Source organism: Bufo gargarizans, chromosome 4 (genome assembly GCF_014858855.1).
Source record: "Bufo gargarizans isolate SCDJY-AF-19 chromosome 4, ASM1485885v1, whole genome shotgun sequence".
NCBI classification, from domain to species: Eukaryota; Metazoa; Chordata; class Amphibia; order Anura; family Bufonidae; genus Bufo; species Bufo gargarizans.
In genome coordinates this window covers 181,281,757-181,425,935 of record NC_058083.1, presented here as the reverse complement: position 1 = coordinate 181,425,935, position 144,179 = coordinate 181,281,757, and the positions used below count along the sequence as shown (strand labels likewise).

The window sequence follows — 144,179 nt, the reverse complement described above, 5'->3', positions numbered from 1 at the left end:
CACACGGCTGTGAAACACGGCCGTGTGCATGGGGCCTTTCAGTGTTTTGCGGTCCGTTTTTCACGGATCCGTTGTTCCGTTTTTTGCTTCCGTTGTGGTTCCGTTTCCGTTCCGTTGTTCCGTTCCGTTTTTTCGTATGGCATATACAGTATACAGTAATTACATAGAAAAAATTGGGCTGGGCATAACATTTTCAATAGATGGTTCCGCAAAAAACGGAATGGATACGGAAGACATACGGATGCATTTCCGTATGTGTTCCGTTTTTTTTGCGGACCCATTGACTTGAATGGAGCCACGGACCGTGATTTGCGGCCAAATATAGGACATGTTCTATCTTTCAACGGAACGGAAAAACGGAAATACGGAAACGGAATGCATACGGAACACATTCCGTTTTTTTTGCGGAACCATTGAAATGAATGGTTCCGTATACGGACCGTATACGGAACTCAAAAAACGGACCGCAAAACGAAAAAAATAAACGGTAGTGTGAAAGAGGCCTAATTGTGAGCCAAAACTAGGTGCAGGTCAATAACACAAAATAGGTGCAGATTTGTGATGAGTGAAGCGAGCTTCGGATGTTACATGTGAAGTTGCTTCGTTCAAAACTTTGGATTAATACTGTACGCAGATCAGTCTCCGTACAGTATTAGAATGTATGGGCTCCGATGAGCTGAAGTTAGTTATTCACGAAGTCGCACGTGACTTCGTTGAATAACTTCGGTAATTGATTTTTAAAGTGGAAAACCACTTTGGTACCTCGGAACCGAACCCAGGTTCGGTTTCAAGTTTTAGTCAGAAACAAATCCGAGTTTGGTTTCAAGTTTTAAAGTGGTTTTAAACGAAGCGACTTCTGATGTAACATCCGAAGCTCGCTTCACTCATCGTTAGTGCAAAACTTTCCATTATAACTTAACTTATCTCTGTGTAGGCTTCACTATGGGTTTTGGCTCACAATAACTGATGGAAATAACTGACCAAATAACTGAAATGTGAACTCAGCTAACATGTCCATATGTGTTTTGCGGATCCGCAAAACACGGACACCGGCAATGTGAGTTCCGCATTTTGCGGACCTCGCATCACCGGAACTCTCTCAGAAAATGCCTTTTCTTGTCCGCAATTGCGGACAAGAATAGGACATGTTCTATTTTTTTGCGGACCGGAAGTGCGGATCTGCAAATGCGGACAGCACATTCTGGCCCCATTTAAAAAAATGGGTCTGCACCTGTTCCGCAAAATTGCGGAATGGATGCGGACCCATTTTGCGGACACGTGAATGGACCCTAAGGCCTCTTGCACACGACCGTTGTGCATCCGTTCCGTGCATTAAGAACTGCAATTTGCGGTCACCAATGCACGGGCGGTGGCCGGGATGGATCGAGACCCATTCAACTTGAATGGGTCCGTGATGTGTCCGCACCGCAAAAGAATAGAACAAGTTCTATTTTTTTGCAGTGCGGAGGCATGGACAGAAACACCACGGAAGCACTCCGTATTGCTTCCGCGGGGTTCCAATCCGTGCTTAGGTTCCGCATCTCCATGATTGCGGACCCATTAAAATGCAGAGTGCATACGGTCTGGTGCCCGTGTATTGCAGACCCGACGTATGCGGACCGCTATATGGCCACGGGCACACAACGTTCGTGTTCAAGAGGCCTAAGGCTCTTTCAGCAAAAACGCTTCCGTTACTGATAATACAACTATCTGCATCCTTTATTAACGGATCCGGTTGTATTATCTTTAACATACCCGAGACGTCATGAACTCCATTGAAAGTCAATGGGGGATGGATCAGTTTTATATTGTGTCAGATTGTGTCAGAGAAAACTGATCTGTCCCCATTGACTTGCATTTTGGGTCATGCCGCAACCCATGACGGTTTTCTCTCAGTAAGGGAACGCAACCAAACTAAACGGAAATACTGGCAAAAGTATTAGCTAACCGTCTAAATAGGGTTATTAGTACCATCATTCACGAAGACCAGTCGGGCTTTATGCCAGATAAAAGTATGTCCATTAACCTGAGGAGATTATTTTTTAATCTCCAGCGGCTGGTGGACACTGGGGGATGTAGGGCAGTGATGCCCCTCGACGCTGCCAAAGCTTTTGACAGCGTCGAGTGGGATTACCTGTGGGAAACTATGAGGGCTATGGGATTTGGACCAGGTTTTTTGACATGGGTAAGGCTCTTGTACCGATCCCCGGTTGCATAAGAGTGAATGGAGAGCTTAGTGCACAATTCACCCTACATAGGGGGACCAGACAGGGATGCCCACTATCCCCGCTCTTGTTTGCTGTGGCCATTGAACCGCTGGCATGTAAACTACGCGCATCACTGGATTGGACAGGATTACCGGTGGGTGCTCGGGAGGAAAGAGTGTCGTTATATGCGGACGATATGCTTATATACACGGGTGATCTAGAACGATCCGTCTATCCGGTGATGCGCCATATTATTGATTTTGGCCTTAGGTCAGGGCTACGAATAAACTGGGACAAGTCAGTAATATTCCCGCTTGATCCTCTCCCCCCACAAATGAACTAGTCATGCATCCAGCTGCAAATAGTGGATAGCTTTAAATATTTGAGTGTGACGATCACGCCACGAGTTAAAGATTATAAGTCAACATAGACCCATTAGTCAGTAAATTTGAAGATAAAATATCCGCTTGGGTTAAGCTGCCCCTGTCTGTGGTAGGTCGTTGCAACTTGATTAAAATGATCCTGATGCCCCAATTGCTGTATATCTTGCATAATTCCCCCATCTGGATACCCCAAAGAATATTCTATAAGGTTCAGGGTCTCTTTCGGTCCCTTATATGGAAGAAAAAGCAACCTAGAATTAGATTAGAGACGTTGCAGAGAGGCAAGGAGGAAGGAGGCGTCTCAGTAACAAACCCTTGGGTATATTTTGTGGCTGCCCAGTTACAACACTTGAAGGGTTAGGGTCAACAGGACGGGGCGGGAACGTCAGCAAGGATAGTTTCTTCCCTTGCAAAGCAGGCCATACCCTTCTCTATAGCGGAAATAGGAAAAATGCCGGGGGCCGAGAATCTGCCTACTCTGTCCCTGATCTTTAAAGTATGGTCTAAATTTAAAGACACGCTTGGTCTCAAGGGAGTCCACGGTTATACACCTTTGTGGTGTAATCCAAGCTTCACAGAAAAAATGCACCACACGGATATGCCACTGACTATACTGGCTAGTCATAAATGCAGATATTAAAAGCTGAGACTTTTGCCAATATATTCCTGTCAGGAAGATATCGGAGCCCCAAGCACCACGTCACGGTTCTCAGCATGGCAAGGGGTCCTACCACTACGCTACCTATGGTGTGAACAAGGTCTGAGGGTGATGTAATCCAGCTCACAGCCAGGCTTCCACACAACCGCCTAGCAGGACAACTAGTGCAATGTGAACAAAGCCAGACTGTAAGCCACACCCATATCAGACCATGTGATGGAGGCTACCAGGTGCAAAGAGTGTTTGAATGCCAGGTGAAGGCACATACACTACATATAAAACAAGACAAAAACACAGAAATATAGTGGCAAATCTGGGGGAGCTGCTCAACCCCTAACACTGTAGCGTGTTTTTCATTGGGGGAGCTCCGATATCTTCCTGACAGGAATATATTGGCAAAAGTCTCAGCTTTTAATATCTGCATTTATGACTAGCCAGTATAGTCAGTGGCATATCCGTGTGGTGCATTTTTTCTGTGATTTATGATTATATTTTCATCCGCACAATGCTCCGTTTTGTGTAGGATGCCTTTGTGGTGCATGTGGACCGCGCCGACATCCTCCACCGTATGCAAAATATTTTTTGCTGGGGATAGTCGTTTGCTGCGGTCCACATGCGGTGGGGCTGCTCCCCCAATGAAAAACACGCTACAGTGTTAGGGGTTGAGCAGCTCCCCCAGATTTGCCACTATATTTCTGTGTTTTTGTCGTGTAATCCAAGCTTACCTGAAATATTCAGGCTGGAGGACTTTTCTCCGTGGGAAAAAAGGGAGTTCTCTGTATACACCACATTCAGGAGGGCGGGAGTATGAGATCATTTGCACAACTACAGCGAGAGTTTAATCTCCAAAAAACTGCATTCTATCAATTTTTACAGCTGAGGCATGCGTATCAGGCGCAATTTACAGAAAATAAACAAATTTCACCTACCCCCATAGTCATTCAGCAATTCCTGAGTCCCGGGGGTACTGGGGGGCTGATTTCATCATTATATAGGCATATAAGTGAGGGGATTACTTCCCCAGGGCCCCTCCCGGTCAAAGATAAATGGGTGGGTGATGTAGGTGTAATCACCCAGGATCAATGACACATTGTCGCTGACTCCCAGGTTAACACTTAATGATGCGCAGCGCATGTCTCATCTGTATCTGATACACAGGGTGTATAAGACCCCTGCGCTTCTGTATAAGATAGGTGTTCGTTCAGACTCTTGTTGACCTCGTTGCAAAACAGTGAATGCCTCCTTGATGCATATGTTCTGGGAATGCTCTGAACTAGGAATATTCTGGAAAGAGATTATACAATTTATTAAAAGAGTGACGCAGATAGACATTTCGTGTGTTCCCAGGACATGTCTTCTTGGGCAATTAGAGATGGAGGGGGCAGTGGTATGTCTATATGTATACAGAGAATGTTATTCCAAGCTCGTATCCTGATAGCCAAACACTGGATAGAACATAAACCGCCCACAAGCCGGGAATATATTAATAGATTGAATAATGTTCTGCGGTATGAAAGGGGAATATACCTGAAAAGGAAATGTCCACATCAGTTTGGGTCTATTTGGATGGGCTGGTTAACTGACCCAAGCTTGGTATCATGGGCGCTTGCGGAAGACTGTCTTAGGGACCAAATCTCTGGGATTGGGAGGCTGCAGTAACCTTTGTCTGGTGAGTGCTAGAAGAAGTAAGGGTGAAAGGGGGTGTTTTATGAGTCTGCAAAAGAGGGCCTTGAAGCAACAGTGGAGATATTGGATGGGTTCTACATATAGCAGGAATGCACAGACTCAATTTACAGGGATGATTGTCTCACTGTTTAATTATAGAGGGGAGGGGGCGGGAGGGAGTTTAGGGTTGTTGGTGTATTAATATTAGATCCAGTGTAAAGTATGATCTCCAAACAGACAGAGGAGCCTGGAGCATGCAGCCTCCAGGGCTGTGAAACAAGTGAATATTTGTGTTGTGTGGTTGGTATGAATCTGTTTGGTGCCTTTAGCATGATTGATAGGTTGACTGCCTCATGGCTTCGGGGCCTGGTTGACTGCCTCATGGCTTCGGGGCCTGGTTGACTGCCTCTTGGCTTCAGGGGCTGGTTGACTGCCTCTTGGCTTCAGGGGCTGGTTGACTGCCTCTTGGCTTCAGGGGCTGGTTGACTGCCTCTTGGCTTCAGGGGCTGGTTGACTGCCTCATGGCTTCACAGGCTGGTTGACTGCCTCTTGGCTTCACGGGCTGGTTGACTGCCTCTTGGCTTCAGGGCCTGGTTGACTGCCTCTTGGCTTCAGGGCCTGGTTGACTGCCTCTTGGCTTAAAGGTCTGGTTGGTTGCCTATTAGCTTCAGGCTGAATGCCTTTTGATCTTATGTTGGCTTCATTGAATTCAGATGCCCTGTGCATGCTTGGCTGTATGACTGTGTGGTTGTGCCTGTCTGTCTGAATATTTTTGAATCTATGCCAGCTTTGTTGAACGCCTGTTTGGCGGTCCACCTGTGCATCTATGCTTCCTTAGCTGAATGTCTTGCATCTATTAGTATTTTTATTATTATTATTTATTATTAAAGTGCCATTCATTCCATAGCGCTGTACATATGAGAAGAGGTATACATACACAATACAGACAATTGTACTAATCATAAACAAAACGAGTTACAAACTGGTACAGAAGGAGGGAGGGCTCTGCCCGTGAGGGCTTACAATCTACATGGTATGGGAGAAGGACACAGTAGGTGCGGGTGAAGTTGGTCATGGTGGTATAGAGGCAGCAGAGTCACTGGTTATAGGCTTGTCTGAAGAGGTGGGTTTTCAGGTTTCTTTTGAAGGATTCCACTGTAGGTGAGAGTCTGATATGTTGGAGTAGCGAGTTCCAGAGTATGGGGGATGCGCGGAAGAAATCTTGGAGACGATTGTCGGAAGAGGTGATAAGAGGAGAGGAGAGAAGGAGGTCTTGTGAGGATCGGAGAGTGCGTGTGGGGATGTATCGGGAAAGTATCTCAGAGATATAGGGAAGGGACAGGTTATGGACGGCCTTGTATGTATTTCTTAGTACTTTGAAGTGAATTCGCTGTGCAATGGGGAGCTAGTGAAGGGAGAGGCAGAGGAGTAATAGGGTGAGAGGTGAACTAGTCGGGCAGCAAAGTTGAGAATAGATTAAAGGGGTGCGAGAGTGCTAGATGGAAGGCCACAGAGGAGAATGTTGCAGTAGTCTAGGCGGGAGATGATGAGGGCATGTACAAGCATTTTCGCAGATTCAAAGTTAAGGAAAGCGGGTTTGCGGGAGATGTTTTTGAGTTGGAGGCGGCAGGTGGTGGAAAGGGCTTGGATGTGCGGTCGGAAGGAAAGGGCAGAATCCAAGGTCACTCCAAGGCAGCAGACTTAGTTGACCGGGGATAGTGCGCAAACATTGATCGTGATAGATAGGTCTGTTGGGGGGGTTGAGCAAGATGGGGGGAAAGATGATGAATTCTGTTTTATCCATGTTAAGTTTTAGAAAGCGAAAGGCGAAGAAGGATGATATAGAAGATAGACATTGTTGGATTCTTGATAGCAAGGTGGTGATGTCTGGACCAGAGAGGTAGATTTGTGTGTCGTCAGCATAAGAGTGATACTGAAAGCCATGGGACTCTATGAGCTGTCCCAGGTCAAAAGTGTAGATAGAGAAGAGCAGGGATCCTAGGACAGAGCCTTACGGGACACCAACAGAGAGGGAATGAGACGAGGAGGTGGTGCGGGAGTGGGAGACACAAAATGTCGGTTCTGTGAGGTATGATGTGATTCAGGAGAGGGCCAGGTCAGTGATGCTAAGAGATGAGAGAGTTTGCAACAGAAGGGAGTGGTCAACAGTGTCGAAGGTAGAGGACAGGTCAAGAAGGAGGACAGAGTATTGTTTCTTGGTTTTTGCTAGAGTTGAGCGGACACCTGGATGTTCGGGTTCGACGGGTTTGGCCGAACTTCGGAAAAAAGTTCGAGTTCGGGACCCGAACTTGACCTGAACCCCATTGAGGTCAATGGGGACCCGAACTTTTGAGCACTAAAATGGCTGTAAAAATGTAATGGAAAGGGCTAGAGGGTTGCAAATGTCATCAAAATGTGGTTAAGAGCATGGCAAGTGCTCTGCAAACAAATGTGGATAGGGAAATAACTTAAAATAACATAAAATATGTAAAAATAAAAAATAATAATCTTAATCTAGGAGAACCAGGCCCATATGGAGTAGGAGGTTGAGGAGGCGGTGGATGTGGCGGTGGAGGAGGTAGCCTACACTGCTTTTTGGTTTAAATTTTTATTTTTATTTTTAAAATTGGGGTACACCCCAAAACATTGGGAAATATAACCCTCTAGTCGTGCTAAACACATGTTCAGACAATACACTGTCTGCAGGGCAGACCAGCACCTTCAAGGCATAAAAGGCAAGCTCAGGCCATGTGCCCAAATTGGAGACCCAGAAGTTGCAGGAGTTAGTTCGTCTAGGCGTGTGCATACTTACTGCCCCACCATGTCGCACGTCCCCGTGATGTTCACGATCCGATTTGATATTTGCTCTATCAACTTTCGATGTTCTTTTATGCGCCTACCGTGGTGATAACGGGTGGCGGGGAATCAGGGTTCCAGGCCGGAGAGGGAGCGTGAGAAAAAGAGACCAAATTTAAGGGAGATAAATTTATTTTAAATAATTGGGATCAAGCAGAAATGTGGGAAAAGCTATTGAGGCGCAATTGTTTGCCAAAAGAGTATAGCGGAAACGTGGGACAAAGTATTGAAGCTTAAATGTGGTACAACTTGTTTAATTTTAAGCATTGAATCAAAGGAGGTGGCGTGCATCAATTAAAAAGGCATTTCAGAAATTTTATTCCCTGTCACCTATGCAGAGCAGGGGTTTATTCATGTCTAAAATTGTATAATGTCAATCCAAGAATGTAACAGAAAAATTACAGAAATGTATTAACCTGTCTACTTGGTAGAGCAGGGGTCTATGACAGAAAACAATTGTTTATTGTCACCCGAAAATGTTAAATAAAAATTATAGAAATTTATTAAGCGGTCAATTTGACCATAAAATGTAACTGACAAATGTTATGTTTTTCTTTACCGGTCTACTAGGTATAGCAGTGGTACTTCACACCCAAAAATTGTTGAATTTCAACTGAAAATGTAACTGACATATTTAAAAATATATATATTACCGGCCTACTAGGTATAGCAGTGGTACATCACACCCAAAAATTGGTGAATTTCACCATAAAATGTAACAGACAATTTTGGTTTTATTGTTTAACCTGTCTACTAGGTATAGCAGTGGTACTTCAAACCCAAAAATTGTTGAATTTCAACTGAAAATGTAATTGACAATTTTTTTTTTCGTTAACCGGCCTACTTGGTATAGCAATGGTACTATACACCCAAAAGTTGCTGAATTTCACCAGAAAATGTAACTGACAAAGTAGTGAAATGATATAAAATAAAATACGTACAAATAAAATAAAAAAATTCGATTTATGAAGTGGAGTTCCATATGGAGTAGGAGTTTGAGGAGGAGGTGGTGGACGTAGCGGTGTAGGTGGAAGCGGCGGTGGAGGAGGACGAGGTAGCCAACACAGGTTTTTGGTTTTAATTTTTTTTTTTAAATTAGGGTACACTCTAAAAGTGTGTGTGAGTGTGTGTGAAATATCCAAAATACAAGAATGAGCAATTGCGCTGCAGTATAATAATGGCTGGTTAGTGCCGGTATAAATGTCTATTCTGCACAAGGTACGAACAAGTCCAGAGGAATCCATGCCTGGTTCATTTCAATGAATGTGAGCTTGTCCACATTGGCTGTGGACAGACGGCTGCGCTTGTCTGTGATGATGCCCCCTGCCGTGCTAAACACATGTTCACATAATACACTGGCTGCAGGGCAGGCCAGCACCTCCAAGGCGTAAAGGGCAAGCTCAGGCCATGTGCCCAATTTGGAGACCCAGAAATTGAAGGGGGAAGACCAGTCATTCAGTACGTGTAGGCGTGTGCACACATACTGCTCCACCATATTGGTGAAATGCTGCCTCCTGCTAAGACGTTCCATATCAGCTGGTGGTGCTGGTTGTTGTGGCGTGCTGACAAAGCTTTTCCACATTTCGGCCATGCTAACCCTGCCTTCTTAGGTACTAGCGGTGCCCCAGCTGCGTGGCGACCTCTTCCTCGTCCTCTGCCTTGTGCTTCCACTGTGCCCCCGCTGTCAGGTGGGAATGCCACCAGCAAATCGTCTACCAGCGTGCGCTTGTACTCGCGCATCTTACGATCATGCTCCAGTGACGGTATGTTGTCCTTGTAACTGGGATCCAGCAGCGTGGAGACACTACAGCATGTAATCGCTCATGGGTGCCAGGCTGCCCAGAGGCAACGAAAAGCTGTCCTCTGTGGGAGGTGTATCGTCTGTATCCTCCCGAGCCACGCACCAGTGATGGCCATGAGCTGGTCTGGGTGCCACCCTGCTGTGAACATGGTTCCTCCTCCTCCTCCTCCATCGCCTCCTCCTCCATCGCCTCATCCTCCACCTCATCATCCTCCAGAACTGTGCCCTGGCTGGACAATTGTGTACCTTGGGTTTGTGGGTGCAGGAACCCACCCTCGGAGCCACTTGGGAATGACTGTCTGGTTACCCTACAAAATGATCCCTCTTTCTCCTCCTCCTCCTGTGCCACATCCTCTTCCATCATCACCAGGAGTGTTTTTTCAAGGAGGCATAGAAGTGGGATAGTAACGCTGAGAACGGCGTTATCAGTACTGGCCATGTTGGTGGAGTACTTGAAACAGAGCAACAAGCAACACAGGTTTCGCATGGAGGCCCAGTCATTGGTGGTGAAGTGGTGCTGTTCCGCAAAGTGACTCACCTGTGCGTGCTGCAGCTGAAACTCCACTATCACCTGCTGCTGCTCGCACAGTCTGGCCAGTATGTGCAAGGTGGAGTTCCACCTTGTGGGCACGTCGCATATGAGGCGGTGAGCGGGAAGGTGAAGTTACGCTGCAGCGCTGACAGGCGAGCAGCAGCAGGGTGAGAACTCCGAAAGCGCGCACAGACAGCCCGCACTTTATGCAGCAGCTCTGACATATCAGTAGGGCTGCAACGATTAATCGATGTAATCGATTATATTCGATAACTGGATTCGTTGTCGACGAATCCAGTTATCGAATAATCGCCGATTCGTTGCTATGCGGGCAGGCGGGCGGTCGCTGCATCTTTATTTTACCTTTTTACAATGACGCTCCTGTAACAGCCAGGCAGAGCGGACGGCGGCGTAACGTCACTCACTCACGTGACACGCCTGCTCCGCCTCCTTCATTCATGAAGTGGGCGGAGCAGGTGCGTCACGTGAGTGAGTGACGTTACGCCGCCGTCCGCTCTGCCTGGCTGTTACAGGAGCGTCATTGTAAAAAGGTAAAATAAAGATGCAGTGATTAGTCAGACTTATAAGCATTGGGCCGGGGCTGTTATGGGGAGGGGGGAGGATCTGTCTATGGCACTGCTATGGGGAGGGGGGTCTGTGTATAGCACTGCTATGGGGAGGGGGGAGGATCTGTCTATGGCACTGCTATGGGGAGGGGGGTCTGTGTATAGCACTGCTATGGGGAGGGGGGTCTGTGTATAGCACTGCTATGGGGAGGAGGGGGGGGGGGTCTGTGTATGGCACTGCTATGGAAAGGGGATCTGTGCACTGTTATGAGGAAAGGGATCTGTGCACTGTTATGCCCATAACAGTGCACATATCCCCCTCTCCATAACAGCGCCACCCACAGATCCCCCTCTCCATAACAGCGCCATCCACAGTTCCCCCTCTCCATAACTGCGCCGCCCACAGATCCCCCTCTCCATAACTGCGCCACCCACAGATCCCCCTCTCCATAACTGCGCCGCCCACAGATCCCCCTCTCCATAACTGTGCCGCCCACAGATCCCCCTCTCCATAACTGCGCCACCCACAGATCCCCCTCTCCATAACTGCGCAGTCCACAGATCCCCCTCTCCATAACTGCGCCACCCACAGATCCCCCTCTCCATAACTGCGCCACCCACAGATCCCCCTCTCCATAACTGCGCCACCCACAGATCCCCCTCTCCATAACTACGCCGTCCACAGATCCCCCTCTCCATAACTACGCCGTCCACAGATCCCCCTCTCCATAACTACGCCGTCCACAGATCCCCCTCTCCATAACTACGCCGTCCACAGATCCCCCTCTCCATAACTACGCCGTCCACAGATCCCCCTCTCCATAACTACGCCGCCCACAGATCCCCCTCTCCATAACTACGCCGTCCACAGATCCCCCTCTCCATAACTACGCCGTCCACAGATCCCCCTCTCCATAACTACGCCGTCCACAGATCCCCCTCTCCATAACTGCGCCGTCCACAGATCCCCCATAATAGTGTCGTCCACAGATCCCCCATAATAGTGTCGTCCACAGATCCCCCATAATAGTGTCGCCCACAATTTGTTTTAATATGGCCTTTGAACATCATTTTTCAAGTAAGATCATATAAACCTCTCTGTTTTGTAATTTTGTCGTTTTTCCCGATTAATCGTAGAAATTAATCGGCAACTAATCGATTATTCAAATAATCGTTAGCTGCAGCCCTACATATCAGGGTAATTTTTAAGGAATCTCTGCACCACCAAATTCAGCATATGTGCCAGGCAAGGGATGTGCGTCAAACCAGCTAGTCCCAGAGCTGCTATGATATTTTGCCTATTATCGCACACAACTAGGCCAGGCTTGAGGCTGACTGGCACAAACCACTCATCGGTCTGTTGTTCAAGGCCCATCCACGCTCCTGCGCTGTGTGGAATTTGTCCCCCAAACAGATAGGTTTTAAAAGTGTCTGCTGTCGTTTACCCCTGGCTGTGCTGAAGTTGGTGGTGAAGGTGTTACGCTGACTGGATGAGGAGCTGGTAGAGGATGAGGAAGCAGAGTAGGAGGAAGAAGCAAAAGGACGCAAACTGAAGCGCCCTGCAATCCTCGGTGGTGGAAGGACATGCGCCAAACTGCTATCCGCCTCAGGCCCAGCCGCCACTGCATTTACCCAGTGTACTGTTATGGAAATAAATCGTCCCTGACCGTGCTTACTGGTCCACATATTCGTAGTCAGGTGCACCTTGCCACAGATGGCGTTGCGCAGTGCACACCTGATTTAGTCCCTTACTTGGTTGTGTAGGGAAGGCTCTGCTGGAAAAGTAGTGGAGGCCATAAGGCCTGTAAAACTATCGGTCTCCACCAGACGGAATGACAGCATTTCAAAGGCCAGTAATTTTTAAATGCTGGCATTCAGGGCAAGTGATCGCGGGTAGGTAGGGGGGTACTTCCTCTTCCTCTCCAGCGTTTGGGAGATGGAGAGCTGAACGCTTCCGTGGGACATTGTGGAGATGCTTGGTGACCCAGGTGGTGGTGTTGCTGGAAGATCCTCTGTTTGCGGGGTGGCAGGTGGCATTGTCACTCCAGAGGTGGATGAAGAGGCCGAGACTGCAGCAGAAGAGGAAGCAGGAGGAGCCAGAGGCCTTTCTTGGTTTTTGAGGTGTCTACTCCACTGCAGCTCATGCTTTGCACTTAAATGCCTGGTCATGCAGGTTGTTCTCAGGTTGAGAACGTTCATGCCTCGCTTCAGGCTCTGATTGCACAGCGTGCAAACCACTCGTGTCTTGTCGTCAGCGCATTGTCTGAAAAACTGCCACGCCAGGGAACTCCTTGGAGCTGGCGTTGGTGCGCTCGATCCCTTGCTGCGGTGGGCAGTAGCAGGCGTACTGTCTAGAGGACGGCCGCTCCGCTTTTGCACCCTGCTCCCTCTTCTGCTGTGCTGGTTGTCTCTGTGCAACCACCGCCTCTTCCTCTGAACTACATAAGTCACTCGCATAACCTTGATTCCATGTGGGGTCGAGGACCTTATCGTCCTCCACATCATCTTCCACCCAGTATTCATTGTGTTTTGTGGGTGCAGGGCACAATTTTTTTTTTCCTGCCCTAAAACCAATGACTGAAAAAAAAATAACTTTAAAAAGTCAGTTAGGTGGCAATATACAACATCTGGATTAGTCAGTGTGCAATTTAAGCTAGAAATACAGCCATCATTTCCTGGGGTTTTAAAAACACACTTTTTTTTGCCAAAAAACACAATTTTCCTGATCTGCAAGTGTTAAATTCAAGTTTAATATATACAGCTTTCATATTCTGTTACCAAAAAAACACTTTTTTGGCAATATACAACATCTGGATTAGTCAGTGTGCAATTTAAGCTAGAAATACAGCCATCGTTTTCTGGGGTTTTAAAAACCCACTTTTTTGACAAAACCCACTATTTTCAGGACTTGCAGCATCAGCACATGTGAAATTACAGGCCTATATACTGCTGTCAAATTCAGTTGTTAAACAAACACTCGTTTGGGCAAAAAAAATAATTAGTTGGCAGCCTTTGATGCAGATGTCATTGTGAGATACACCCTTCATACATTTGGGGGTTAGATTCAGATATTTGAAATACCGCCATTTGGTGCACCAGTCTTTAATTCAGGCCTACTGTGGGTCAGGCCGTGTGAGATTCTTTCATTAATAAAACACCCTTTTTGGGGCAAAATACACAATATTTCAGGCCTTGCAGCATAAGCACGTTTTAAATTCCTGGGTTCTATACTGCTGCCATATTGAGTTATTAAACAGTGAGCAGGAGCAGAGGTGAGAGGACAGTTCTGAATGGGCATGTTGTTCAAGTAGCTTTGAGGCATCTATACCTGCTTCGTTGAAAGCCTGGTCTGCTGAGCGCCTGTGCATCTATGCCTGGTTGGTTGAACACTTGTGCATTCATGCTGGGTTAGCTGACAGCCTTTGGGTCTATGCCTGTCTGGCTGACTGCCTTTGAGTCTATGCCTGGTCGGCTGACTGCATTTGAGTCTGTTACTGGTCGGCTGACTGCCTTGAGTCTCTGCCTGTTTAGCAGGCGGGCTGGCTGACTGCCTTTGAGTATCTGTCTGTTTAGCATGCTGGATGACTGCCTTTGAATATATGCCTGGCTGGCTGGTTACCCCTTTGGGTCCACGCCTAAAAAATGATGGTTGCCTGGGAGCCTGGGCCTTTCTGGTTCACTGCATTGAGCCTGTAGTAAAAAAAAAAAAACTGTCTTTGTGGCAGGGTGACTATTTTCATGTATTTTCATGGCCTCATGTTCCTATGGAGCTGATTGCTTCTGTTATGCTTGCCTGGGATGACTGCTCCTGCAGATTTGCATTGTAGCTGGCTGCTTCTGGTACTGTGCTTATCTAGTGCAGCTGTTTGTTCAGCTGCTTACTTTGCATGGACTGTGTCTGCGTGGTCGGTGGCTTCTGCGGCTCTGTCTGCATGGTTGGCGGCTTTGGTCGCCATGTCTGTGTGGCTGGCAGCTCATGTCGCCATGTCTTGATAACTGACGGTTATCTGGATGACGGTACCTGGCTCTGAGCGGGTGTCTGTGACCAGCTGTGCCTGAGATGCAACCATGTCTTGGTGGCGGTCTACTTTGATGGCTATGCCTGATTTACAGTTTAAAGGGTTTCTACCACCAGAAATACTGTTATGTAGCTGACTGACATTAGCGATGCGCTAATGTCAGCACTACATAACAGTATGTTCTTTACATTTCTCCCTGCAGCCGTTCTGATAAAATAAGCACTTTTATAATATGCTAAGTGAGCCTCTAGGTCAGTGATGGCGAACCTATGGCACGGGTGCCAGAGGCGGCACTCAGTGCCCTCTCTGTGGGCACCCGCACCCTGGAAGAAGTCCAAGGTGTAACACTATGCCTTAGGCTACTTTCACACTAGCGTTCGGGTATCCGCTTGTGAGCTCCGTTTGAGGGGGCTCACAAGCGGCCCCGAACGCATCCGTCCAGCCCTAATGCATTCTAAGTGGACGCGGATCCGCTCAGAATGCATCAGTCTGGCAGCGTTCAGCCTCCTCTCCGCTCAGCAGGCGAACACCTGAACGCTGCTTGCAGCGTTCGGGTGTCCGCCTGGCCGTGCGGAGGCGTGCGGATCCGTCCAGACTTACCGTACAATGTAAGTCAATGGGGACGGATCCGTCTGAAGATGACACACTATGGCTCAATCTTCAAACGGATCCGTCCCCCATTGACTTTCAATGTAAAAGTCTGGACGGATCCGTTCAGGCTACTTTCACACTTAGAATTTTTTTTACAATATAATGCAGACGGATCCGTTCTGAACGGAGCCACCATCTGCATTATATGAGCGGATCCGTCTCAGACGCTAGTGTGAAAGTGGCCTTAGACCGCAGGGTATGCTATGAATGGCACATACAGCTCACTGAATGAAGGCAGGCTATTATAGATAAATTATAAAGTACATGGAAGATAAGTTATATTAGTATTCAGGGTAAATGGCCATGTTGGCACTTCGCGATAAATAAGTGAGTTTTGGGTTGCAGTTTTGGGCACTCGGTCTCTAAAAGGTTCACCATCACTGCTCTAGGTGCTATGTGGGCATAAATATCAGCACCTAGAGGCTCCGTCCACTGATCCTTTGTCCTGCCCAGGTCCTCTGTTCTGCCCGCCCCGCTCCTCTTGATTGATGGCACGGTCCGTCGCATCGCTGCCGAAATCCTGCGCCTGCGCCGTTCAACTCCATTCCTACAGAGATTCAGCTGAAGATCTCATCAGCTGTATTCAGAATCATAATTCCTGACGAGCACAGCAGGAGGAGGCTGAGGCAGCTCTTTAACTCAAGTGTTCTGAAGTAACATGTCCTGCTGTGATTACAAAAGGGTTTGTGTGTGTACTAATAGGACGGCGGCTATTTTATTTCTTCTAACGATTGCTCCCTTAACAAAACAAACCATTATAACTAATGAAAGTTATTTGGGAATAAATATTTATAATAACGCAATATTAAACTATTTTCAGTAATTTTAATTTTATAAATTCCAGAAGAACCCCTTTAAGGACAGAATTCTTCAAATCTGACTTGTAATTTATAGTGCTTTTACATGTTTTACTTTGTTAGTGGCAAATTTTTTGATGCTATATTATATTTTTATTTATAAAAATAAAATCAAAATTGATTAAAGTTTAAACAATTTTTTTTATTGGTACAATTCTGAGATGCATATGGTTTTTCAGTGCTTTTTATTTAATTTTTAGGGAAAAGGTATATAAAAAATCAGCATTGTGGAAACTGCAGCGCACCATTTGCTATTGATGTGAGGGGTGAACATTAGTTACAAAGGAGCTCTAGGGCAGACCAACACCCACAGTGGTGTAGGTCACCAAGAAAATGAACCAGGGGAATACCTGATATGCGTCTAAAACAACAATTCAGCGAACCCTACTGGATATGGGGTTCTAAAACAGATGGATGGTCACTGCACCTCTGCTAAGCAAAAGTTGCATCAGCAGAAAAGGCTTCAATTTTTGCACCAGTACGTGCAGAATCACATTTTGTGTTTCATCAAATGGATGAACGTTGGCTTGTCAGGAGAGAAACATCAGAGAACAAACACCCTGCAACCATTGCTGGAAGAACACAAGCTAGTGGAGGCAGCGTTACGGTCTGGGGAATGTTTTTGTGGCATTCTCTGGGCCACTCATCCATGTGGAAGGCACTCTTAACCGATTTGGGTATGAATCCATCCTTGCAAATCATGTACACCCAGAAATGCATATCGTCTTCCCTGGAGCTGATGGTATTTTCCAGCAAGACAATGTGACAGGTCACACAGCTAGAAATGCCTGACATTGGTTGGAAGAGCATGAGCAGGACTTCCAAGTACTACCCTTGCCCCCTAATTCCTCAGACTTGAACCCAATTGAGCAACTATAGGACCACCTCGATCGTCATGTTACTTCTATGGATCCTACCCCACGCACCCTCCAGCAGCTGTGGAATGCACTGCGGTCAGCATGGCTCCAGATACCTGTGACAACCTACCAGGACATTACTGAGTCACTCCCAGCCCGTCTAACTGCTGTCGTTACCGCACACGACGGTTACTCTGGCAGGATTTTTTTCATACAGCGTTACAACTACTGATTATATGTGCCCGAGCACTTAGAATTTGGAGGTGGTTTAGATGGCTTACCCCTAGGCTATTGCAGGCACGGAGACAAAATTGATCTGAGACACTTGTCAGAATAAGTAATAAAATGCGAAGGCCCCAACATTTTATGAAAAATGACCCTCCGAATCGAGCGTGGCTTTGAACTGGAAATCAATGCGACATAATTACTTGTGAAAGCTTTTTCATTAATATTATATAGCTTTATAATTGTAATATGTACACACAGTGTTATATTTATATAGGCTACAACATTTAGTAAGTAATCAAACTGTTATTAGGTATATACTCTGGAAAACCATTTACATTTATCAGCATTAGGGCTTAGGTTGGGGCTATGAGTAACATATATCACTTATCCACAGGTCAGCTGATTAATGTATGATCACTAGGGAACCGAATGCAGAAACCTCCACCGATCATGAAAACAGGGGTTCCCGAGTTCACTGTGTGTATGCTCCGTTCACTTCTAAAGGACAACCAGCAATAGCTAAGTAATGTACACTACAGTCCCATACAGAATGAAGGAAACAGTGGTCACCTGCTCCATTCACAAAGAAAACTCAAGGACCTCTGTTCTCATGATCGGTGGGGGTCCCAGCGGTTAGGCTCCAAACGATCATACATTTTTCCTGTGGATAGGTGATAAATGTTTTTGATGGGTCCATAACCTTAAAGAGGACCTTTCACCGATTATGACAATGTGAACTAAGTATACAGACATATAGAGCGGCGCCCAGGGATCTCACTGCACTTACTATTATCCCTGGGCGCCGCTCCGTTCTCCCGCTATGCCCTCCGGTATCTTCGGTCACAAAGTTATAGTAGGCGGAGATTTCAGTCACAAAGTTATGGTAGGCGGAGTCGCCCTTGTTCTGCTGTAGCGCTGTCCAATCACAACGCAGAGCTCACAGCCTGGGAGGTTATTTTCTCCGAGGCTGTGAGCTCTGCAATGCGATTGGCCAGCGCTACAGCAGAACAAGGGCAGACTTCGCCTACTATAACTTAGTGACTGAAATCTCCGCCTACTATAACTTAGTGAGCGAAGATACCGGAGAGCATAGCAGGCGAATGGAGCGGCGCCCAGGGATAATAGTAAGTGCAGCGAGATCCCCGGGCGCCGCTCTATATGTCTGTATACTTAGTTCACAGTGTCATAATCGGTGAAAGGTCCTCTAAGTTCACCAATTCTTTATCATTAATTTTGTGACAAGTCCATGTAAACACATACTAATAAATAAAATAAAAACAAATGAACGCCCTTTACAGCTGAGGCTACTTTCACACTCGCGTTTGGTGCGTATCCGTCATGTATCTGCACAGACTGATCCATTCAGATAATACAACCGTCTGCATCCGTTCATAACAGATCCGTTTGTATTATCTTTAACATAGCCAAGACAGATCAGTCTTGAACACCACTGAAAGTCAATAGAGGACGGACCGGTTTTATAGTGTGCCAGATTGTCTCATAGAAAAAGGATCCGTCCCCATTGACTTACACTGTGTGTCAGAACGGATCCGTTTGGCTCAGTTTCGTCAGGAGGACACTAAAACGCTGCAAGCAGCGTTTTGGTGTCCGCTTCCAAAGCAGAATGGAGACGGAACAGAGGCAAACTGAGGCATTCTTAGCGGATCATTTTCCATTCAGAATGCATTAGGGCAAAACTGATCCGTTTTTCACTGCTTGTGAGAGTCCTGAACGGATCTCACAAACGGAAAGCCAAAATGCCAGTGTGAAAGAAGACGGAAATGTATGTGTACATAACCTCCACTGCATGTAATTATAATATTTCACACAAAAGGGTTTGCCCACACATGGGATCAAAATGCAGAAAATTTGTGGGCAGGAAATTCACAGCATTTTACAGTACCAGTAAAGTGGATTTTAAGAACTCTCAGCCACACACTGCTTAAAGGATTAACTAAACTTTTATTCAACTTTTTATAACCTCTTCCCGACTCCCTAATGGAAATATAAGTCAGCGATCATGTATTTAAAGATGGAGCCTGCTTGTGCGGCGGGCTCAATAGCCGCTGGGTGCCTGCTGTTATGAACAGCAGACACCTGGGACTAATGTTTGTGATTGACGAAAACATTAATCACACACGTTTAACCCCTCAGACCACGTCATCTGGAAGCTCAAAAACAAGGAGCGAACGCTCCCAGCCTGGACCAGCTCCCCCTAGTGAGGATTGGGGGTGGCTGGATGTTGTTTGTGGCAGCCTTGGTCCTCCTGAATGATACAAGGCTGTCGGAGCTATGTTCCTATAAAATGACCCTGGCTGTGGCAGGACTCCATAGGAACACAGTGAAATTTTCATAGATTCCAATGCTAATGCATTGGAGCCTATGAGGAAAGCAATCTAATCATTCCACATGTTTTTTTTTTATTAACTTCCCCAAAATATGAATAAAAAGTGAGCAAAAAGGCATACACACTCCTATGGTATCAGCCCTCACACAGCTCAATACACATAAAATTAAAAAAGTTATGGGGGTCTTAATATGGCGATGCAAAGAATGAATTAGTTTTTTCTAAATGCAAGGAAAACTATACATACAGTGCTGCCCATAATTATTCATACCCCTGGCAAATTTTGACAAAGTTACTTTTATTCAACCAGCAAGTAATTATTTTTTACGGGAAATGACATAGGTTTCTCCCAAAAGATAATAAGACGATGTACAAGAGGCATTATTGTGGAAAAAACAAAACATTTCTCAGCTTTTACTTACATTTGAGCAAAAAATACAAGATGTTCCGCATTGTGGAAAATCTCAGAGGACGTGGTCGGAAGCCAAAAGTGACACCTGTACTGGCCAGGAGGATAGTTAGAGAGGTGAAAAAGATTCCAAGGATCACCACCAAGGCCATCCTGGTGAATCTGGGCTCTGCTTGTGGCAATGTCTCAAGGCAGACAATCCAACAGACACTGCACAATGCAGACCAAGGAGGACACCACTTCTCCAGATAAGGCACACAAAGGCTTGCTTGGCCTTTTCAAAAGCTCAACTGGACAAAGAAGAAGACGTCTGGTCTTCTGTGTTATGGTCAGATGAAACAGAAATTGAATTGTTTGGTCACAATGATGTTTCCTTCATTTGGCGTAAAAAAGGAAAAGCCTTTAACCCAAAGAACACCATCCCCACTGTCAAACATGGTGGTGGGAACCTAATGCTTTGGAGGTGTTTTTCAGCCAATGGAGCAGGGAACCTAATCACAGTAAACGGCACCATGAAAAAAGAGCAATACATGAGGATTCTCAACGACAACATCAGGCAGTCTGCAGAGAAACTTGGCCTTGGGCACCAGTGGACATTTCAGTATGACAATGACCCAAAACACACAGCAAAAGTGGTGAAGAAATGGTTAGCAGACAACAACATTAGCGTTTTGGAGTGGCCCAACCAGAGTCCAGACTTGAATCCAATTGAGAATCTGTGGAGGGAGCTAAAGATCAGGGTGATGGCAAGAAGACCCTCCAACCTCTGGAGCTCATTGCTAAAGATGAATGGGCAAAAATACCTGTGGAGACATGGAAAAAGCTGGTCTGCAATTATAGGAAGCGTTTGATTGCTGTAATAGCCAATAAAGGCTTTTCTATTGATTATTGAGAAGGGTATGAATAATTTTGGACTGGACACTTTTTGCTCAAATGTAAATAAAAGCTGAGAAATGTTTTTTTCCACAATAATGCCTCTTGTACATATTCTTATTAACTTTTTGGAGACACCTATGTCATTTCCCGTCAAAAAATGACTTGCTGGTTGAATAAAAGTAACTTTAAGTCAAAATTTGCCAGGGGTATAAATAATTATGGGCAGCACTGTATGTGGTATCGTTGTAATCGTACTGACCCAGAGAATAAATGTAACAGTAACATAGGAAATGCTGCAAAAACAATACCCATAAAACTGTGACAGAATTGTTTTTCTTTTTTTAAATCTTTCCATTCCATATGAAATTTGTTTCCTGCTTCCCAGTACATTGTATGTGACTGTAAATGGTGCCATTAGAATGTACAGCTTGTCCTGCAAAAAACAAGCCCTCATATGGCTATGTGAATGGAAAAGTAAACATGTTATAGCTCTAGAAAGGCTGGGAATATAAAAAATATAAAAAAAACACAAAAAAAATATATCCAGAACACGGCCAAGTCCTGAAGGGGTTAAAAATGTCCCAAATGCCCTAATAATTACTTTATTAACATATTCTTTGCACTGTAGCAATAGGGCCCACAGTGAACAGTGTATGGGCAGGAGCACAGATTGGTGCTCCTGTCAGTGCGCCCTCAACTTGGCAAACGGCTGGCATAGCATATGAGTACTCTGTTTCGATGTGCTATGCCAGGATTAGCAGAGCAGCAATGTGTGCTCCTGCCCGTACACCATTTGCTGCAGGCCCCATTGCTACAGTGCAAGGAATCCGTACACCGCTGAGAAATCAATAATGTGCGAATATAGTGAATTTAAAGCACTGTAGAAATCAGTGCCAATTTTATTTTTAAAGTTAAAGTATATTACAAAAATGATTTTTTTTAAAGTTGAGTAAAAATTTTGTTACTCTTTAAAGTTAACAGGTCATCAACTTTATTCTGACCTCACTGAGGGCAGCATAAAATAGTGACAGACATGCTGATGTCAGCGGTGTGTCACTCATCAGCTAAAGTAAGTGGTTGCCGAGAACCAGCATAATAATTATTACAGCCCAGGCCTTGAAAAGAGTCAAATCTACCTGAGAAGAGTCATTATTATACATAATCTCCTGCTCTCTCACCCATCTGCTGATGATTGGCAGTTCTCTCCTAGAGAGAAAGGGAGAAAACTAGGTAGAAGACTGTCAGTCATCAGCAGGTGGGACAGGAGAGCAGGAATCCATGAATAACCAGGACTCTTCTCAGGTGGCCGGGGACTCTTTCCCAGGCCCAGTCTGCAAGGATTGTGATGTTGGTTCTCAGCAACCACTTACTTTTAACTTATAAATGACAGACCTCTGAAATCAACTCAAATGTCTCTACCTTATGCTGCTGTTAGTATGGACAGCATAAAGTTGATGACATTGACCTGTGGTTAAATTTGCAGCATGTCAATTTATGCTGAGGTTTTCCACAGCCGATTTTACAATTTTAAAATGCACAGGGTGGTATCGTGGTATCTGCAGCAAAGTCTGTCCCGTAGGGTTGTACCATTATTCTCTCCTTAAGGCCTCATGCACACGACCGCAGATCTGCAAAAAACGGAAGCCGGCCATGTTGCCTTCCGCAATTTGCGGAACGGAAGCCGGCAATATAAATGCCTATTCTTGTCCGCAAAGCGCGGACAAGAATAGGACATGTTATATATTTTTTAACAGGGTCGTGGAACGGAGTGCTGTCCGCATCTTTTGTGGCCCCATTGAAGTGAATGGGTCCGCATCCGAGCCGCCAAAAAGGCGGCGCGGATGTGGACCCAAACAACGGTCGTGTTTTGGTCAGTGATTTCAATCAGTGATTATGAGCTGGAACTAGGACTGGAGCCTCCACAGACATAAGGTATAAGGGAAAGATCTGCACCTGTTCTGTATTTAGAGCCGCATCTGGTTTTGGCTCGAAATCACTGACGTGTGAAAGAGGTATTAGGCCTCATTCACAGATACGTGGATTTTCATGGACCACGGTCAGCGAAAACCCGTCCTGCTGAGTGATCGGCATCATTGGTTGCTATTACGCCGTGTGCTTTGTGCCTCCGCTGTACAGTACATTACTGTACGGCGGCGGCAGCAGCACGAATCGCACAGAGTCGTGTGAATGAGGCATTATGCTGTAAAAAAGCTAGGTGCCATGTTGCTTTTATGGCTTTACACCACATTTATTCAGTCCATGCATATCCAGTGGTGTCAGCACAACATTACACACAGCTTAAACTGCATTTATCAGACCTGCTGCTTTGTTTGGGAGGAGAAGGTCACTGATATATGATATACCGTAATCATATGTTGGAGGGAATAATCCTGGTTAGTAAATCACACACAAAGCTTTCATTGTACATAGGTTTTACATTATAAAGAACACTGGCAATTTAGTTGTGCAATACTTGGTTCACTTTCAGTAAGATAGAAAAATACAAGTGGTAGAAAACATACACTGGAAGCTTGTGTATGTAGGGAAATGTGTATGATGATGCAGCTTGCTTTTCAGAATCTCAATTACCTAACATGATTCAGGTTCTAGAAACTGACAGAGACTAAAATGAAATATGATCAGGTGGCGGACCAACCTGCGAAATGGAGGAGCAGCTGTTCCAGGTGTTTTCTGCAGTATGGTATGTTTTCTATGTAACCATCACGTGGTAAAGTATTAACAATCTCCACTGACCCGCCAATAACGTATCAGGCTTACATCGAGAAACAAATGGCTACAAAACTAGGCAATGTGATGACTATTTGCAAAGATGGTCATTTCTTCACTGTACAGATGTCGGCGTGCAGTATACTATGTTTCCTTTAGTGAGTTAATACGAGCGCAGATCTTTAGGGCTGGTCCTAACTTAATATTCATAGTGCTCATCAGATGATCCTCCTTCAGCAGAAGAAGAGCCTGTCCATCAATTTCCTGTGTTCTGAATTCATCAGCAATCTCGTGGCAGCCTGTGTAAATATAAGAGGTGGTAAGATATGAAATTCAACAGGTCACACAGTAAGATAAGAACAGTCAGTATGTAGGCTACTTTCACACTCACGTTTTGGGCAGATACCTCATGGATCTGCAAAAACAGATCCGTTACAATAATACAACCGCATGCATCTGTCATGAACGGATCAGTTTGTATTATCTGTAACATAGCCAAGACGGATCCGTCAAGAACTCCAATGAAAAGCCAATGGGAGACGGATCCATTTTCTATTGTGCCAGATTGTGTCAGAGAAAACGGATCTGTCCTTATTGACTTACATTGGGTGCCAGGACGGATCAGTTTGGCTCAGTTTCGTCAAGCGGACAGCAAAACGCCGCAGGCAGCATTTTGGTGTCCGCCTCCAGAGCGGAATGGAGACTGAACGGAGGCAAACTGATGCATTCTGAGCGGATCCTTTTCCATTCAGAATGCATTAGGGCAAAACTGATCCGTTTTGGACCGCTTGTGAGAGCCCATGACGGATCTCCGTAACGGAAACCCAAAATGTGAGTATGAAAGTAATCTTAGGGTGAATTCACATACAGCAGATTTGTTACAGAAATATTTTATCTGAAACACATGCTACCAAAACAACCATATACATATGAATGTAACAAATTTACATTAAAATTTGCTACATGTGAACAGCCATGCAGACCAATTTGATGCAGTGTGCGATGTATGGTCTGAGCACTGACAGCCTGACCCACCACCCGTTTAACCTCTGCAGCAATATATCTCAAATACCAAAATTGGTAAATATTTCCATGTTATCCAGACATTTCAGAGATGTCCACAAGGGGGACGTTACTGAACTGGATGTCATGGGGATTGAGAAAATTTAAAGACCAGTTCGAGAGGGTGATACCAGCAGATTACTTTTTAATAGGGTGTCGTTCTGGATTTTTTCCTTAAATAGCAGAGTCCCTAAATGGCATGAATAGTAGATATTTAATTTTTGAATATTAATATAGTTCCTGCAATGCTGGGTTATGTTTAATTTGATTTATTTTATGGTTTGTACTAAAGAATTTGATGTCCCCACTCCTCCACCAAACACTTGTTGAGGGGAGGGGTGATTATGGAATAGGGGTTTTAAACCAGTCAGTCTGTAAACGTACTATGGTAATGATTAAGACTTTATGTTGAAATGCGTAAACCGCTTTGCTCTACGGTCGGCTAACTGATTTTAAGATTATGCAATAAAAGCTGGGATTTTAACAGTGGCCTGATTGCTGGAATTTTTGCACTTTGGCTGGATTGCTCCCTGGTCCGGGATTTTCCATGCACAGCTGTGGCATGTAAGGGTGAGCTAAAATTATTTATTTATTTAATATATATATCTCTATAAAGAAAAAAAACAGCACACATTAAGCACACAAGTCCTCCAGGGGGCCACTGGACAAAGGCTCCAATGAATAAACCATCCACTTTTCTTTGGAGTGCTCCCTTTTTTCTTCTATATATATATATATATATACAGTGGAGGAAATAATTATTTGACCCCTCACTGATTTTGTAAGTTTGTCCAATGACAAAGAAATGAAAAGTCTCAGAACAGTATAATTTCAATGGTAGGTTTATTGTAACAGTGGCAGATAGCACATCAAAAGGAAAATCGAAAAATAACTTTAAATAAAAGATAGCAACTGATTTGCATTTCATTGAGTGAAATAAGTATTTGAACCCCTACCAACCATTAAGAGTTCTGGCTCCCACAGAGTGGTTAGACACTTCTACTCAATTAGTCACCCTCATTAAGGACACCTGTCTTAACTAGTCACCTGTATAAAAGACACCTGTCCACAGAATCAATCAATCAAGCAGACTCCAAACTCTCCAACATGGGAAAGACCAAAGAGCTGTCCAAGGATGTCTGAGACAAAATTGTAGACCTGCACAAGGCTGGAATGGGCTACAAAACCATTAGCAAGAAGCTGGGAGAGAAGGTGACAACTGTTGGTGCGATTGTTCGAAAATGGAAGGAGCACAAAATGACCATCAATCGACCTCGCTCTGGGGCTCCACGCAAGATCTCACCTCGTGGGGTGTCAATGGTTCTGAGAAAGGTGAAAAAGCATCCTAGAACTACACGGGAGGAGTTAGTTAATGACCTCAAATTAGCAGGGACCACAGTCACCAAGAAAACCATTGGAAACACATTACACCGCAATGGATTAAAATCCTGCAGGGCTCGCAAGGTCCCCCTGCTCAGGAAGGCACATGTGCAGGCCCGTCTGAAGTTTGCCAATGAACACCTGAATGATTCAGAGAGTGACTGGGAGAAGGTGCTGTGGTCTGATGAGACCAAAATAGAGCTCTTTGGCATTAACTCAACTCGCTGTGTTTGGAGGAAGAAAAATGCTGCCTATGACCCCCAAAACACCGTCCCCACCGTCAAGCATGGGGGTGGAAACATTTTGCTTTGGGGGTGTTTTTCTGCTAAGGGCACAGGACAACTTATTCGCATAAACGGGAAAATGGACGGAGCCATGTATCGTGAAATCCTGAGCGACAACCTCCTTCCCTCTGCCAGGAAACTGAAAATGGGTCGTGGATGGGTGTTCCAGCACGACAATGACCCAAAACATACAGCAAAGGCAACAAAGGAGTGGCTCAAGAAGAAGCACATTAAGGTCATGGAGTGGCCTAGTCAGTCTCCGGACCTTAATCCAATCGAAAACCTATGGAGGGAGCTCAAGCTCAGAGTTGCACAGAGACAGCCTCGAAACCTTAGGGATTTAGAGATGATCTGCAAAGAGGAGTGGACCAACATTCCTCCTAAAATGTGCGCAAACTTGGTCATCAATTACAAGAAACGTTTGACCTCTGTGCTTGCAAACAAGGGTTTTTCCACCAAGTATTAAGTCTTTTTTTGTTAGAGGGTTCAAATACTTATTTCACTCAATGAAATGCAAATCAGTTGCTATCTTTTATTTAAAGTTATTTTTTCGATTTTCCTTTTGATGTGCTATCTGCCACTGTTACAATAAACCTACCATTGAAATGATACTGTTCTGAGACTTTTCATTTCTTTGTCATTGGACAAACTTACAAAATCAGTGAGGGGTCAAATAATTATTTCCTCCACTGTATATATATATATATATATATATTATATACACACACACACACACTGAACAAAAATATTAACGCAACACTTTCGGTTTTGCTCCCATTTTCCATGAGCTGAGTGCAAAGATCTGAAACATTTTCTACATACACAAAAGACCCATTACTCTCAAATATTCACAAATCTGTATAAATCTGTGTTAGTGAGCACTTCTCCTTTGCCAAGATAACTATCCCACCTCACAGGTGTGGCATATCAAAGGTGTTGATTATGCAGCATGAATATTGCACAGGTGTGCCTTAGACTACCCACAATAAAACGCCACTCTGAAATGTGCAGTTTGATTACACAGCACAATGCCACAGATGTCGCAACATTTAAGGGAGAGTGCAATTGGCATGCTATGTCTACCAGAGCTGTTGCCCGTGCATTGAATGTTCATTTCTCTACCATAAGCTGTCTCCAAAGGCATTTCAGAGAATTTTGCAGTACATCCAACCGGCCTCACAACCGCAGACCACATGTAACCACACCAGCCCAGGACCTCCACATCCAGTATGTTTACCTCCTTGATCGTCTGAGACCAGCCACCCTCGACGACTGCAGCAACAATCTGTTTGCATAACCAAAGAATTTCTGCACAAACTGTCAGAAACCGTCTCAGGGAAGCTCATCTGCATGCTCGTCCTCCTCATCAGGGTCTGGACCTGACTGCAGTTCGTCATCGTAACTGACTTGAGTGGGCAAATGCTCACATTCGATGGCATCTGGCACGTTGGAGAGGCGTTCTGTTCACGGATGAGTCCCGGTTTTCACTGTTCAGGGCAGATGGCAGACAACGTGTGTGAGTGGTTTGCTGACGTCAAAGTTGTGGATCGAGTGGCCCATGGTGGCGATGTAGTTATGTTATGGGCAGGCGTATGTTATGGACAACGAACACAGGCGCATTTTATTGAGGGCATTTTGAATGCACAGAGATACTGTGACGAGATCCTGAGGCCCATTGTTGTGCCATTCATCCATGACCATCAACTCATGTTGCAGCATGATAATGCACGGCCCCATATTGCAAGGATCTGTACACAATTCCTAGAAGCTGAAAACATCCCAGTTCTTGCATGGCCAGCATACTCACCAATATTCAGCAACTTCGCACAGCTATTGAAGAGGAGTGGACCAACATTCCACAGGCCACAATCAACAACCTGATCAACTCTATGTGATGGAGATGTGTTGCACTGCGTGAGGCAAATAGTGCCCCTCCCCCGCCCGTAAGGCAAAACTTTGCACTCTTATTGTGGGCAGTCTAAGGCACACCTGTACAATATTCATGCTGTCTAAGCACCTTGATATGCCACACCTGTGAGGTGAGATGGATTATCTCGGCAAAGGAGAAGTGCTCACTAACACAGATTTAGACAGATTGGTGAACAATATTTGAGAGTAATCGGTCTTTTGTGTATGTAGAAAATGTTACAGATCTTTGAGCTCAGCTCATGGAAAATGGGAGCAAAACCGAGAGAGAGAGAGAGAGATACAGTCCTGATCAAAAGTTTTAGACCACTTGAAAAATGGCAAAAAATCATATTTTAGATTGTAGGGATCTTAACAAGGTTCCAAGTAGAGCTTCAACATGCAACAAGAAGAAACTTTGCAAGAGAGCACCAAACATGGGACATTCAAAGGTGGAAGAAAGTTTTCTGATTAGAAAACAAAATTAACCTTGATGGTCCTGATGGTTTCCAACGTTACTGGCATGACAAGCAGATCCCACCTAAGATGTTTTCTACACACCACAGTGGAGGGGGCGCCATAATTGTCTGGGGTGCTTTTTCCTTCAGTGGAACAATGGAGCTTCAGGAAGTGCAGGGGCGTCAAACGGCCGCTGGCTATGTCCAGATGTTGCAGAGAGCATTCCTCATGACTGAGGGCCCTCGTCTGTGTGGTAACGACTGGGTTTTTCAACAGAACAACGCCACAGTACACAATGCCCGCAGGACAAGGGACTTCTTCCAGGAGAATAACATCACTCTTTTGGCCCATCCTGCGTGTTCCCCTGATCTAAATCCAATTGAGAACCTTTGACAACAGTTCCAGACAGTAGATGGCCTTCGTGCGGCCGTCTTCACCACTTGGAGAAATGTTCCCACTCATTTGCATCAAGCATGCCGAAATTAATTTTTGAAGTGATCAACAATAACGGCGGAGCGACTCATTACTCATTACTTTCATGTTTGGAAGTAGGTTTTCTGTTTTGGGGGGGATTTCGTTTTTTTGGGAGGTGTGGTCCTCAACTTTTGATCAGCTGAAAAAGCCTGTTTCAGTTTGTTCGTTGTTTTCATTAAATTGAATGCTCAAAAAGTGTTTTGTCTCACTCCCATTTCTTCTTGTTGCATGTTGAAGCTCTACTTGGAACCTTGTTAAGATCCAGCCATGCTAAATATGATTTTTTGCCATTTTTCAAGTGGTCTTCAACTTTTGATCAGGACTGTATCTGTCGTAACCAGTACATTATGCATGTGAAGAATACTTTAGAGGTTTTCCATGGAATTATAAACTGCTTGTTTCCAGGGGTTATGGCCACTGGTGCAATCCAACAGCGATGGCTGTGCTTGCACACTAGTTAGTGCCTTGTATTAACTTAGTCTACATAATAAATATTTGCTGAAGTGAGACAACCCTTTTAACAACAGTGGACCCCTTGGCTCACTGACTGAGTTTGTGCCTCACATACAGCAGATCCTGGGTTAAAGTCCCGATAGATGCACTCTGAAAGAATAGACAGAATAAAAATGAAACACACGGGCATCCCTAAGCACTGTCAGATTGCCGAAAAAACCCTCACCCAGGGAATCCCACTTTATTGTTTTATTGGCTGCCCAGCCCAGTACTCATACTGGCATTGTCAATATTGAACAGATTTAGGTATTGATGTATTGCGTCACCCTACATCCGAATACCTTTTTAAGGAGGACCTGTTACCTCTCCTGACAAGTCTATTTGAATAAATAATTATGTTCTCCAACAATTCTGTGGCATTTTCTACTGCTTCATTGTGTTTTTTTGCTCTGTTATTCCTCTTATAATTTTATCAATACATTGACAACAGGGTGTTACCAGTTGTTGGGTCTGTCCTTTGACCAGAGGAATAGTAAAAAACATTTCTCAATTTTATAAATTATCCAGAAGCAATAACAGAGGAATGTCACAATGCCGTGTTCTAAGATCAGATGATCCAGATATCTTGGGGAGTTATTTTGTAGGGAACTGCAATTACTTACTAGACATGTTATTTTTTTTAACTCTTTTTATTTAAAAAGAGTAACAAGGCATGTTTGTGGTACAATTAGATGGATACAAGACAGTAGTATACAATATCATACATTGCAAATGTATCATTTGTACTAAGGCGATTCGTTGCAAGAAAAACAGATCAGGATTCCTCGCATGTACATTGAAAATATACATAGCAATAAATTAAGCTAATACCATGAAAAGCGTGTGAGGTTTGATTGTTCTGCCGCATTCAAGGATCAATGGAGACCTCGGATCCAGCTGAAGTGGTCAAATAGGAATCACACCACAGACCCCATACTTTCTGGAGTTTATCAGGGCATTTCCTATTCATGTACATTACATTTTAAAAAGGAATTATTTGATTCACTAGCTTTTTCCAAATCCCCAATGTAGGTAGATCATCTGCCATCCATTTAAGAGCAATTACTTTACGGGCTAGGAACAGAGTTTCGCTTAAGAGTATTTTATTATAGTGAGACCAACCATCGTTGTCTAAAATGCCCAACAAACATACCTTGGGACATAATGGCATTGGGCCCATACCCAACGATGAAAGTAACCCAAGTACGTCCTGTCAATATGATCTAATATGGTTACATTCCCACATCATGTGCCAGAAATCGGCATTATTATGGGAGCATCTTAGGCAGTTGGGTTGGGACAGTTTCCCCATCTTATGAAGTCTGGTGGGGGTTAGGTAACTACGATGTAACATGATAAATAGACGTTATAAGAGGTGAGAAGTTCTCTTTAAAAAAGCATTGCGTGTAGTAGAGGTCTCTCGTACCCTACCACGTTACTAATTTATCATGTAATCTAAGAAAAACGTTGGCAAATACCTGGTAAAGAATGTATAAACACCCACACATCCTCAACAGTCCATAGGGATGGCTCGGTCTGTGTATCAGCTGGTGACTCAGATGGTGAGGATGTTTTCGTTAGCTGAAGACGACGCAGTTCCAGCTCTCTCTCACTCTTACTCCGGAGACGAGTGGTCATAGGCACTGGGATGGGATCCTCTAAAGCTCCAGCAAATGAATATGAAGTGGACAGCTGCGAGACACACATATAGGCTATAACAATGAACTCAAATAGATCATGTGAGGAGTCAAAGTTGATAAACTACTCTACAAACCTGTCTTAGGTAGTGGTCTCGCACTGACCCTCCGGAGCTGTGTGGACGCCTCCCACGTCGTCTTATATGCCCGTCAGACTTTCTACTCCATCTGTTGCTTTTTTCAGCCTTGTAAATCCCAAGGTGCTTTGTGCCATTTACATTATATCTTAAATAAATTTATTTGGTAAGTCATTTGACAAATGAGTTTTGAAAAGAAAAAACAACAGTTAAAAATATATATACAGTTTTTCATGGCCATTTTGCATCCATTTTCTGGCAGTCTATCTGTTTATAACGGCTGTTTTGCATTAATTTTAATATTAAATTTATATAAAAAAAATATACAATCACAAGAAGATTACAATAAGTACAATCATGAGAGGCATATAGAAATGAAAAACCTAAAGTAGCTAGCACAGCAATATCAACAGAGTGAAATTAAGGGGGGGGGGGATGAAATAGGTGATGAGGGGGGTAAGGTGAACTTCAAGTAAGAGTGCGTACACTAAGAGAGTAGTGTGTACACTATGAGAGTGTAATAGTAAAGGAAATGTGTCACCAAAAATGTTTTATGCCAGTTAAAACCAAAGAGTAACCCTTTTTTTCTAATCTGTTTGTATTTTCCGATTGCAGATTCTTTTATTCATTCTATTTCCTGAATATAATTATAGGAGTGGCCATCTTGCCTGAACTGCTCTTAACGGCATTTAGAAAGCATTAAGGCTAGGTTTACATGACGACATTTGTCGCGCGACAGACAGGGCACAACTACACTGCAACATTTTGTCGCACGACAATTTTTATAATGGTAGTCTATGGTGTAGTAATGCCACATGCTGCGACTGCAACACGACAGTCGCAGAAAAATCCATGTCAAATGGATTCTTTTTTTATAATGGTAGTCTATGGTGTCACAATGCCACATGCTGCGACTGCAACACGACAGTAGCAGAAAAATCCATCTGAAATGGATTTTTTGCGACTGTCGCGTCGCAGCATGTCGCAGTGCAATACCATAGACTATCATTATAAAAATTGTCGCGCGACATTGGTGCGACAAATGTCGACATATAGACCTAGCCTAACAGAATTGCTTTACAGCAGCCCCATGGTCCATAGACACAATGGTCAAGAGAGGATCTCATTGACTTACATGGGAGAGTTTTCTAGACATGCTCTGTGAGCTGTGCAGAGGTCATTGTACAAGAAAAGCATAGATAAGCTCTGACAATCACCTATTGCGAATGGTGGATCCTGTTTTATCTGTCATTCTAATTATGCCTGTAAAGATCACCTCTGAGTATAGATAAGCAGATAACTGCAGTAGTGATCTGTACAGACCAAGAAGTGGTGCCTATTATCAGGCTTAGTGGCCAGTGCAAAAATAATTTTATGTTTTTTGTTTAAATATAGATATTGACATTGAAAATTAAAAATAACATACATTTTTTTTTTTTTATGTGTTAAACATAAAAAACGTGATTTAAACAATAGGTCATTTTCTGCTGACAAACTTACATTTCCCTTAATACCAAGAGACCTTGTCCTACCACACAGACTAGTTTACTTTCGAGACCCATTCGTGAAAGGAGGGAGTTGATTGGCTAAGCCAGTGAAGGGGAATTAAAGGAAATCTGTCACCAGGATAATCGCTATTGAAGTAAATCCATGGCCTAATAGCACTTACCGGTAGTTTACAGATGTGCCTTTGTTTCAGCAATAGATGTTTTTTATCCTCTGAAAATCCAGTTTATTTGGTATGCAAATGAGCCAGTAAGGTGCCCAGAGGGGCGTCACTCTTGCAGGAAGGAGCCCATGGCAGGCCTTCTGCTAGTGCCCAATACCACCCTCATGCTGGGAGCAGGGAAAAGGGGGCGGAGTTATAGCTTGAATGTGATGTAGGAGGAGTGGGTGGACACATTTTGGCAGGAGGGACTCCTGGGCTCCTTTCTGCAAGAATGACGCCCCTCTGGGCACCTTACTAGCTCATTTGCATACTAAATAAACTGGATTTTCAGAAGATAGAAAACATCTATTGCTGGAAAAAAGGCACATCTGGAAATAAGGTACTAAGTGCTATTAGGCTAAGGCTTTACTTCAATAGTGATTATCCTGGTGAAAGTGTGAGATGAGGAACAGCTCTCCTTGTCTGAACACTGTTTGTGTAGATTAAATTAAATGATCCTGACCGACATTCTGCTGTTTAGCTGTGTTTTGGAAACAGCGGCATCTTGTGGCCATAGACTGCATATTTCTATATTCATGAGAGATGGAGTTTTACACAGAGCCTGGAGAGGAAGAGAAAGGGAGAAGCCATCTTAGAGGGAGCTGAGACTGAGGAACTGTGTCAGCAGAGGATCCGACAGCATCCAGGTGTGGGAGCATACATCAGTGACCAGAGCGGCAGCTAAGTGAAGCTGATTGTGTCCAAGACCCTAGATTGTTTCCAGGAAAACTGATGCGAGCTGAGAAGCAAAGCTACATACACTGCGGGACCTCGCATGCTTGTTGGAGAGGCATTTGTTCTGTTCAAAGTCACCAGCGGATGCAGACCAGACCCGGTTCGGTAAGATCGTGCACGCACGTCATTACAGTGTCCAGGCCTGTAGTCAGTTAGGATTTCTGTTTGTGTCGGGCCACAAGTGTTGCTACTGTCCATTGCAAGGACTCCATAACTTAAAGTGACATTTCACATTTGAGAGCTGATATACATCCCCACAAACTGAAGCCAGGCTAGATGTTTTGCTCAGAAGCAATACTTGTAAAATGAAGAACCCAAAGATTGATGAGAATCACCAAAACCTCCATATCCAATTGTTTACTAGAATTTAGACGTTCTAGCCATCTGTTGAGATGTACTGTCATAATATGTGACAACATCTGGCATGCTCAATCCTCCATTCTCATTCTCACATCGTTTTATCAGGAAAGAATAGGCTAAGCATGGTTTGCTACCATTCAAAAGGAATTTGGTGAGCATAGAGGTAAAAAAAAGTGGCAGGCAAGTAATGTATGTTTTAGAAGGTTCCCGTGACCCATCCACGAAATAAACGGGTAATGGAAGATAGTTCAATCTATATAAATCTGAAAGGGTGCTAGGGATTTGGACACCAAGGTATGTGAAGGCGGTGGTAGCCCAAGGGTATGGAGAGTGCTTTTTAGCTATAAGGACATCAGCGGCAGGGACTGTAACATTATTAGTATTTCAAATATGTTACATTTATTTTAAAATTAAATAAGGGGCAGAAATCTTTTAAAAAATTGTGAGCAAACACATTTAAGCTCAGCTCCAAAAATGATTGACGTTGTTGTCCTTAATGTGGGACAGTTGTTGTCCCTAATGTGGGACTAATGGAAATCTGAGTGGAGTAAGGCGTTATTTAGTCCCCAATTCCACTCTTTGCGTGGAAGCTGGGAGATATGGCAGGTGGCAGAACATTAAGAATGATACGAAATGGTAATTGACCCTATGTGAGCAGAGAAGAAGAGGGGAAGAAAAGGAGCAGAAACAAATATATAGTCTAGACACTGAAAAGAGTTGTGAGGAATAGACTGAAAAGAATAGTCTCTTGTCGATGGGTTGCATGACCTCCAAATATCTATAAGATGCATGACATTGCAAACAGCTATAAGGTATCTAAGGCTCGGAGTAACCAAATAATTTTTCCTGAATTGGGTACATAAAAGTTGGCAAGGGTATAGATTTTTAAGGCAATCTCATCTTTTACTAATAAAAGTCTCTCTTCAGCATCGGCATATTGTCGCTTCAGTAGGAAGGGAATTGAGTGGAGAATAGCTAGAGACACTCCCTTAGAGGCTGAAGTAGCATGACTGTTATGAACCCACTGTGAGAAGGGAGACTTAGGGAGTTATGGAGATATGGGATAGGGATATGGAGAAACAGGGGGGAAAGGCATGGTGGAGAGGAAAAAAAAAGGGAGAGATATTATACAGAACCAGTGGTCAACAGAGAGGACCGGTGCTATGGATACACGATCCATAGCAGTTTACCAAGGTATTAATTATCATACCCAGAAATCACGGTCCGAAAAGCAAATCAGAGGGAAAAGAGGGGGAGGGTGGAATAGAAACCAAAGACAATAACTGTACTGACCAACAGTTTACAAGCAAAACCTAAAGAGAATCTAACAATGCAACATGTAACAGAATGGCTTCACCTAAAAATGTAAAATACTATACCAGAATACAGAGTGGGAGCAATAAAACTGAAATTGTACCCTAGGGGGCGGGCGTGGCTAGCCGGACATGTGAGCGGATGCGAGTTGCGGAGCTCCTGCACTGCCTCAGACATTTATCCGTCACAAACAGCCTGAATTGGGGTATGTTGTGGACTAAGTCACATCTGAAGGTCCAGGGACCTCTCCGCTACCTGCGTTCCGCTGCCATGTCCAAGAAGAGAGACGGGAGAGGTGCCAGAAAAAATTAGCAAGATGGCGCCGGGGCCGCCACGCCGAGACCGCGTGAGTGACCTACAACAAGATGCAGCCGAGAGGGTGAGTCAGTATGCGCACACCCCGGCACTCCCCAGTGTGAGACATGCCTCGGACGCCAACTGTGAGTCCTCCCTGATGGATGGGGGAAGGGATTCAGACGGGGAGGAGGCCGGAGAGTTGATGGGTCTGAAAAGGCACCCTAATAGATTTGCCGCCATACAGGATCAAGAGGGGGCTGAGGAACCAGATGTCCCTGGCTCTGATATGGAGGAGCCGACTATTAAGGACGTTCTCCAGGCCATTTCTAACACTGGGTTCACACCTGAGCGTACCCGATAAGCGCTGTTTACAAGCGTGTTTATCGGGCGTTTACATACGTGCGAGGAAACAAGCAAACGCCCATTTTCGTGTGTTCCCGCTAGTCTATGTGCGGGAACGCGCGACAATACGCCCCAAAGAAGCTCCTGTACATCTTGGGGCTTAGGGCGTTTTACAGCGCGTTCATACGCGCTGTAAAACGCTCAGGTGAGAACCATGCCCATAGGGATTCATTGGTTTTTGCCTGTTGAGCGTTTTACAGCGCGTAGGAACGCGCTGTAAACCGCTCAGGTGTGAACCCAGCCTAAGTGGGGCAAGTCACTTAATGTTATGTCCATGCAGATGGGAGCCACTGGCCACCAATGTGTTAACTACAGGGGAGGGAGGGGGGGCCGGCCGCACTGGCCACCAATGCGTTAACTACACAGTTCTTTTAGTATATTCTAACCTGAAGCGTCCCCATCACCATGGGAACGCCTCTGTGTTAGAATATACTGTCGGATCTGAGTTTCACGATCTAACTCAAATCCGATGGTATATTCTAACATAGAGGCGTTCCCATGGTGATGGGGACACTTCAAGTTAAAATATACCATTGGATTGGAGAAAACTCCGATCCGATGGTATAAAAGGGACTCCTGACTTTACATTGAAAGTCAATGGGGGAAGGATCCGTTTGCAATTGCACCATATTGTGTCAACGTCAAACGGATCCGTCCCCATTGACTTGCATTGTAATTCAGGACGGATCCGTTTGGCTCCGCACTGCCTTTTTTTCAAGTCCGTGGATCCTCCAAAAATCAAGGAAGACCCACGGACGAAAAAATGGTCACGGATCACGAACCTAAGGACCCCGTTTTTGCGGACCTTAAAAAAAAAAACGGTCGTGTGCATGAGGCCTAACAGTTTATATTTCAAGTTGTGAATCTCGGAAGCGTTAATTTCCGCCCTACCAGGGATTGCAGGGGTTAAGGAATTTGCTCTGCCAATAGATAGTTTAATTGCCCACAGACCTTTGTACTCTCTAAGGTGTATTGGTGGGATCTGTTGGAAAGAGTAAATCCAGGTGCTATTTAAGCAAGGGGAGGGATGTTTTCTAGGTTGGGGAAGGGGGAGGGGAGGGAATGATCCCGGGTCTGTATACTTGTGTCAGTGGGTAATGGAACCTATAGAATGTATATTGCTTTATCCGTTTCAGTTATGGTACCCTATATGTAATTATGGCTAACCCAGTGAATTTTCAGAGCTGGAACGTTCGAGGGGTTAAGGATGCTATTAAAAGAAATGCCATAATGGAGAGTGTTAAAGTGTACCACCCTACGGTCTGCTGCCTACAGAAGACGCACCTCCTTGCGGAGCAATCCCACTTGCTTACCCCTAGGTGGGCGAGTCATTGCTATCATGCTACTTACTCCTCATATGCAAGGGGAGTAAGTATACTGATCCATAGACAGCTAGTTTTTAGCTGCATAGATAAGAGGATTAATACAAAGGGACGCCATGTCTTCCTTTATGGAAAACTTTTTAATGTCCCATGCATAATATGTGGGGTATACATACCACCGCCATATTCCCCGATTATAATTAAAAAGCTGTTGGCTTTTCTGTCTGATTATCCTGATACTCCAGCACTGATAATGGGGGACTTTAACAACGTAATATTCCCTACATGGGATAGACTATCCACTTCTGCGTCACAATCGGAGGGGCTGCTTACCCCTTTTAGGAGACTTCTAGATGAAGCGTCCCTGATGGATTTCTGGAGGCTGCGCAACCCACGGGTACCCCAGTACTCTGATTGCTCCAGCACACACCAAACATTGTCCAGAATTGATTTGGCTCTTGGGAATGAGGCAATGGGTTGCCGTATCTGCGATGTCTGATATTTAACTAGGCAACTGTCAAACCATTCTCCCATATTAGTGTCTGCTATCTACCCCCCAGAACTGGAGGGAGGTCATTATGGAAATTCAATCCATTTTGGCTGTCGGTTCTACCCACAGTCTCAAATATTAGAGACATGTTAAAAGAGTTTTTTGCCCTTAATCTTCCAGGAGCTTCGTTGCTGATAGTCTGGGATACCATGAAAGCCTTTTTGAGGGGAATACTTATCGCGGAGGTTAATAAAAAGCATAATGAATCCAGAGTGGCGGTAAAAGCACTAGAAAGACGGGTGATTGAGGCGGAAACACAATATGTCATACAGCCCACGGAAGGGTATAGAACCCAGTGGCAGGAAGCACAACGTAAACTGAATGATAAACTCCTTCTCAAAGCAAAAAACTAAAGTTTCTTCCAGAAACAATCGTATTTTGAGGAGGGAAGAGGACAGGTAAATTACTGGCATTGCTCTCCAAAGCGCAGCAGCCCTCTGCATATGTCGCTGCTCTTCGCGACATCGAGGGGGTTGTGTGTACAGCTCCAGACAAATTGTTAGATATTATGCATGTATTCTATTCATCCCTATATGAATCCAAAATTACTGCAGGGGATCCAAAGATTACGCATTTCTTGGATGGACTCCAGCTTCCTACATTGGGTTCTGATCAAGTGTCGATTTTGGATAGTCCCAAAACAATCAAGGAATTAGAAGCGGCCCTGAGTGATATGTCTAATAACTAAGGCCCCTGGGCTTGCCTGCTTAAGTTTATAAAACATTCGCCCCTATCTTGCTTCCTCAGTTGCTGGAAGAGCTTAGGGAGGCGCAGCGTCAGAGTAAATTGCCACTTAGTATGACTGAGGCGATCATAGTTGTCATTTCTGCCTTTAGGGCAAAGATCCCCTAAAGGCAGAATCGTATAGACCTATATCTCTTCTCCAAGTAGATGTGAAGTTATTAGCGAAAGTCCTGGCGAATAGACTTAATACAGTAATAACGTTGCTTATACATTCAGACCAGGCAGGTTTCATGCCAAATATATCGACTGCGGTTAACATCAGACGTCTATTCTTAAACATACAGACAGGGAGGTATCGTGGATTGAAAGCGGCGGTCGCGTCTCTTGACGCTGCCAAAGCGTTTGACAGCGTGGAATGGAAACACTTGTGGGCGGTGCTCAAGAAAATGGGCTTCGGGGCAACCTTTATCCAGTAGATCCAACTTTTATATAAACACTCCTACAGCTAAAATTAGGGTGACTGGAGCTCTCTCCCGATCTTTTCATCTGCATAGAGGGACGAGGCAGGTGTGCCCTCTGTCACCCTTACTCTTTGCAATAGCAATTGAGCCCCTGGCGACGGCACTTAGGGAAGCGCAGGCAGTCAAGGGTTTTAGATATAATGGGCTAATCGAAAAAGTAGCTCTTTATGCCGATGACATGCTCTTTTTCCTAGAGGAATGGAGCTCCTCTCTTCTGGCAGCCATGAACATTATTAATGGATTTAGCGGCCTGTCAGGGTTGAACATCAACTGGTCCAAGTCTGTGCTGATGTTGCTCTCAGAAGACAATGGAGACAGTTGCTGCCAGACGGAGAGCCTGCAACTTGTTACTTCTTTTAAATATCTTGGCGTCCAGGTTACTGTTGATGTCAGAGATTATGAAAGACTGAATCTGACTCCGCTGCTGCAGAGATTCCGACAGAAGATACAGGTTTTGACCAAATTGCCACTCTCGGTAATAGGGAGGGTTAATCTTCTCAAAATGATACTGATGCCCCAACTCCTATACTTGTTGCATAATGCACCTATATGGGTTCCTGCCCGATTTTTTTGTCACGGTTAATGCCATATTTAGAGATTTATTCTGGAAGAGAGGGGTTCCGCGTATAAAACTGGCTACGGTCTGTCGAGCAAAAACTGATGGGGGTACTTGGGGCTCCAGACCCATGGATTTATTACTTAGCTGCCCAACTACAGCATTTACGCGGGTGTGGGATGGAGGAGGACATTAAGAAGACGGGGCGAATCGCGCAAATTCTAGTGGTGGGGGGGGGGAACTTAACAGCAGGGAATGACATTCCGATACTTTGGGTAATCCACAAAGTTTGGTGGAAAGAGAGGAAAGTAGCAGGGATACAAGGGTACACGAAGTTTACCGTAATATGGCCCAATTACATGTATTCAGAACTCTATAAAATATCTGCTATTCAGACGTGGGGACGATACGGACTTACCCACATGCATCAACTTTATGATAGGGAGACTTTAAAAGAATATGCTCAACTACAACGTGAGTTTCAGCTTCCGCACTCCCAATTTTACATGTATTTACAGCTTAGACATGCTATGCATTCGCAGGGTAAAGTGGAAAGGGTTAAACCAGCCTCTAAACATACGATCATAGATTTGGCAAGCTCTAAGGGTACCACTAGCGGGGTTATATCGTTGCATTATAGCAGTCTTATGGAACCGCAATTTAAAAAGCAGCCTCTCTGATTTTATGACAAATGGGATGATATAACTGATCTAACAGAAGACCAGTGGCACAAAGTGCTAGAAGGATTTACGGATATAGCAGTGGGTGAAACACAAATAATGTCACAGCTGCTATTGCTACATAGGGTCTATAGGACACCTGCCCTCTTAAGGAAAATGGGGTATAGATTGGATGACTTATGTCCCAGATGGGCCAATGCTGCGTTGATACACCTTATGTGGAACTGCCCCAAGCTGAGAAGATACTGGAGGGATGTGATGGATATAATACAAAAAGTGTTTGAGACTCAAATTGTGGTTACCACCAGGGTGTGTGCACTTGGCTGTGTTGACAGTTATTCATTATCTTCTGAACATACATTGGCGATTATTCGTATACTGTATCAGGCAAGAAAGGTGATCGCGTATCATTGGGTGAATCATGACCCTCCTAAGGTTCAAGAGGTTCATGACCCTCCTAAGGTTCATACCCTGCTGCAACTGGAGAGATTTGTATATCAAAAGAGGAATAACCTTAAAAAGTTTGAAAAGATCTGGGGCAGATGGAAACATGGATTAATCTGGAGGTTGTAGTTGCATTGGAGTAGGATTTTCGGATCACAACACCCTGGTCTCATGCAAACTTTTGGGCGTTATTCTTCAGGAATCTAGGAGACTGTATTCATGGGAAGCAGGTGGGACACTAGGGTTTTTAGGTGGGAGGAGATCTTCTTCTGAGAGGTTGCTGTGGTACATGTGCTTCAGTACCTATTCTTGTGATATGCTGTCATGAGGGTCGACCGGATGATTTGAGGTCTATACTATACCATTGCAGAATATGTATCTGAAAGACAACTCTTTTTTCTGCTCTTCTTGCTCAGACTTTTCACCTAAGAGACTTTTGGAGCTTCTCCAATGTGTTGTGGGACTTCTGGGACTGGGAACAGAAGGGAGGGGGTGGGACGGGGGGTAATGTTTTGTCTTCTTTATGTTGTTGAATAAAAACAATCTGATAAAAAAATAAAATAATTGTACCCTAGTGCAGATAAACAATAAGTAATAACAATGACCTAATACAAAATAAAGAGGCTGCTTATTTATTTTACGCACTTATATAGTGCTGCTATATTCCACAGCACTTTACAGAGAGTAGTGTCCTCAATGGGGCTCACAATAATCTAAGCAACCTATAAGTATGTCTTTGGCGTGTGGGAGAAAACCAGAGGAAACCTACGCAAACACAGGGAGAACATACAAACTCCATGCAGAGGTTGTCCTTGGTCAGATTCGAACCTAGGACCCCATCTCCAAACAGCAACCAGCCGTAGGCCTTACTCAGAATGCAGACCAAGCACAAACCTGAGAAGTGATTGCGCATCTTGCATCTACATGGAAGCCTCCAGCAGATCTCTGCAAGTTAGCCCCCCCCGAACAGGAACAGGCCAACAGTGACCAGTAGAAGGACAGGTGAGGTTCAAGTCAGGCAGGGTTGAATGTGGCCTGAGATGTTTAGTTGTCCAACTGTTGACGCTTGCTTTAGATGCACATTTCCTCAGCTCCTGTTGAGGTAAAGATGGGCATCAAGGATAGTATGATGGGAGTTATGTCCAAAACAGACCACACCTTACAGAGATCTTCTGGGGTATTTATGCACTATCTCAAGGCATTATGCACAATAGATAGACCGAAAGGGGTATAGCCAAGAGCAGGGATGCTCAACCTGTGGCCCTTCAGCTGTTGTAAAACTACAACTCCCACCATGCCCTTCTGTAGGCTGATAGCTGTAGGCTGTCCGGGAATGATGGGAGTTGTAGTTTTGCAACAGCTGGAGGGCTGCAGGTTGAGCATGCCTGGCCAAGAGTATGACATGTTCTTCTGGCGCAGCTATTCTAGAAGAGGTCAGAGAATTCTTCTTTTGGCTAGTATAAATGATGCAGCGTCATGATAAAGGGCAAGCTCTGAGCTGTCATAGGACACTTTGGTGTTCTCTCTTGCAGCTTTTAGGTTCCTGGTGGTATCCACAAAGGACAACAGTCCACAAATAATATCCCAAGGAGGTCTGATGATGCGAGTTTGGGCCTAAAGGGATCTGTGGATCCTCTCAATGATTATTTCTGAGGCTACCTCTGTACCAACCAAATCTGTAGTCCAAGACTCAGGTACACCTTTACCGTGGATATTCTGTTTTCTGCTTCTGTTTTCCTCATCTTCTATGAGGATCAGGGCTTTGTTGATATGTGCCAAATGATCCACAGATCAGGATTCCAAAGCTGTTGAGTGCGCCATTATGGTAGAACACGTGGCCTCCAGGCTTTCTACTTGTGCCCAAATATGCTGTGTCTCAGTTTGGGTTATGGTCGCCTTAAAGAAGGCTTTGAAAGTAGCTGCGATATCTGTGTCTCCCTGGTCACTAGCAGCTACACTGCAGTGGTCTGATTTATTTGCTCTTTTGACCGCTGCAGACTCCCTGGATGCCATCTTGGACAGTTTTTCCTACGAGAAAGTGATCTTCTGCTGCAGGAATCTGTGAAAGTCAGACAAAACATTATGTAACGACTGTGTGCCAGACTGGTCTAGCCTCTTGTCCTTGCATTATTTGACCATGTTGAAGCTGCAAAAACGGGTGTTCAGGCTTATTGCAGGGAATGTCTCAGGCGTCTTCCTCCATTAGCGGTCATGTCCACCCCAGCTTTTTATTTTTTTCCCCAAGACCCAAAACCTGCAGTACCCTCAGTATATATTATGCCTCCCACACAATGTCCCCAGTATAAATAATGTGTGCTATATTACTATCTATAATGCTCCCAGACCTGTCATACTCCACTCCCCCAAGCACCAAACTTAAAAAAATAAATAAATAAGATACTCCCCTTGGCAGCAGTACCCGATGCTCTCGGCGTGATCATGTGACATCACAACACTGGGAGTGCATGTCCTGCTGCTTACAAAGTTCCAAGGACAATCTATGGAGAGTTTTTTCCTTCCACCCCGCTCATGTTCCTATTTTCAACAGGCGATGGTCAGGTGCACTCCTGTCTAAACATCCGTAAAAAAAACGGGCCTATTTTTTTACGACCGCTCTCCACAGGCCCACAGACTGGGGTATGGGATATGTGATGCTACCAAAAATAAGGCTCTCATACCTAGCAACCGTCCTGAATCCGGCAGGACAGTCCTGGATTACAGTGACTGTCCCGGTACGGGGGAGCTATGTCCAGCTGTCTGGCAGCTGTCCCTGCGTCCATAGGAAGCAGAGACAGTTGCCTGTATTATGATAAAGCAGAGAGCCGGCATCGTCCCTTCCCCCTGCCGGCTCTCCACACCTCTGACCTACATACTGTGGGGTGGCATGAAGGGGAAATAAATACTATGTGGGGGCATTAAGGGGACTGGGTGGCATTAGGTGTATAGTTATGTTTTGGGCGGAGTTAGATGCATGGGCTAGTGCAGAAAAAATTTGCTGCTGCGCTGCATCCCTCTTTGTTTGTTTACAAAGTTGGGAGGTATGAGCTCTGGTGTTTCCCAAAGTTTTCTTTTGTTTTCCAACACAAGTTGCTACCTTTGCACAAGATCTTGTAAATTATTGTACATTTTAGTTAGTAATATACAGCAATTTATATGTTGGTGTCAGCAATGTTGTCAAAAGAGAGAGAGAGAGAAAAAAATAAAATAAAACACTAAAATGAAACTGCCATGATTCAAAATGCACTGGTACATTAAAAAGGCTTTTAACCATGTAATTCCTGGAAGGGTTAACCCCCTTTATTACCAGCCAATTTTGGAATATATATCTTTGTGTTTGCATTGCTGCATTCAGAGAGTCATAAGTTTTTTTTATTTTCCTCTCAATGTAGATATATAAGGGCTTGTTTTATAGCGGATGAGTTGCATTTTCCAGCGACTGTCTACAGCTAAGGGCAGCGAGTGGCTACAGCAGTCACATGTAATATACCGACATGTCAATATGTACGTCACAGTGTCTGTAATGTGCTTGAAAATGGAATGTCACCTCTGCAGCCACTCATTGTTTCAGCTGTACACAGTGATAAGCTGCAGCTGTCATGTCCCATTTCCCAGCATGTCTATGCTGCTATTAACAAATGTGAAGCGTGTAAGATCTGCACCGTAGAGTATGGTACTGGAGAAAAGGGAGTATCACTTGCTTTTTTATTTTAAAGGGGTTGTCCAGGTTCAGAGCTGAACCCGGACATACCTCCATTTTCACCCCGGCAGCCTCCCTGACATCAGTTCATGCTCCAATGCTCTCCTTTGCCCTGCGTGATTTAGGGAGCGCATCAGAGCATAAGATGCTCCGATGCTAGCCTCAGTGGGGCTGCCTGGGTGAAAATAAGGGTATGTCCAGGTTCAGCTCTGAACCCAGACAACACCTTTAATAATATGCAAATTATAAAATAAAATTGGAAACAAAATATTCAAAACATCTCTATTTATTCAGTATCGAGTATCAGCATCACACGCAGAAATACATGCATTTACACACCTTGCAATGCTATCAATGAGGTTCTTAACGATTGTTTGAGGAACGTTCTGCCATGCTGAATGCATTTGGGCACACAAATTATTAATGACGTCCCAGATGTGCTCAATGGGAGACAAGTACTGGGATGCTGCAGGCTCTGGAAGCAGATTTAGGCCATGCAGGCTGCTCATAGTAGCACAAGCAACATGCAGCCTGGCACTGTCCTGAAGAAAAACTGCTCTTGGGACACTTGGGAGAAATGGCTGTACCACTGTTTCCATGACCAAATCAATATAACACTAAGCTATTAATGTACCTGAAATGAAGACTAAAGGTGTCCAGCTTCCGTACATTATGCCACCCCATACCAAAATCTCAGGAGTAAAACTGGTGTGAAGTTCCCTTGTAAAGGCCTCTTCATGGCATTGCCCTTGTTATTCTCAAACCAATCTACATCTACCAGTGGGACTGGGACAAAAGCTGGACTCATCTCTGAAGAGGATAGACCTCCATTCCAGCCTCCATTGCTGTCTTGCCGTGCATTATCATAGCCTCTGAAAGCACTGGCATAAGGTCATTAAAGCACGTGTAGCTGGACGTCTGGTTTGTATCTGTGCAAACGCCTTCTTATGGTTTGTGTAGACACGGTTTACTGCTCTAGACTTGGGGCATGATCTGCAATTTCACGTGCAGTATAGACTGGATCACCACGTGCCACTCTTCTAGTCAGACGATCTGTCTGTTCAGAGGTTTGCCTTTGTGCACCTCTTGCGGTCATTCTATTTAGTCTTTGTTCTCCCAACCACCAGGACACGCAACATTGAAAAGTTCTGACATATCTTCCTAGACGCGAAGCGATCTGCTGGAGTTAAAAACCAAGGTCACTCAATTCAAGGATTCTGTCCCTCTAAGTTTGGGACAAGTGGCGATAAAGCGTAAAGCGCAGTAAAGTTTAAAGCGCTGCGGAATATGTCAGCACTATATAAGTGAGTATAATAATAATTGGAACGTTGATGAAGAGGAGGCATCACACAATAATCCCACATAACTTCATCTGATTTTTTAGGTTTTATTTGACTAAAAAGAAGACTTTTCTTTCAATCTGGCTTTTATGCCCCTACCACATTCTACAGATTGGAGCTAGGTGCTTGAAAATAAAAAAACGTCCTCAATTTGCATAACCTTACAGCTGTAATGTCAAAGTGGAGTGTAACAGCGCAAATATATTGAAAAATAATTCTGCTTGACCCAAAGATATCTATGTTGGGGGGGATTGTGGGGTGAAGGAATATGGAAAAGCAGTGAAAAAATGTTACTGTTTAATTTGCTAGGAAAATGATTGTTAGGAAATAGATATCCTCAGAAACTCAGAAAACAAAGAGAACCAAATTCATATTCTATTGCATTTTGCAATATGAATGGGTTTAATACTGCAAAAATAATAGTAAGCATTTGTTTGTCCAGAAACGGAGATGTTATTATATTGTGCTGAAATGTTATGGTCATGGCGACTGTGCGGAAATGGAGCTTTTTTCCCTTGTGGGGCTAAAAAGTGGAAAATATATAACTGAAATGTGAAAAGGTTTTGTTAATTGTAATTTCTTCTAGCATTAAAAAAGAAAAAAACAAACAAACAACAAACATCTGGTCAGCTCTGGTGTTATGGATCAAATAAACTTTCAGTTTTTTACTCACTATTTTCTATACTGATGTAGCTGTGCAAAGCCTTATTTTTTTGTGACACAAGTTATATCCCTTGGTGCCATTTTGGGGTACATCTATATTACTGCACAATTTAACTTATTTTTTTATGCCGTTTACTGGTGACCTTAAATAATGTTATAGATTTATAGTACAGTACAGGTTTGTCTCTGTGACACAATGGGGAATCCTTCTTTTTTGCCTTTGTATGACAAGCTTAGCGAATGGTATAGTGGATATCAGAACTTTCTATGATTTCTGTTCTGTTATTAGAGCAGGACAGATGAGCACTATTCAAAGTGCTGCTAATTTGACCTGATATTATATTAAACAGTTGGATAGAAGGGTCTATGAGAACTGCGTGTTGTCTGTGGATTACAGCTCTCTGAACATATTTCCAGTGTGCCTGGAAACTGATCCAACTTAATATGGATGGGAAAAGGTTTTCCACAGGTTATCTCATGCTAAAAACATAAGGAATCACTGCCCAGACCAGCAGAGACTAATTTCACAATGCTTTACCAAGTCACTCTTGTACATTCACTGTAGATGATAATAGTTTAAAAAGATTATTATAACTATAAAATTCTAATACTTTTGCCGAACACTCCTTCAGCGAAGATCATGTTCACCTAACAATCTATTTAATAGAAAACAATCTAGATTACCTTTTTGCACACGACTGTGAACAAAATCTTTTTGACCTCAGGAACATGTTTGCATAGCCTGTCTTTCCACAAAACTCACACTCCAAGATTTCACATTCCACCTCGTAGACACCTTCTGCTGAAAGAAAAAACAAAACAAGAAACAAAACAATGTTTTACATATTATCCTCCAAAGATACAGATTTCCCAATAAATTAAGATTGAGACCACCATGCATGGATATTCAGCATGGAATTGACAAGAACAAATCTGAAGGAAAGTTTGTCTAAATTTCACCTTAAAATGACATTCTATGTGCAAGATTGAATCCCTGATCTTAATGGAAAAAATATAAAATCCATTTAAAGGGGTTATCCCATGATTAATGTAACACATTTAAATCAGTAATCATATAGTACATGGACCGTCTCAAAAAAAAGCTACAACCAGTCCTGTACCTCACATGGATCCAGAGATCTCCACACTCATTTTTCCAATTGCTCTGCTAGATTTATATCAAGATGAAAGCTCAGGGGGTGTGCACTTTCTGCTACAGCTCTCTCCCTATCACAGCTCAGGAGGCAGTTGAAGGATGGAACAGAGCATGTGCATCCACCTCAGCAAGGTGGACAGAGAAATAAGAAAAAGAACAAACAGCAGGTGGAGCTATACAGATACATTTTATTGAATAAGTACAAGATGCTGATTTGAAAACTGCTAAATACAGTGGATATAAAAAGTCTATACACCCTTGTTAAAATGTCAGGTTTCTGTGCTGCAAAAAAATTAGACAAAGATAAATCATTTCAGAACTTTTTCCACCTTTAATGTGACCTATAAACTGTACCACTCAATTGAAAAACAAACTGAAATCTTTTAGGTAGATGGAAGAAAACAAAAACTAAAATAATGTGGTTGCATAAGTGTGCATATATATCCCCTTATAACTGGGGATGTAGCTGTGTTCCGAATTAAGTAACCACATTCAAAATCGTACACCTGCCATCATTTAAAGTGCCTCTGATTAACCCCAAATAAGGTTCAACTACTCTAGTTTGTCTTTCCTGATATTTTCTTAGTCGCGTCCCACAGCAAAAGCCATGGTCCACAGAGAGCTTCCAAAGCATCAGAGGGATCTCATTATCTCATTGTTAAAAGGTAACCATCAGGAATTTCCAAGGCATTGGATATACCATGGAACACAGTGAAGACTGTCATTATCAAGTGGAGAAAATATGGCACAACAGTGACATTACCAAGAACTGGACGTCCCTCCAAAATTGATGAACAGACGAGAAGAAAACTGGTCTGGGAGGCTACCAAGAGGCCTACAGCAACATTAAAGCAGCTGCAGGAATATGTGGCAAGTACTGGCTGTGTGGTACATATGACAACAATCTCCCGTATTCTTCATATGTCTGGGCTATGGGGTAGAGTGGCAAGACGAAAGCCTTTTCTTACAAAGAAAAACACCCAAGACAGGCTACATTTTGCAAAAACACATCTGAAGTCTCCGAAAAGCATGTGGAAAAAGGTGTTATGGTCTGATGAAACCAAGGTTTAACTTTTTGGCCATAATTCCAAAAGTTATGTTTGACACAAAAACAACACTGCACATCACCAAAAGAACACCATACCCACAGTGAAGCATGGTGGTGGCAGCATCATGCTTTGGGGCTGTGAGGGATGAGACTCCATCTTGGTGTCTGCAGGAGCCATTTTACATTGTATGACCTTTTTGAAGTTAAAAAGATCAGGGACTTTTTGCATGTCAGTTTCTGCAGAAAGTAACTTAGCCCCCACCTTCTTTTTTTCGATAGATGGAAACTGCTAGCTATGAAACTGTATTCTGAATTGTATGCGTCTGCGGTTAATTGACATTTATATTTTCTGTTTCTATAAGCACATATATGTACAAATATGGTCATGACCTTCATGAGACGTGTGTGGGTGGCATTTCCACCTCCTCCTCGCCAAGACAGTATAATATTATATGCATTTTGTTTGAATAAATAGAGACTTGTTTGATCACTAAGTGTCGGTCAATGAATCCTCCATGGGTACCCATTACTAAATCTATGGGCAATGATGATTTGGAACTCAGCAGAAATTAGAGTAAGGGGTCTTTGCCCCCACAATTTCTTTGGCGCCTAAACGTGGGGCTTGACCAGTGAACTCTGACCTTACGGTTCCAGCTGCAACAGGAGGAGACCCGGATTCACAGATACTACAAACAGCGCTGTAAGGTAAGAAGGTTATTCTTACAAAAAAATATATCTGTGTTTCCTGTGTCTTCACCAGGGTCAGAGACAGTGGGTCTATTGAAGTTTCTCTGACTGTCAAGTCTTTTAAAATGGTAAGAACCTATTTATGCTGAGATATGGAATTTGATTGGTCTTGGTTTTGGGAAACGTTTGGTTTAGTTATTGGTTTACGTACTGGTTGTTGTTTGGATTTTGTATCGTATCACAGAAAATGCCCGTAGAGGAAAGAGTGAACCGTGGAGTCCTCTGAGAAAGTGTTAAGACAATATAGAGTTTTCCTATGTGTAATATAGTTGATACATTAACAGGAGATTAATGGGGAAGTCAGCTATAAGGAAGCACATGGATGATTGTACAGTAATAACTGTAGATATTTCAGACGTCTGGTAGAGAAATTCTTAACACATAGACATGGGCAATACGCAGAGTATACCTGAGGGATATAAATTAGCCAAGCACTCTAGCACATAGTCAAAGATGTAGGAGGAAAACAAGACAAGAAATGACAGAAGGCGGGTATGAAACATGGTAATTTAGATTGTGAAGTTTGGGAAAGGTTCAAAAGAACACATAGTGGTTGGATGAAGGATCAGGAATGTGAGGGAGGTTGTGGAATGTTGGTGTCGGGCAGCAGAGAAAGTGAAGAATGAGAAATGGCCAAATGTAACATTTCGAGGAAATTTGTATTATGACAAGTGTAAAACGTGACAATGACAGTGAGAGTGAGACAGAAAAGAAAATATGTCCGCCACCTTCAGCTTCCCCACCATCATATTCTGGGATTATGGATAGACCAGGCTGGACATGTACAATTTGTGGAAACCAGAATCCTGACTGGACGGAAACTTGTAGAGCATGTGGGGCACCACGACCTAGACTGAGTACAGGACTCTATCCAGTCACCATACGTACCATTCACCCCACAAGTCCAATGGAGTTCTAAGGACCAAATGGGACTTTTAGGTAGAATTCCTGACCCATTGACAAGACCTATGCCTGTCCACCGTATGTTACAACAGATACAAGCCACATATAGGGTGACATGGGCTGGCTTAAATGATTTAGTGGCCTTAAAAATGGGAGAATCACCATATAACCTTGTAAAAGAACAGTTACTGACCAGTCCTCATGGTCTGACTGGGAAAAAACTGACACATCGGACATAAAATATTGAAGAATTTTTGGTAGATGGGCAAAGACAAAGGAAGATGACAGTGCCCGTAGTTTAAAAGACGTAATATAGGAGACTAAAGAAGACGTAGTGGCAATTGAGTCTAGACTACGGACAGTGTGGACGGACATGGGTTGGGATACCACTGGATCTATGGGACAGAAGTTACTGACATCTGCTTTCATGGAGGGACTGAGACCTGCCCTCCAGACAAAACTGAAGGCACTTAAGCCTGAATGGAGGGTGAGAGCACTACCTCAGTTAGTTGCTGCTGCTAAGGGTTTGGAACTAGACATGTCCACTACCAAATCCTCAAAAATCAATATGGTACAAGGACAACAGAGACCATACAGACCAGACAGTGGAGGGGAGACTTCAGATGATACAATTGTGGAAAACCTGGTCACATATGCAGAAATTGCTGGTTAACCCCTCAAGGACAACAGGTGAACTCACAGAACCAGGGTTCAGTGCACACCCCAGGTCCGGTGACCTCACAATAGGAAGCCGGCAACCCAGTGTCCTTATCTGCAATGACCGCAGCAGCTGTGGGCTGCCAAACTGAGATACCAGTCCAGGTAGGCAACCAACAGGTTCCTTTCTTAATAGACACGGAGGCAGCCAGTACAGTGATCAATCCTGATTATACAGGTCCTTCTCCAAAAATTAGCATATTGTGATAAAGTTCATTATTTTCTGTAATGTACTGATAAACATTAGACTTTCATATATTTTAGATTCATTACACACCAACTGAAGTAGTTCAAGCCTTTTATTGTTTTAATCTTGATGATTTTGGCATACAGCTCATGAAAACCCAAAATTCCTATCTCAAAAAATTAGCATATTTCATCCGACCAATAAAAGAAAAGTGTTTTTAATACAAAAAAAGTCAACCTTCAAATAATTATGTTCAGTTATGCACTCAATACTTGGTCGGGAATCCTTTTGCAGAAATGACTGCTTCAATGCGGCGTGGCATGGAGGCAATCAGCCTGTGGCACTGCTGAGGTGTTATGGAGGCCCAGGATGCTTCGATAGCGGCCTTAAGCTCATCCAGAGTGTTGGGTCTTGCGTCTCTCAACTTTCTCTTCCCAATATCCCACAGATTCTCTATGGGGTTCAGGTCAGGAGAGTTGGCAGGCCAATTGAGCACAGTAATACCATGGTCAGTAAACCATTTACCAGAAAATAATGAACTTTATCACAATATGCTAATTTTTTTAGAAGGACCTGTATTAAGCCATGGCAGATAAGCACATAATGTGTCCCTGCATCAGGGTTCATAGGGGAAGTGGTCTTCACCCCAGAGTCCATACCTATGAAATAAAAAATCAAAGACAGTACAGTGGAGTTAAGGTAGGTTATTGGTGGCTCACCTGGTCAGTACAATGTGTAGGTGCTCTGGTTCTGGACTGATTCACCCAATCAGGAGGCGGTTTATAACAATAAAAGTATATAGTGGAAAAACCGGCACTCTACATCTATCAATAATGCTAGGGAGGCAGTATGTGGAATAGTAAAATATGTATTTATTTTTGTAAGGGTATGTTTTTTAGGAATGGGAAATAAAGAGGTAAAGGTTCTAAAAATGTCGAGGTCCAAAGGATGAGGTTCTCATAAATAAAAATAGCAATAAGAATGATGTTTTGCCATATACAGCGTTTGCAGATGCACAATACCAGAGATATGTCAAAAAATATACCAAAAAATAAACCAAAAAATAACAGGAGTAACAAAAAATAGCAGATATATGCAGAGTGGAGGTGTGGCACTGCAGTAATTATCTAATAGCGGTTTTCACCTTCCGTGGGTACAGTGAATGGTTGTGTCCATTTATTTGTAGTCCATAAAAATTGTCTATCTGTACCTACGGTCTTGGTCACATAGGAGGTATATAATATATGGATAGAGCGGTGAGAAAAATAGAGAGGATAAAAATATATAAAAAATGAAAAATGTAAAAAATATAAAAATATGTAGTAGGTCAGTCGGGTGCTGTACTTAGTGTGGCGTCCCACACATTAAGGGAACTGCACCCTGACTGTTTACCTTTCTTTGCGAGGTGTCCTGGTTGTTGGAGCAGCCTTGCTGCGCTCTGCGGTGTTTGTTTTTCCCGGTCTTCTCGGCGTGCCACGTGGATATGACGTCACTTCTTCGGTGTCTCACGTGTCTTAGCCGGACTTGGTTTTAAGTTTTTTCGTTGGTGGTCTTTTCAATCCGGAGGATTCAGATGGGATTCGTTGCTCGGAAGCGCTTCCAAGGTGAGGTTATTGGCAGGTTTTCAGAGGGAGGTCACCAGACGCGTTTCGAAGGACTACGCTGCCTTCTTCATCAGTGGTCCACTGATGAAGAAGGCAGCGTAGTCCTTCGAAACGCGTCTGGTGACCTCCCTCTGAAAACCTGCCAATAACCTCACCTTGGAAGCGCTTCCGAGCAACGAATCCCATCTGAATCCTCCGGATTGAAAAGACCACCAACGAAAAAACTTAAAACCAAGTCCGGCTAAGACACGTGAGACACCGAAGAAGTGACGTCATATCCACGTGGCACGCCGAGAAGACCGGGAAAAACAAACACCGCAGAGCGCAGCAAGGCTGCTCCAACAACCAGGACACCTCGCAAAGAAAGGTAAACAGTCAGGGTGCAGTTCCCTTAATGTGTGGGACGCCACACTAAGTACAGCACCCGACTGACCTACTACATATTTTTATATTTTTTACATTTTTCATTTTTTATATATTTTTATCCTCTCTATTTTTCTCACCGCTCTATCCATATATTATATACCTCCTATGTGACCAAGACCGTAGGTACAGATAGACAATTTTTATGGACTACAAATAAATGGACACAACCATTCACTGTACCCACGGAAGGTGAAAACCGCTATTAGATAATTACTGCAGTGCCACACCTCCACTCTGCATATATCTGCTATTTTTTGTTACTCCTGTTATTTTTTGGTTTATTTTTTGGTATATTTTTTGACATATCTCTGGTATTGTGCATCTGCAAACGCTGTATATGGCAAAACATCATTCTTATTGCTATTTTTATTTATGAGAACCTCATCCTTTGGACCTCGACATTTTTAGAACCTTTACCTCTTTATTTCCCATTCCTAAAAAACGTACCCTTACAAAAATAAATACATATTTTACTATTCCACATACTGCCTCCCTAGCATTATTGATAGATGTAGAGTGCCGGTTTTTCCACTATATACTTTTATTAGTACAGTGGAGTTGTTAGTAAAAGAAAATATCCCATTTAATTTGCTGCGTACTGACATCCTGCAGGCACTGGGGGCTCATATTTACTTTAATGAGGATGGTACCACACATGTAGATATTGACACCCTCGATGATGTTTTAACCCGGGTTCTAGCTTTACATCTGGAGCCGGACCAAACATCCTGTGTGGTACAATTGGAGCAGGACCTGCAGCCAGTCCCCGACAAATTGTGGGCAAAGGGTAAAACTGACTTTGGCAGATTGGATGTCACTCCTTTCATGGTACATTTAAAACCAGGATGTACACCACCCCGAGTCCGTCAGTATCCCTTGAGTCATTCACAAGAACAATCTGTGGTCACTCAGATTGACCAGTATGTTCAAATGGGGGTCCTGGTGGTGACTAATTCTCCCGCCAACACCCCCCTGTTTCCGGTTAAAAAAAAAAAGCCGGCTGTGAAGCCCCTTAGAATGTTTTTGGGACTGGTGTCCTATTGCAGACCTTGGATCCGGAATGCATCCATGTTGATGCAACCACTTTATGACTGCTTGACCCTTTATCAATCAGCGGCCCTGCAGAGGATTCTTTTTACTCACTCAAATTCGCAATCCTGTCAGCACTGGCACTGGGCATACCAGACTATGACCAGCCTTTTAACCTGTTCTGCTAAGAACTGAGTGGCCATAGTACCTCAGTCCTGACTCAGAAATTTGGGGACAGACAGGTTGATTGCCTATTTCTCTGCCAGATTAGATCCAGTCTCAAGCGGCGCCCCCTCCTGTGTCAGGTCGGTCGCAGCAGTGCAGCTGATGGTGGAAAAAGCTTCTGAAGTTGTACTTGACTATCCCCTGGTGGTACAGACCCCTCGTGACATCCAAGGTATCCTTAGTCAGGTGCAACCAAAGCACATATTCATGGCCCGCCAACTACGGTTGATATGTTCTTTACTCATGCCTGAGTCCATTACTTTCAAGAGATGTACTGCTCTGAATCCTTCAACTCTCCTACCGATTTTGGATTCAGAAATGGGGGAAGGGGTACAGACCCTTTTTTACAATTACAAGACACTGATGAACACGATTGTATCCAATTAATGCGACAAGAAACTTCTGGCTTTTTACATGTACATGATCAACCAATACCTAATCCAGATTTTGAATTTTTTGTAGATGGCAGCAGATACATGGGTGAGGATGGCCGATTTCATACTGGATATGCAGTGGTCATGCAACATGAGGTAGTACTGGCTGAACCACTCCCTCCTCAAATATCAGCACAGGAGGCTGAGTTGACGGCAATCTGAAGCATGTAAAATGGCACAAGGTAAACAAGTAAATATTTTTACAGACTCCAGGTATGGGTTTGGTATTGCACATGATTATGGTCCTATTTTGAGAGCCAGGGATTTCCTTACCTCTGCAGGTCAACCTATAAAGAACAAAGACTCAGTGTTTTAACTAATGAACTCACTACTGCTTCCAGAGGAAGTAGCCATTGTCAAGGTTAAGGCACATACCAGACAACAAACCTGTGAGGCTAGGGGCAACAACAGAGCAGATGAGGCTGCAAAAGAGGCAGCAATGAAGCCTTGGAAACCCGAGGTAATCCCTGTCGGAGTCCTGGAGCCTCACCACATGTCTGAAGACGTGTTGATTAAACTGTCTGCACAGGCAGATGAAGGAGAAAAGACCTCCTGGACTCAGAGAGGAGCAGTGTCGAATGGGCAGGGACTCTGGGAAGTGTCAGGAAAAATATGACTACCCAGAGCCCTCTATCCTATGATGGCACAGGAGGCCCACACACCAAGCAAAGGGTCCTATGGTGAGCACGGTACTGAAGAGATGGGTCACAACTGGTTTCTCCACTATTGCCAGTAGATTTGTACAAGGCTGTATGATCTGTGCTCTAAACAACCCCGGACAGGTAGTTAAGACACCTAAGAAACATACACCTAGGCCATTTTACCCATTCCAGAGACTGCAAGTAGACTATACACAGTTACCGAAGGTAGGAACATACGAATATGTGCGTGTGTGCGTTGATCTCTTTTCAGGATGGCCAGAGGCCAACCCTATATCTACTGCAAATGCCAAGAATACTGCAAAGAAACTGGTCAGTGAACTTGTGTGCAGTTGCAGCTCCAGACTCAGTGTTTGCTTCCATTCCAGATCCAGACTCAGTGAAAGGGACGCACCTCCTGGTGACTGGTGATTGGGTTGTCATAAAAAGGCATGTGAGAAAGACTTTTGAGCCCAGATTTGATGGTCCCTTCCAAGTTTTGTTAATGACTGAGACTGCTGTAAAAGTTAAAGGAAAACCCAACTGAATACACGCTTCTCATTGCAAAAAAGTCTTGGAACCACAGGATGAGGGTCCTTCTGTTGGCAGTGGCTCTGACCTTGAGCATGTCAGCAGTGTTTCATCCACTGAATGATGAATGGGACAATGCTTTGATACGGCACCATCAGTTGCTGTTTGAGGGACTGAATGATCTGTGGTACTGTTTCACCCCTGGAAGGGATCCCAAAGGCCAGAATAGGATTAGTTTGTTCTGAAGTACTTCTGGGCGGTGACAGTCCACAGATGTCTCAAAGATGGAGGGTCCATCTTGATTTTTTGTATCACTGCTTGTTATAATCTTGCTTGTAATAGTGGTATATTGTAACTTTTTACTAATTCCGTAGTGAGACAATGGATGAGCTTGGAACCTTGGTTCAACTGACCTTTGCACGGCTGCCGGCAGATGTACATTTCATCCATGAGGTGAAACCTCTGGGGTACGTCAGGCCGGATCCTACGGGCTCACCATGGTCTCAAATAGGGGAGATGTGAGGGAAGAGACTCCATTTTGGTGTCTGCATGAGCCCTTTTAAATTGTATTAACTTTTTGAAGTTAATAAGATCAGGGACTTTTTGCATGTCAGTTTCTGCAGAAAGTAACTTAGCCCCCACCTTTGCTATTTTCGATAGATGGAAACTGCTAGCTATGAAACTTATTTTCTGTATTCTGAATTGTATGCGTCTGCGGTTAATTGACATTTATATTTGCTGTTTCTATAAGCACATATATGTACAAATATGGTCATGACCTTCACGAGACGTGTGTGGGTGGCTTTTCCACCCCCTCCTCGCCAAGACAGTATAATATTATATGCATTTTGTTTGAATAAATAGAGACTTGTTTGATCACTGAGTGTTGGTCAATCAATCCTCCATGGGTACCCATTACTAAATCTATGGGCAATGATGATTTGGAACTCAGCAGAAATTAAAGTAAGGGCAGCAGAATTTAATACTGGGGAGGGAGGGGGGCCGCACTGGCGACCAATGAATTTAATACTGGGAAGGGAGGGGGGGCCGCACTGGCCACCAATTAATTTAATACTGGGGAGGGAGGGAGGGGGGGTCGCCCTGGCCACCAATGAATTTAAAACTGGGGAGGGAGGGTGGTCTGGCCCCTGCTGCCTGGCAGCACTCGATCAGGGGGCTGAGATCCGCACAATTAACCTCTCAGGTGCGGCACCTGAGGGGTTAATTGTGCTGATCACAGCCCCCTGTAAGAGATCGGGTGCTGCCAGGCAGCAGTTATGTACACAGTTCTCAGTATATTCTAACTTGAAGCGTCCCCATCACCATGGGAACGCCTCTGTGTTAGAATATACTGTTTGATCTGAGTTTTCACAATCTAACTCAAATCCGATGGTGATGGGGACGCTTCAAGTTAAAATATACCATCGGATTGGAGAAAACTCCGATCCGATGGTATATTAATAGGGACTCCTGACTTTATATTGAAAGTCAATGGGGGACGGATCCGTTTGCAATTGCACCATATTGTGTCAACGTCAAACGGATCCGTCCCCATTGACTTGCATTGTAAGTCTGGACGGATCCGTTTGGATCCGCACGGCCAGGCGGACATGAAAACGCTGCAAGCTGCGTTTGGGTGTCCACCTGCTGAGCGGAACGGAGGCGAAACAGAGCCATACTGATGCATTCTGAGCGGATCCGCATCCATTCAGAATGCATTGGGGCTGTACGGATTCGTTCGGGGCCGCTTGTGAGAGCCTTCAAACGGAACTCACAAGCGGAACCCTGAACGCAAGAGTGAAAGTAGCCTAAACAACTGGCAAAAGTGAGTGCACCCCTAAGTGAAAATGGCCCAATTGTGCCCAATTACTTACAGGGGCCCGCAATACTAGCGCTGCTAAGTTTTCTAACTCCGCTACGCTAAGCGCAGCTGCGCATGGAGTCCTGGGCGGCGTGCGGTCCGGACTAATATGGAAAGGAGGGGGCCCCCCGCCGTCGGCCACTCTGAGCCCCGCTCTGCCTGCCTCTTTAAGAGACTCGAGTGGTGGCTGTGAATGAGCGTGCCGCACAGACAGGCACGTCTTCGCGTCTGTCTGACATTGCCACAGCTCCACCCCCAGAGCAGAGAATAAGAAGGAGCAAGCAGCGCCAGCGGCAGCCAGCCACAGCCCAGACTCTGCCGGGGAAGGCCCGCCGCCCACACAATCTTCTGAGACTGTGACAGGAGGCAGACAGGTAGGTCGGTTGATTAATTATAACAACTTAGTTACTGGATCCCATCTTACCCGTCCCAGTAGTGCCAGCGAGTGTACTAGCCCGCCCTGGTTCAGTTTTTTGGACTGGAGAAATGTGCATTGGATTGGGGGGGGGGGGGGGGGGGGGGTGAGGGGAGCAGTCATGAGAGAGATGTCTGTGCATGTGCTGGCACTGCTGGAGAAATGTGCCATGGGGCCGCGGCCGCCCTGGTTTTGTTTGGACTAGAGAAATGTGCATGGGGGGGCTTATTGTTTTTCGCCCCATTTCATCTAGCAAAGCTGGAGAGGGCGTGTACATCTCATATCACCCATATTCCCTCCCACTATTAGGAACCTCCTCCTTCCAAACGTGGGAACGTGCTGCGTCACAACAGGAAGTGACAAGGGTACTGAAAGTTCCCGGGTAGGGAAAAAAAATTGGCTCTTAAAAGAAATTTCAATTGTTTTGTTGATATTTGGCTCAGTTGACTAAAAAGTTTGCCTACCACTGGCCTAGGCTATAGGAAGATTGCAAACACCCATATCTTCAGTGTTGTCCTATCCATGAAAAGATATAATATTTACAAAAATGTGAGCGGTGTACTCACTTTTGAGATTCTGTACTTCAATACAGATTTGTGCCAACTCAATGTAAACAGTGTGGTCTACATTTTTATACAAGTCTAATCTCTTTAAGGTTATTCGTTTCTTTTTATAGGAAATACTGAGTGTAACTTTTGTAATCTAAGGCTGGACATACACATAGGATAAAATTCATCCGACTCTGCCAAGATTGGCCTACTATTTATTTATGGAGGTGCCCCAAAACCTTATCCATTGGAACATCTCTTGCCAGCACAATCCTCCCTCTCCACACACACTTGCCAGAATCTGGTTCCCTGTAATACTGAATCTCTGTTCCTGAACCTCTTTCCGGAATGGTTTGGCTCTTACTTTTGTTTTATCATATTATCAATTACTACATACGGTTACTCTTTTTTAAAACATTTTTTTGTTTTAGCCAACACCTGTATCAAAACACATTTGTTATATACTCCTTAATATAGATTATATAGATTTCTTCATATGGTCCAGGCTCACATAGTGTTTGTGGAGCAAAGTTTCCAAGCATTCAAATGGCTCCAAAATGGGTTTGTAATAAATGAAGAGCCAGGGATTACAGATTCCTGGGTCCCAAATGTATTGCACCAAAGGTACAAAACTACAATAGCCATCAACTGATGTCATAGAGACACGCAATTCAGTCATGCTAAAACATAGACTTACATAGAACAGTTTAAATGCATGAATGACAACATTTCACCAGTGTTAAACAATACTTCTATCATTCATTGTACTGTTTGATTATCTAGGGCCCGGAAACCTTTCAAACTGATAACTGGTATGTGTAAATGCACCTAACATACATAGACGTCATTAACACTTATCTTGCATAACTATTCTTCTCCACTGATCAGAAGGTGATATGTTCTATTCTTAAAGGGAATGTGTGGTGCCAATATTCAAAAAGGGTTCAAAAACAAAGCCCGAAAACTATAGGCCGGTAAGTTTAACATCTATCGTGGAATGATTGAAGGTTTTCTAAGAGATGCTATCTTGGAGTACCTCAAAGAAAAAAGGAGTATAACGCTGTATCAGCATGACTTCATGACAGATCAGTCATGTCAAACAAATTTAAATCAGTTTCTATAAGGAGGTAAGTTCTAGACTTGACTGTGGCGAATCAACGACTTCTCCAAAGCATTTGACACTGTACCACATAAAAGGTTAGTATATAAAATGAGAATGCTCGGACTGGGAGAAAATATCTGTATGTGGGTAAGTAACTGGCTCAGTGATAGAAAACAGAGGGTGGTTATTAACGGTACATACTCAGATTGGGTCACTGTCACTAGTGAAGTACCTCAGGGGTCAGTATTGGGCCCTATTCTCTTCAATATATTTATTAATGATCTGGTAGAAGGCTTGCATAGTAAAGTATAAACTTTTGCAGATGACACTAAACTGTGTAAAGTAATTAACACTGAAGAGGACAGTATACTGCTACAGAGGGATCTGGATAGACTTGAGGTTTGGGCAGATAAGTGGCAGATGAGGTTTAACACTGACAAATGTTATGCAAATGGGAAGGAATAATGCAGATCACCCATACATACTAAATGGTAAAATACTGGGCAATACTGACATGGAAAAGGACTTTCGAATTTTAGTGGACAGAAAACTAAGCTGCAGAAACCAGTGTCAGGCAGCTGCTGCCAAGGCCAATAAGATGATGGGTTGCATCAAAAGGGGCATAGATGCCCGTGATGAGAACATAGTCCTACCACTTTACAAATTACTAGTCTGACCACACATGGAGTACTGTGTACAGTTCTGGGCTCCATGTGAACAAGGCAGACATAGCAGAGCTGGAGAGGGTTCAGAAGAGGGCAACTAAAATAATAACCGGAATAGGTGGACTACAGTACCCAGAAGGTTATTCACTTTAGAAAAAAGACAACTAAGGGGAGATCTAATAACTATGTATAATTACATCAAGGAGCCGTACAAAGATCTCTCGCATCAGCTATCTATTCCCAGGACTGTGACGAGGGGACATCCTCGGCGTCTGGAGGAAAGAAGATTTCTACACAAACATGGGATTCTTTACGGTAAGAGCAGTGAGACTATGGAACTCTCTGCCTGAGGAGGTGGTGATGGTGAATTCACTAAGCGTTCAAAAGGGGCCTGGATGTATTTCTGGAGTGTAATAATATTACAGGTTATAGTTACTAGAGAGGGGTCATTGATCCAGGGAGTTAGTCCGATTGCCTGACTGGCAATTTTTTCCCTCTAAAGCTTCTACCTCACAGTTTTTTTTTTGCCTTCCTCTGGATCAACTTGCTGGATATCAGGCTGAACTGGATGGACAGATGTCTTTTTTTCAGCCTTATAAACTATGTGGGTCATTTACTATGCTGAAATACGCCAGGTCTAAAATTGTGGGTGTGGCGTGGGTGGGGAAGGGGATGGGCCGGTAGTCCCGTCTTAGGCTACTTTCGCACCTGCGTTTAGGTGCGGATCCGTCTGGTATCCGTTTGCATTACCATGAACAAAAAAAATGGATCTCACAAGCGGACCCAGAAACGCCAGTGTGAAAGTAGTCTTATTCACCATTTTCTACACCTGATTTAGGCATAAAAAATGATCTTCAAACTTTGGCGGATCCACCGCCAGTTTAGTGCTTTGTTAAGACCGGCGTCTAAAATGCCAGTCTTAATAAATGTGCCCCTATGTTACTATGTATCAGTGGCCAGTGTGAAAATCACAGAATTATATATTTTTTAAATATAGATTGTGACATGAAAAAAAGACACCCCAAAAAAGTGTTTAACAAAAGCTTGATTTGAACAACGGGTCAGTTTCTGATGACAGATTACCATTAAAGGACATCTATCGGCAGATTTGTACCTGTGAAACTGACTGACCTGTTGCATGTGCGCTTGGCAGTTGAAGACATCTGTGTTGATCCCATGTTCATATGTGCATGTACTGCTGAAAAAAAATATCTTTTTATATATGAAAATGAGCCTGTAGGAGCAACGGGGGCATTGTCGTTACACCTAGAGGCTCTGCTCACTCTCTACAACTGTCAGGAACTCTCCACTTTGATTGACAGGGCCAGGCGTGATGACGTTTTCACTGCCTGGCCCTGTCAATCAAAGTGAAGAAGACGCTATAGTCCAGGGATGGGCAACCTGCAGCTCTCCAGCTGTTGCAAAACTACAACTCCCAGCATGTCGTCTGCCTACAGCTATTAGCCTACAGCAGGGCATGGTGGGAGTTGTAGTTTTACAACAGCTGGAGCCTCTAGGTGAAGTGGCAATACCCCTGTTGCTCCTAGAGGCTCATTTGCATATATTTAAAACATAGGCACATATAAATATGTCAGCTAGTTTTATAGGTAAAAATCTGAAGACAAATGCCCTTTAAATAGTCACTGCATAAATCAATAATATAGGCGACTATAAGAAGCTCTGAAATATATCTTATCAAAGAAAATGCCTTGTTCCACAGTTATACTCCCCCCTCTCCCCCACCCCTCAAAAAAACAAACAATAAATAAAATAAAATAAAAATGACTTTCTCACTGAAAATTGTGATAAACCAAACCAGGGGCTGTCTGCTCACTGAAGGTTGAGATTACATCATCCCATAGAAGTCTATGTAGAGGGGAAGTGCAGAGAGAAACAAGACATAGAAACATACATGACACAGCAGCTTATAGTAAGTGTTATACCTCACCCCAATTGCTTTATTCACATCACTACTACTCAGGACTTTTTCTTATTCTAATGCCCAATATAGTACTTCAAAGTAAGAGTGAGGCAGTTAGGAAGAAGAATCTGATGGGCAGACATCATTACAGTTTGTCTCACCCACCAACTCAGAGACAACTGAAAATCACTGATGGAGCCTGCAGAGGGGAAAACTGCTAAAAATGCCAGATGCAGTTCATATAATGGCCAGCTGAACTGTTATCACATATGGCAGCTTATTTTGAAACGTCATCGGAAACGCTAAGTACGCTTTAATCTTTCCTTCAGCCAAAATTATTTTGGCATTCACTAAAATCAAAACAGGATCCACTTGACCACAAAAGTTAAGCTGGTAGCAGAAAGCAACACCATCGAACTTGGCTAATAAAATATATTGAAAGCAACGAATTATGACATGACAGAATAAATATGATAGGACTGTGCGTTACTTGTAAGTGCTCGCTGTCTTGCCTTATTGTACCAATACTGTCAGAAATTGTCACGGCGCTCCATCTGGAGCATTGTTATTCTGTAAAGTTTAAACTGAAAACTTCAATAAAACTTGATTAATCTAAAATATATTGAAAGACTTAATATCACCTCCTGTACAAGTTTTTTAAAAAAATAATGAATTTTACATTTTGCCATTTAGTGCCCATGATTTACAAGTGCTAACAGACGTTAAACTCCAGGATAATGCGATCACTCTGTGGTCAGATAAAATGGTCTACTGTGCAGCTCTTTACATTCACGGATATGGGACTTCCAAAAATAGCCAAGCTCACTTACTCGAGGCCCAGTTCTTGAGATAGGAGTGTGTCCCAGAGGCACAACCCGCAACTATTGAACATTTATGGTACATGATGTAATAGATATGCCATAAATGTCCAGATGGTACATCACCTTTAATAAATTTGGGGCATCTCAGCCCAGTGCACTTTTGAATGCGACTGTCATATGAAATGCTAGTCTAAATAAATTTCCCCCATATTCTTAAAGGAAGTCTGTAATCAGGAAATTCACTGGCAAATCAGTCACAGTATTTAGCTGACCAGAATATAATGATACCTTTCACTTAGCGATCCTTTGCTTCATTCTGGAGAAAATACTTTTAATGAGGACCTGTCACCACGCTTGACATGTCTGTTTTAATAGCTACATGCATTCCCCATGTAATAACAATTCTGGAACATCTATTCTTATGACTTTATGTTGTGCCATTCCTGTGTTATTTCTACTAGAAGTTATAAGTGAATTGCTAGCAGTCAGCAGTAAGGGTACAGAGGGGTAATAACCAGTTGGAGCATGTCAGGAGTGGAGACAGGTCCTCTTTAACCAATATGTAAATGAGCAGTTAAAGGGGTTGTATCACGAAGCATATTCTACATTTTTCAAACCAGCGCCTTACTTTTGTAATAGCATGTTATTAAAATTTTAGTATAGCCAGTGAGCTATTTAATAAAATGTATCTGCAGAACGCCATCTGCTATTTGTTCTTTTCCTTATTTTTTGTCCGTCCATATACTGAGCTGGTCGATTATGCTCAGTATTAAGTATGGAGCAGTGAATGTGGAGATCTCGGGACTCATGTAAGGTACAGGGCTGGTTCTAGATTTGCATCATTTATGGCATAACCCCTTTAAGTGCACAGGGGGTGGGTCCTTGATTGACAGGGCCAGATTCTTGCATAGTCCTCTTGCCTGGCCATGTCAATCAGAATCAGAGGTAGGCGCTGGAAGAGGAAATAGGAGGAGAAAGGGTGTACATAGTGGCTTGGGCCAATCCTCGTGCACTTAACTGCTCATATGGACTAAAAGTACTTTTTCTCCAGAATCAAGCAGAAGATCGCTACGTAAACGTTATCATTACATTCAGCTGAACTAGCCCTACAAGCCATTATGCCTGGTTTATCATTGAATTTGCTAGTGACAGATTGCTTTTGGGATTTTTGGTAATGTTCTCTGCATTCTCACTATAACAACCAGTGTGAATAATTTTGGATTATGGTTTTAAAAGACTTACTTTTAGGTCCAGGGTGTAAATGATGTTCACATATAATGCCCATCTCTCAAGAGCCACATTAAACATTTCCAGTGGTAAATCAGTAAGACATTTGAGTGTTAATTGTTAATATGCTGAAACATATACCTTGCAAGAAGACTTCAACATCAACTAACTTCTGAATATTTTCATTATTTTTTTATTTTTTACTTTATTGCAAATCATTTTCACTTTAAACAAATCATAGAGGAAAATACTTACCACTAGATCAATGTAAATCTGCATTCTATATACTTGTTTCAAAAATGATATAGACATTCAATGGCCTGCTTTCCTAGCAATAACCAGGCGACCTGCAGGAATCACCCGGGAGTTTACAACACAGCATTACCTGCCTGCACCTCACCTGCTAAATTCCACTGTAAGATCTTCATGGTAGAAGCGCTTTTTCCTGGGCCTTGATTTTGAGACTTCTGTTTGGGGGTACACCATTAAGACTGGGATTAGGGAGAATATCTTATAAAATTAAGAAAGAAACAACACTGCCCCCAATAATTACACTTCACTTGACAGAAAAATATCTACTCGCAAGTAGGCCAATTGGATGCATAAAAAACTATGGGGATGTTAGGGCAACAGGAGCAGTTCTTGCATTATTAACGGTGGATACATACCACGTTTTCATGGATGAACTCCACAGAATATGTCACATTTTACAGTTTCTTTAGTCAAGTCAACATTTCTAGTAAAAATGACTTACTTACCTTTGGGCCACTGTTCAAGAGAAAACCAGCTGTCCTCATCTAGACCAAAGTTTAATCTGTGCTAGGCCAATGCTTGAAGGCCTGCAGAAGACCTCCTCTGCCTCTCCTGATTAGTTTGCACATGATTAAACTTCAGAATAGTAAAAGGACAACATGGGGTTACTCTACAAAGACAGATTTGAAGAAATTACACTTTGGGGATAGGTAGCATGTCATAACTAAAGGTCATAGCTTACAAAACAAGAGAGAGAAACCTATTGAAGTGCACCTAAACCTTCACACACACTTTATTAAAAACCTTTTCTAAATGTGATGGAAATTATTTTTGTAACTTATTTAATTTTTATTTTTATTTTACTTTTCAAGTTCAGGTGCCTATTGCACTTTACAATCCGCATTGCTTTGTACGGAGATACAGGCTCCCTTCTGCCTGCACCGAGCGCTGTACAGGCCGGGAATCAATGCTTCTGCCTTTACCAGTGCTGCTCTTCTACAGCCTGGCTGGCATACATGGGTCTGGAAGTGTCTGTAGACCAGATAACATGCATTTTAATCTGTGACTGGAACCCCTGGAGGCTCTTTACAAAGACCTGCAAGTACTATTATATTACCACTCCAGGGATAGGTTCAGCAAAAAATCTCCAATCTCCAAGCTTGCCATCTTGATTGGGTTTTCTTACTAGCATGCAAGTCCGGAGCATAAATAAGCTTATGTTACAAGTGCAATCACTTCAGAGATAGCTGGTGCGTAGACTTGTTTCCAATGTCTAGCTACAACTTTCAAAGCATGGGTCCAGATCCATCTGCAGGGAGGGGGAATAGTATAAATTCCTATCCCTAAAATAGCTAAAGCAGGGGAGAGAACCAGAAGGGAGATCAAAGATTTGGACATCATATCAGAGATTTGCATCCACAACAGGGCTATAAAAGGGCAATACCACCACGTATGCATTTAGAAAAGATTTTAATAAAGTGTGTGTGAAGGTTTAGGTACACTTTAAGTAATGAAAATACAAAAGCCCTAGACATTCAGAACATGGAAAAAGGCAGTGGCTTTGCAAAAACATAAAGGTAAGTTCCCTGTGTACATTTGCATGTTGAGGGGTAAGGAGAAAGGGATTAATAGCAGCCATACAGGTTCATAAGAAAACAAACAAAAGATGTAAAATTTCCCCCATCTACCCTGTGCCATTTACAATTTACTGGTGTCATCAGGAAGGCTGGGAATTGTATCTGAATACCACCCTGCTACCAATGAAGAAATCAGTAGGTAATAAAATCAATGGATTTATCAAAAAGTTGATTCTATAGAGCTACTAAGCATACTGACAATATACAAAAGTGAGGTGACACAGTCTGTGAAGAACATCGCTCACTTCGAGCTTTATCCACAGCAAATGTGCAGTGAACGGATAACCTGTGCCGAGCAGTAATAGGACAACTATTCACATTACGTTTGATATCCCACATAGTAATATTATTTTCAACATTAACTAACAAAATTACAAATTCATTTTTTGGATGGGGCAAATAAAAACACAAATTATCCAATAAAAAAAAGGTTTTACATTTTTGCTGTGGTCTTGTTTCTAATCGAGGAGAAATAAATATACTGATTGAATCCTGATGAAGTATAACCACAAACAGAAAACTATTCTCTGTACACAAAGCGCTCCAGAGTACTCAGGCTCATCTATAGTGCTCTTACATAGGATGAAATAGGAATTAGTAAATATCTGGCTGCACCATTACCTGGAAATTACCTTATGACAATGAATTAAAAAAGGACAGAAAAAAAAAAAAGATAACTGACCCTCGGCTGTTAGGTCATCTACATCTGTGTCAGTGGAGTTGTCTGGAAGCTTGGCTGGGCTCTGAACATCTGACTCCATGTCAGTAAGGTTCATAATCTGTTCATCATGTGGAAGATGTCCTTTAGCAGGTTCATCTATCAGCAGGGAAGATCGACTCACCTAGAATATAAAATGTATATTTTTATTCGTTGGTTATGAATAGAATGAGACAGCGATGCCTTAAATCAACATGTGCTAGAAATAAGGAGATTTTTGTATAACTTACCAGTAAAATCTGTTTCTCGTTCTTCATTGGGGGGCACAGGAACCGTGCGTATAGCTATGTCCTCTAGGAGGTGTTGACACTAGTAAAAGCTGTTAGCTCCTCCCCTGGCAGCTATACCCCCTCCAGCCTGGAGAGAGAGCTTCAGTTTGTGTACATGCAGTAGGAGAAGCAAGCCAACCAAGAAAAAACATGGAACACCAACCATGCAAAAAGACCCAACAGGGTTCTAACCAGCAACTGCCACAACTGTGGCCGAACAACAATACTGCGTGGGTGCTGTGTCCCCCAATGAAGAGCGAGAAAGAGATTACTGGTAAGTTATACAAAAATCTCCTTTTCTCGCCCATATTCATTGGGGGACACAGGAACCGTGGGATGTCCGAAAGCAGTCCACAGGGAGGGAAAAACCACAGACCCATGGAAGCAAGCGTCCCTGCTGGTATCTAAGGAACTGCTGCCTGCAAGACCATGCGGCCTAAGCAGCGTCCGCCGATGCATAAGTATGCACCTGGTAAATTTGTGAATGTGTGTAAGGAGGACCGGTAGCCGCGTTACACAACTGCGCAGCCGAAGCGCGATGCCTCAGAGCCCAAGAAGCGCCCACCGCTACGTAGAGCGAGCCGTGACACCTAAGGGCGGAACCCCGCACCGTGTGCGGAATGGTACAGCATTTGCAGACCAAATCCATTGTGCAATTGCCACCTTGGAGGCCGCCAATCCCTTGCGTGGAACCTCCGGATGACCCCCAAAAAAAAGAAGGGGGTTCCGTATGCCGGAAGGGACTGGAGGCTGCCAATAATGATCAGAGCCCTGACGTCAATGACGTAACTCCCTTCCCTACGGAGTGAAGGAGAGGGACAGTGAAGGAAAGGACAATTTCTACACTGATGTGGAGAGCAAGAGAGCACCCCCAACTCTGACACCCGTCTGATGGATGTGATAGCCACAAGAAAAAACTACCTTGTAGGACAGGAGCCGGAGAGAGATCTCCCTAAGGGCTCAAAGGGAGAAACTGGAATGCTAAGAGAACTATATTCAGATCTGAAGTTTGCAGCAGTATGAGGAGGCCACTGAGTGTGCCACTCCCTGAAGGAAAGTTTCCATGGGCACCAGAGGACACTGGAAGCTGTCCCCTAAATCATAGTGCAGATGACATCCGCCGAAAAACCTTCTCCACATCAGGATGACGGTTTCAATAGCCATGCCCTCAAACAAGACCCTAAATGCCGATGCAAGACCGAACCCTGAAAGAAGTTCGTATCTGAGTGGCAGTGACCAAGGGACATCTCCTAGAAGGAGAACGAGGTCGGCGTACCACGCGCGACAGGGACAATCCATAAAGACTAGGATTTGTCGGAATGCCCTCCATCTGATCCTCCGTAGAACCCTGGGTAGGAGAGAAAAAAAACACGTAAGAAGGGAGAACTCCCGCCAAGGAGATGTCAGGGCATCCATGTCGTATGCTTCCGGAACTCCTGTACGGGAGAGAAGGTGGGGAGCTTTGTGTAGATACCGTTAGCACACCCAGACCAATGGAAGGAGTCCCCATAGAAGGAGGGATGTGGAGGGCGCCACAGCACACCAGTCAGGACCGGAGCGTGTCTGGAATAGAAGGCCACCCAAAGAATACCCCGTGCAAATGCAGATGAGGGAAGGTAGTAACATAAGAACTACCAAGGCATGCGGGGGGTCTATGAACCATGATCCAGAGGAGGAAAAGGACAGGGGAAGAATAGGCTAGGTCCAAGCCCATTTCCCGTCTGAGACTGGCGCTATACAGAAGCAGCCAAAGATTAAGTGGCTGCGCAAAAAACTCTGCCTGAGGAGGAAGCCAGGCAAGGGGAGTCACACTGTATTGCTAGCCCCATACCCCAGCAGAGGAGGGGGCCACCCGCAAAGGCCACCGAACTCAGTGCTAGAAGAGTCCATCACCTGACGAAAGAGCTGAGCAGACAGAACCCAAGTATGTAGTTGTAACGCAATACCGCTCCCACAGTAGTAGCCAGCGCTTGCCCCGTCAGCACAAAACTGAGGGGGAGGCCTGAGACTATCCGTAGAAGCCACGTACCATACTGCCCCAGTTTAAGTAGAGCAACCTTAAAAAACTCTACCTGGAACGGCGCTGAACAGCAGCAACTGCCAAGCTAGTGACAGGGTAGGGCCCCTACCTGAGGGGATGTCCCACTGCTGTGACCACGAACTCGAGCATTAGCGAAAGGCTGCACCTGTGGAGGAAAACACGCTGTAGCTGCTACCAGAGTGCCGGCATAACCACTTTCCCAGATAAGGAGAAGTGGTGGATAGAGAATACAGTCAGTGAAGCACTTGACTCGCTGGAACGTACTCACCATATATGTGCAATGGTGTACGCACTACTACTGATGCGGACAATATCATGACCAACTGGAACAATGGAGGCTCATGGAGATGGGAGTCTCTAGGACACAAGTGATGCTAGTAAACCCCCTGAGAAGACAGAGGAGTTATAATCATGCCCAAAACCAGCACCAAAAGAACACAATAAGGAATAGCCACTGTATCCATTGGCAGCACTCATATAGAACTAGAGTAAGAGTAACTGTTGCCACGCCCCCTTGTGAAATAAGCGAAGGTACCTAGAGCTGTGGCGCAGTTGAATTGCCATATCTGAAGATGTTCAGTTATTCCCCCGCTAGTGGATCACTTGCGAAAGGGGGTAAAGGCAGGCAGGAAGCACAGTGATGTGCAACACTCCGCCTATGGAAGGATAGCGCAACAGTCGGACCATATCCAATAGTGGTGCAATTACCCTACCTATGGAAGGTGGAATGCGTATGGAGTACTTAAGTCAGTGGCAGGGAAAATACCCCACCTAAGAAGGGGGGTTAATGCCCACGGCGAGAACTAGTGCATATGGCGATAATAAGTTTTTCAGAAACAGCACACCGATGTAGCTTATAATTCAATCTTTATTTACCAGTGGTACATTCTCAAATTATTTTATGACATTTATTGCCATCTGCAACGTTTCGGGCCCATTCGGTGCCCTTTGTCAAGCTATAAATGCAAAAATAAACACAGAACAATATAATTAAAAACAGAAGGGAAAAAAAATTCATATACACATCAATAGGAATTCATATATGTACATATATCTCAATTCTCATGAAACATATCATATTATTGCTCCTTGATAGATTAGAATTTCATCCGTGATTCGACTATTTTTTCAATAAATCATTCATAATTCATTGGGCCCAGGAGGTCTAAACAAGGATTATAAATATGCTTAAACTAGCTTATTTCCATGAATAATTAACCCATATGCCTTTTTCTTCCCATTAGGATCTTCACCCACTATACCACTACTTTTGGGTATAGTATGCCTATAGATGTAGTTATAGATTGAAAATGTATATGTCTGATATGCAGAAACCTGTGGCACCTCAGAGAACTGCGCCTCACACTGACCGTTTTGCCAAAATCATGTGTACCCACGTGAAGTCACATCCATACATCCCTATCATAGTGGATCCAGCCCCTCTTTTTGTCTGAGTTCCAAAATTATAACAGGGAACCCTAAGACAGTGCCTGGCATGCGCCACCCCCTCTTTCCCATTCGAGTGCCAGAAACTAAGATGGCGCCGCGGACACAGGGCAGTATTGCGCATGCGCCAGGTGTTCAATAGCCTGAAGCCCGCTCGCTCCTCCCTCACGGGGGCCGGCCACATCACACGGACCAACCCCCCACATGCCGGCAACGGCCGGATATCCGACCTGGCCTCTGAATAAATACACCACGGCGTGCACCGCAGTCACCGCACGCCATGGAAACACGCAGACCGGCCATCCAGGTACGTGACTTTGTTCCAGAGTAGGTCAGTTCACAGGAACATACCACTTATGTTCGCTCACCATGCGCTCCAAATAGATGACAGGCACCACTGAGAGGTTTCTACGGTCCTCACTCGTGCCACAGGTTTCTGCCCTCTTACATTGCATTGGATCGTGTATGCTATCCGCCTCCCCAGGGTGTCCACAAGGGTGTAGTGTGTGACTACACAACCTGGGCGCTCCCCATAACTATGGACCCCCCGGTCACCCTGGCTAGCTTACACTGTACAATTATCATGAATTTAACCTGCCACTATTGCTGCTTCCCATGGATCCCCTTACCCAAATTAGGCTTTTTGTATCACCTGCTATAATCATGTTCTATTTACACTATGCTTTAATCATGTTGTCGTCTAATCATGCCTTATTTGTCATGAATTGTGATTTCTCATGAATTTTACTCTAATCATGTTAGTTTCGATACTGATGCACAATGTAAACCCCCCCCCCCTTTTTTTAATGAATTGATATATGCGGGCACCTCATGTATATGTCTAACCATGAAGGACAGTTGTCCACAACGATGCCCACCTTGAAACAGACCATTCAAATCAATGTAGACTCATATGTTTAATTGACATTTGTCAAACATGATGTTCCCTTTTGATGCTAGTATCCCACCGCTCTTCTTTTTATTTAATGTAAAACCACATCTGAGCCTCATGCACCTGTTGCTGTATAGAAGAGCCATCATTTACAGCAGTGTCTACCATCAAAGCATGAATCACGGATGAAATTCCCATCTATCAAGGAGCAATAATATGATATGTTTCATGAGAATTGAGATATATGTACATATATGAATTCCTATTGATGTGTATATGAATTTTTTTCCCTTCTGTTTTTAATTATATTGTTCTGTGTTTATTTTTGCATTTATAGCTTGACAAAGGGCACCGAATGGGCCCGAAACGTTGCAGATAGCAATAAATGTCATAAAATAATTTGAGAATGTACCACTGGTAAATAAAGGTTGAATTATAAGCTACATCGGTGTGCTGTTTCTGAAAAACTTATTTAAAGCTATAATTTCACTCCGCGGGTGGAAGGAGGTAACAGGAGACGAGCACCCACAAAAGCCGTTCAATTTAGAAGTGTGCTGAGGTGTCACTACAACTAGTGCATATGGCGAGTCCTGTACCCTGTGGGAGTGCAATTAGCACCTAAGTTCTATGTTTCTATGTAATGCATACAGCACACCTTGTACCCAGTGATAATGTCAACCCGCCACCTATGGAAGGAGCTAATTAATACAACAGGTACTGAACCCAGTGGAGGTGCAATTCCGGCACCTAAGTTTTATGTTTCTATGTAATGCATACAGCACACCTTGTACCCAGTGATAATGTAAACCCGCCACCTATGGAAGGAGCTAATTAATACAACAGGTACTGAACCCAGTGGAGGTGCAATTCCGGCACCTAAGTTCTATGTTTCTATGTAATGCATACAGCACACCTTGTACCCAGTGATAATGTAAACCCGCCACCTATGGAAGGAGCTAATTAATACAACAGGTACTGAACCCAGTGGAGGTGCAATTCCGGCACCTACAGAAGGGGAATGAATAAGTCCAGCACTGAAACCAGTTTTATTGTACTTAGTCCACCTATGGCAGGGGACAATGTATAAGGTCAGTACTGTATCCCGAAGTAGTGCAATTACTCCGCCTAAGGAAGGGGGTAATGCCTACGACAAGTGCTGCTGGCCACCGTTGACGCAATCTTAGGAGATTGCTTCGGATTTATGCCAGGGTCTTAATCAGTGATTCCCCCCCCCCCCCCCCTCGGACGGACCCACTCCTGTGAGAGAGGGTGTGCCTGAGCGTGACTCAGGGAGGAAGGGAGGGGGGGTGGAGATATTCGAGGAGAAGATGACCTGCTGTGGTCCACTAGCACGCAGGTCTACCCCTCAGAATCTCGCCCCTGGCAGTTGCGGATTGCGCAGGTGGGGGCTTATCAACCAAACTACCCAAGGGGTGGAATGGGAACAGAGGTCCTGTATAAAATTGCACCTGCGGAGAATTATCAACCAAACGACCCCAGAGGGTAGATTGGGAAGTTCCAGTTGTCCCTCACTGGAATTGTGCAGGTGGGGAATTATCAACCAAACAATCCAGGAGGGTGGACTGGGAATGTCAGAGGTCCCTTTTTGAATACGCTGGTGGAGAATTATCAACCAAACGACCCCGGAGGGTGGATTGGGAATTCCAGACGTTCTCCACTCTATGGCGCAGGTGGAGAATTATCAACCAAACGGCCCCCGGAGGACGGATTGGGATCCTGCAGTGGTCCGTCACTAGCTTGCGCAGGTGAAGAATCCTCAACCAAACGGCCCCGGAGGACGGATTGGGATCCTGCAGTGGTCCTTCACTGGATTGCGCAGGTGGAAAATCATCAACCAAATGGCCCAGGAGGACGGATTGGGATCCTGCAGTGGTCCGTCACTGGATTGCGCAGGTGGAGAATCATCAACCAAAAACGGCCCCGGAGGGCGGATTGGGAACTATGCGAGGTCCCCCTTACCCGAGATAGGACATGGGCCCAGTGTGAGACCACACAGACCGGGTGGCCCTGCAGGCTGAGGAGGGGGACCCGTGTGGCCGCATTTCCTTTATTATTATTATATTATTTTTTTTTAACTAGGAAGCTGGCCTCAATGACAAGAGGCAGGAAGGGGTTAAATCCTCCACTCATGCCCAGTGTACTTCGGGGTAGAGCCCCAGATACTCAGGTGCCGGCCTAAGAATGGTGGGTGGCATGAAGGGTTAAGGCAGTCTCAAGACCGGGGGCTCAGCAGGTGACTGGGGGAGAAGGGCGGGAAGAATTCGCGCCAGAGTGCCCCCCCCCCCCCGGGACGAAAGCTGTGGCTCAGCAAGCCGCTGCACGGCTTTTCAGAGAGTGCACACCTTCCCCCCCCGAATGCTGCATCGGCCGTGTCACAGACCGGCCGGACTGACTGTGGCGTTCACCCTGCTGGCCAGGGAGTTTATAGTGTGGGTCGGGCAGAGAAAAACGTGCCAGCGTCCGCTCCAAGGGGTGTAAATGTGGGAGGTGCAGGGGAGCGGGGGAGTCGCCTCCGCATGTGTGACCGAGCGCCTCGGACCAGCGGTGCGCTTTGTCCCTGTATGTCCTGTTGGCTGCCATATTTTGAGAGGGTGGCAAAATTTGCGGCCAGAGCACCGGAGCGGTGCTGGCCGAACGCAGGGAGGTTAACCCCCTCCGGAGCGACGCACCCGGAGTCCGATCTCGAAGGGGTGGAGAAGGATAGATGCCGCCTTTTTGGGGAGCTCCCTGCATGTTATACAGACCCAGCGGACATTACCCCCTATGTCCACCACTCAAATCATTAACCAAACGGCCTGTGCCAGAGGGGAATGCTTCAGGGGTGCTGGAATGGCTGCAGGTGCTGGGCTATGCTGAAGCCCTGTCTGTTCGCAGATTATTGCCACCACGAGGGAGGGGAAGACCAACCCAGAGGGTTAAATATACTTACCTAGTCCTGTGTACTCACTTCTCTTCTCTTTCCTGCTGCCATCTTCACCCCTCCTCTGGTCCAGCAGGGTCACCGATTCAGCTACTGGAACTGTAGTGGCAGGACGCTGGAAAAGGGGGCTTGGATGGGTGACCCCTTGGCTGGCGGGATGCAGGTGAGCGAGGCTGCCCTGGTCCACCTTGTCTTCTGTGGGGGAGGCAGCAGTGCGGGTGACCGGCACTGGTGCAACTTGACCTCGGGAGAACAGGGAGGTGAGGCGTCCACTGTTTTCCCATCTAAAAAAGAAGGAAAAAAGAAATAAACTAAAATAAAAAATCTTCAGGAGCTTCCCTGCCAGGGGAGGAGCTAACAGCTTTTACAAGTGTCAACGCCTCCTAGAGGACATAGCTATACCCATGGTTCCTGTGTCCCCCAATGAATATGGGCGAGGAATCTACTTTGAAGCCAAATCCATGTGTTTGCACAAATATCCCCCACCTGTAAATGAAGATCATAATTTCTCCGTTTTACCATCTATTCATGGCTGTATCAGCAAACATCCATGTAATAAAATGGCAGAATACACTCACAAAACATAAAAAAAAGACAACAAGCAGCAGTAGTCACAAGTCCCCATGGCTACAGTTAGAATGGGTACCTCAAATTGGAGGGGTTTTTCGAACTTTTTTTATATTGATGACTTATTCTCTGTATAGGTCATCAGTATATGATTGGTGGGGGTCCAACACCTGGGACCCCCAAGAATCATCTGATTGAGAGAGTGCTGCGGCCTTCTCACAGCTTACCTTAGGCCAGTCACATCAGATTCATCAGACTCGTGGCCTAGGAGCAGCTCAGTCCTATTCAAGTGAAAGGGGCTGAGCTGCAATACCAAGCACAGCCGCTATACAATGTACAGCCTCCTCCAAAAGCTCATTTCAAATGGTTCCTTCATACAGCCTTATTTTAACACCTGGAACATGCTGTGTTCTTGGGGGGAAAAATGCCATTGACCCCAAAAATTTGCCAAAATTGAAGAAAATTGCCTAATTTGCCGTCAATATAAATCGCTGCACAACCCTTTTAACTACTAGATTCTGACTACAAACAATCTCTTCTGTAGTCAGGGTCAGTCGAAGTTCCCCTCAGCACACAGAATGTCCTTCTAGTGATTGATCCAGAGTACAGTGACTGAGAAGAACCATCTCAGCTGCAGCGTTATAAAAGTGAAGTGACCTTACAGCCCAAGTTTGGGTAGAGAGAAAGAAAGAAAGAAAGAAGTGACTGCCTTAGCAAGAGGAGAGTGTGATGAGTATATCACAATGCAGTCCGTAATCTTGTAAAACACGTACAATCATTTTGTGGTACGGAACAAACAGCTCTACAAGCCCAAAAAGCTAACCATACACATTAAATGAATGGCAGCCGAACCCGGACAATCATCTAACGTGTGTAATTGTGTCTTGTCCTACTCTCAACAGCAGATGTTGGGAGAAAGCGGGGTTGGGCATTTTTAATTTCAACATGCCCAATCCTTTAGCTCTAAAAGGCAATAAGCCATTGCCAGAGGTGTCTGACAGAGGCTTATTCCCCTGCCCTTACTGAGAACACAGCCGAGCATGCATGTGTACAGGGGGTCTGGAGGAATAGCTGCCAGCCAAAAGTTATATAAAGTATACAGCCACTTTAGGGTCTATGCACATGAGTGGTAAATTGCAGTGGAAATATCTGCATGACTTACGTTCAGATTTCACCCTATGCATTGCAAAGAATACATTTTGTGCAGATTCCACATGGATTATTTTCCAGTGTGTGCGGATGACATTTGGTAAAATCTCATTCATTTTACTACTACTGTACACATTGAGGACTTTCTGCCTGGAAAATTTGCAGTGAACCCTCCCCATGTGGACATACTCTTAGTATGTCATAGGATGGCCATTTTTTGGTCATATGTACAACACAGTACATACAGTATTTTGACTTTGCACATGTACACACAGCGTTAAAGGAGATAAATAAATATTCAGAAAGGCAGTGAGCTACATTATACATGAAAATTTGAGGAATAAAAAAACCCACTGCCTAAAATGCTAGCTGCAAGCGAGAAAGTAAAATCACACATAGTAACGATTTTTTTTATTTCATGACGACGAAGCAGATGATGATTATACTTACAGGAAATGGCTCTACGCCTTCTTGGATGACAAACCCCTCAATGACATGGGTCAGAATTTGTGGTTTAACTATTGCTTGTGGAATCTTGCTATCCAAACCTGGAATGCTGTTAGGCTTCTGGGTACTATTGCTTCTTGTAGTAGCAGCTGGTAAAAGCAGTGGTGGTGCTGGTATAGAGGCATAGGAATTGTCAAATGGGGACTTAATAACTGAGGCACTGACTGAAGACACCGCTGTCGGGAGACCTAGGTTATATAAAATTATTTCATTACAACCAAATCCAGATATTAATTAAGGGCAGATATTGCATTAATATAGGCAACTGTACAGTGGTAGTAGCTGTATTTAAAGGGGTTTTCCCATCTCGCTAGGATATGCCCCCATTGTCGGATAGGTGCGGGTCCCACAATGAGAACGGAGCCGGGAAATGAAAGGAGGGCAAACTGCGCATGCGCAGCCGCCCTCCTTTCATTTCTATGGGGCTGCCGAAAATAGCGCGGTGCGCTCCCATTCACTTCTATGGGAGCAGCGCTTGGTGGTGGAAGGATGTTGGGAAATTCAGGGTCCTCCAGCCACAGCGCTCCCCGCTTCGTTCTCGTTGTAGGTGCAGGGCCCAGCGGTGGGACCCGCACCTATCAGACAATAGGGGCATATCCTGGCGATATGCCCCCATTGTCTGAGATGGGAATACCCCTTTAATAAGGCACCAGCCTGGAAATTGTAGTATTATCATCTTTACATCTCATAAAGATTTGTTTACTAATCTAAGCTTACCAGTGTTAAAGGGGTTGTCCAGGTTCAGAGCTGAACCCGGACATACCTCCATTTTCAACCAGGCAGCCCGCCTGACTTGAGTATCAGAGCAGTTCATGCTCCGATGCTCTCCTTTGCCCTGCGCTAAATCGCACAGGGCAAAGGTATTTTCATGAGTTCCGGTGATGAACCGGGCTCTCCATGGGGCTGCCAGGAAGCCCGGTGACGTCACCGGCAGTGATGGGCGGGCTGTAGCGCTGTCCTAGCCAGTAAAACGGCTAGGGCAGCGCTAAAGCACGCCCGTCAGAGCTGGTGGCGTCACCGAACACACCGCCGGGCGGAAGCTTCCGCCCGGCAGTGTGTTGTTGAAAAAACAAAAAAGCCTGTGCCCTGCAAGATCTAGCGCAGGGCAAGGGAGCACATCAGAGCATGAGATGCTGCAATGCTAGCATCAGGGGGCTGCCGGGGTGAAAATATGGATATGTCCAGGTTCAAAGGAGTTTTCTGAGATTTTGATATTGATGATCAATCTGCAGAATAAGTCATCAATATCAGATTAGCAGGTGTCCGACTCCCAGCACCCCCGTAATCAGCTGCTGGAAGAGGCTGCAGCATTCCGGTGAGTGATGCAGCCTCTTCTTAGGCCTCTGCCATCAAGTTTCTTGGCCATATGGTCTAGGCGCAGCTCAGTCCCATTCAATTGAATGGGGCTGAGCTGCAGTACCAAGAATGACCATTATCTAATAGACAGCACTGTGCTCATTGGAGTGCCGTGGCCTCCTCAAACAGCTGGTCGTCGGGGGTCCAAGGGAAAGAATCAAACTGGAAGCAGCAAATGCTTTAGGACACGTCAAATCTCCACCTTTGAACAAAATAAAGATATCCAAATGCATTAGAAGACTGTGAAAATGACAACCAATTTAGGCCTCATGTACACAACAGTATTTTTTCACGGTCCGCCAAACGGAGTTGCGTTGTTCCGTGTCCGTTTTTTCTTCCGTGTGTCTTTCTTGATTTTTGGAGGATCACCAGACCAGAAAAGTGAAAAAAAAATCTAAGTCAAGTTTGCCTTGAAAATGATAAGAAAAAAAACGGACACGGATCACGGACGCGGATGACAATCTTGTGTGCCTCCGTGTTTTTTCACGGACCCATTGACTTGAATGGGTCCGCGAACCGTTGTCCATCAAAAAAATAGGACAGGTCCTATTTTTTTGACGGACAGGAAACACGGATCACAAACGCGGATGACAAACGGTGCATTTTCCGAGTTTTCAATGGACCCATTGAAAGTCAATGGGTCCGCAGAAAATCACGTAAAACAGAACAACGGACACGGATGCACACAACGGTCGTGTGCATGAGGCCTTAGACTGAGAGCCATCTGATGCCTGCCAAAACAGTAATGGCCATGCTGGATTTTGATGGCTGACACTGTGTATAGCCTGTTTGGCCAATTACAGCTGTACCAATTGTTTGCCACTTCGGGCAAGCCGGTTCAGTTTTGAATGTTGATGATTGGATTGTTGCTATGATCAATCAAGCTGCATGGTGGCTGATCCTCATCTAATGTGCATTGTTACCTTAAAGGGATTGTTCCTGCAAAGCAACGTATCACCTATCCACAGGATAGATACTTGCTTGATTGCTGGGGATCCCACATCTGGGAAGACCACCCATCAGAAGAATCAGGGTCCCTTGTCAACCATTTCAATGGAATGTTGGCCAAGCATGTGCACCACTACTCCATTCAATTTCTGTTTCTACTGCCCTCATGCCAAAGGCCGACGAGAGAAGGGAGCAATCCTGATGGGATTACTTTCAGGGATTTTGAACCAGGCATCATGTGCATATCTATCACAAATAATACCATGTAATATGTCTAATTATTTTTACCTTGCATGATATGATCTGCAGGAAGCTCCTCTCCACTCCCTAAAGGAAGTGCAGGGGGAGACAGTGTTGGAGGTGTGGGGGTCTGCATAATGACACGTACACATTCCTGTTGCTCCATTGGTACTTCTTCCGGACACAAATTTTCTACTCTGTAAACCTAGATAGGAGATAGTATTGGCTAGAATTACAGCTTCCAAGCTAATAGCTGAAATTAGTATTGTGTCCTTAGGAACAACGCAGCTCATCTAAACATTTCCTTTATTTTTCCTCATAACTGGAACCCTGGCCAACATTTCCAACAGAAAGGACAAAACACTACAGCATTCAGTCTGAAGCACAAAAGCGCTTTCAGTAAATTGTGTATTTGATTATTAATATGTTCATCTTAAAAGGGAAATGTAACATCTGCTGTCCATAAGTCTACAGATACAGAAGAATTATTGGAAATTTATTATGGAAATTAAAGGACAGGTCTGCATTTTTTACAATGATAGCCTATTGGTGACATATCCCACTGTTGCCTACATGGTGCATACATTGGGAGATCCTCCATAATTATACCTTCAATGCAGGCTCTTATCCTGGTGTGAACAGAGCTCTGTATTACTAATATTTGGGGAGTAGTTATAAAGACGGCCTTCAGATCCAGTGGTTCAGGGATTTCGCTATCGCCATGGTATTTTACAGCAGGGGTCAAATGTTCCATATTTAGGCTTCCTTCACACTTGCGTTTTCGCCTTATCTGGCAGGGATCAGCAAAAACGCTTCCGTTTTAGATAATGCAATCGTTCTGTTCAGTTCTGTTTTGTCCCCATTGACAATGAATGGGGACAAAATGGAAGCGTGTTTTGTCCGGTATTGAGATCCTCTGTCAGATCTCAATACTGGAAAATTAAATCACCCCCCCTGTAAGGCTCCATTCAGAGGTCCATATGTGTTTTGCGGATCCACGGATCGGATCCGCAAAACACATACGGACGTCTGAATGGAGCCTTACAGGGGGGTGATCAATGACAGGGGTGTGATCAAGCAGTCTATATGGGGTGATCAGCCCCCTGTAAGGCTCCATTCAGACGTCCGTATGTGTTTTGCAGATCCGATCCATGGATCCGTAAAACACATACGGACGTCTGAATGGAGCCTTACAGGGGGGTGATCAGTGACAGGGGGGTGATCAATGACAGGGGGGTGATCAGGGAGTCTATATGGGGTGATCAGGGGTTAATAAGTGACAGGGGGGGGGGGGTGTAGTGTAGTGTGGTGCTTGGTGCTACTTATTACAGAGCTGCCTGTGTCCTCTGGTGGTCAATCCAAGCAAAAGGGACCACCAGAGGACCAGGTAGCAGGTATATTAGACGCTGTTATCAAAACAGCATTTAATATACCTGTTAGGGGTTAAAAAAATCGCATCTACAGCCTGCCAGCGAACGGTCGCCGCTGGCAGGCTGTAGATCCACTCGCTTACCTGCAGTTCCTGTGTGCGCGCGTTCACAGGAAATCTCGCGTCTCGCGAGATGACGCATAGATGCGTGACTATGCCCGAGTGAGCCGCCTCCGGAACGCGACCCTGCGTTAGACGGTCCGGAGGCGGTTAAACTCATTCATGCTGGATCGCTGATAATTTTGAGCATTTCTGGCCATTCACTACACTGGGTGAAAATGCAACAGAGAGGAGTTTGACAGCAGGATTAGAATACACAGGGTTTTTAGATATATACGGTTGGTCTGCACTGCACACAGAACCACAGCATATTTCTAATTAAAGGGGTTGTCCGAGTTATTTTTTTTGTTCTTTCTATGTTCCTAACTAAGCAAATGTAACAGCTTTCCAATTAACTCACTTTATCTGCAGTGGCTGGTTTCTCAGATTTGACTGAGGGTCACATGACCTGTGATGTCAGCTTCTCTCCCAGCTCTGATAACGTTTGTTTACAAGCCTGTAAATGTCACTGTGCTGACCACGCCCCCCCCCCCCCCTTTCACTGCCGTCTGCTCTCTCCTAGGATTCTTAACCCCTTCAGCTGCACAGATTGCGTAGCTGCAACAGTGACAATTCTGGGCACAGGAACTGACAGACTAGAGAGAGCATTGCACAAGAAGGTAGGGGGAAGATCCTGTGTGTATTAGCAGTGTCATTATACAGCTGGGACTTGTAGTCCTATACATACAACATGCTGTTGATTCTCCCAGCAGGCAGACATGTCATTCAGGGCAGCTCTTGTAGCCGCTCCCTTAGCAGAGCAGGGGGAGGGGCAGAGATTGTTTTTATTGCATGTAAACAAAGGGCCAGAAAAGAACCAGGGAAATGATGAAATATATATATATTTTTTTGCATAAAACTTGCTTAGCTTAGTTATATATTGCTGCCCATCAGATTTTCAGTGCTAGAAGAGTCACAGTTATACATAATCTCCTGCTCTCCCGCCCATCTGCTGATGATTGGCAGTTCTCTTCTTGCAAATGGGTGGGGAGAGAAAATGAATGACCGACTCTTCTCAGGTACATTTGACTCTTTTAAAGGCCTCTGCTGCAATGATTATGATACTGGTTCTCGGCAACCACTTACCTTTAGCTCATGAGTGACACACTGCTGAATTGAGCGCGTCTGTCGCTACTTTATGCTGCCCTCGTTGAGTTCAGCATAAAATTAAAGAGGACCTTTCACTAGTATACAAACTAAAAACTAACTCTATCTGTGGGCAGAGTGGCGCCCAGGGGTCCCCCTGCACTTACTAGTATGCCTGGGCGACGCTCCGTTCGCCCGGTATAGGCTCCGGTGTCTCAGCTCCGTCTGTAGTACTGGACTGATTTTTTGTAGGAGGCGTGTCCCTTGCTGCAGTGCTGGCCAATCGCAGCGCACAGCTCATAGCTGGGCGCCGCTCTGCCCACAGATAGAGTTAGTTTTTAGTTTGTATACTAGTGAAAGGTCCTCTTTAATGACAGGTTCCTTGGTACCTCAAAACCAAAGCAGAGTTTGGTTCCAATTTTTAAAGCGGTTTCCCACTTTAAAAATCAATTACTGATGTTATTCAACGAAGTCACGCGCAACTTCGCAAATAACTAACTTCGGCTCATCGGAGCCCATACCGTCTAATACTGTACAGAGACGGATCTCTGTACAGTATTAATCCAAAGTTATGAACGAAGCGACTTCGGATGTAACATTTGCTCAATATAATATCGAATAATCTCTAATCCTTAGTTCCATTGTTTGCATGTATAACAGTGTGCCGCCATACGTATTTTGCTTGCTGTCTACATGTTAACTTTATGGATGTGCACCTGTGACTTTGGATGTGCTAGTCTAAATTTTTTCAGAATCTTTTAATTCCTGTGTAAAGCTGCTGCACCTGTCTGGGATTAATAAATCTTGTATCATAAGATTACTTACTAGACAATGAAACAGGATTTTGGTTAATTTTATACCAAGTATTCTAATATATAAGTGTAATGTTGGCAGCTTACCACTGAGGGCTCCACGTGAGCTGGTGGCATGTGCAGGTTTACTGCAACTGTCTGAGGCGGTGGAAGAGTCTGGAAAGGCATCTGAACAAGCGCTTCTGCAGCAGGAAGCTCTTCTTCCGTTAGTAATGCATTCTGCACCAGAACCTGGCCCGGTGTTAAGATTTCTGGTTGTACCGATATGGTCTGCATGGACTGTAGAGGCAAAGATTGGAGCTGGGAAGGCGGAGATCTGGGTAAATTTGGGGAGGCTGCCATTGTTGGTGGCAAGGACTGGAGTGATGACTGTACCGAATCTATAGGAGACATTATCTGCTGTGCTGTGGATGCTATTGTATGCTGATGTGATGGTCCAGTATGGGTTCCTGGAGTCACTGTAGATGAAGGATGTGTTGGAATAACCACCTGTGATGATGGATGTAACGTGTTCTGCAGCTGTGCATTTTCTCTGGATGGAAGTGGTGACTGCACAAGTAGAGGCGGCTGAGAATGAAGTAGGGCTTGTGGGTGAATAATTATAGTTGGAGACTGACATGGGGATTGTACTGGTGAAGGTGACACAACTACAGACTGGTGAGCAGAGTGTGTAAGAGTTGGAGATGGAGGAGGAGGAGTTGGGGCAGGGGTACAGTGGTGTGAATGAGCACTACTGGGAAGGGACAGGAATGCTGGGCTCTGAATCGGTACACACTGTTGGGCAGATGGAGACTCTAAGGCTTGGTTATGTAAGGTAATGGTCTGAATCTGATGCCGATGCTGTATCTGCTGCTGCTGTTGTACTATCATTTGATGGTGCGGCAGCTTTGGCGGATCTTGGTGGAGTTGGACCGTTGGGGGTTTAACCAAAGAATGTGGTTGGACTGACGAATATGATACTGCAAAAAGAAATGGAAAAATGTACACTAAGAAGAAGCAATAATACTCCCATGTTGCATCAATGGAACTAGTCTCACGACGGCTACCCCTGCTACAACCTAGTGGATCTTTTAGGGCATATTTCCCACTAGAAACATGTTCTGTGTCAGTAGCAGAAGTCTGGTACTCCAAGCAGAATCATCTACTATCAGCCCAAATATGCCAGTGTCATTAACTCTCACACAAACATATTAATATGTATACTTATGTTCTAGCTGCCAATCCCCAGTGCAGCTGTAACATAAATGTATGTATATATGCGAAATATGCTATGCTGCACAATCTGCCATTAAAGACAATGGAAAGACACCGTGTCAGCCCAATCCTCCAGTGACCAGAAGCTGAAATGATCAGTTCCCTGTCACAAAAAAAGTACTAAACACAGTGCTGGATGCAGGACAAGTCCTTCTTGCGATTAGGTTGTGATATCATGGGCTTCCAGCTGTAATATGGGGGAGAGAAGCATGATGGGAGGACATAGTCTGTGTCCTCCCAGCATCCATCTGTATGCAGATTTCTGCTAATAGTGATCTAACGGCCAGCAGGTTCTTTGTTATCTACATACAGAGAGCAATGCTGGGATAACATAGAACATATTATCTGATTGCTCCAGACCCCCAAAAATGTAAAAAAAAAATACTCAGAATAAAAATTAAAAAAATGTTTTTTTTTTTTATCCATCTGCACTGTGGACCATTCTCTGTAAAATGAACTATGTATGTGCACATATTACAGACTATATATTATATCAAATCCAAATGAATTATTGTCTTATTGTCTGTTTTCTCACACCATAGCCCCGCCCCTAGCTCCACATCAATGACATAAAAGACACGTTAGAAAAAAAAATAGGGACTTTAAAGGGGATGTGCCACCATTAAATGTTATTCTCATGTAGTTCAGCATGAAAAATGTGTTACTTTTGTCATTTATTTTCTGTTATAAAATTGTTCCTGTTGTGAGATATCCTATTCAGTAATGGCGCCCCCCGGTGTTTAAACTGTAGAATTATTTGCACATCAGTTTCATTCTTAAACTGCCGCCAGCCGTATCTACTGCCCCCTGGGTTTTGATAGGGAGAGAGCTCCCAGGCTGAAGATAATCTAGCAGAGCAACTGGAGCTGGAGTGTGGAGATCTCTGGGTCTATGTGCGCTCATGGGCCGGTTCTAGCTTTGTTAGAAAGCGATTCCCATGTACTATATGATGTCTGATTTTCAGTTTTTATATCAATCACTGCCTAACCCCTTTAACTTTTTGGACATTAGGTTAGGCAAAGTACACATATTTGGTAGTAATGAAACCAGAATGAACTGCTAAAGAAGTAAATCTAGATCATGCAAAGAAAGATTCTCCCTTTCATCTGTCTACTGTCCTGCCAGTTTATCTTCACACATGTATGATGTGCCTGTGGTTGCACAATGAATAAAACAGGATAATGCTGAAACATGCCTGGTGCAAGCAGGTGATGTAAACTTGCTGTCCGTGCTACGGCTGTGCAGCGGGCTTCTGATCCACAAGTCTCTCCTTTATGGCTTCCCTCATAAGAGTCAGTGTGGATGGTTTTGGAGCTTGTCACGGTTGTCTTGTGACACATAGCAAGGGGCTGATCATGGTTATTGATTTTTGGAGGACTGCTTTGAGGGCATGATATTTCCAATATTGGTGGGCTCCGCAGTGTTAAATTCTGGACCTTCGTAAAAAAATACAGTGAATATACTTAATAAAAAAAAATACAACATAAAATCAAAGCATCCATTCTTATTCTTATGTCCTACAGAGCATACAAACAAATAAATGACCCATTAGGCTGTCATTTGCCTTTTACATGAAAGGGGTATTTCCATTGTGTAATGTTATGACATATCAGCAGGTATCTCCACAGACTTGTAGGGAACTCCAACAGCCCCCAATCAAGTGAATGAATGTCCAGGAGCATTGCTGTGCAGGAAGACACTGTGCGGCCATTTTGTTCTGTTTGGTACAGGTCTGCACCTCTCCTAGTGATATGCTATCACTTCCTAATCTGCTGAGGGCTGGCTACCAGGACCCCCACATCTTATTCTTGGTCATAAAAACATAATAACGATGCCCCCAACTAGACCCTGCTGAGATTGGGTGGGATCTGGATCCCTCCACAATACTATTTGTCACTACCCAGAGCACCAGATGCTTTTCTGCAGCATGCAAATAATTAGAAGCAGGAAGCTAAGGTTTACAGATGACAGTATCTTCTGTATGAACCATTGGACCCATCCTAGGGGAGCAGCACTAGAATTTCTAAACATTCAGGCAATGTGAACAGTGTCTGCTAGCATTGTTTGGGTACTGAATAGTGGTATCAATTGGGTACTGTACTGTGATAATATCTATGTGAGGTGTATGGTACCGGTATAGGGGCACTTTACTGTGGAAGTAGTTGGGTCCAATACAGTTCCATTATTCTGATATTGGTGGCATGATGTGGCACTGAATGGTGGTAATATTACTAAGCATGTCACAGTAGAGAATGACATGGAGGATATGATGGCATACCTGTCCACAACAAGCCAAGGATGGTGGTTTGGATCCACACCATGTCTATATGGCAGCAATGAACTTGCCAGGACAGGAAATGTCATGAGAAAATCATAGCACAACAGTCTAAACAAGAAAGAAACTGCACCTGTCCACCCCACTGGCGTTTCCGTGCAGTTGCCCCACTCTTGTCTGCTTCTGGTCCCCATCAGACTGGGTACGTTGGTCCCAGGACTGTTGTGGCCAATCACTGGCCTCAGCGGTTGAGAGTGCTTGAATGGCACGTCACCGCTTCTCATGTGCCGAAGTCAATGATTTGCTGCAGCAGTCATGGGACAGGAACAGGGAGGCGGCAAAAGAGCTGTGGGACTTGAATGCCTGCTGTACCCGGCAATTTAGTATGGAAGTGTCTTGTCTTTCCTTTGATGGCAGATGGCTTTGGCCCAAGCCCATTTTCCTTTGCGAATACAAGCTGCCAGTGTAGTAGCTCTCTCCCCTCAGAATACAGGCTGAGCTATCTAATGTGTATGGCAAGTCTTAGATTAGTCCATTAGACTGCCAGATAGTAAAGTGTTCATCCCAAAGTACATACCATACCAGCTTCTGCCTTGCAATTCATCTGATTTTGACTTGTTTCCCACAGCCATTTTTTGCTTCTGTAGCAGACGTTGTAGCTAGAGATGAGAGAATTTCATATTTTGAAATCCGTTCGTACTTCGTTTGTTGGTTAAAGGTGAATTGTGTTATGGATTCTGTTACCACGGACCAATAAAAGTCTATGGGCTGCAAAACGGATCCGTTTCCGTTATGCAGGGAAGTCCTCCCCTGCAAAATGGAAACGGGATGGATCCGTTTTGTAGCCCATAGACTTCTATTATGACGGAATGAATAATGAAATGCCTCTAAAAGCATTGCGTTATGCATCCCGTCATAGAATTGAGTTATGGTCCGTGGTAACGGAATCCATAACGCAATTCACCTTTTATCAGTAAGCGAAGCGTGAAGGAATTTCATAAGCAGAAATTCGCTCATTTCTAATTGTAGTCACTAAACAGGTTAAATGCGAATATAATACTTAAGGATGCATTTCACTTAGGCTCACTTACCTGAGTGGCAGATGACTGACTGGAGGCTGAAGACGTAGATGACGAAATCATTGGAATGTCGGACTGCACCGCTGCAACGGTGGCAGCTGGAGTAAAAATAAGCTATTCACAGATGACACAGAGAAGAGAACGTCAGCTATGCTTCCAGGTTCCATTTTCATTTTGAAACATTCACATTTTTTTAACTCTACCTTGATGGGAGAACCATACTTATAAAATATTATCAACCAGGTTAAAAAATAGGATGAAAATAAATTTTGATTGCTAACTTGCATTTAAGTGAACGGGATAAAGCTTCAATATCCAGCACCAGCACTAATAAGTAGATGGTGCACAGGTAGCAGGACTAATGTAAACAAGACAGAGGCCACACTGCGGTCCTTTAAAGTAGCTGGTGAGGGTACCAAGCGTCGGATTCCACGGATCTAATATTATTTGTCTATCATGACTATAATCATCAATATTCTGATGATTATTCTGAATCATCCACTATCTTCAAAGGCATGCGGTGCAGGTCCTCAGTCTTAAAGACCTCACTGAGGGCAGCATAAAATAGTGACAGAAATGCTGATCTCTGAGCTAAAAGTAAGTGGTTGCTGAGAACCAGCATCATAATCATTGCAGCCCGGGCCTTGGAAAGAGTCACATCTACCTGAGAAGAGTCATGGTTATCCATAATCTCCTGCTCTCTCACCCATCTACTGATGATTGCCAGTTCTCTCCTAGACAGAAAGTGAGAAAACTGGGTAGAAGACTGTCAGTTATCAGCAGTTGGGCAGGAGATCACAAAGTTATGAATAACCAGGACTCTTCTCAGGTGGCCGGGACTCTTTCCCAGGCCCAGTCTGCAGTGATTGTGATGTTGGTTCTCGGCAACCACTTACTTTTAACTTATAAATGACAGACCGCTGAAATCAACTCACCGGTCTCTACTTTATTCTGCAGTTAGTATGGACAACATAAAGTTGATGACAGGTTCCCGTTAAGTGACATCTTTTGGCTTTCTAGAAGTAGTATAGGGTTAACAGTTCCCTCAGCATGTCTGCTCCAGATCCTTACACCATAGCCTTTAAAAAATTGCCCAGCATTTTGATGGCTTGTCCTCAGGAGAGGCCATCAACGTTAGATTGGTGGACATGTGACACCCCCGCTGATCAGCTGTTTAGTTGTAGTGGTGATGGAACTACACAGCTCCATCCATTGCGTAGTGGAAAGAGCTGATAACTGTAGTGTGGCTCCTATATACTGCAATAAGACAGAGGAGCTGAAATACACCTGCTTGCTGCTGCAATGCCGATGGTGAGCCAGTAAACAGAAGAGAACAGAACGCTAGTACGAGCAGCATTCTCTACAAACAGCTGATCGGTGGGGGTGTCGTCAGTGAGGCCCCAATGATTTTATATTGATAACCAATCCTGAGAATAGATCATAAATATAGCAAAAGTGGAGAGCCCCTTTAAGGTAGAACTGGGTGTTACCACTTGGGGGGGGGGGGGGGGGGGGGGGGCGGCGCGATCCCTGCACAGTCTGACATTGGCAGTACTCATTGGGCAGAGTCAAGACTGTGCAGGAAATTGAAATTAAGTGGTCACTAGGACCAGGCATATTTTCGCAACTCCTCTGACTAGTAATAAAACGAAACTTTATTTTAATATGTTAACAATATTAATAAACTTCTTGGGAACATTTTAAAACACTCAGGAGTACAATGAGTCAGGGTCATATGCCATGTATTGATGTACAATTCTTATGTATTTGCACTTCATGCTATTTGGATAAGTAGTAAGGCTGAAGCTCAGCCTGCGTTTGTGGGAGGGGCGAAGGAGGCCTATTTAGCGCCGCCTCGCGCTCCCATCATGGACGCCGCGCTCTCACGTGACGTCTCTGTGCTTCGAGGTATCAGTGCCGACGCTGCCGCTCACCTACGCTGCTGCTCGTTTCAGTCTCCGCTCGAAGTGCTCTACCCTCCGGAACTGCGCTCCCCCGGTAAGCTAAGCGGCGCCTCGAGCTGCTCCCTGTCCTGGGAGCCTCGGCGCCGCGCTCTCACATATTCGCATGTCCGCATGCTGGCCCCACCTCCCGCACTGGTCTCCAGGCAGCACTGACGCCGGGTCCCTAGCGCGGCCAGCCCCCCCCCCCCCCCCCCTCCGCATTGGGAACCCGACAGCTGAGGCCTCCCGACAGCTGGGGCCTCAGCAAAACAGTACATGCCTGGGCAATGAGCTGGCTTTGGGCACCAGCAATGCCAAAAGAAGGTTATCAAACAGTGAAAGCCCATGCACGCCGCCCATAGACATGCATTATGTACTTCAATTAAAGTCTCATACATACTGGAGCCAGGCCCCAACCAAGGAGTAAAAAAAAAAAAAAAAATTTTTTTTTTATATTTCTCTCATTTTCTAGGTATACACATACGTTTTTAATTTCATCTCCACGCCATTGTCTGCCACAGCAGATCCATGTCAATTTTCCTCAGGTTCATCCACGCTATTGTCTGCCACGCAGCAGATTCATGTCAATTTTCCTCAGGTTCATCCACGCTATTGTCTGCCACGCAGCAGATTCATGTCAATTTTCCTCAGGTTCATCCACGCTATTGTCTGCCACGCAGCAGGTTCATGTCAATTTTCCTTCCTTAAGTTTCATCCACGCTATTGTCTGCCACGCAGCAGATTCATGTCAATTTTCCTCAGGTTTATCCACGCTATTGTCTGCCACGCAGCAGATTCATGTCAGTTTTTCCTTCCTTAAGTTTCATCCACGCTATCGTCTGCCACGCAGCAGATTCATGTCAATTTTTCCTTCCTTAAGTTTCATCCACGCTATTGTCTGCCACGCAGCAGATTCATGTCGTTTTTCCGTAGGTTCATCCACGCTATTGTCTGCCACGCAGCAGATTCATGTCAATTTTCTTTCCTTAAGTTTCATCCACGCTATTGTCTGCCACGCAGCAGATTCATGTCAATCTTCCTTAGGTTCATCCACGCTATTGTCTGCCACGCAGCAGATTCATGTCAATTTTCTTTCCTTAAGTTCATCCACGCTATTGTCTGCCACGCAGCAGATTCATGTCAATTTTCTTTCCTTAAATTTCATCCACGCTATCGTCTGCCACGCAGCAGATCATGTTAATTTTTCTTAGGTTCATCTACGCTATCGTCTGCCACGCAGCAGATCCATGTGACGCTGCCGCTCACCTACGCTGCTGCTCGTTTCAGTCTCCGCTCGAAGTGCTCTACCCTCCGGAACTGCGCTCCCCCGGTAAGCTAAGCGGCGCCTCGAGCTGCTCCCTGTCCTGGGAGCCTCGGCGCCGCGCTCTCACATATTCGCATGTCCGCATGCTGGCCCCACCTCCCGCACTGGTCTCCAGGCAGCACTGACGCCGGGTCCCTAGCGCGGCCAGCCCCCCCCCACCCCCCTCCGCATTGGGAACCCGACAGCTGAGGCCTCCCGACAGCTGGGGCCTCAGCAAAACAGTACATGCCTGGGCAATGAGCTGGCTTTGGGCACCAGCAATGCCAAAAGAAGGTTATCAAACAGTGAAAGCCCATGCACGCCGCCCATAGACATGCATTATGTACTTCAATTAAAGTCTCATACATACTGGAGCCAGGCCCCAACCAAGGAGTAAAAAAAAAAAAAAAAAAATATTTCTCTCATTTTCTAGGTATACACATACGTCTCCACGCCATTGTCTGCCACAGCAGATCCATGTCAATTTTCCTCAGGTTCATCCACGCTATTGTCTGCCACGCAGCAGATTCATGTCAATTTTCCTCAGGTTCATCCACGCTATTGTCTGCCACGCAGCAGATTCATGTCAATTTTCCTCAGGTTCATCCACGCTATTGTCTGCCACGCAGCAGGTTCATGTCAATTTTCCTTCCTTAAGTTTCATCCACGCTATTGTCTGCCACGCAGCAGATTCATGTCAATTTTCCTCAGGTTCATCCACGCTATTGTCTGCCACGCAGCAGATTCATGTCAATTTTTCCTTCCTTAAGTTTCATCCACGCCATCGTCTGCCACGCAGCAGATTCATGTCAATTTTTCCTTCCTTAAGTTTCATCCACGCTATTGTCTGCCACGCAGCAGATTCATGTCGTTTTTCCGTAGGTTCATCCACGCTATTGTCTGCCACGCAGCAGATTCATGTCAATTTTCTTTCCTTAAGTTTCATCCACGCTATTGTCTGCCACGCAGCAGATTCATGTCAATCTTCCTTAGGTTCATCCACGCTATTGTCTGCCACGCAGCAGATTCATGTCAATTTTCTTTCCTTAAGTTCATCCACGCTATTGTCTGCCACGCAGCAGATTCATGTCAATTTTCTTTCCTTAAATTTCATCCACGCTATCGTCTGCCACGCAGCAGATCCATGTTAATTTTTCTTAGGTTCATCTACGCTATCGTCTGCCACGCAGCAGATCCATGTTAATTTTTCTCATGTTCATCTACGCTATTGTCTGCCACGCAGCAGATTCATGTCAATTTTCTTTCCTTAAAATTCACTCACGCTGGTCGGCCACGCAGCAGATGCACTTACGTCTCGTTTCTTTCCCTGACACATATCAGGTTTTAGTCAGGGTCTGCCACGCAGCAGCCCACGTTAGTTTTTCGGACATGCTTCAGGTTCATCCACCGCCCTGACACGCATCAGGGACAGGTTCTCACGCCTCATGCGCTATTCACTCGCCCCGTTCTAACCCAGGTGCTTCGACGCGCCTCACGAGCTTCACTTCTAGCCACGCAGCTAGCTCACGGGTTTCGGCCGCCTGCAAGGCATCAGACCATTCAGGGGCACCTCACAGGTGTCAGGCACGGTCAGGCTCGACCCAGCCTTCGCTCCCTGATTCACGTCAGGTTCTACTTTCTCCCGCTTATCTCAAACCTCACCCCATGTTTCTAGGGTCACCCCGGAGGTCTGCTCGGTTCAAAATTCGCTAGGCGAATTCCTCAAGGTACCAATCCCAGGTCACCTTTTCATCCAGGTCGATTTTCGTTTACGATTTCATCAGCCAAGTCCAGGTAAGTTGGTTTCACTACTTCATTCCTTAGGGTCAGGCCAGCATCCGCAGGTCTTTTCCTTCAGGTGGCTGAGGCCAGCGCATCAGGTAGGTTGGGCCTCTTAACCTCTTCCTGGTAACGGATTCGGTCACTCTTCAGTGTCATTCAGAGGGTTTCACTGAGTCACTCGCTGGTGTCAGGTGGCTCTATCACCCTTCTCACCTGCCATTTTCCTTTTCACAGCATAATGTCCCACGCATCGGATATCGCCGAGACTCGCTCCATTCCAGAATCGCCCGGCTCAGCCCACGGAAGCACCCTTTCAGGCAGGCAATGGACCATCCCTAAACTCATGGCCGAATTAACCAGGAGAGGCATCCGCTATCCTGCCACAGCCCGCAAAGCTGACTTGTACAGGCTACTGACGGCAAGGCCTATCCCAGCGGCTGCAGAGCAGGTGTCTCTGTCCACGGTCCAGACAGCGCTGACCCAGCTTCATTCTGCTATCAACACTCTCACCAGTTCAGTGTCCGACATGCAGACCAGGTTGCTAGCGGTGGAAACCAGGCCATCAAGTCCAAGCACTCCCATCTCTCCGGCTCCAGGCCCGTCTGCCATCCATGCCCCAACTCCGAGCCAAGCCCCCAGCTCCTTCACCATTTCCCCATCACATTTTGTTCCCGACAATGTCCGAAAGGATATTTTGGCAGGTAAAGACATAAACTTGGCTTCCATACTTATTTCCACCCACGACTTCGACGAGAACAGGACCATTGCATGTGGAGATATATCAGTGGTTCTCAAGTCCAAAGATGCCCGGCTGCATAAAAAGCTCTCCATTCCAGAGTTCGTGCTGGCCTTCAGCCTTTTCCGAGACATCTTATGCTCGGCCCAACCGCACCGCAGAGAGGAACTTGACACCTACCTCTATAGGGTCACTGATTTGGGACACAAGTACGGAGGTCACGCATTTTACGACTATCATCGTTCCTTCTCTGCCAAAGCCGCCGCTGCTCTGTCCAAGTTCCGGCACATCACGGATTGGTCCATACTAGACATGGAGCTCTTCTGCAGGCACTTTGCAGGCCTCAAAGCTCCCACCTGCGCCAATTGCCAGTCCATCCTGCATTCCTCCGACTGGTGTCCCAACTCAGGGGCCCTGGCCCAAGGCAGACCCTCCGCTCTCCCTTCCACGTCTTCAAGTTCAGGGCAGAACACAGACAAATGGGGCAGGCCCATAGTGTTTTTGGGCAGAAGCCAAGTCTGTAACAATTTCAATTGGTCCGACTGCTATTTCTCAAAATGCAAGGCTTTGCATAATTTGTTTCAGGGCCCACCCCCAGTCGTCCTGTCCGCAAAGGTCATCAAAACAGCTATGACTAGCCGGAGTCAACGCTGATCTACTAGCTGCCCTCCTGCTGCTGCATCACCACGATCCCGCCTTCGTGCAGTTTTTGGTCTCCGGTTTCTCACAAGGGTTCCATACAGGGCTAGTTTCCTACCCGCAAACTACTTGGGAGGGTCCCAATCTTCGTTCCGCCTTGGCGGATCCTGAATCAGTAGACTCCCTCATCCAGTCCGAGATCAGTAAGGGTTTCCTCCTGGGTCCATTCATAGTCCCCCCCTTCGACATCTGGAGGGCCAACCCCATTGGCCTGGTCACAAAAAAATTCAAATAAAAAAAGACTGATATTCGACCTTTCTGCTCCTCATGTTTCCAGCACACCTAGCTTAAATTCGCTCATCCCTTCAGAAGACTTCTCTATGCGGTACTCCACCTTGGGCCATCCGGTTGATCCTCCAGCTGGGGTCAGGCGCGTGGCTTTCCAAGGCGGACATTGCAGACGCGTTTAAACTGCTTCCGGTCTCACCCCATTTATGGAAATACTACGGCATCAAGTGGAGGGAACGGTACTATTTCTCAGACAGACTGACATTTGGATCAAAGAGCAGTCCCTGGCTCTTTGTTCAATTAGCCACAGCTCTCCACTGGGTCTTGGTCAACCACGGCGGATGTTCCAGGGTCATCCATTATCTCGATGATTTCCTGTTGATCGAGACCGCAGACCAGGCACCTAATCAGCTCCAGGTACTTCTCGACTTGTTCTCAAAATTAAACGTCCCGATTGCCCCAGCAAAAGTCGAAGGTCCATCTTCAGTCATAACATTCCTGGGGGTCATCTTGGATACCGGTAAGATGGAAGCCCGTTTGCCGGACGAAAAACTCCTAAAAATCCAGGATTCCATCAGGAGGTCTGTTGCGGCCAGGACCCTCACCAAGGTCGAACTCCAGTCGATTCTGGGGATGTTAAATTTTGCCTCCAAGATTATGCCCCAGGGGCGGGCATTCACCTCCAGACTGCTGCAACTTTTACCTGCTGCCTCGGATCAGGACTCCTTGATCCACCTTGACGCCGCTGCAACGGCCGATCTTCACATGTGGCACCATTTCCTGACCAGCTGGAACGGCATCTTCCTCTTCGTCCCTTCCTGGGACGATAATTCTCCCACCGTGTTTTCCGACGCAGCAGGTTCAAAAGGGTTTGCAGCCATTTTTAAGACCCACTGGTTCGCGGGTCCCTGGCCGCTTCAGATATCTTCCACCCAGAGTTCCATCAGATCCTCTCCACTGTTAGAAATTTATCCCATCGTGGCAGCTGCCCAGACCTGGGGGGAGGTCTGGAGGAACAAGCCAGTCGTCTTCGTCACGGACAATCAGGCAGTGGTAGAAATCCTCAGCAAAGGTCGCTCCTCCTCCCCACAAATTATGCCCTTCGTCCGCAGATTAGTATGCCTTGCCTTAGAATACAACTTTCATTTTTCATGCAGCTTCATACAGGGTTCAGCAAACACAGCAGCTGATGCCCTCTCCCGTTTCAACTTCCCGGTTTTTTTTCAGGTGATGCCAGACGCCGATCCATCAGGGGTTCCTCCACCCGCCATCGAGACACTGATGATGGATTGAGCAAGCACGTCAGAACTGCCAAGTCACTCATCCATAACTCCCTATCCCTCAATACAGCCAGGAACTACAAGACCGGGTGGAAACCTTCTCTCAATTCTCCATCAGACACCCACAAGGACATCTGGACCAAATAACTCATCTCATGGCATTCCTGGCTTATTGTCACACAGACCTTCACCTATCTTTCAGCACCATCAAATTGTACCTGGCAGGGGTACAACATTTCCTCACTTTAGATTTCCCAGGCAGCCAGTCTATATTTTCTTCCCAGGCCATCAAATCCACCCTTAGAGGGATCCAAAAGAGCAGCAATAAGCCGGAGTCCCGCAGGAAACCAGTCACCGGGGCAATGTTCAGAGCTTTTTCCACCTCCCTAGATGACGATCCTTTCGGGCCATACAAAAGCATTGTGATCAAAGCTGCCATGTATCTCTGTTTCTACGGGTTCTTACGGCCCGGGGAATTCACTAGCTCTCCAGGACACGCAGGCCCCACTTCAGACCAGCTGGTCTGGCAGCAGACTCATTGCACCCTGTCTCTCCCTTCCACCAAAACTTCCCAGGTAGGTACTCCAGTTAAAATCATCTACTTCCAGACCTTCAATGAATGGTGCCTGGTGGCCGTGTTCAAAAAGCTTCTCGCCATCTCAAAAGTTTCCGCGCCAGGCAGCCCTCTCTTTCCCTTTAACTCCAAAGGTCTCACGACTTCACAGTTCATCCATCACATCAGAACTCTAGCTTCCGGGTTAGGGTTCGATGCCAAGGCCATCTCGGGGCATTCGTTTCGCATAGGCGCGGCTTCCGCAGCATCAAGTCACGGGGTCCCAGCACACGTCATCCAGAAAATGGGCAGATGGCAATCCTCCTGCTTCACGCATTACATCCCCAATCCGCGGGCCGAGATAGCCAAAGCTTTCACCAACTTAGCCCTATGAGTTCCACCCTCACATTTCCTACCCGTTGACTTTTGCCCCTCATTTAGCTCGCACCCGGCCATGGCTTCCCGCACACCCCAGCCATCTGTAGTAGACAGCCATGTCATCCCTTTCCCCCCCTGTCCTTCGTCACGGTCTCTCACCGTAGCCAGGACCACAAGTAGTAAGGCTGAAGCTCAGCCTGCGTTTGTGGGAGGGGCGAAGGAGGCCTATTTAGCGCCGCCTCGCGCTCCCATCATGGACGCCGCGCTCTCACCCCTCCCACCCTTCCCCTTTCTTCACCTCTCTCACCATCAGGCATGCCCCTCATTTAGCTCGCACCCGGCCATGGCTTCCCGCACACCCCAGCCATCTGTAGTAGACAGCCGTGTCATCCCTTTCCCCCCCTGTCCTTCGTCACGGTCTCTCACTGTAGCCAGGACCACAAACAAATTGTATACCATCTCAATATCCAGATAATAATTATAGGCGCCCTAACAAACTCCTGCCTAAAAGCTAAAGTCCTGTGTCCCTACATGTTTCGCCGAGCCTGTCGGCGTCTTCAGGGGAAACTAAACAGGTACTGTGGGAGGCGGGGTCCCTGTGATAATAATTCTTGAAGCAGCCGCCGGAAGTAGAAGCACTGTGCGCAGTGAGCCGGCTGCTGCTTCATGAATTATTATCACAGGGATCGCAGATCAGTGAATGTAACGGAGCATTAGATTGCATAGAAAGGGGGAATATAAATGTAATTTTAACTCCTAAGACTCCTGTGCCCAGCCTTCTGTCTCCCAGGGAAGCACGGGAGACAGAAGCACAGAGTCTGCACAGCCCATCTCCCCTTTATTTATAGGAGACGGATGGCCCTTAGCAACGCTCTTTTGAAGAGTGCTGCTAAGAGCCATTTCAGACCCAGTTTTCTACCAAAAATAAACGTTTTGGCTAAATAAAGTCTATTGCAAAATTGTTACCTATCACTTGCCCTACACTTTAGCAAAAATAAAAATATATATATATATGACAGTTATCCTTTAAAGGAGAGAGGTAACTATGCATGCCTTAAGCAAGTGATACATAACGAGCACAGGACAAACAACCACAAGGACAGGCATACAGAAACAACATGGGGAGAATAAAAAAAAAAGTTAACATGGGAGGGAAGAAGAGGGTGCAATGGCAAAACAGGTTTCTTGGTAGAAAACCTATAAACATAGGAAATTTACGCCCACAAGGTATAACGGTCAGGTCATGCTGAGAGTACTCAGGGACTCCCATAGAAATGAATGGTGCAGCTGTGCACATGCCCAACCAGCTGCTCTGTTCATTTCGGGTACCAGGTCCCCGTTCACGGTGGGGGTACAAGCAGTAAGACTTTAGGAGGAATTTCAATTCTTAAACAAATAGGGGGGAAATTGCATGATTACAGGAAAATTGTAAAGGGGTTTCTCTGGGAGTTTAATATTGATGGTCAATCCTTAAGATACTGTACAACAAGATCAAGATCTGATCAGTGGGGGTCTGACTCCCAGCACTCCCTTCGATCTGCTACAACCTCTTCCTAGGCCAGTGACATCATGTTCATCAGTCACATGAAATGTTCACTGCCAGTTGATCATGAAGAACAGAGAGCAGCATTTCTCTCCATGCTCAAGCATTTACTTTATGTATAATAGTAGAGTTCAGAACACATTTTGGGGATATCTAATCTATACAAATCTATTTAAAAAACTAAATCCATGAAGAAATATCTATATTGTATGCATACTCTGTAAGAGCCAATGGAGCCAAACTAATAACAAAAAAATGTGAAAAAATTCTATGTGCCAAGCGGAGATACAAATAATAGTCACAACACTGGACAATAAGATACAGTCTCACCATCTGGGCTCGTAGATACATCTGAGCCTGGCTTGCAGATGGAGAAGTACTTCCAAGTAACATGGTTTTCTGTGTGATACTGCTGCTTGTTGTGCTGGAAGTTTGTGATCGACTTACAATTTGGGTCGGAGGAGGTGAAGTGGAGAGGTTAAGCTTGAGGGGGAAAAAAAACATATAAGTTGAAAAAAAACAAAAAACACAAGAAGGCATTTGCAATATTGATTTATACAATGTTTTTGTATGCGTCAGAAAGGATTTTTGTCAGTCCTCTGTAACAGCCATTTACTATGTACCGTATAACAATACCTATTTTCTATATCTATAAATGGTGGATCATTACATGTCCTGACTATGAGGGCCCTGGGGCACATACTACCGAGTCTCCTGGGTCAGGATTGTGCATTTCATTTATACACATTTTCATTTTCTTTACACCCCAAGGTCAGAGCGTGCAATGCTCTCAGAAATTGCAAAAGACCCAGAGCTACATCTAAGACTCTACAGCTAGTAGGTTAAATATTCATCTCTGGCAGTCTGTGCACTCTGAAGTCTACGCCAGCTAGTTACTTGTGTAAGTTACAGCAGATCCGACAGGCCGTGCTAAGCCAAACCCCTTTGGAAAAGTGTTGAAAACCTTCAAAAGTCACAAGTTGTCGTGCACATGTGGCGTGCTCTTAAATTTGTGACTTTTTTACACTACGATTGTGGTGTAACGACATTAGTAAATGCCCCTCATATGGTTTTACCATTTTGGCTTCCCTATAGACATACACATATACTGTGTTCTCATAATGTTTGCATTATGAAGAAACTTTAGCCCCTTAAGTGACCTTGCATGCATGTTTTAAAGGCGGTCACTAAGGGGCCTTAGGCTGGGCCGCCGTAAAAAAGCTCTAAAGTCTAAGCACTGCACCAATCCCCTATGCTGCGGGAGCCCGGCTCTAACACTTTATATGCCATGGGCATGTAAAGTGCTGACAGAGGGAGAGGACTCCCTCTGTCTCCCATCGGCACCCCGCAAATGCGATCGTGGGGTCCGATGTGTGTGAAGGCTGCCTGGGGTCTCATGTAGACCGCGAACCAGCCTGGAGTACTTTCCAGCAGGCACTATAGGGATAGCGTATTGCATTTCAAAAGCAATCAAAATACTGGTCTGTTATAGTCCCCTTGTGGGACTATTAAGTGGTAGAAAAAGAGAAAAAAAGAAAACAGTCATTAAATAAAAAAATTCCATTAAAAAAATAATAAAAAAATTGCAATGTAACGACCTGGAGTACATAAACATTACATTAATTATCCCCTACGGTGAACGCCATTAAAAAATAAAAATAAATTTTATATGACAGAATTGCTCATTTATTCTTAGTTGCCACCCAAAAAACTTAGTAACAAGCGATCAAAAAGTGTCATTTACTCCAAGAATAAAAGTCGTCTCGCAAAAAATCAAGGAGGCAGCCTCTCCATGCGCTGAAAGTGAAATCCCCCGCTGCTAAGTGACATCCCTAGTGGTCTCCTGGTTGAATGCTAGAGCCATAATGCAGACTAGAAAGGTTGGGTTATGAAGCCTTCATTGTATAACAAGGAGGCCTCAAAGCTTTTTCTCCTGGGTCATGCAAAAAGCATGAGCACCCGTCTAGTTTTGTTTAAACAACTTGAACTCATCAGTGACCACCAATACGCTGTTTTAAAGCAGTCACAGAAACAGATGTATCATTGGGGGACACAGGCTTGATCTTAGAATGTTACAGAGCAGTCCCAGGGGTGGGTCATAAACAAAGAAGCTATCCAGCCAATCAAAGAACCGCTGTCTGCAAAACTCTACGCACAAGAGAAGTGTAAGAAGATGCAAAGGTGTGCACTCTGCAAAATTTGGAAAAGGTGTGCAAAGATGACCAGGTAGCCGCCTTGCACACCTGAAGGACCGAAGCCCCATTATGTACTGCCCAAGAGGCCTTCACTGCCTGAGCAGAATGAGCAGTAACCCAAACGGGTGGAGCCCGGTCACTGATGCGGTATGTATCCACAATGGCCAAACTAATCCATCGGGACACAGAAACTTTGGATGCAGCCAGCCCTCGTCTCGGTCCCTCTGGAATGACGAATAGAGAATCCGTCCGTCTAGTGGCGTCGCTAGAGGGGGGCGAGGGGGGGCAATTGCCCCCCCTATGTTGTCCCTTGCCCCCCCGGGTGCCCCCCCGCTGATTCCCCAGAGTGAATACTAATGAGCGCTTCCATTATGGAAGCGCTCATTAGTACCGAAGGACCAGGAAGTGGTGAACGCTCTGTACTCACCACTTCCTGGTCCTCGGCTGTCGGCTGTGCAGGGCTGCGCACAGCGTAAGGTCGCTCTGTGACCTCACGCTGTGCGCGCCAGTTTAGAGCACAGTCGACTGAGGAGAAAATGGCAGGCGGCGTCCGTCCAGGAGCAGGAGAGGTAAGTGTTTTTATTTTATAGAAAATGTGGCTGCTGGGGGCATAATGGGGGATAATTGGAGGCATATTTGGGGGCTAATTGGAGGCATATGGGGGCATTTGGAGGCATATGGGGGCTAATTGGTGGCATATTTGGGGGATAATTGGTGGCATATTTGGGGGATAATTGGAGGCATATTTGGGGCTAATAGGAGGCATATGGGGCTAATAGGAGGCATATGGGGCTAATAGGAGGCATATGGGGCTAATAGGAGGCATATGGGGCTAATAGGAGGCATATGGGGGCTAATATGAGGCATAATGGGGCTAATAGGAGGCATATGGGGGCTAATAGGAGGCATATGGGGGCTAATAGGAGGCATATGGGGGCTAATTGGAGGCATATGGGGGCTAATTGGAGGCATATGGGGGCTAATAGGAGGCATATGGGGCTAATAGGAGGCATATGGGGCTAATAGGAGGCATATGGGGCTAATATGAGGCATATGGGGGCTAATAGGAGGCATATGGGGGCTAATAGGAGGCATATGAGGCTAATATGAGGCATATGGGGGCTAATAGGAGGCATATGGGGGCTAATAGGAGGCATATGGGGGCTAATTGGAGGCATATGGGGGCTAATTGGAGGCATATGGGGCTAATTGGAGGCATATGGGGCTAATAGGAGGCATATGGGGCTAATAGGAGGTATATGGGGGCTAATAGGAGGCATATGGGGGCTAATAGGAGGCATATGGGGCTAATAGGAGGCATATGGGGGCTAATAGGAGGCATATGGGGGCTAATAGGAGGCATATGGGGGCTAATTGGAGGCATATGGGGGCTAATTGGAGGCATATGGGGTCTAATTGGAGGCATATGGGGCTAATAGGAGGCATATGGGGCTAATAGGAGGCATATGGGGGCTAATTGGAGGCATATGGGGGCTAATTGGAGGCATATGGGGGCTAATTGGAGGCATATGGGGGCTAATTGGAGGCATATGGGGGCTAATTGGAGGCATATGGGGGCTAATAGGAGGCATATGGGGGCTAATAGGAGGCATATGGGGGCTAATAGGAGGCATATGGGGCTAATAAGAGGCATAATGGGGCTAATAAGAGGCATAATGGGGGCTAATGAGGCATAAGGGCTGATATGGGGGCTAATGAGGCATAAGGGCTGATATGGGGGCTAATGAGGCATAAGGGCTGATATGGGGGCTAATGAGGCATAAGGGCTGATATGGGGGCTGATATGAGAGGCATAATGAGGGCTAATGAGAGGCATAATGTGTCATCCACAGATGCCCCCATAACAGTGTGTCTTCCACAGATCCACCATAACAGTGCGCCTGTGCACTGACGAGAGACAGAAAGAAGGGGAAAGAATCCGTGGAAGCAAGCAGAGGACGGCACTGCAGACGACTGAATAGCTTCTTTTGTAAGTAAATTGCTTTATTATAACTGTATCCCTGCATATCGCAATTCTCTCGTATTTTGTAATCTTATTGATATATACTTATTTTGTTTGTGCCCCCCCATTTTTGACTGTGGTATCTTTGTGCCCCCCCTATATATTGTTCCTAGAGTCGCCACTGCGTCCGTCGGAAAGAGGACGTCCGAGACAGATAGATGCGAATGTCCCGAACCAAATCCAGAGTGTGGAGCGACTGCTCACAAGGATGAGATGGGGCAGGACAAAATTAAGGGAGAATGATCTCTTCATTGAGATGGAATGCCGACACGACCTTCGGAAGGAAAGACTGAACATGGCGAAGAACTACTTTGTCTTGGTGGAGGATAAGGAAGGGGGATCGACAGGAAGAGCCGCTAGCCCCGACACTCTACGGATGGAAGTGATTGCTACCAAAAAGTCCACCTTCTAGGACAGAAAGCGAAGGGACACCTGCTCCAAAGGCTCAAACAGAGAGGACTGGAGAGCGCTGAGCACCAGATTAAGGTCCCACGGATTCAACAGAGGACGGTAAAGGTCCAAACCGCAGAAAGCAAAGCCAAGTTTCGTTGAAATAGAATGGAAAGGACTGAAACTTGTCCTTTGAGGGAAATGAGAGCCAGCCCCAAGTCCATGCCTGACTGCAGGAAATACAAGAGTCAAGGCAGCGAGAACCGAGTGGGAGACAACTGGTGGCGTTCGCACTAACTGAAGTAGGACTTCAAGGTCCGGTGATAGAACTGGGAGAACGGCGACTTTCTAGTACGAATCATGGTCTGGACAACCGCATCCGAGAAACCCCGAGCCCTTAGTATGCCGGCTTCAACAGCCATGCCGTTAAATGTAGTGACCCTAAATTCGAGTGGAAGAGCGGTCCCTGCGACAAGAGGTCCTCCCAAAGGGGAAGAGGCCAGCGTTTGTCGGCAAGGAGGGAGACTATGGATGCGTGCCATACTCTGTGTGGCCAGTCTGGGGCCACGAGAATGAAGAGCAGACCTTCGGACCTAACTTTTCGGAGAAGACGCCGAATGAGCGGAAGAGGAGGGAACACGTAAGGAAATGTGAACTGCGTTCACAGGATCACAAGGGCGTCCGACGCCTGAGCCAGAGGATCCTTGGACCTCGCCACGAAGGTCTTTACCTTGCGGTTTAAGCGGGAGGCCATGACATCCAAATCCAGTCGACCCCACCGCTCGCAGATCGCAAGAAAGACCTGTGGATGCAGAGCCCATTCGCCAGGATCGAGTCTCGCTTGGCTAAGAAAGTCGGCGATCAAGTTGTTGACGCCGGAGATATGAACTGCCGACAGAGCTGGGACATGGCTCTCCGCCCAGGAGAGGATGAGCGCTGCTTCCAACATGGCTGCGGGGCTCCGGGTTCCACCCTGGTGGTTTAGATATGCAACTGCTGTGGAGTTGTCGGATTGAACCCGAAATGGATACCGCCGGAGATGGTACATCCAATGAACCAGAGAGAGACGAATCACCCGCAATTCCACGATATTGATCGGAAGGTGGCGTTCCTCACAGGACCAGGAGCCCTACACTGAGAGATTGTCCAGAACTACCCCCCCCCCCCAGCCCCGGAGACTGGCATCCGTTGTCAACACTACCCAGCGGAGGGGAAGGAAAGAGCGGCCCAACGTCAGCATCGGACATATCAACCACCACTGAAGGTCTCGGTGCAGGGAAATGGAAGGCTGGGGAACGGTCCCAAATGGTCAGAATGCACCACTGAGGAGCCCTGGTATGGAACTGAGCATAAGACACTCGCTGAGGTTTGTAAGATGGCTGAGGGTGGGGGCGTGGCCAGAAGTTGATATGAGCGGACGCATGTAGAGGAGCTCCGGACCCAATTCCCCTGACTTCTGCATTATCCTGATAATTTACCGCCGCAAACATTACCTCTAGAACCGGTAGGAGGTCGGGAAAAACCCGCAACTCGAATATGGCCCGAAATAGAGCGCAATCTGCAGTGGACCGGCTCCGAGAGTTTGCCCGTGTGGAAGACCAAGATGTCGCGGGCTCTCGATCGTTGTCTGTAGAGAGGACGAGGGAGGATCCTGTGTCTGGAGAGGCGGAACACTCGGCTGCCGAACCATCTCTCAAACAGGTTACTGAACAGTTGTTGCAAGCAATATCTATCTGCCGCACGTCCATGGTGGGCAAATTGGAGTAGGTGAAGGTGGATATTGGCCTGCTCCGTCATGACATGTAGGCCATTCGGGAACGCGTTAAAGAGACAGAGACCAGGATCTCTGATGTGGAAGACCGCCTACAGCCACTTCCCGCAAAGATTCAGGAATTGGAGCAGAAAGTAAATTTTTGGCAACAGAAATGTGACGACTATGAGAACCGTACACGGCGCAATAACTTGTGGATAATCGGTATGCCTGAAAAAAGCAGAGGGCAATGATCCGTGCGCGTTTGTCACTACCTGGCTCTGGGATTCCTTTCCAGATGCGGCATTCTCGGCGGCGTTTATCATTGAGCGAGCGCATCGCGTTCCCGCCAAACCCCTTCCACCAGGGGCTCCTCCGAGACCCTTGCTTGCGAGGCTACTAAACTCTATGGACAGAGATCATGTGCTATGGATGGCACGCACCAAACAGGAGTTAAAGTGCACCATTATGATTTTTCCGGACTTTTCATCCGAATTGCGGAAGCGCAGAGCCACGTTTAGCGTGGTGAAACGGAGGCTACGGGAGAAGAATTTGCCATATTCTATGGTGTATCCAGCCTGTTTGAGAGTAGTGGATGGTAATGCGAGCCGGTTCTTCAATAATCCTGAGGAGGCCACTAACTGGATGGATGGAAGGGGAAGAAACGCAAGAGCCCCAAGATAACAGTGTGCATATTCCCCCTTTTTTGTTTCATTGTTTGCACGAAGAGACGGGACCCCGGGAGCTGAACATTGGGGCCAACGGTAACATCTGGACTGACTAAGTATACGATCAGTTGAACGTTCGGGAGTTTGATTAATGCCTGTCTGCTTTGATTCTTTAGTATGCCAGACCAAATCAGCTCATGGACGGCCATAAGTGTTCAAATGTGATAGGTAGATAATAATCTGGGTAGGAGGTCGTCGCACATGTTGGGAGGTATTGAGTGGCTCATATGTTGCCCAGTTCACTACAGAGAGTCCTCGTTGGCCCTGATGTTCATGTTTGATCCCGGGATTCCATCAGAAGTTAGGGATTGGGTCCCTGGTTGTGTTAAGAAACACTTCTGTACAAGTTGTAAGATTTATGGTGCTACTGGTTAATTACCATAAGCACACCCCGTTTACCTGAAGTGCCACCTAACAGACAAGGTTTATTGTTTTCTTATCTTTATGCGACAAGTGTGTTGCGATTGGTTCAAGGTTACACCATGCAGGCACCTGTAGTATGTGTCAGGCTGTACCGGTCGGTTCAAATGTTATGTATTCTGTGCTGTATCAGTCATAATGCAAAGTGGTGGGAGGAAGGGGAGGTGTTTGAGGTCCCTCAGATTAACATGTCAGAAATACGTGTAATGTCATGGAATGTCAGGGGATTGGGTGCTGCTAGGAAGCGAAGCATGGTGTTTTCTGCAGTCAGGAGATTCAACCCACATTTCCTCTGCCTGCAGGAAACTCATTTAACAGCGGATAATACGAGGCGCATACAAAAGCCCTGGGCTCAATTGGCGCAACACTCATGCTATACGAATCTGTCTAGGGGCGTGTCTCTCATAGTACACAAATCCCACAGGTGGGAGTTGGAAGCATGTCAGATAGATACGGTGGGAAAATTTGTGTTTGTAGCTGCATATATTAACTGTATATTGCATGTTATCCTTGGTATATACATCCCCCCACCTTTCTCCTTGCAGGTAGTTCAGCAAGCAGTGAGCTTTGCAGCCTCATACCCATCAGCCTGCGTAGTTAGCCTAGGTGATTTTAATATGACTTTAGACAGGGACCTGGATAGGCATCACCTGGTAGACGTTGCTGATAGCCGCTCTAATAACAAGATGTCCTTAGCTGAATTAGTGGATGAGGTGGGGTGAATGGATATGTGGAGACTGAAACACCCTGATGTCAGACAATACTTATGCCATTCTGCTAGTCATAATGCATTGTCCCGAATAGATTACGCTCTGGGCAACTCAACTATGTGCTCTTTAACGTATGATATAGAGTATGGACCAAGGGGTATATCTGACCACGCCCCTGTGCAACTAACATTGAGGCTGGGCCGGGATATGATCAGACGCTCAACTCGGATTAATACCTTGTGGTTGACCTTGTTTGGACCATCTGATCGTATCCCTGATTAATTGCAGGTATTTATGGAAGGGCATGTGGAGGAGCCGAATAATACAATATTATGGGAAACTATGAAGGCATATCTTAGAGGCTGCCTCAGATCTACTATATCATATATTAAAAAGTCAGCGGCTAGGCAGGAGGAAGGCCTAGCGGCAGATTGCTCTAGATTGAAGGCGGCATACGTCGCCGATCCCAATAATCTGAATAAGGAGGCGTGGTTGTCTAAAGGGAGACAATATCCGACTCTGCTTAAGGAAAAAGCTCAAAGGAAGATGTTTTTTTCCAAGCAAACGTATTTTGAGTTGGGCAATCAGTCCAGTAAACTGCTAGCTCACATCGTTAGGCAGAGCCAGGCATCCCCTGCTATACTACACATTAAAGCATTGAATGGACAGATACTTTCAGATCCAGAGGCTATAGCGGGTAGGTTCCAAGAATACTATAGAGATCTTTATGAATCTAGGGTGGATTATGAGATGGAGGATGTCATGCACTATTTTGAGGATCTAGAGTTCCCTACTCTGTCGCAAGAGGCAATGGCCAGCCTAGAAGTGCCCATAACTGCCTTGGAAATACAGGAGTCTATCTCACAGCTGGCGAGGGGTAAGGCCTCTGGTCCCGATGGACTGCCTTTAGAAGTCTATGTTAAATACTCTGCCCACATTATTCTACTTCTGCTTAAAATGTACAATGACGCTTTCCGAGATGGATGCTTCCCGCCATTGATGTATGACGCAACCATAGTAGTGCTCTTGAAACCTGGCAAGGAGCCGGACGAGTGTGGGTCATATCGTCAGATATCCTTACTAAACATAGACTATAAGGTTATAGCAAAGATATTGGCCGTACGTCTTGGCAGAGTGGCCACCGCCTTGGTACATCCGGATCAATCTGGATTTATGCCTGGCAGGTCCACTACTGACAATATCAGAAGGGTACAGGTGGTGACCCAGTTAGGTCTTCAGAAACAGGAGAAATGGGCTTTGGTGTCATTAGACACGGCAAAGGCATTTGACTCGGTTGAATGGCCATATTTATTCCAGGTCCACAGGAAGTTTGGTTTTGGTCCCAAGTTCAGACGTTGGGTGGAATTATTATATAAAAGTCCAAAGCAGGTGTATTGGTGAATGGGTTACTGTCAGACAGCTTTTGCCTGAGGAGAGGAACTAGACAGGGTTGCCCCTTATCACCCTTACTATTTGCTTTAGCCATAGAGCCACTTGCCATGCGTATTAGGGCGGACCCACAATATCACGGCACCCAAATAGGAGAACAGGAGGATAGGGTGGGGTTATACGCCAATGATATGGTGCTTTTTATGTCACGAACGGAGTACACACTCACCAGGGCCATCGCCACAATTGAATTATTTAGCCGGTTCTCGGGACTGCGGATAAACTGGTCCAAATCAACTCTATGCCCTTTATACCAACTGGAGAACACGTTCGACTCAGGAGAGTTGCCCATTGTACATAGCTATAAGTATTTAGGTGTCCGTATCACCAAAGATGTCACATCCATCCATATACTGAACATCCAGCCTCTCCTAACGTATTGTAAGGAGAAATTCTGGATATGGCAGAACCTGCCTCGGTCTGTACCAATCTGATAAAATAGATTGTCCTGCCAAAATGCCTATATATTTTACAGCATGCATCATATGCAGTTCAAAAAAAGTTCTTTCAGAACCTCGCCTCTCTGATGTCACCCTTTATCTGGGGCGCAAATAGACCCAAGCTTTCGATAACTAATCTATCCCGTTTTAAAAAGGAAGGGGGCATGTCCTTGCCCGATGTGTATCTATATTATTTAGCTGGGCAGTTGAGGAACATCAAAACTTGGTTGTCAACGGGAGGCGGCCTCTGTAGGCAAGAGAGGCAGCTGGCTGATTGTCTGGGTATAGCCAATTTATGGCCTGTGTTAGAACAACCTGGCCTATTCTCTCGTAAGCTACTACCAATTCATAGGGGGGCTGTACAGGTGTGGAAAGCTAGTAAGAGACTACATAATATAGAGCTGGATTTGCTGGAAACCCCTATTTGGGATAACCCCATGTTTCCTGATCTACTATCGATGCGAGAAGGGACGTTCTGGAAGGAACATGAGGTTGTCACACTGGGCAATTTATACAGCAATAATGTATTTAATGATTATGAATCCATGAGCTGTAGACATGAATTACTTAGACAGAGGTTCTATAGATTTCTACTGTTGAGACACGCCCTGCAGACCCACTACAGGGATACCCCAATCTTACTGTCCAACCTTCCAATGATTGGAGTTATTCGCTCCCAAGGACCACATGGTTTCATCTCAGTATTGTATACCCACCTCCTTGATGTTAAGCTAAAAGGTGCCCCAATTCAAGCATTAGGTAGATGGAAGGCTAAAATCTCAGACTTAACTAATGAAGATGAGGAGGATATCCTAGAATCCCCCACGCTAGTGTCACCTGCCATAAACAATAAGTTTATCCAAGTCTGCATAGTACATCAGAGCTACCTGACCCCGCTAAGGCTGCATAGAATGGGTAGGCTTACCCACTCTGAGTGTCATAGATGTGCGTCAGTGGATGCTGACTTTTGGCATCTTATTTGGGAATGCCCCTATGTTCAAGCATTCTGGGAAGGGGTAGTCAAGCTACTCACTGATCTCCTAGGTTGTGTAGTACTATTACACCCGAAGATTTGTCTCTTTGGAATATTGGATGAGACTATTTACTCACATCATGTTAGGATATTCCTGAGGGAAGTATTGTTCCTGGCGCGGAAGGTGATCGCCATGAGGTGGATGGGTGATAGACCTCCCACCTTGGCACAATGGAAACAACTAGTCAACTCTATCATAACATATGAGAACATAGTCTTCAAAAATAGGGGTTGCGTGCCTAAATTTCAAAAGGTATGGGGGATATGGTGCGCTTCTCCGAGTACTGCTTACTCAGCTCATCGATTATCTGAGGCATTAAGGGCAGAACAGGCTGAAGGGGGATCGGAACAGGTCGTAATGAATTGGTCCAGCTAGGACCGGTATACAATGTATGTGTAGTTCCTTTATTCCAGGTGACCTTTTGCTTGATGTACTAACGCAAATGTGAAGATACAGCACAGGTTTTTATTGTTTTTTTTTTATTTTTTGCATTTATAATGTACATGTCATGTACGTCTCTTCAGGATGCCACTGATGTACTTCTAATATTGGATCTTGTACTGAGACTGTCATTATTATTTGCTTTGTGTGTTCAATAAAGAGAATAAAAAAATAAAAAAAAGATGGCTGCGGGTAAGACTGCTAACATCAATATTAATCCAGGTATGCCTTCGGTATCACTCATTATTATGGTCAAATCTGGTAAAGCAGAGATTTTGTTTGATCCGTGGGTAAGCCCATCAATAATGAATGCTGAGTGTATGAAATATGGTTGATGCCCTGATGCAGCCTGAGGAGGTAGAGGCTAAACTATTACCTGAAGTCTACGCTAAGTGGAAATCTGTGTGATACGGGATGGCTGTACCTAAAGAGGATGGATTTAGAACATGGGCAAATCAAGAGAGAGAAGGTGTGATTGAGTTCTGTGGTGGATGGCTCCTGGGTTCAACAATGATGCCACTAGGTTAGTTGAAGGTGAATGCTGTAATAATGATGGGAGAACTATGGGAGTTCCAGGAAGGCATATGCCAAGGTCATCTTACCCATTTCAGAGATTGCGAATTGACTACATTCAGAGCAAAGGTGGAACAGTGTGAATAAAAAAAAATTAAGAATGTTTAATACATCCATGCCCACACTATATATTTATATGCTGTGCCCCTGTCAAAGACAAAGATCATTCCATCTTGAAGTAAATAAAACCTTGTTGATGGTTGCGGGGTAAATAGGACAAGGTGAAGGCAAACCTGAAAGGGAGTTGAGGGGACCTGGTTAAGCAATAAGGAAAGTCCAGCTCTTCGCTGTTTAGGGCGTTGGGAGAGTACCTCACTTTGCCTGTTCACCTTTGTTGGTCTTTTTCCCGCAAAAGGAGGGATTTATGAGAGATGGGCTTTATATCTCTATATAATGTGGTGTGAACATTCTGTAGTACACATTTTTGTCCACTAGGCCGCAAACCATATGTATGAGAAGGTCAATAAGGGAGGGGGAAAATGTGAATTACATTGCAATTTTCAAATCTACCTATAAACTCAGAGTTGAAGTTGCTGAAATCACTCCTATCAGGTTAAGGAGCCAATAGTCTCTACTTAAGGAACACCCCATTTGTAATGTCATGTCTACCATCACCTCTACTATGATACCCTCACTGAGCGTTTCTAAATGTTCATTGTGTTACCCTAAACATATAAATTACACTTTTAATTTCATTTGCAGACGAATTCAATAAGTATTATACATTTTTGTACTTCCCACCTTTTATGCAAATTAACATAAAAGAGTCATATCTTACTTGTGTGACCAGAGAAGAGTCATATTTTCAAGCTCTGACTCATCTCTGGTTAATTTGCATATGTATCAAATCGTTTTTTTACACAATAAAAGCACACAGAGCTATGGGGACTGGGTATTGCGGATGTGCTAGTGGCCATCTAGCATCCAATGTCCTCAGCTCTATACACAAAATCCCGGTGACAGGTTCCCTTTAAGTCAATGTAATGTGAATAAAGCTCTCTTCTACCATGGCTCAAGGGGGATGAGCCACTTGGAGGTGGAGTCAGAGCCACTTGGAGGTGGAGCAGAGCAAGAGGATCAGAGGGGTCCGACTGACCAGATGGGAACTTTGAGCGACAAGAAGCACATGCAAAATGTCGCCAGCTTTGGGGCCTGGGATCTGTGTTCGGACATAGTGAGTACCTGTAGTGAAAGGTAGGAGGGTAAAGCTAGACCCCATAAGAAGGAGGGGAAAGAGCTTACCCAGCCTGTGTCCCTTACTCCAGCCTGTTCAGAGAAAACCTGGTGCCAGGGTCCGCCGAGGTCCTCCTGAGCAGGAGATGGGCGGAGTCAGAGAAACCAGCGCAAAGAATTCACGCCAGGAAGCCAGATGAAGGAGGGGGGGGAGTGGGGAGAACTCATGCCTCGCCCCCATAATGGAGTCGGCCGCCCGCGATAATGAAAAAAGGAGCGCCAACCGATTCCCCCGGACTCTCCCCCACATCTCCCGTACAGGAGCCCCAGCAGAGCTGAAATGTCGGCCGGGTGATGAGAAGTATCAGCGGTGAGCGGATCTGAAGTAGGACGCAGTAAAAGCCGGGGCCTCAATTTTCAAGCGGCCCCGGTGGAGGAGAATAGCATAACTCCGCGAGAAACAGGTGGGCGGTCAGGCAGCACGTGTAGAATGGGGGGGTTAGGGGGGTTGGTGGTGCAGGGCCCAGAAAGAAGCTGGGCAAGAACAGAGGGCTTCCCTTCACCCCCACCCCCGACAGGAGAGCTGAAATGTATCTGCTAACTCTTTTCCCGACTGGGAAAACAAGGCTTCATGGAGGCCATTCTAGTAAGTAACCTGAGAAGGGGGAGTGGGGGGTTTGGAGTCTTTACTTACCCGTCTGGCGGGTTCTGTCCCCCTAGTTCCAGCCGGGTCACCACCTTCGGTGTGCGGCCCCTTGGGGAGGGCTGCTACACTGGAAACAGAAGGGACTTGTCATGGGCGGCCGTGGTGACCCAAAGGCTGGCGGGATGTAGAGGCTTTAGGAACCTCTGGTCCTCCTTGTCTTCTGGAGACCGGGAAGGAGCAGCGGGCTTGGGGACCCCCTGGTTTCCCATCTCCTGGGTGGGAGTGCAGGCAGCTAGAACTGCCTGTATTCCTGCTAGGAGAAAAGGAAAAAAGTAAACCAAAAAATAAAAATAAAGGAATAAAAAAATAATCAGACCTGCAAAGCAGGGAGGTCTGCCTCCTACAGACACTGTTCTAGCTTAGTCCCTGTAGGAGGGGTATAACTGGAGAAAGCAGCTCACACTTTTGTGCTTAGTGTCACCTCCTAGTGGCAACAGCTATACCGAAGATCAAGCCTGTGTCCATGATACGGATGAGAATCAAAATTGCCCATGTTTATTAGGCCATCGGCCCAGATGGACAAATGTGCCCGTGCCTAGAATCTGTCTAAAAAGTGGCACAAACTGGAGCAACCAGTGCTCCTACAAATGTTTAACAACTCGTGCAAAAGGGAAAAGGCTTATTGGGAAGGAACGTGTCCTGAGGTGCAGCATTTTGTGCCAAAATTATGCCTCGAAGTAAGTCAACCAACAGTATGGTGTTAGACAAATGAATCTATCACTGCACCACATTTATCATCTAGCCTGAGCCACTATGATAAATCTGGTGCAGGTGTAGATAGCCTGGCTAAATTTACTCCTTCAATATGCCCCATCGAATGTTACCACTTCCAACCCCGGCGATTTTAGAATTTTCATTTTTCTTAGCTCCGGGTGTCTTCTGTATAAAATAGGTCAGGAAAGGATTAATGGGTCGCTGTTTGGTCTGAGCGGTGTCTGTTCTGAATCAGCCACTTTCAAGTAATTTATATATATATATTTTTTTTATATATCTTTGTACAGTTTTGTTAGCAATTTAGGCATTAAACAATGGAGGCACATCTTGTAGCATGCAGTCGTTCATGCAGTCACTGAATCCTCTTGTTTTTACACAATTTTTCTGAAACTAGTCAGTCAGAATTGGGCACAAATGATTTTGATCAAAATACATTTGATAAGTACCTCATATTCATTTATATAGTGACTATAGCATTAGTGACATTTACAGTGGATATAGTCAATGCTTGCAGGGAGTTTTGCATTGTGTTTTTGCTTATGAACATATTTTGATCCTAGCCTAACTTTCCTATTAATATGGTGCAAAACAAAGAACTAGAAAGGTTACTTTGGCAATAAAATTTGAACAATGAAACTTACAGATGTTTGAGGAACAGTGGACTGCTGGCTAACAGCGCAAGGGGAAGCAGACCGCCTGTCGCCAGACAAACCTGCCTAGAGACAAGGACAAGCAAGAAAATTAGCATTCCTCATAAGGAATATATGAAGCTGAGCCGAAATCGCCCTGAAATTATGACATTAAAGAGGTTTTCTGGGATTATCATACTGATGACCTGAGATTGACGTGGGTCCGACTCCCAGCACCACCACCAATCAGCTGTTTGAGGAAACTGCATTGCTCACTGGAGCCGCCTCCTCGCTGCTTACCAAGCACAGCGCCATCCATTTGAAAGCAGTTGTGCTTGGCATTGCAGCTAAGTCCATTCACTTAAAGGGGTTATCCCATCATAAACAATAGGGGGCCTATCGCTAGGATATGCCCCCATTGTCGGCCAACGCTCCCATTAATTTCTATGGGGCCGACGGAAATAGCCGAGCCAGCGCTCGGCTATTTTTGGCGGCTCCATAGAAATGAATAGAGGGCGGCTGCGCATGCGCAGTGCGCCCTCCTCAGGTTTCTCCGCTCCGTTCTGCATGTAGGTGCGGGTCCCAGCGGTGGGACCCGCACCCATCAGACAATGGGGACATATCCTAGCGATAGGCCCCCATTGTCTATGATGGGATAACCCCTTTAAATGTGACTAGGCTATGTGACCAAAGTCTAGGCTATGTGACCAATGAACGTGCTATTCCGTGGATAGGTTATCATTATGATAATCCCAGAAAACTCCTTTAACATTATCCTACACATCATTATCAGCTTTTTAAGGTGTAACTCAGGAAATAAACAAAAACATCTCTCGGACAGACCCATGGTGCTGGTTGGCTGTCTTCTTTTTTATGGCTACCACAGGTTTTAGTTAACAGAAGACAGACTTGGATATATGCGGTTCCGGAAAGCTTCAATCAAAAGGGGCTCTCTGACAACTGACATTGATTACCTATACACAGGTTAGGCCCCCTTCACCTCACTGTTTTATGTTTCCGGTGTTCTGCACCATTAGAGGACCAGAACAACAAAAATAATGGAAGTGCTGGATAGGGCATATAACTGACCCAAATTGAGATGAACAGACTGCACTGAATGCAGTGGAGTCTTTTCAGTTTCAGTTTTGAGTCCTGTATTTTTGACAAGATTCTGCAGTAGAGCCTCCAATACCAAAGTGAACTCGGCCCTAGGTGATAAATGGCTTAAACAGCTCTGCATGCTCAATATCAGTATGTAAGAATTTTTCCTGTGCAGTCACTGGGCCTCAATTATCAAGACTGTCTAACAGGAAAACTGTCTTAGTTATCCTTAGCAACCAATCAGAGCTCAGCTTTCATTTTTCAGAACAATTTAAGAAATAAAAAGTGAGCTCTGATTGGTTGCTAAGGGCAACTAAGACAGTTTTCCTGTTAGACAGTCTTGATAAATGAGGCCCACTGTGTGTTGTTGTGCCTTTTCAGAAGTATAAACAGTTATATCTATTTATTCTTGTTATGATGAATAGTTTATAGTCACTATTTTTGTATGGACTTCTGGCAATGAGACTTCGTTCAGAGGAAGTTGTGTTTTTGTAACCAATAGTCAATCGTCATTTAGACAGTTAGAAGATACATGCCCCCTGTGAGAAGTGTCAAGATGTTCCTCCGAGTCTATATTATAGTTGGTTCATGTATCAAAGTTTGTCCCTCAGCTCTGAGATAAGGCTTCCAGATCCCAGGTATGTGTAGTGTTGAAGATGTCAGGCATGTATGAGTTAACCCTTAATGGTTTGATGCTTATAGCTTATACAACAGTGCCACCTAGGTATGAGTAGGTAGTACTACACCAGTAGCAAAAGTGTATTCTGGGTAGTGTAATGATGTCACATTCCTTATCAATGTACACGCCTATCCAACAATGATTGGAGAGTTCCAAACTAGGAAGTTGTGTTCATCTGATAAGTTGATGGTTAAGAAACCACATACAAAAGGGGGAAAAAGGAGGAAGAATTTATAAAAAAAAAAAAAAAAAAAAAAAGGAGGAGCAAAGAAAGAGTCAGGAGAATGATCTTGATTATCAGAAAAACTCCTGAGAGCTGACTTCCCCTAGACTCTGTCTATCACCTATCTTCTCGGGTAACGTATGATTTTATGCGTGTAGTGGTAATAAATTAATTTGTTTGATATCTAGCCAAAATCCCAATTTTGTGTGGATATAGTGTTAGTGCTACATAAGTACTGGTGCGGTGTTCAGTGAAGATGCATATAACTGAATACAAGATCTAATATTGATATCAAGAGAACTTCTCTGTTGGGAATCTTTATATTCCCTAGTTTGATATCAAGCTGATAATTTACAAGCTTTATTGCAATACTACCAATACAATCCGAGATTGGTCATAGTTTTAGCAGAGCAAGGGCTCATATCTGTCATTTTCTTGATTTAATTTCTGTGCATAATCAATTGATGGTATATCTCTCATAATTGTAAGCAGTATTGCATAATATTCTTGTGTGGTTAAATAGTAAAAAGTGCTGATAAATTTGTGTTCTGTTCGCACCATGTAGTGGTGAATTTTGGGTACTGTATATCACTGTGTATCTTTGAAATTTACATTGATTCATTTTTGATTGTATTTTAAATTATTGTATAATAAATCATTTATATTTTTGCATAGATGCTTGTACCTTGTTTTACTGATTGCACAATATAATTAAATAACCGATTAAACTCTTTTTGAGGTGTTTATATGTCCACCTCAGGATCAATAACCATTTGACATTTTTTTCTTTGATCCTTTCTTTTATATAAAGCCTTTTGCTTTATATCCCCGACAGTGTTTTCAAGTTTATGAGGTGCAGAGGGTGCAGTGGGTTTTCAGGCACATAGGTGGACACCAGGATGAACTGTTTGTAAAGCTGAGAGACTCCATTACAAATTTTGCATTGGAATGACTTCGGGTTATGCCTTTGGCTATCTAGTACCTGTTGAACAGAGGCTAAACTTTGAAGTTGAGTGCTGCTCAAATGCTGCTGTTGCAAGGCCGCAGTCTGAAGCATTAGATGTTGCTGTTGGGCTGCGTACATTTGCTGAAGATATTGGGCTGCAGAACTGGGAGGTCGATTCAGAGTCTGTTGGATAACCTGCAAGGAAATAAATATCACACAAGGATCATTGGCATCCTTTATAATCAATAATTAGAAATAAAGAAGCACATAAAAGGCAGCCAGAAGGATATGGGCATTCATTAAAATATAAATGTAATTGGATCACCACTCATTTCTTAGATAAAATTCTTCCTGTACAGATGTTTGTATGTGTATAATCTCAAGGCATGGACTCCACAAGACCTTGCAAGGTGCTCTATGGTATCTGGCACCAAGACGTTCCTTGAAGTCCTTTAAAGGGTTATCCCATGAATAAAGTAAAAACTGAAAATCAGACATGACAGTACAGTACAGACATGACAGTCTCTTTCTAAAAAAGCACCAGCCCTGTATCTCACATGGATCCAGAGATGTCCCCATTCATTGCTCTGCTAGATTGATCTCAAGCTAAAAAGCACTTGAGAAAATCAATGTTAGGGCTCATGCACATAACCATTGCTGCAGTCCACAAATTGCCAATCCGCAAAACATTGATACCAGTCACGTGCATGCTGCATTTTGCAGAACAGAACATCCTGCCCTCAATACACAGTGTACTGTACACCCGTGATTTAGGTGTCATTAGTACTTGGCCTGTTTTTTTTTTTTCTATAGAACAGTCCTATCCTTGTTCGTAAAAAGTCTGCATCATGGCACTGCAAGATATCCCGTTTGTACACCTTTGGAAATGCTGATTTCTAACTTTTGGATAATAAATCATGGATTGTATTGGTGTTGGACTTCTTTTTCAGTCTTTCAACGTATGGCTTGGCTGATCTTTGTTCACAACTACAGGTGAGACAGGGAGTAGCTGGTTTACAACCTATAGGGACAGTATATACTATAAATCAGCTACTCCATGTCTGTCAATAAGGCAGCGCTGACTGCACAATCTGCCCTGCACCTCCCAGGGGCTGCTTAGTTACTCAGGACACTGGGGATACAGAAGAATTATTCACAGTCAGCACTGGCCACGCTGATCAATGTCAATATAGCAGGAGGGAAGAGGAAATATATATGCATAGTACAGATGTTCATTTTTAGAAGTATATAGGAGCCAGCAGGGAGGGAAAAAGAATTAACCCCAGCCGTGATGCTCTGAACTGTGTAGATGCATATGCCTTAGCAACGCTCATTTAGAGAGTGCTGCTAAGGGATATTTCAGAGAAAGCTTTCTCCTATAAATGTACAAGTTCTTTAAATAAAGTGTATTAGAAAAATGTTCGCCATCACTGTCCCTACATATTAGAAGAAAAAATAAATGGCAGTTAAACCTTTACATTTGGAATACATTCTATACACTCAAACTTCTTATGGTTGTAATGAATCAAATGTAGATCCACATACAGTAGGTCTAAAGAGTGAAACGAGCTTGGTTCAGCAATCTGGGTGATGAGGCTTTATTAGGGTCTGGCCCTGTGTGTATGAGGGCTAAACCAGTGTTTACAATCTAGCTGTAGAGCCATACCTTATATAGAACGGATAGCTAACAGATTTCAGCACAACATGGAGCGACAAAGCAACTGGCAAATGGGAGCCAGAATATAGCATTCATCTCATCGGTCCGAAAAGGTGTCCACTGATAATCTGGCATCTTACAAGACTACCAATTCCAGTGTGTCAAGGACCTTAGTCCCTTTCCCACTTAGAATTATTTTGCATTCTACTTTTTCTCTATTTCTGGCAACAAAATCACGTATATACATAGAAATCTGTTAATATTTTCCACTGGAAGAGCTCTCCCTTAATTTTATCCATGTTATGTTCTATCACCACCTAGTGGTGATCTTCATGAATACACGGAGAACAGCTACTGAACAAGACTATGTTTGGTCTATAGTACAGTTGACTAATACTTTTCTTTCTTGATTTGTCTGATAGTATGTGCAGACTTCTGTGAGCAATCCCCTAAGATGCTATGACTAGGGCTCTGTTCACATTTGTGTTGTGGTTTTCATTAGGGATTGACCGATAACTTATACCAATATTCTGTGCATTTTCATTTTTGGAAAAAAAAAAAAAAGAAAAAAATTCTGTTATGGCGTTCACCACATCAGACGTGCCAATATGTGATATGTTTATTTCTTTATTGTTTATATATAAAATTGGGAAAGGGGGTGATTTATACTTAATATTTTGGTGTTTTTTTTTTACAGTTTATTTAATAACTATTTCCCCCCTTAGGGGCTAGAACCTGGGATCTTTTCACCCCTTGTCCTATTCACCCTGACAGAGCTCTATCAGGGTGAATAGGACTTCACACTGTCCCTGCTGCCCTGTGCATAGTACACACAGCAGCAGGCAGCTTACTATGGCAGCCAGGGCTTTAGTAGCGTCCTGGCTGCCATGGTAACCGATTGGTGCCCCAGGATTACCCTGCTGGGGATTCGATCAGAAGCTGCCACCAATGAGGAGGAGGGGAGGGGACCCTGTGGCCACTGACACCAATGATTTTAATACTAGGGGGTGGGGGGGGCCCTGCGCCACCAATGTTTTTAATACTGTGGAGGGCGCACTGCACCACCAATGATAATTAACGTTTAATACAGAAGGCGGGTGTGTCAACGGCAGAATCACACAGCCGACACCCTGCCTCTGACAGGGAGCTGCGATCAGCAGCAGCAGTTAACTCCTCAGGTGCGGCACCTGAGGGGTTAACTGCCGCTGATCGCAGTACCCTGTCATATAGGCTGGGCACCGCCTCCTGTATTTGTATTAAACGTTAACTTTAATGGGTGGTGCAGTGCGCCCGCCCCTCCTCCTCCCCCCGTCTCTCCTCATTGGCAGAGCGGCACAGGGGGCAGGAAGAGAGTGACTCCTTCTCCCCTGTGCTGCTGAGGGAACATGAGCGTGCTGACAGCAGCGCGCTCATGTTCTGTGATAGCGCGCTGGATAAATTATCGGCATATCAGCAAGGTTACATACCAATACCGATAATTTAGAAAATCATGAATATCGGCCGATAATATCGGTAAATCCGATAATCGGTCGATCCCTAGTTTCCATCACACAATGTCGTGACAGATGTCGCATGATGGACACAGACGGCAAACAGGCCTCTATAAATGAGTCATAATGGGTTCAGCTACATTGTCCATTATTTTCACAGGAAAAAACTGCTTTTATTCTTTCTGTCAAAAATGCTAGTGTACTAGCTAGTGTACTGGAAACACGGATATATATATATATATATATATATATATATATATATATATACACACACACACACACACACACACACACACATATATCTTACACACACAGCATAAGAAGTAGTACTTGCCACTCAAAAACACGCTTGGTTGGTCTAAATCCTCATGCACCACCGTATATGTATTTTGCGGTCCGCAAATTGCCGATCCACAAAATCCAGATACTGGCCATGTTGCATCCGCATTTTTTGCTGACCCGTTGACTTCAATAGATTCGTGGTCCAAGTATAGGACATGTTCTATCTTTTTGCGGATCGAACATAAGGATGCGGAAAGCATATGGAAGATCTGCAAAATATGTCCGCAAAAAATGCAGACCATGGACCCACTAAAGTCAATGGGTCCGCAAAAAAATGCGGACTGCACACGGACCACCTCTGTGATACTATAGTTTTCTACATAAATATATATTTCAACAAACTCTGCATACGTCTATAGTACAAGTGAATATAAGAAACATTGTCCATAATTTTAGAGAAAAAAAATGCTTCTTTTTCTACTTATCAGTGACCTCGCCTACCCCCTGCCTCCTGACACAACAGGTACACTTTAACATCACTCTGGTAGAAAACATTTTGAACTTTGCCCCTCACACCTAAGGCCTCATGCACACGACTATGTATTTTGCGGTGCGCAAAAAACGGATCCATTAAAAATATGGATGACGTCCGTGTACATTCCGTATTTTGCAGAACGGAACAGCTGGCCCCTAATAGAACAGTCCTATAATAGGACATGTTCTATTTTTTTGTGGAATGGAAACGGAATACACACAAAGTAACTTCCTTTTTTTTTGCAGACCCATTGAAATAAATGGTTCCGCATACGGTCCGCAAAAAAAAACAACTGAATGGGCACGGAAAGAAAATACGCTTGTGTGCATGAGCCCTTAGACTGAATCTGGATTTCACAATACTTTATCCTATATTCATGGTCCCCACCGTTCTGTATCAAGGCAATACTGTTATTACAACAGTGATGAATAATGGCATTTCTAATATGGCTCCTTACTGCATATAGAAATTTATTTTGGTAAAAAGAAAAGAGTAACGTATTGATTAAGGCTTTTATATCATTTGTGTGGCATAAAAAGTTGCAAATTAAGGAAAACACCATATCTGCAGCACAATTTGTGACATTGTGCTTTTGGACACTTTTCTAGTAAAAGGACTGGAGCTTAGCAGGAGAGGGAGGAACCTCTGCAGCTCGCTGGGATTATTACAATTTCTGCCTGAAACTGATGGAAATTATAGCTCAAGTCTACCCCAGTCCATAGCTGATTTCGGTTTCTGATGCATGGAGTGCCAGAGGTGCTCTTAATTTATTCAATAAATTAGGCACATCTCACTCCAGTGCACAGAGGACCAAGGCTGGTACCAGTCTCCCCATAATGTCTTATCACCGCACATGAGATCAACATACTTATGGCCTATTCTCACTATCTGTAAGGCTCCGACTAGGGCTGAAACGATTCATCGATGTAATCGAGGCAAAAAAAATATCCTTGATGCAATTTCCCTGTATCGAGGATTCGTTTAAATCACATTACCACAGAGCATGAGTGAAGTCTCTCACTCAGCGCTCCGTGGCCTCCCGACTCGGCACCGCGCTGCACTGGCCACGGGCCTTGCGAGTACACATCGTCAGCGTGCTGGCTGACGCTGCGTGTGACGTCAGGTCCCTCTCAGTGCATGAAGAAGACGCGGTCCATCACCTGCGGACTCCATGATAGCGCACTGCCAGGAAAGGTAAGTACAAAGTTAGCGGGGAATTGAAGGGGGCACCTGTGATTTGAAGGGGCTGATGACGCTGGGGGACATGGAAGGCAAAGGCATGAAGGGTCTGTGGGAGTGGGGGGCGTGATATGGATGGCATAGAAGGGCTGATGGTGCTAGGTGGGGGACATGGCACGGAGGGGCTGATCTGGTGGCACTGGGGGAGTGGGGGACATGGTGGATGGCATGGAGGCACTGGGGGAGGGGGACACAATGGATGGCATGGAGGGGCAGATGGCACTGGGGGAGTGGGGGACATGGCAATTGTGCTGGCAATCGATGCTGGAGTATACCGCGTATAGCTGGATACAACCAGCTATATGCTCTCATTGACTATGTGGTCAAAGGCCATCTGGCCATGTTCCGGCATACATGCTGGGTATCGTCCAAAGCGTTTTTTTTGTTTTGTTTTTTGTCCGGCCAAAACCCAGCTTGAATGCTGTAACAAGGCCGGACCCCATTACAGTCAACCGCTGCAGCAGCCGGCATTATCCAGCTGTACCCAATATGGTACATTCTGGCTGGCTGTTCTTCTGACAGAACGTATATATTGCAGCTGTGAAAGAAGCCATATGTGTGTGCAATTATTTGCTATACCACTGGAAGAAATAAAAATGTTTTTTATAAAGCAATACGTTATTTTAAGAAGGTTTTTCTTATTAGAGTACTCGATTAATCGTAAAAATAAATCGGTAGAATACGCGATTACTAAAATAATCATTTGCTGCAGCCCTAGCTCTGACTCTCGACACCCCTGTCAATCAGTGTGGGGTATCTAACTTGAATGGGAGGAAGATGCAATACCCTGCACAGCCCACTACTATATGTACGGTGTAAAGGTAGACAGACTACTGGTTCATTCATCTCTAGCTGCTAAAAAAACATAAGAACCTGCTCGAAATGATGGAGATTAAAATCATTTGGTTTCTAAAATGTAACAAAAGAAGCAAACATTAATTTCCACATACCTGCACAGCATGGCGGTCGGAGCTGTACACGGAGATCGGGGGAGGGTGGGAAGCAGAGGTGGTTGTAATAGTTGGAGATGGTGACGACGTGGTTACAGTTTGCTCATTCTCCATGGTTCCTGGTTAATATTTCATTCTGTCTTGGAAAACAAAAAACAATACTGAAGTTTCTGCACAAAGTAAACTGTTGCCTTGATATTTGCAGATGAAACCACCGTGATAGGCCTAATCTCCAACAATGATGAAACAGGAAAGAGGTTGAGAACCTAGAGAGATGGAGTCAGAACAACAACCTCATACTCAATACCAAGAAAACAAAGGAGCTGATTCGGGATTTTAGGAAGAAGAAACGAAAAGGACACCACTCATTAGCATTAATGGTGGAAACGTGGAGATAGTTCAAAGTTTCCGATGTTCATATAAGTCAGGACCGGTCATGGATAAACACAACAGAAATTACCAAAAAAGGCCTTCAGAGGCTTCATTTTCTGAGAAGTCTGAAGAAAGCACAACTCCCAAAACAGCTGCTAGACTATTTTTACAGATGGACCATAGAATCTGTTATCACATACTGCATTACAGTGTGGTACTCCGGCTGCTCTTCTGAGGACAAGAAGACCCTCAAGCGCATCATCAGAATGGCTGGAAGAATCACTGGTACTCAGTTACCATCACTGGATGACATCTTCACTGCTAGTTGCAGCAACAGGGCAAAGATTATCTGCGGGGATCCAACACACCCGGCCACAGCCTTTTCACTCCCCTACCCTCTGGTAGGCGTCTTAGAGCCCTCCATGCCCGCACCACTAGGCTGAAGAACAGCTTTTACCACAAGGCAATCAGTCTCCTAAATGCTCAGAGACTATTGCCCTTCCTAGGATTGAAACTACCACAAACTGAAAGTGACTGCTGCATTAGTGACCCCATGATGATCTTGTCTGCAGTGGTGTCTGAATCAGTGTGTATATATACACTCATAAGCACTTCCTACTTTGCTCTTGCTATATATATATATATATATATATATATATATATATATATATACACATATACATACTGTGAACTGTGAACAGTAATGCGTTTTAGTGCAATGTGTTTCTTTTTTTCTATTGTAATGCTTTAGTTTAAATGTCAGTTCTTGTTCCTCTGTCCATGGCATCTGGGATTGCTCCAAACAACATTTCATTGTATTCATTGTATTGTACAGTGACAATAAAGGCATCTTATCTTATATGATGTTGGTAACACTTGGAACTGAACTTCGGTAAATACATTCTAATACTGTACGGAGCACTCGCTCCGTACAGTATTGAAACAAAGTTTTATGTGAATCGACTTCAGATGTTTCATCCGAAGTCAATTCGCTCATCGCTAATGACTTACTATACTAAAGGTGTTTTCCAGGCTCCTGATAGTGATGACTTAACCTCGGGATAGGTCATCAATATCTGATCTGACCTGGCCACTGATCAGCTGTTCCCAGCAGCCTCTGAGGCCCAAACTAGCACTTTGAATGGAGCCTGAAGCACAGCTCCACTCAATGTGCAGTGCTCGTGCCAGGTTACTGCAGCTCCAAGACCCACACCGATCGGATATTAATGATCTATCCTGAGGATAAGGTCTATGCTCGGTCAGGGAAACTAGGCACATGTATTGACTACATCTCCAGGGCAAACCGCTGCTCCCCTGACCCGTACTGACTGCATCATAGTGTTTTCTGAAGCAGTCAGTTCCTATCTAAAGTTGTGTCTACTGTACTCGCATCATCATGTACAATACAAGAGACCGGTGATCACATAAGAAATGACTATTATAAAACACTATGATGCAGTCAGTTTGGGTCAGCGGAGCTGTGGCCGATCCAGGAGATGCAGCCGACAAATGGACTGCTTTTCCTGGACCAAACAAAGTGTGTGAATCAGCCCTGAGGCTAGTTTCACACCTCTGGTGTGAATGCCGGGAATCGTCCGAAATGCGGCTGAAGCTCCACCCCATCATACTTCATGGGGCCAGCGGCATTTTGTCAGTATCTGGCAGTGCCACATCAGGTGAATTCCGGCAGGCTGTTCCTACCAGAATTCACACCACTGGTGTGAAACTAGCCTAAGGCCTCATGCACACGACCGTTGTGTGCATCCGTGGCCGTTTTCCGTTTTTTTTTGCGGACCCATTGACTTTCAATGGGTCCGTGGAAAAATCGGAAAATGCACCGTTTTGCAGCCGCATCCGTGATCCGTGTTTCCTGTCCGTCAAAAAAATATGACCTGTCCTATTTTTTTGACGGACAACGGTTCACGGACCCATTCAAGTCAATGGGTCCGTGAAAAAACACGGATGCACACAAGATTGGCATCCACGTCCGTGGTCCGTAGGCTACTTTCACACAGACGGATCTGCAGATCCGCCTGCATAAAAGCTTTTTCAGAGCTGAAGCAGTATATAGAAGACTGGGCGCACACCAAAATATTGGGCCACCTACATTTATTAATTACAATATTAAAACAAATTCAAAATAATTCCTCTTAGGATAACAATCACGAATCGACGACTCTAAAATAAAATAAATAATGAATTAATGTAGCGGTGCATTCACTCTAAAAACAATAGTAATCATGAATAGCAGCAATATAGTCAATCAAAAACTGGATCATATAAGCGCAGCAGAACAAATGGATTTGGATAGCTCAATCCCAATAACAGAAAGTAAGTTTGGGATTGAGCTATCCAAATCCATTTGCTCTGCTGCGCTTATATGATCCAGTCGTCGATTCGTGATTGTTATCCTAGGAGGAATTATTTTGAATTTGTTTTAATATTGTAATTAATAAATGTAGGTGGCCCAATATTTTGAGGTGTGCCCAGTCTTCTATATACTGCTTTTACACTTTTTGGAGTAGTGGGGTGATACTACTCGACTGTGGGCACCCCGGTTGGTGGTTAAACAATCCTGTGCGTCTGACTACCATTTGATTGAACTGTTTTTCAGAGCTGAGTTTTCACTTCGTGAAAACTCAGATCCGACAGTATATTCTAACACAGAGGCGTTCCCATGGTGATGGGGACGCTTCAGGTTACAATATACTAAAATACTGTGTACGTGACTGCCCCCTGCTACCTGGCCCCCCCTCCCTCCCCTGTAGTTAACACATTGGTGGCCAGTGGGCCGGCCCCTTCCTCCCTCCCCTGTAGTACTGTAGATTCATTGGTGGCCAGTGGGCCCCCCCTCTATAATTGGTGGCAGCGGAGAGTACCGATCGGAGTCCCAGTTTAATCGCTGGGGCTCCGATCGGTAACCATGGCAACCAGGACGCTACTGCAGTCCTGGTTGCCATGGTTACCTAGCAATTTTTAGAAGCATTATACTTACCTGCTGGCTGCTGCGATGTCTCTGACCAGCCGGGAGCTCCTCCTACTGGTAAGTGACAGGTCTGTGCTATAGGCAATGCGCCGCACAGACCTTTCACTTACCAGTAGGAGGAGCGCCCGGCCGGTCACAGACATCACAGCTCGCAGGTAAGTATAATGCTTCTAAAAATTGCTAAGTAACCATGGCAACCAGGACTGCAGTAGCGTCCTGGTTGCCATGGTTACCGATCGGAGCCCCAGCGATTAAACTGGGACTCCGATCGGTACTCTCCACTGCCACCAATGATAGGGGGGAGATTTTAATTAGGGGGGGGGGCACTGGCCACCAATGAATCTACAGTACTACAGGGGAGGGAGGGGGGCCTTCCGCACTGGCCACCAATGTGTTAACTACAGGGGAGGGAGGGGGGGGGCCGGCTGCACTGGCCACCAATGTGTTAACTACAGGGGAGGGAGGGGGGAGCGGCCGCACTGGCCACCAATGTGTTAAATACAGGGGGGGGGGTCTGCCCCCTGCTGCCTGGCAGCACCTGCCAGGCAGCAGGGGGCAGTCATGTACACAGTTCTTTTAGTATATTCTAACCTGAAGCGTCCCCATCACCATGGGAACGCCTCTGTGTTAGAATATACTGTCGGATCTGAGTTTCACAATCTAACTCAAATCCGATGGTATATTCTAACATAGAGGCGTTCCCATGGTGATGGGGACGCTTCAAGTAAAAATATACCATCGGATTGGAGAAAACTCCGATCCGATGGTATAAAAGGGACTCCTGACTTTACATTGAAAGTCAATGGGGGACGGATCCGTTTGCAATTGCACCATATTGTGTCAATGTCAAACGGATCCGTCCCCTTTGACTTGCATTGTAATTCAGGACGGATCCGTTTGGCTCCGCACGGCCAGGCGGACACCAAAACGCCTTTTTTTTCCATGTCCGTGGATCCTCCAAAAATCAAGGAAGACACACGGACGAAAAAACGGTCACGTATCACGGACCTACGGACCCCGTTTTTGTGGACCTTAAAAAAAACAGTCGTGTGCATGAGGCCTAAAGGGAACCTGTTATGTGGATATTTGATTATAATCTAACTAATTATATACAATCATTAACTACTAAAAAGTACCTCAGATGTATTCACTTACTGGCGTGACAGATGATTATCTCATAATATACACACAAAGATGCCGCATGCTAATGAGCTGATTTGAGTCCAGCGTGATGTCACTGAGTCCAGCGTTTTGTTAATTCAGAGCTGTAGCCACTCCCCTGCCCACCTGCTGCTGGAAAATTACTGTCAATCAGCAGCAGGTAGGCGGGGAGTGTCAGGAGCTCATAAATATTCAGGACTCATCATTATCAGCTGGAGCTTTTCAATACAAGATGTTGGCAAATTGACTGGGTCAATTAAAGAAAGTGACCCAGCTTTGTGCTAAGAGAATCAATCACTTATTTATGTTGCCCTTAGTTAGGACACCATAAAACTGGTGACAGGTTCCCTTTAAGGCCCCTTTCACACGTGTGAGAATTCCGTGCGGGTGCACTGCGTGAGGCGAACGCATTGCACCCGCACTGAATCCGGACCTATTCACTCTAATGGGCTGTGCAAATGAACGGTGATTTTCACGCATCACTTGTGCGCTGCGTGAAAATCGCAGCATATTCTATATTGTGCGTTTTTCACGCAGCGCAGGCCCCATAGAAGTGAATGGGGCCACATGAAAATCGCAAGCATCCACAAGCAAGTGCGGATGCGGTGCGATTTTCACGCATGGTTGCTAGGAGATGATCGGGATGGGGACCCAATCTTTATTATTTTCCCTTATAACATGGTTATAAGGGAAAATAATAGCATTCTTAATACAGAATGCATAGTACAATAGGGCTGGAATGATTAAAAAATAAAAATAAAATAAACTCACCGCATCCACTTGTTCGCACAATCCGGCTCGTCTTCTTTCTTCTTCTTTGAGGACCTGGGAGTAAAAGGACCTTTGGTGACGTCACTGCGCTCATCACATGGTCCATCACCATGGTGATGGACCATGTGATGTACCATGTGATGAGCGCAGTGACGTCACCAAAGGTTCTTTTCCTCCCAGGTCCTCAAAGAAAAAGAAAGAAGACGAGCCGGATTGTGCGAACAAGTGGATGCGGTGATTGTGCGAACAAGTGGATGATTAAGAATGCTATTATTTTCCCTTATAACCATGTTATAAGGGAGAATAATTACATCTACACAACACCGATCCCAAGTCCGGGTTCAGGTCTGGGTACCAAACATGCAGATTTTTCTCACGCGCGTGCAAAACGCATTAAAACGCTTTGCACTCGCACAAAAAAATCGTGCATTTTCCCGCAACGTCCGTGTGAAAGAGGTCCAAGTATTCAATATCAGGAGCCTGAAAACCCATTTAAAGGGAACCTGTCATTAACTTTGTGCTGTCCATACTAACGGCAGAATAAGACCTCCTGCACAAGGCCTCCGTTTACGGGCCGTTTTTTGCGTTCCATATATGGAACCATTCATGTCAATGGTTCCGCAAAAAACGGAATGTACTCCGTATGCATTCCGTTTCTGTATTTCCATTTTTCCATTACATTAAAAGATAGAACATGTCCTTTGATTGCACGTGAATCACGTTCCGTGGCTCCATTCAAGTCAAGGGGTCCTCAAAAAAAAAACGGAACACATACAGAATGCATAACTAAATAGCAGGCACTCACCATCTGTATTTCGTACGTATATGATAAATTAAGCTAATAGCATTTATTTTCAAAGGATAATATCATTAAAAAAAACATCATTTCACTTTGGGCGCTAACACCCATTCAGGTTTCTTGATGCAGTTTTTGAAGCCAAAACCAGGAGCGGTTTAAAAAAAAGAGAACTTGTATCTGCCCTTTCTCTCCTCTTATGATACACACCTGATTTTGGCTTCAAAAACTGTATAATAAAGCCTGATTGTGTGGCAGCAGCCTTTCTGGCACATGACTGCCACAAGATGCATCACATGTATTAATTTAGAGCAGGGGTGCCAAACCTCTGGCCCTCCAGCTGTTGCAAAACTACAACTCCCAGCATGCCCAAACAGCCGACGTCAGGGCATGGTGGGAGCTGTAGTTTTACAACAGGTAGAGGGCTCCGGTGGGCTTTTCACTAAAGACTCAATTACATGTCTATGATGACATCAGTGACGAGACGGTCAGTGCTTCATCCATGAAGATGTCCGTGAAGGACCCTTGTGTCTGTTTTTTGCCCTTCAAGTGTCATCCGTATTCAACGGACAGTTAGGGCTCATGCACACGGCTACACCGTGAGCCGTCCAATCCGCAGAGGCGGCTACACCTTGAGGAAGCATTGATCAGAGGCTACTCGCTCAGAGGCTACTTAGCCGCACAAACTCTTAAACCATTTCAACCCAGTCTACCAATAGGATCCATGCTGGCCACGTCTGCGGCTTAGAAATTCCTGCTCTCCAAGTCTGACCTTGCACGGACTTTGGATAGGAAACTATTCCCTCTTAAATCAGTAGAACACCTTAAGCCTAATTTGCTCCAGAGGCAACGATACTATTGGGAAGCTTTATGATGGGAATTTATTGTTACAGTTTGAATCTCTGCACGGCCAATATGCCTTACCCAATACGGTCTTTTATCAGTATCTCCAGGCCCGTCACCTCTTGGGTCCTTACCCTCTACCTCCTCTATTGATCTCCCAGTCTTAGATACAGTAATTTCCAAGTTCCTCAACCTTACTTCTAATGCTAATAAAGGGCTGTCTATAATGTACCAATCCCTATCCTCTCATTATAATATGAACTAGCTGCCATTTATGGTCAGATGGGAGGAGGAAATTAAAGCCACATTCTCAGTAGCGAATTGGCATGATGCGTTATTTTGGGCAGTTAAACCTTCCAAACGCATCAACCATGCAGAACAAAATAGAAAAATCCAACTAAGATGGTACCTCACATCCGACAGACTGGCACATATGATTGCAGGTTATCCACCTGTATGTTGGTGGTTCTGTCCTCTCAGCTCTCCTCTATGGCACCAATCCTTTGCTCTTATCTCAGAAGTGACTGAGATGTATGTTACCCCATCCCCGGAACTCGCTATACTATGTATTGGATTATCTAAAATTCCCTGCGAACAGAGATGGGTGGTGGCGCATAGCCTTACGGCCAGGCGCAAAGTGATAGCCCACCAGTGGAAGTAAGGCACCACACCCCCTGCAGCATGAAATAATGTACTCACAATCCAGAACTAAGGCCCTCAATCAATGGTTGCCCTGGCTCTCGCATTCCCATGCTGTACCTCTCCCAGACGCTATCTTATGATCGCTTACTGTATGCTCTCCGGATTCCTAGATCCCTTTTTCCCAAATCCTCTACCCCTCCCCCCCCCCCCCTCCACATATGGATAGGCTAAGATACTACGCACGATTTCCTTATGCATGTGCTATGGTTTGTGTTGGGTCTCATTTTTTACGTATGTACTGTTGTTTCGGTGTGCGCGACTACATTTTGTGTACATTACTGCTAGCCGCGGATAATCACATTCGATAATGAATGAGATACGCTCTATGTCCTTTGTTATTTCACAATTGATTGTAATGCACAAAATAGAAGTACCAGGTTGGCAGCACCCGAGCGGGTGCCCTGGTGCTCAATCATATTAGAGCATATCACTGCATAATTGATGTACTATTTTGTATCCTACACATGCGTTTTATGTGCTTTCATGTGGCTGTGTCCACAGCATTTGTTCGTTTTATTTACGTAAAACACTCAAAAATCTATTGCAACTAGAAATGCTGATTCTTGTCTGCAAAACGGACAATAGGACATGTTCTATATCTTTTACGGGCCGCAGAACGGACTTACAGATGCGGATAGCACACGGTGTGATGTTTACATCTTTTGCAGCCAAAAAATGCGGACCATCTAAGGCCCAAGACTGGCACATGAAACATCAGCCTAAGGGCTCGTTCACACGACCGTATGGCTTTTTCAGTGTTTTGCAATCCGTTTTTTCGTTTTAGTAGCGTTTCCGGTTCCGTTTTAGGTTCTGTTTTTCCATATGGCATATACAGTATACAGTAATTACATAGAAAAAAATTGCGCTGGGCATAAAATTTCCAATAGATGGTTCCGCAAAAATGGAACGGATACGGAAGACATACGGAGTACATTCCGTATGTGTTCCGTTTTTCTTTTTTGCGGACCCATTGACTTGAATGGAGCCATGGAACGTGATTTGCGGGCAATATTAAATGTTCTATCTTCGAACGGAATGGAAAAATGGAAATACGGAAACCATTGAAATGAATGGTTCTGTATACGGCCCGGCTACGGAACGCAAAAATGTTCATGTGAACAAACCCCAAGGCTACATGCACATGACCTATTTGAAGGAGAGATGAGAAGAAACAGCGGCACTCACCAATTCCAAAGTAAAACGTCCAGTTTATTAAACTTGTTAAAATCGGGTACAAGCAGGTCTGTGCACATAGATCAGTAAAGGTACCTTTATGCACAGACCTGCTTGTACCCGATTTTAACAAGTTTAATAAACTGGACGTTTTACTTTGGAATTGGTGAGTGCCGCTGTTTCTTCTCACCTCTCCTTCAAATATACCACTGTGTCTGCCTCAGCAGAGCACCACCGCATTCATTCACTGAATCGCACCACCTGTGCCTTCCTAGCAATCCTGCATACTGGTCAGGTGTAGCAGTGCCGGCAGCGCTTTCTTCTCCTGATTGTTCTTTACATGCACATGACCGTATGTGTTTTGCAGCCCGCAAATTGCAGATCCGCATGCCATCTGTTTTGTTTTTTTGCGGATCCATTGTAACAATGCCTAAAACTGATAAGAATAGGAAATGTTCTATTTATTTATTTTTTTGCAAGGCTACGGAACGGACATACTGATGCACGGTGAAATGAATGGGTCCGCATCCTATCCGCAAACTTTTTTTTTTTTTTTTAAACGGAATGGGCACGGAAACAAAATACGTTCGTGTGCATGTAGCCTAAGGGCCCAATCACATGACCATATTTTGCTCCACATCCCATCCGCGTTTTTTGCAGATGTTGACCCATTCATTTCAATGTGCTATCCATGTCTGTATGTCCGTTCCGCAACCCTGCAAAAAAGATAGAGCATGTCCTATTCTTGGCTGGTTTGCAGATAAGGATAGGCACTGTTACAATGGGTCTGCAAAAAAAAAAATATAGGGATGTACCGATACCAGTATCGGGACCGATACCGGACATTTTCATGAGTACTTGTACTCGTGCAAATGTCGCCGATACCACAGCCGATACCTCATGGCCGTGCAGCGGCGGGTCCCATTTCCCAGATGATCAGCGGTGGGTCCTACGTTGTCTTCCGGGCGGCGGTGCTGCTCCCAGCCGATCGGCACGTGGGCGGGACTTCTGCGCGGCGGCTCCCAAGTCCCATGCAGTTGCCTAGCACTGGGAGAAAGTTAAAGCCACTTCTTCCCAGTACTCTGGACTGGAGCATTTGCATGGGAAAGATGGCAGCAGGCCAGGTGGGTATGGTGCATGAAATGTTAATTTCTCTCCATCTCATGTTCAAACAGACAAACAGTGAATAATAAAATAAGGTGGGGGATGGGCATATAATAGTGATCACCAACCAGTGTGCCTCCAGCTGTTGCAAAACTATTCCTCCCAGCTGTGCGGGCATGCTGGGAGTTGTAGTTTTGCAACAGCTGGAGGCACATTGGCTGGGAAACACTGTTATATGCCCATTTATTAACCCTTGTACAAAGGAAAAGTAAAGCAGTTGTCCATAGCCACCAAATTCCAGCTTTAATTTTTTTTTCATTGCTATCAGCAACTGCGCCTGTTATAATTGGTATTGTGAGTATTTAAATAAAAGTATCAGTACTCGTACTCAGTCTTAAAAAAATGGTATCGGGACATCCCTAAAAAATTTGATGCAACGCGAATGTCAGGCTGCAAAATACATACGGTGGTGTGAACGCAGCCTTAGTAAATCTGCCCCACTGATCGGAACGATAATTGGCCAAAGTGACTTTAGAAGATAGCGCTGCGGCGGCTGATCTGTGGAGGACTGGCGATCGCAGGGACCACAGCTGTGAGGATAGTGACATGGACATGTCAGGGAGTATGTCTGCAATCACTGCAGCCCTGTGACAAGTGGATATTACATAACACATGGATCCACACTGCTGGACGTCATTGTATATACATGTACCGGGGCACACCGCCTCATACAGTTACATGCAGCTCTTCTCCCCTCATAGTCCTTCTGTACATGGCGGCCTCCAGAGCTGCCCATGTCACCTGTCCCTATGACAGCCCTTCTCCTCACTGAGAGGCCCCCTCCCCCTGCACTAACCCTCCCAGCTCAGTACGGAGGTGTACGACTTCCCCGGGTCCCCAGCTCCCACTCCCGCCCACCAGCATCTCCATACTGTGCTCACACTCACTTACCGAGTTTCCGCCATTTTCTATCCTCGTCACTAGGTGTCGCTGCGCATGCGTCGTGCTGCCGTGTGACTACCGTCTGGTTTAACCCCACGCGAGTTGCCACCTCCTCGGGGATTATCACCCTCATCAGCCTCGGACGACTCCTCTCCTGTAAAATGCTTGATATTACACTGTTGTGTGACTAGTAATGCCGCAGATGTGGGCGAGAATACCAGTGCAGTGCTGCAGATAATGCATTCCTCTTGTGGTGGAACTCGCTTCTATAACAAATCGACAATTAGATGTTTTTAAGTTACCCCATAGGGTTGTATTAAAATGTGTTACAATTAACAATTTCATCTGCTGGATTTCTATCATTACTATTACCAGCGATCAGAAGCGTGAAATTACAGGGATATTACAGTTGTATCACGGGTAGTGATCAGCGAACTTGTGTTTTCAAGTTCAGCGTACAAGGTTCAGGTTATCTAAGAATTCCGTTATGGATTCGGCCAACACGGACCATAAGTTATGGATTCGGCTATCATGGACCATAAGTTATGGATTCTGATGTCACTGACCATAAGTTATGGATTGGGCCAACACGGACCATAAGTTATGGATTCGGCCAACACGGACCATAAGTTATGGATTCGGCCAACACGGACCATAAGTTATGGATTCGGCTGTCATGGACCATAAGTTATGGATTCGGCTATCATGGACCATAAGTTATGGATTAGGCCAACACGGACCATAAGTTATGGATTCGGCTATCATGGACCATAAGTTATAGATTTGTCTGTCATGGACCATAAATTATGGATTCGGCTATCATGGACCATAAGTTATGGATTCGGCTGTCATGGACCATAAGTTATGGATTCGGCCAACACGGACCATAAGTTATGGATTCGGCTATCATGGACCATAAGTTATGGATTCGTCTGTCATGGACCATAAGTTATGGATTCGTCTGTCATGGACCATAAGTTATGGATTCGGCCAACACGGACCATAAGTTATGGATTCGGCTATCATGGACCATAAGTTATGGATTCGGCTGTCATGGACCATAAGTTATGGATTCGGCCAACACGGACCATAAGTTATGGATTCGGCTGTCATTGACCATAAGTTATGGATTCGGCTATCATGGACCATAAGTTATGGATTCGGCTATCATGGACCATAAGTTATGGATTCGGCTGTCATGGACCATAAGTTATGGATTCGGCCAACACGGACCATAAGTTATGGATTCGGCTATCATGGACCATAAGTTATGGATTCGTCTGTCATGGACCATAAGTTATGGATTCGTCTGTCATGGACCATAAGTTATGGATTCGGCCAACACGGACCATAAGTTATGGATTCGGCTATCATGGACCATAAGTTATGGATTCGGCTGTCATGGACCATAAGTTATGGATTCGGCCAACACGGACCATAAGTTATGGATTCGGCTGTCATTGACCATAAGTTATGGATTCGGCTATCATGGACCATAAGTTATGGATTCGGCTATCATGGACCATAAGTTATGGATTCGGCTATCATGGACCATAAGTTATGTATTTGGCTATCATGGACCATAAGTTATGGATTCAGCTATCATGGACCATAGGTTATGGATTCGGCTATCATGGACCATAAGTTATGGATTCAGCTATCATGGACCATAAGTTATGGATTCAGCTATCATGGACCATAAGTTATGGATTCGGCTATCATGGACCATAAGTTATGGATTCGGCTGTCATGGACCATAAGTTATGCTCCATGGTAGCGGAATCTATAGCAGAATTCTTAGGGCTCTTTCACACGAGCGGATGCCGTACGGGTAATCTGCTGCATGAAAGAGAGCCAAGCCACGCTCTGGACAGCAGAGACACGGAGCAGTAACATGATTGATAATGCTCGTTGCCTCTCTCTGACCTTTTTACTACAAAATCAGGTCGAATGCACACGGCCATGGAACACCAATGACGCCGTTCTCTCCTGCTGTCAGCAGGATGCCAGGCCGGGATACCACGGACGTGTGCATTCGGCCTCACAGGTAGATAAAGTTGTCACTGTGATTCTGTAGTAGAAAGATCACAGAGAGGCAAATATCATTATCAATCATGTTACAGCTCCGTGTCTCTGCTGTCCGGAGCGGGGCTTGGCTTTCTGTCACACAACAGATTACCCGTACGATATCTGCTCGTGTGAAAGAGGCCTTAGATAACCTGAACCTTGTACGCCGAACTTGAAAACAGATTAGCAGATGGAATGGAGAGGGAAGAATAGTCTGTAGACACCGGGCTGCTACACCACAGACCTCAGCCATATGCAGTGTAGTATGTGTGTCTAATAATGTGTACATGTATAACACGTGTACAGTAGGTGAGTCTAATGTGTAGAAATCTGTATGTTTGGTCTGTGTTTATGTGGTTATATGTACTTGTCACCTGTCTTATATGAACAGTTATTAATACAATTTATATGTAAAGCATATGGTGGTATTACATGTGATCACCGGCACCACACCCCGGACAATTATTGGGAACCATTACTTCTAGAAATGCTCATGATATTGATCAGTCTGAGTAAAACGACGTTAACCCCTTCAGGACATTTTTCACCTTCAAGACCCAGCCTAATTTAGCAAATTTGATATGTGTCATTTTATATGGTAATAACTTTAAAACGCTTTTACTTATACAGGCCATTCTGAGAAGGTTTTCTCGTCACATATTGTACTTCATGACAGTGGCAAAATTGAGTCAAAATATTTAATTTTTATTAAAAAAAAAATATATTTAACAAATATTTGGAAAACTTAGCAAATTAGCAAATTTCAATTTCTCTACTTTTATAATAGATAGTAATACCTCTAAAAAAAAGTTATTACTTTACATTCCCCATTTGTCTACTTCATGTTTGGATCATTTTGAAAATTACATTTTATATAGAAGGCTTAGAAGTTTAGAAGCAAATTTCCAAAACACAATTGTTTCAGGACCAGTTCAGTTGTGAAGTCACTTTCTGGGGCTTACATATTAGAAACCACCCATAAATCACGCCATTTTAGAAACTACACCCCTCAAAATATTAAAAACTGATTTTACAAACTCTTTTAACCCTTTAGGTGTTCCACAAGAATTAAAGGAAAATGTAGATGAAATTTCTGAATGTTACTTTTTTTGCAAATTTTCCATTTTAATCCATTTTTTTCAGTAACAAAGCAGGGGTTAACAGCCAAACAAAACTCAATATTTATTGCCCTGATTCTGTAGTTTACAGAAATACCTCATATGTGGTCGTAAACTGCTGTAGGGGCACAAGGCAGGGTGCAGAAGGAAAGGAACGCCACATGGTTTTGGGAAGGCAGATTTCACTGGGATATATTTAAGTTGCCAAGTTGCCATGTCACATTTGAAGACCCCTTGATGCACCACTAGAGTGGAAACTCCCCAAAAAATGACCCCATTTTGGAAACTACACCCCTCAAGGTATTCAAAACTGATTTTACAAACTTTGTTAACCCATTAGGTGTTTCACAAGAATTAAAGGAAAATGTAGATGAAATTTCAGAATTTCACTTTTTTGGCAGATTTTCCATTTTAATCAATTTTTTTCCGCTAACAAAGCAAGGGTTAACAGACAAACAAAACTCAATATTTATTACCCTGATTCTGTAGTTTACAGAAACACCCCATATGTGGTTGTAAACTGCTGTATGGGCACACAGCAGGGCACAAAAGGAAAGGAACGCCATATGGTTTTTGAAAGGCAGATTTCACTGGGATAATTTTAAGTTGCCATGTCACATTTGAAGACCCCCTGATGCACCCCTAGAGTAGTAACTCCCCCAAAAATACCCCATTTTGGAAACTACGGGATAAGGTGGCAGTTTTGTTCGTACTATTTTAGAAAAATATTACAAAATATGACTGTTTCAGTTTTACATAATAAAGCATTTTTGAAAAAAAATTTTTTTTTTGTGTCTCCATATTCTGAAAGCCATACACTTTTTTATTTTTTGGGCGACTGTCTTATTTAGGGGCTCATTATTTTTTTTTGCATGAGATGACGGTTTGATTGGAATTATTTTAGGGTGCATATGACTTTTTGATCGCTTGGTATTATTTTTGTGATGTAAAGTTACAAAAAATTGCATTTTTGACATACTTTTTATTTTTACGGTGTTAATCAGGGGTTAGATCATGTGATATTATACAGCAGATTCTTACGGACATGGCGATACCTAATATGTATACTTATTTTTATTTATTTTAGTTTTACACAATAACAGCATTTTGTACACAAAAAAAAATCATGTTTTAGTGTCTCCATATTCTGAGAGCCATAATTTTTTAATTCTTTTGGGCGACTGTCTTATGTAGGGGCTAATTTTTTTCAGAAGGAGATGATGGTTTGATTGGTACTATTTTAGGTTGCATATAACTTTTTGATCGCTTGGTATTACACTTTTTGTGATGTAAGGTGACAAAAAAATAGCTTTTTTGACACACTTTTTTTTTATGGTGTTCACCTGAGGGAGTAGTTAATGTGATATTTTTATACATCAGGTTCTGACGGACGTGGCGATACCTAATATGTATACTTTTTTAAAATTTATTTACGTTTTACACAATAACAGCATTTTTGAAACAAAAAAAATCATGTTTTAGTGTCTCCATATTCTGAGAGCCATATTTTTTTTTTGTGCAATTGTCCTAGGTAGGGTCTCATTTTTTGCGGGATGAGATGGCTGTTTTATTGGTATGATTTTGGGGTGCGTATGACTTTTTGATCGCTTAGTAGTACACTTTTTGTGATGTAAGGTGACAAAAAATAGCTTTTTTTACACCATTTTTATTTTATTTTTTTACAGTGTTCACCTGAAGGGTTAGGTCATGTGATATTTTTTATAGAGAAGGTCGTTACAGACGTGGCACTACCTAATATGTATACTTTTTCTATTTATTTAAGTTTTACACAATAATATTTTTGAAACAAAAAAAATTATGTTTTAGTGTCTCCATAGTCTGAGAGCCATATTTTTTTTTTTTTTTCGGGCAATTGTCTTAGCTAGGGTATCATTTTTGTGGGATGAGATGACGGTTTGATTGGCACTATTTTGGGGTGCATATGACTTGATCGCTTGCTATTGCACTTTTTGTGATGTAAGGTGACAAAAAAATTGCCTTTTTTTACGATGTTCACCTGAGGGGTTAGGTCATGTGGTATTTTTATAGAGCAGGTTGTTACAAACACGGCAATACCTAATATGCCTTTTTTTACATTTAACACAATAAAAGCATTTTTTAAAACAAAAATTCAGTTTTAGTGTCTCCATAGACTGAGCGCCATAGTGTTTTTATTTTTTGGGCAATTGTCTTAGGTAGGGGCTCATTGTTTGTGGAATAAGGTGATGGTTAGATTGGTACTATTCTGGGAGGCATACGCCTTTTTGATCGCTTGGTGTTGCACTTTTAGTGATGTAAGATGACAAAAAATGTTTTTTTATAGCAGTTTTTATTAAAATTTTTGACAGTGTTCACCTGATGGGATGGTTCATGTGATATTTTTATAGAGCCAGTTGATACGGAAGTGGCGATACATAATATTATATGTCCACTTTTCTTATTTTCCCTTTTTTGTTTTTACTTCATTTTGGGAAAAGGACGAGGAAAAAAGATTTTCTTCTTAAAAAAAAGGGTTTTATTGCACATAAATAGTAACACATAAAAAAAGCTATATGTATTTGGCATTGCTGTAATCATACTGACCTAGAGAATAAAGATATCATGTTATTCATGCTGAAAAATGAACGCTGCAAAACTTATAACTTAAAAACCCAGTGGTAGTATTTCAGTTTTTTCCCATCTCCCTCCCAGAAAGAGTTCATAAAAGTTCATCAGAAAAATGGCAACATTAAAAACTACAACAAGCCCTTATACAGCTATATAGACGGAAAATGTTATAAAAATGTTATAGCTCTTGGAAGGCGACGATGAAAAAAGACAGAAAACACTTGGTCAGTAAGGCCCAAAACAGTCTGGTCACTAAGAGGTTGATGACTAACTTAAAAGATGGTGATACAAAATTGCAAGCTTTCGATTGGGCCTCTTTGTCAGATGTCTCTTAAAGGGGTTCTACGGGAATTAGGAAAATGAAAATACTTAAATATTACTTTATTATAAATATATTCCTAAATATCTTTCATTAGGTATAACGGCTTGTTTTCTCTGGGGAACAATCATTAGGAAAAATAAGATGTCTGCCATCCTATTAGTACACACAAAACCTGTCCTAATCACACAGGAGGACAAGTTACTTCAAAGCAGTGAGCCAAAAAAGAGCTGCCTCATCTTCTATGATCCTGAATACAGTGTAATATGATCTTCAGCCATTTCTCTGTAGAAATGGAGTTCATGAGGAGGCATGAAGTACAGAAAGGAGGAGGTGGGGATGTAAGTAACGAGCAGCACTTGTATGTAGTCTCCATTACCACAGCCCACAGTCTGTCCTGTCCATTCTCTCTGTACTTCATGTCTCCTCATGAAATCTATTCCCACAGAGATTCAGTTAAAGTTCTTGTAATCTGTATTGAGGATCATAACCCCTGTGTCACGAATACAGGGGAGGAGGGGGGGGCACAGAACTAGGCCTCAAGGCTAGGGAGAGGGAAAAGGTCACCTCATAGGAAGCCCCTAAACCTGGCCCTAACTTCTGTCAGTATGTATAGACCCTGAAGGTGGGAAAATACATATGCCGAAACCTAGACCCTAGGGCCCTGAAATGCTCTAGGTTGTGGCAGGGAATGAGACTACTGGTTCCTTCCCAGGTGAATGAACCAGTGTCTCCCTGAGGCCTAGTAACAAGCACAGGGGAAACAACCAAATACAAAGAGCAGAACAACTTATCTGATAGAAAATGGATGAGCAGGAACATAGGTAAGGTCCACACACCAACTCTTCCAAATCCAAGCAGAGAATATCAACTGTATGGTATGAATTGTGAGACTAAACTAAGTAGGGAATGCAGTAGTGACCACGGGCTGCACCTGACAAGAGGTGTGATTTTTACCAAACCACAACACTGAGAATCAAGAGACTGTCAGTTAACCTCACATGCAGTCAGTCTCTCTGATCTTCTAACCTCTGTCACAGAAGGTACTGTGACAACCTGACAAGTAGGAGAGGAGGAGGAAACAGCTTATTACCTCAGAGCTCGGAAGTTACTTGTCCTTCTGTATGATTAGGACAGGTTTTGTGTGTATTAATAGGACAGCAGCCATTTTGTTTCTCCTAATGCTTGTTCCCTAAACAAAATTAGCCATTATAAATAATACTTCAAGAAAATTTAGACTAGCACATTCATATAATAGTCACAGGTGCATATCCATCAAGCAAACATGGTTGATAAAAAATGGCTGCACAACATTTCACAGACAAACAATAGAGCTGAGAAATGGGGATCATTCTAAATTAAAGTGGTATTAGACCTACTATAAATGGAAAAATGGAAGCTCTTAGTGCACATTTTTTATCAAACGTGTGTTAGGCCCATCTACCAGGCGTCAAGGTTACTTCCGCAGATGGGTACCTAACACTGATATACTGGTTGGGGACTCTTGGCACGCTCACCAGAAAGTCCTAAGGCCTCATGCACATGACCGTATGTATTTTGCGGTCCGTAAAAAAAGAACGGATCCGCAAAAAATACGGATGAAGTCCGTGTGCATTCCGTATTTTGCGGAACAGAACAGCTGGCCTCTAATAGAACAGTCCTATCCTTGTCCGTAATGCGGACAATAATAGGACATGTTCTATTTTTTGCGGAACGGAAATTCAGACATACGGAAACGGAATACACACAGAGTAACTTCCCTTTGTTTTGTGGACCCATTGAAATGAATGGTTCCGTATACGGTCCACAAAAAACAAACAGACACGTAAAGAAAATACGGTCGTGTGTATGAGGCCTAATGCAGTGAAAGCTACATTATTCACTAATGGCTCCTCCTCCCTATGTGGCTTATACAGTAAGTAATCAAATAGCCTGGTGTAAAATTGCTGAATATATCTGTTTTCTTTAATTAGTTTTTGTTTTCTTTAATTAGCTCAAGGATGGCTGCAACAGGACAGATCACTGACTACAATATAGTTAAATCCTTGGTAAGTGTGTCAAAGGCGCATCAATGACAAAGTGACCTGTCACCAGGACTGCAAGGTGAGCCTGTAATTATCCTGTTACCAAATGACCTGAATTTGCAGAGCCCATATACTGCCACACTATTCTCTAGTAATTATTATTATTCATTACTATTATTATTACCAAGTAAATTCCTTTCGTCTGGTTATTTTTTTATTCAAGTGGTGCTATTAACTCCTTAAGTACCGGGCACATTTTTTGTTTTGCATTTTCATTTTTTTCCTCCCCACGTTTCAATAGCCATAATTTTAAAAAATTTCCGTTCATATAGCCATATGAGGGCTTATTTTTTTGCAGGATAAGGGTGGGTTCACACTAGCGTTATGGAGTCCGTTATGGCTATCCGTTATAACAGGGTATAACGGAACATAATGGAATCCATAAGACGGAAGGGCGGATCCGTTTTGCTGCCTATAGACTTGCATTATGACGGAATGCAAAACGGATGCCTTTAAAAGGCATTCAATTTGCTCTCCGTCCTAATAGAAGTCTATGGGAATCAAAACTGATCCGTCTGGTCCCCGTTATGCAAGACGGAAGACAAAGTCCTGTCGACAGGACTTTGTTTTCCGTCTTACATAACGGGACCCAAACGGATCCGTTATGTTTTCCTATAGACTTCTATTAGGACGGAGCAAAACGGAATGCCTCTTAAATGCTTCAGTTTTGCATTCCATCTTATGGATTGCGCCAAGGTTTTTGGAGTTTTTACATCATGGCGTTCACTGTACGCTAAAAATAACATGACATCCTTATTCTGCAGCTCAATCCCAATATGGCAATACCAATCCTATAGTTTTTTTTGTTTTACTACTTAAAAAAAATAAAAACCTTTGAAACAAAAATAAATAAATAAATCGTCATTTTCGGTTTACAGAACTATATGAGGAGTTGTGTTTTGCGGAATGAAAAGTCGTTTTTATTGGTACCATTTTTGTGGTACGTACAACTTTTTAATCACTGTAAGGCCAAATGCACACGGCCGTTTTTCATTGGTCCGAATTCAGTGCGGGTGCAATGCGTTCACCTCTTGCATTGCACCTGCGCGGAAAACTCACCCGTGTGAAAGGGGCCTAACAGTGGTTTTTGGTGCAGAAAAGGGTGACATTCGCAGCTAAAACTTAAAACATAACCAACATGCTGTGGATTTCGAAATCCGCACGGCAGGTAAATTTCTGTACGGAAAACATCCATAAAGTGTACATGAAATTTGTTAACACTCTGCTGGTACTGTATTAGGCCTCATGCACACAACCGTTTTTTTTTTAAGGTCCGCAAAAACGGGGTCCGTGATTCGTGACCGTTTTTTCGTCCGTTCGTTTTGGTGTCCACCTGGCCGTGCGGAGCCAAACGGATCCGTCCTGAATTACAATGCAAGTCAATGGGGACGGATCCGTTTGACGTTCACACAATATGGTGCAATTGCAAACGGATCCGTCCCCCATTGACTTTCAATGTAAAGTCAGGAGTCCCTTTTATACCATAGGATCGAAGTTTTCTCCAATCCGATGGTATATTTTAACTTGAAGGGTCCCCATCACCATGGGAACGCCTCTATGTTAGAATATACCATCGGATTTGAGTTAGATTGTGAAACTCAGATCCGACAGTATATTCTAACAAAGAGGCGTTCCCATGGTGATGGGGACGCTTCAGGTTAGAATATACTAAAAGAACTGTGTACATGACTGCCCCCTGCTGCCTGGCAGGTGCTGCCAGGCAGCAGGGGGCAGACCCCCCTCCCCCCCTGTAGTTAACACATTGGTGGCCAGTGTGGCCGGCCCCCCCTCCCTCCCCTGTTGTTAACTCATTGGTGGCCAGTGCGGCCGGCCCCCCCCCTCCCTCCCCTGTAGTTAACTCCTTGGTGGCCAGTGCGGCCGGGCCCCCCTCCCTCCCCTGTAGTTAACTCATTGGTGGCCAGTGCGGCCGGCCCCCCTCCCTCCCCTGTAGTTAACTCATTGGTGGCCAGTGCGGCCGGCCCCCCTCCCCTGTAGTTAACTCATTGGTGGCCAGTGCGGCCGCCCCCCCCCCTGTAGTTAACACATTGGTGGCCAGTGTGGCCGGCCCCCCCTCCCTCCCCTGTTGTTAACTCATTGGTGGCCAATGCGGCCGCCCCCCCCCTCCCTCCCCTGTAGTTAACTCCTTGGTGGCCAGTGCGGCCGGCCCCCCCTCCCTCCCCTGTAGTTAACTCATTGGTGGCCAGTGCGGCCGGCCCCCCTCCCTCCCCTGTAGTTAACTCATTGGTGGCCAGTGCGGCCAGCCCCCCC

General features: G+C 44.6%; 1 protein-coding gene across 5 annotated transcripts; it reads right to left on the bottom strand.

Annotated features, from left to right (window-relative positions):
* Positions 1 to 22,830: 22,830 nt before the first annotated feature.
* On the bottom strand, positions 22,831 to 133,775 carry PHC3 (polyhomeotic homolog 3). Of its 5 annotated transcripts, XM_044290760.1 has the most exons (15): positions 133,726 to 133,775; positions 122,867 to 123,002; positions 116,750 to 116,908; positions 113,777 to 113,851; positions 98,720 to 98,872; positions 87,957 to 88,058; positions 85,786 to 86,026; positions 83,424 to 84,295; positions 79,959 to 80,115; positions 77,310 to 77,554; positions 67,519 to 67,678; positions 47,427 to 47,541; positions 31,470 to 31,617; positions 31,174 to 31,387; positions 22,831 to 23,938 (listed from the first exon to the last, which is right to left on the bottom strand). In XM_044290760.1, exons 2-15 carry the CDS (start codon positions 122,978 to 122,980, stop codon positions 23,784 to 23,786), a joined length of 2,910 nt encoding a protein of 969 aa, XP_044146695.1. In that variant the 5' UTR covers positions 122,981 to 123,002; positions 133,726 to 133,775; the 3' UTR covers positions 22,831 to 23,783. The 5 variants fall into 5 exon arrangements, 2 of the variants coding, with proteins under 2 accessions (XP_044146695.1, XP_044146696.1); XR_006388767.1 differs by lacking the exons at positions 22,831 to 23,938; positions 31,174 to 31,387 and adding an exon at positions 65,348 to 65,414 and having other exon boundaries at positions 31,487 to 31,617; positions 47,427 to 47,544; XR_006388769.1 differs by lacking the exons at positions 22,831 to 23,938; positions 31,174 to 31,387 and adding an exon at positions 65,348 to 65,414 and having other exon boundaries at positions 31,487 to 31,617.
* Between the last annotated feature and the right edge of the window lie 10,404 nt (positions 133,776 to 144,179).

Coding starts and splice junctions, on each gene's coding strand:
- PHC3 (XM_044290760.1), bottom strand. CDS start 122,980: ATGGAGAATGAGCAAACTGTAACCACGTCGTCACCATCTCCAACTATT. Junction 113,852..116,749: donor GTTTAGCCTCTGTTCAACAG/GTACTAGATAGC, acceptor CCTTGTCTCTAG/GCAGGTTTGTCTGGCGACAG. Junction 31,618..47,426: donor TCACAGTCGTGTGCAAAAAG/GTAATCTAGATT, acceptor AATTTATTTAAG/ATATAATGTAAATGGCACAA.